The sequence below is a fragment of the Lynx canadensis genome, chromosome B2 (assembly GCF_007474595.2).
Source record: "Lynx canadensis isolate LIC74 chromosome B2, mLynCan4.pri.v2, whole genome shotgun sequence".
NCBI classification, from domain to species: domain Eukaryota; kingdom Metazoa; phylum Chordata; class Mammalia; order Carnivora; family Felidae; genus Lynx; species Lynx canadensis.
In genome coordinates, this window is record NC_044307.1 from 47,354,995 (window position 1) to 47,499,173 (window position 144,179).

General features: G+C 37.7%; 4 protein-coding genes and 1 pseudogene across 10 annotated transcripts; 3 read left to right on the forward strand and 2 right to left on the reverse strand.

Annotated features, from left to right (window-relative positions):
- Positions 1-27,561: 27,561 nt before the first annotated feature.
- On the reverse strand, positions 27,562-63,928 carry MMUT (methylmalonyl-CoA mutase). 3 transcript variants are annotated; one of them, XM_030315678.2, is made up of 13 exons: positions 63,823-63,928; positions 59,874-60,298; positions 57,729-58,096; positions 54,055-54,212; positions 51,904-52,075; positions 50,435-50,683; positions 47,075-47,186; positions 45,881-45,996; positions 42,297-42,412; positions 38,909-39,040; positions 37,589-37,736; positions 33,676-33,843; positions 27,562-27,828 (listed from the first exon to the last, which is right to left on the reverse strand). In XM_030315678.2, the coding sequence occupies exons 2-13, from the start codon at positions 60,256-60,258 to the stop codon at positions 27,700-27,702; spliced, it is 2,253 nt and encodes a 750-aa protein (XP_030171538.1). In that variant the 5' UTR covers positions 60,259-60,298; positions 63,823-63,928; the 3' UTR covers positions 27,562-27,699. The 3 variants fall into 3 exon arrangements, with proteins under 3 accessions (XP_030171538.1, XP_030171539.1, XP_030171536.1); XM_030315679.1 differs by lacking the exon at positions 63,823-63,928 and adding an exon at positions 63,377-63,462; XM_030315676.1 differs by lacking the exon at positions 63,823-63,928 and adding an exon at positions 61,110-61,212.
- CENPQ (centromere protein Q) lies at positions 63,589-82,817 on the forward strand. Of its 5 annotated transcripts, XM_030315680.1 has the most exons (11): positions 63,920-64,164; positions 67,533-67,748; positions 67,886-67,917; positions 68,666-68,799; positions 69,538-69,586; positions 70,634-70,760; positions 71,412-71,480; positions 75,333-75,462; positions 80,390-80,509; positions 80,645-80,719; positions 81,923-82,817. In XM_030315680.1, the coding sequence occupies exons 4-11, from the start codon at positions 68,698-68,700 to the stop codon at positions 82,052-82,054; spliced, it is 804 nt and encodes a 267-aa protein (XP_030171540.1). In that variant the 5' UTR covers positions 63,920-64,164; positions 67,533-67,748; positions 67,886-67,917; positions 68,666-68,697; the 3' UTR covers positions 82,055-82,817. The 5 variants fall into 5 exon arrangements, with proteins under 5 accessions (XP_030171544.1, XP_030171545.1, XP_030171540.1 ...); XM_030315684.1 differs by lacking the exons at positions 63,920-64,164; positions 67,533-67,748 and adding an exon at positions 63,589-63,698; XM_030315682.1 differs by lacking the exon at positions 67,533-67,748.
- A 936-nt stretch (positions 82,818-83,753) lies between these two features.
- Positions 83,754-85,886, reverse strand: LOC115514921 (annotated as a pseudogene).
- Positions 85,887-92,492: 6,606 nt separating this feature from the next.
- Positions 92,493-107,863, forward strand: GLYATL3 (glycine-N-acyltransferase like 3). The gene is made up of 5 exons (XM_032593312.1): positions 92,493-92,592; positions 96,754-96,861; positions 97,598-97,724; positions 102,364-102,490; positions 106,739-107,863. Exons 1-5 carry the CDS (start codon positions 92,515-92,517, stop codon positions 107,163-107,165), a joined length of 867 nt encoding a protein of 288 aa, XP_032449203.1. The 5' UTR covers positions 92,493-92,514; the 3' UTR covers positions 107,166-107,863.
- A 16,137-nt stretch (positions 107,864-124,000) lies between these two features.
- On the forward strand, positions 124,001-124,679 carry CB2H6orf141 (chromosome B2 C6orf141 homolog). The gene has a single exon (XM_030315688.1). The coding sequence runs from the start codon at positions 124,051-124,053 to the stop codon at positions 124,648-124,650; it is 600 nt and encodes a 199-aa protein (XP_030171548.1). The 5' UTR covers positions 124,001-124,050; the 3' UTR covers positions 124,651-124,679.
- The last annotated feature ends 19,500 nt before the right edge of the window (positions 124,680-144,179 follow it).

The window sequence follows — 144,179 nt, forward strand, 5'->3', positions numbered from 1 at the left end:
ATGTGCACTAGGGAGTGACTCCTAACTTAGCCACTGGGGTAATGGGAGGTCTTCCTGAATATCTACTTGAGCTGATACCAAGCTGTGTGGATGCTAACCAGGCAAATGTGTGGAGTAGAGTGAAGTAGAGTAGGGAAGGGCAAGCCAGGCAGAAGGGGTAAAATTAACATAAGCAAAATAGTGATAAAATACAGTGGGGAAAGATGAGTAGGTTTAAAATACCAGATTGTAAATTATAAAGCAGAAAATAAAGAACTATGGAACTATAGAGTTAGGCAGGGGACAAACCACAGATGAGAATATTTGCGCATGGAGTTTATCTTTGGGGAATTACTGAAGAATTTAGAGCAATCAAGTGGTATCATAAAACTCAAATTTTAAATGGATTCCTTTGGTGATCACATGGACAATGTATATTTAGACTAAGAGCTGTGGGTTGCGTGGGACACTTTAGGAAATAGAAAAACAAAATTTTTAATGCAAAAAGAAGAAACCACAAAGAGGCAGGAAGGAAAAGTCAGTGAAGTACCAAAAGAAACTGAAAACTATGTTGTTATGACTTTAAAAAAGTAAAACATTATTTTGCAAAGTCAAAGAGATTCACAGTAGAAAATGAAACAGGGCAATCCAAGGGAGGCAATTATAGAAGAATGTCCAATAGAATTCTAATCAGGAAATCAGTAATGCCTTCAAGAAGAGCAGTTCCTGTGAGCAGTAAGAGCAGAGGCAGTGTCATGGGTTATGAAGCAGACCAGGGGTGAGGAAGAACTTGTTTCAGAGAATGAATAAGATCTAGAAAAGTTTGTGTAAGAAGGGTAGAGAAAGGATCCTTCAGCAAGGGTGTGCATGAAGGCCAAGCTAAACAGGCCAGAAGAGAAGGAAAAGTTGAAGATACGGAAAAGAGGTGTCTACAGAGATAATGTCCCAGGGGAGATGTGAGAAGAGATCTTAAAAGGTAGAAGAGTTGAAGGAACAAACCCTCAGAAATGGGGCAAATGAGCCACATGTTTATATCATCAATGGGGAAACGAGAATTTAAGCCTCAATTCCTTTTTCTTTTAGTTTATTTTTATTTATTTTGAGAGAGAGACAGAGAGGGAGAGAGAGAGAGCAAGTGGGGGAGGGGCTGAAAGAGAGAGAGAGAGAGAGAGAGAGAGAGAGAGAGAGAATCCCAAGCAGGCTCTGCACCACCAGTGCAGAGCCCAGTGCAGGGCTTGAACTCACGAACTGTGAGATCTTGACCTGAGCCGAAGTCAAGAGTCCAATATTCTACCCACTGAGCCACCCAGGTGGCTCAATTTCTTAATAAAGGGGTGACATAAATAAAAGGATTAACCTGATACCAAGACAACTTTGGTTTATTTGTATTGTTTACTCTTTATACAACAAAATATTAGGCTGGCACAAGAAAATTTTGTTAGTAGTTTTAAAGAGCATCTGGAAGATCATTTTCTTTTTTAAAATTTTTTTTTCAACGTTTATTTATTTTTGGGACAGAGAGAGACAGAGCATGAACGGGGGAGGGGCAGAGAGAGAGGGAGACACAGAATTGGAAACAGGCTCCAGGCTCTGAGCCATCAGCCCAGAGCCTGACGCGGGGCTCGAACTCACGGACCGCGAGATCGTGACCTGGCTGAAGTCGGACGCTTAACCAACTGCGCCACCCAGGCGCCCTGGAAGATCATTCTCTTAACAATAACACAACCATTCCCTCATCTGAAGGGTCTGAATATGCACCTTCTCTAGGGAAACATACTCACCAATTCTATACAAGTATATGTTCCTCATCACTGGCTCTTTACAGATGCTCAAAACACCTATGCAGTCATATCCTGTATTATGGCCTGATATGCTGACAGTAAATCTGTGACAAAGGGTAATGTCATGTTTTCCCTCCTCAAGGATACTTAGCTTAGAAAGAACCCTGTTCTTATTTAATTGGCATTGATTTTCTGAAAATTGACTATTACTCTCAAGTTGTAATATTTTTTAATTGCTTGAGATGAAAAAACACTTCATGTGGTGAGTCTTGTAAAAGGAGCACTCTTTCTAATGTCTTTTGTTAATTGAAGATTTTGCTACTTGTTTGTATCTCATTCATTTTTTGTTTAGATATGAATATTTTTCTCATTGTCAGAAAACTTTGATGAGTGACATCCAATTAAAAATAGGGCTGAAAGGGTAGTAGTATTATTAAAATCTAAAGTTTCTCAAACTAGCAGATCAATATATCATGTTTCTCTCATTCCCTGGCTTTAAAAAAAAAAAAAAAAAGATTACATCCCCATGAACATTTTATCCCTACAGATGCCTCATACCTTCACTCAGTTACAAGATAAGGATAGCACCAAATTTACCATAAAGGATGCACAGAATACAAAGGGATCTAAATCACATATGATACAAATCACATATGATACAATAGGCCATTTTTATTTTCAAACACTCTTTCCACAGATGTCCTAACCTCTCATTGCTCTGTCTGGACCCCATTGCTATGAATACTAACTGTTACATCCTTCTTAGGAAGATATCCAACTACATCTCACTTTGAATGGCATTGGGTTCATCCTTGGGAGGTCATTAGGGAGGGTAATTATTAGATTTTGGATTCCTTACTCCTAAGAAGTCTAGTAATAAATAATATCACAGAGCTCCTTCCCACTCCAAAATCATAACTTTGGGGAGATATACAGACTCATCTGAGATCTTTTTTCTGTGAGCCAGGCACTGTCCTAAAGGATTTACATAAATTACTACATCCAATCCTCACAGCAGCTCTGTGATATATTTATTAGTCACATTTTGCAGAAATATAAATCAAGGAAGCTTAAAAAATTATCCAAATATCTCTAACTAGTGACAAAGAAGGACCCAGGAAGCCTGAATAACTAGGTAATTAAAGGCAGAGCCAAATATAAAACTCAAGTTCCTAACTTGCAGACTAATGACACACAGAGGGTTCAAATAAATATTCAACCTCTTGATAGACTTACAAATTTAAAATCGCCAAAGAGCATTCTTGGCATTGATTGACACTGACATTTTCAATACTGACATTTTCACTACTGTCTTTTTCAATAGTGTCTTTCTTCTCCAGAGACTGAATGCTCTGAAGTAGGAAAATGATCAACCACAGAGCATGTCGGGTAAACCTGAGTGATTATGTCCCCAAATACACTATCCCAGGCTCTATCGCTGATAGGTACTGATACACCCTGCTGACAAATGTATATTCTTTCCCTTGTTAGGGTTTTCACTTCCAAAATAGTTTCAGTCACCTCAGGGATGCTTACATTTATAACCCGGAAGACACTCATGCCCCAGTTATGGCAACTTCCTTCCAAGATTCCCCTGTTTGTTTCCTCATAGGACCAGGACTGCAGTCCCTCTGCTGTTGCTGCACTGATTGCTTGCATTTCTTCTCAGGACCTGGACACCTCCATAGCAACAATTTCTATTGACTCCAGTCCGCCTCTCTTGTTTCTTCTCTTGCCCCCATTTTCTCTCTGTCTCTGGCGGGAAGTCAGAGGGAACTTCACAGCAGAACTGGAGGAGCCCTTAGTAAACAGGTTTTCCTTTTCTTCCCCCATGGGTGGGGGGAATGGTGCGCACAACATGCATAGGGAGTAGAGTGTTCTAGCAGAGTCTCACCAATCCTTACAGCAGCATGTGCACACAGGCCAGGCGTTCTTTTCACTCATGGTGACTTTTATGGTGATTTTTTTCTTAATTTTCACCATAATTCCCCCTTGTACTATGGCTGAGTTGGGGGCCAGTGCCATTTCAGAGGGAGACTTACAAACCTTTTAGGTGTAAATAACAAACAAACAAATAAATGTATGTGGCAACCTTAAACAAACAAACAAAAAAGGTGGTTAATCTGCTCATGTCTGACATCTGACATCAGGTACTGCCAGCTTGATCTAGAATTCAAAAGACATTTCCAGAATCTACCACATGTTCTCTTCTTCAGATTTGGCTCCATTCTAGGGTTCTATCTAGCCCATGGCCCCAAACAACTCCTGCCACTCTCCCTTGTGGCTGTAGCACTTCTAAGCTTCTACTCTTAATACCAGAAGAATCTCATTATCATTTCAAAAAATTCCTGAGGTGTACTCTAACTGGATCCTTTTACATCACTTACTCATCCATAACCAATTAGTGTGAGTATGGAGAGGGCGATCTTCATTTGTTCAAACCAGTCAGAACCTACTCTTGAAAATACAAGTGTGAAGACCAGCACTGAGGGCAGAAGTTGTTCTCCAAAAGAAATCTGGGATATTATTACCAAGAAGTAAGGGGAAAATAACTTGTAGACAAATTCCAGACAGAATTTGTTATAGAATCCCAACTGTCCTAGTCATAATTGCACACATCAAATTCCTCAGCCCTTCATCTAGTGGAACCCTAGCTTCAGCCCAGCTACCATTATTTTCTGCAATTCCAGTTCAAAAATTGAGATGTGCATCTTGTCCCCCTTATTGTTTTTCTTGATACTTATATCTGTATGACTCATTCTGAGGTCAATTAAGTTCCTATACCCCTGATATCAACACTATTCTAGACTATCTCTATTAAATGTTTATGTAAAGTTCGTAACTAGTAGAGATAGCTTTTCGTTGTGTAACCAACACTTTAAAATTTGTTAAAGGCATGTGTATCCAGCCTAGAAAGAAATGAGATTCAGAAACTCATTTATATTGTGTTCCCTGGACATCAGTGCCTCACTGATTAAACTAATAGCAGCCGGGAGACAGGTCACTGCACCGAGAACATTTAAATAGTGACTCATGGTCAATCTTTTCAATCTCTCTCCTGGCACCATGAAAATCCCTCACCCAAAGGAACAAATTGGCATGAGCAAATTACAGGGTTATTTTCCTCTGAATATTTCATCAACTGCTCATCAAAATTCTACATCAAATCTATTGAAGTTCATCTATTTATGGGAGCAGCACATGATATCTAAACATATTTGCTCACCTCTGCCTGTTCACATTTCATTAGTACCCAGCAGCTTCAATTCATAAAGGAGATCTCACTTGAGACTAAATTAGTATGAAGTGTAACTTTAAATTAACAACAAGTGCCTCCAGGTAAAATACGCACCTGAATCCAATATCAAAGAAGCCACATATTTCCTACTCAATTTATCAAAAGGCATATCACACAACTCCTTTAATTTTAGTCAGATAAATGTCAAGTCCAACCAGCAATGGAGGTTGTGCCCAATTACAAGGAAGACAAACTGGTATTGTAGAAAGAAAGTAGACTTTAGCATCAGACATACCTGAGTCTTCTGAATACTAAGTCTATACTGTACATGCTGTTCAACTTCTCTCAATATCAGTTTCCTCAACTACAAAAAAGGATGATTAAAACATAATTCTTAAAGTGTGAACATTAAACAGGTAATAAATAAAATGAGTAATAAATAAAACAGACCTCGATGGTCACTCAGTGAAAGGTGATTTCCTTGCAGTCCCTTCAAATGAGTACTTTCTGTCCTCAACAACAGTGATAAATCATGTTGATAGTACATACCCTTGATATGATGTAATAAAAATGATACTTTACTACTGCAGTATCCTCCCAAAAGCATATAACCCCAGTTTAATCATGATAAAAATATCAGACAAATCCCAATTGAAGGACATTCTTCAAAATATCTGAACAATAGCCCTCAAGACTGACAAGTTCATCAAAAACAAGGAAAGTCGGGAAGCTATCACAGTCTCAAGGAACCTAAGGAGACATGCCTAAGAATGGAATGTGGCATCATGGGTGGGATCCCAGAAAATTTTGTAAAAAGGCATTCAGTAAAAGCTACAGAAATATGAATAAAATATGGATATTAGCTAATAATTATCAATATTGGTTCATACATTGCAATAAATAAACCGTAATAATGTAAGGTGTTAATAATAGAGATAATAGAAGTAACCCTCTGTACTATCATCTCAATTTTTCTCTAAATCTTTAAGTGTTTTAAAATACAAAATTTATATAAAAGATATATTTAATTAAAACACCTGTAATTTTGAAACAGGGGTGTAAAGCAGTTCTTCTGAAGTCACCTTCTTTCTCTACCTGATTGTTCCTTCTCCTTTCTCTTTCTTCACCCAAATTTCAACGTTTATTTATTTTTGGGACAGAGAGAGACAGAGCATGAACAGGGGAGGGGCAGAGAGAGAGGGAGACACAGAATCGGAAACAGGCTCCAGGCTCTGAGCCATCAGCCCAGAGTCTGACGCGGGGCTTGAACTCACGGACCGCGAGATCGTGACCTGGCTGAAGTCGGACGCTTAACCGACTGCGCCACCCAGGCGCCCCTCTTCACCCAAATTTAATTGCTGGGATACTGCACCTTAGAAGCCATAAGACCAGGATGCTAGTCTCCTGATGCCCATGGAGAAGGATCCATGAAGGAAGGGCATGTGCAGTCCACACACAAGAAGAAGCAGGGCATCATCAATTAAGGACGATTGAGTCCCAACAAAGTTCTAAATAGCTACAATACCATGTGCTGAGTACTGTGCTAGATACTCGTTATATTTGTCCTCATAGCAACCATATTGACATAGATATTCATCTTAATTTGCACATGGGGCTTAGTCGATCATAATCCCATGGCTCATGGGAACCAGAGTGAACCCCACACTCCAAAGCCCATGCTCTTACCCACTGCACATACTGCCTCCCGAGGCCACAGTAGGATGATCACCTGGCCTTCAATGACTCCTGCTCCCATTTTTGTATATCTTTCTAACTCTAGGTGCCCAACAACATCCGACGCCTGCTAAACCATCCAACTGTGCTTCCACTTTTATCCTGAAAGAAAAATGAGAGCAAGGAAATGAGGTAAAGGGAAAAGAGGCAGAAAGAGAGCTAAGATTTATTGAGGAGCTACCATACTCCAAGACACTTATTAGGTACTTTACCCACATTAATTAAGCCCTCATGATATCCTCATAGGAACATAATTTCCATTTTTAGGTTCACGGTTACTCAGTGATTTTACCTCAGTGTTGTGAAGGGAGAAGTTCTTCCTTTTTTCTTTTTTAAATCACTTTCCACAATATTCCATGTATACTGCCCACCCCATCAGTAATTGCTTCCCCATGCTTGCCCTAATCTCTTCAATTCCTATACCCCAGTGGCCAACTTTCAAGTTTCCAATGTTTTGAGGAAGCTTTGTTTATTTTTGTTTTCTCCTCAACTTTAACTTTTAGGAAGTATTGTTCCCTCCCTGGTTGTCCAGCTAACTCCTCCTTAATATCGGATCTTCACTTATATGTCACTTCAACAGAAAGGCCTTTCTCACCATCCCAGGCTAACTAAGACCACCTTATTACTCCTATGTATAACACTTTGTTTTCTTTATCTGTAGCTAACACACACAATGTAGCTATGTGTGCAATGATGGAACTATATATTGAATTTCTGTCCCCCACCTGGATTGCAGCTCCATGAGGAAAAGGACTGTGCTTTTTTTATTTTTTCACATGTGCCTAGGACAGTGACTTGCACATAGTATGGCTCAGAAAATATTTATTGTATAAAGGTTTTAAATTGATAAATGGATATAAGAATAAAGAATAGCACATGAGTTCACTCATATGTGGAGTTTAAGAAACAAAACAGATTAACATATAGGAAGGGGGGAAAAAGAGAGAGGGAAACAAACCATAAAAGACTCTTAATGATACAGAACAAACAGGGTTGATAGAAGGAGGTGAGTGGGGAATGGGTTAAATGGATGCTGTGTACTTGTGTTGAGCACTAGGTGTTACATGTAAGTGATGAATCACTAAATTCTATTCCTGAAGACAACATTACGCTATATGTTAACTAACTAGAATATAAATAAAAGTTTGGAAAAGAAAAAAAATAAAAAAGAAGATAGCTGTATCACAAAAAAATAAAAATAAATAAATAAAATAAAAATTCACACCAAACAAATAAATTAAAAAAAAATAAAGCTAGAACTAACATACTTGATTTTTTAAAGTATTTTACAGGTTTTGTTACTATTACATTCTTGTTGTCACATCAGGATATACAAAAAGAGAGGAAAGTATTCCATATCCAATCCCTCAGTGGTACAAATGGTATCCTTTCAAACAGTAGATAGTTTCAAGGTAAAAAAAAAACAAAAACAAAAAAAGAAGCAATTTTTTCTCTTTTCTGAAATCTTCCTTCACTTTGTTCAAGGTATATGTCACTGTGTGCCTTATATTAAAGTTATTTTTGCATGTTTTATTTTCTTAACTAGACTTTAAGCTCTAAAGAGGAAAAGTTCTAAACTTTGTCTATGTATTCTCTATCTCAAATATACACACTACCAAAAAATTATTATGTGGTAGGTGCCAAATAATGATATGTTAAATAAATGAGGGGGAAAAAAATGTTTCAAGTTAAGTGGAGAAAAGCTGACTCTGGTTTCACATGTTTGTTTTCCCAGGAATATTTTAACATTAAAAGAGCATTACTGAAGAGCTATGCCTGAAACGCACAAAAATGGCTGTTCATGGTGGTATTAGAATCATTAATAAAGAGCTAAAGGGGTTTCACAGAGTTCAGAGACCATTTTTCACTTTTTTCAAATCCCAGTCCATGGACAGGCTCCTCCTATTGGCCCGAACATGAACTTGACTCTGTTTGCAAAAACTGTAAATGACCATAAAAGGGTTTCCACAATCTCCCACTTTCATTTCAGAATGTGATGATGCCCATAAATCCCACCATCTGTCCCCAGAGGTTAACTGTCCTGATCATCATCTCTTAGCTGTCACTAGCAGCTTCCTGGTTGAGTCATGACCCTGTTCCCTGTTCCATCATGATGATGAAATCCTCATCTGATGTCACTCCAGCAAGATTCAGAAGCATTTCTTATATCAAATAAACACGTATCTGATCGTTTTAAATTAATTTCCAAGAAGAAATGCAGGACTTAATTTAAAATGTAAGAGCATGTTTATCTTGCATGCCTCTATAATCCGAGGATGAGCTCATTCACTCTGAATAGCACACTGGGAGAGAGGCTGAATGGTATGCAACATCAGCCTGTAATCAAGGGACACATGCGTTCAATCATCAGCGATGCCTTGCCCTCAGTAGAGTGTAAACTGAAGGGTAGCAGAGGAGATGTCTTCTCAGAGAGCTGGTGGTTCTGTGACCAAAACTCAAAAGGAAATTCTGCTCAGCACAATATGCAATGTCTTGCTCTCTCCTTAGTGCTGTGGGAAGGCAGTTCTGTGTTAAATCATGGGCTTTGGATAATCAATTCACAAGCAGACAGGGAACACATTGATTGGTGATTTTTCACTGGGTGAGATAGAAGGGCCCAGGTTTGGCACTTACCTCTCTCTGACTCATCTTCCAAATCCCATGTTGGGGCTGGTGGGGTCTCACACTTGGCTCTGCCAGTACACTCAGGTATGTGTGCCAAGAATGGAAGTATAGTGTAGAGAGGAATTATACAGAAGCACAGAACTGAGTGGGGACAAACGGGGACCTCTGACCTTCCTGAGATAGCTTGCTACCATCTTCACCCAGCAGCAGCAATAGCAGTAAGAAGAAAGTAGACAGAGAGGCTCTTTAGCACTTTAAATTTATTTGTTCCATCAAAAATCACCCCCCTCCCATCACGCTATGATTGGATCTGTAATTTAGGTAGTAAGCCTCTCCCCATGCCTATACTGTTAGCCCAGAGGCAGCAAAGAGGCTGCACCTCAAAGTGAAAATGCAGCACAATTCACCCTTTGAAAAAAATCCTGCCCCTTTCATGGCATTATACTATAGGCTTATGAATGTGAAAATTAACATATAACACAGTAACTTCCAAAATGTGGATGTTTGTATGGAATGCTGTAATGGACATTTGTCGTTTTTTGGATGGCTAGTATGGAAAAAACTTTTCCTGTTTGAGGGCAATCTCAAAGTAGAGGTGGGCTCTATCTCTTACTACCAAAAACAAAAAGACCCTTATCTTTCCCAGCTCTCTGGCCGCTAGGGCATGAGTGTCAGGAATAGCATCAGCTAGCAGACATCCAATTCAGAACTCGTGCCTCTGAACCTTGAAAGAGTAAAACAAAATATTTCAGAGAAAATCAAGACCTCGATAAAATACTAGCAAATAGAATCCACAACATATAAAAGGAATTTTACACCATTAGCAAATAGTTTGACACGTGAAAAACCAATGTAATACACCAAAATCAGTAAAGGACAAAGTCACATGAGCATCTCAACAGATGGAGGAAGAGCAAAACAAGAAAACAAAAACAAACTAAACATTTCACAAAGTCCAGTACCTTTTTATGATTAAAAAAAAAAAAAAACAAACACTCACCAAACTAGAATAGCAAGAAACTTTCTTGAGTTGATAAATGGCATCTATGGAAAAACTAAGCTATTATCATACTTAATGGTGAAAGACATAGTGCTTTTCCCAAAGAATAGGAACCAGACGAATATGCTCACTCTTGCCACTTCTATTTAACATCGTATTGGGGGTTCTAGCCAGGATAACTAGGCAAGAAAATGAAAAACACAAAAACAAAAACAAAAGAAAAACAGAACAAAAAAGACAACCAGATTGGAAAGGAACAAGAAAAGGATCTCCATTTCCAGATAACATGATCTTGCATATAGAAAATCCTAAGAAATCCACTAAAAGTAGAAATGAAATAATAAATGCATTCAGTAACTCTGCAAAGTACAAACAAGATCAATATACAAGAACCAAGTGTGTTTCTTCTACTAACAATAAACAATCTGAAAATTAAGTTAAGGAAACAATTCATTTAAAATAGTATCATAAAAATAAAATACCTAAGAGTACATTTAACAGAAGAGGTACAAACATACACTATAAAAACTACAAAAACATTAATTAAAGAATGAATTAGAGCAGATGAGGTGAAGTTGAGAGTCAAGGAATAGCAGAGTACCTAGGCGTGAGGATGCTGGTGACAATAGGGACTGATGTCCTCATGACTAGTGTCTCATGGCAATGGAGCAAGGAATTGCTCCTGTTTACAGAATAATATGTTGGTTGTGACGTGTTTCCAAATTTGGGCATATTTTCTGAGTCTGTTTCATCAGCCCTCCCTTAAATTCAGAGATTTATGTACTGTCCTTTCAATACATTTTATTCAGTCAGAGCTGGTTTCTATTTTTTTTTTCTTTTTTTTTGTGACCAGGAACCCTGGCTAGTATGGGTATTATCGCTGCTTGGTTTTTGTCCTCTTCTAATGATTTTGCTTAGGAGAGGAAAAAGTCCTTGTAATTCTTAGAATGTATTTTTTAGTACTTTTTAGTTCCATTGCTTTCCCAAGATTTAGTTCATTTCTATAATAACCTTATAATCTTACAAGTTAATAATAATAACCTTATAAACCATATATATTATTAATCTTTTTTTATCTGTGTAAAAACTAGTTCAAAGAGGTTACACGGGGCGGGGGGGGTGGGGGGGCACCTGGGTGGCTCAGTCAGTTAAGTGTCTGACTTCAGCTCAGGTCATGGTCTCACGGTTTGTGAGTTCGAGCCCCGCGTCGGGCTCTGGGCTGACAGCTCAGAGCCTGGAGCCTGCTTCGGATTCTGTGTCTCCCTCTCTCTTTATCCCTCCCCGACTAGTGCTCTGTCTCTCTCTGTCTCTCAAAAATAAATGTAAAAAAAATTTTAAAAAAAGTAAAAAAAAGAGGTCACACATGGTTGTCTAAGAGAGTCTGTAGTACACATGAAAATCTAGGTCTGCTAACCACATATCCCAGGTAATTTCTACTTTGATTTTGTGTGCTCAAAACACAGAAAGCATGTTAGCTGGACTCTCCTAACGAGGACACCACTGAGGTCAGGTGGATCCCACACTAAACACTATTAAAAGCTCAAAGATAGAGGAGTAGCTATGTGAATTACTTATAACTTGTTAATGGAATAGGCAGCAGTCATGAACAGTTATGTTTTCCAAAAGTATTTAATGCCATGACAAACTAATGTGATATTATTTGGAAATTTTAGAATAAACACTGCCAGAAACAAAGCGAATTGTGCTTTGTGCAAACAGATATGTGCTTATGTGTGTTTGTCTTATACTATGTGTGTGTATGTGTGTGCCAGAAGACCTTCATAAATACTGTGTAACATGCTAGCCGTTAATAACAGAAAGATAAGGAAAACAGTATACATTTCGAGGAGAAATAGAGGTAGCAGGAAATAGTCAATTATAAAGGAAACAAATAACTAGTCTTGGACCATGAAGGAAAAGACTTGGTCCACAGCAATCCTACTACGCTGTACTTACCAAATAATTATCTCACGATCAAGTCCGTGAGAGGAAACCACACCTTTTCTTTCTGTGTCAAAGATGCCTATCACTTTTGAATTGCTTGTGGCTGTCACAGCTTTCCCAAATTGCTGAGTCCTCCCAAGTCTTCCTGAATGCTGACCTCTCCTGGCCATTTCTGCTATTGCAATCCTTCCAACCCTGGCACGCTTAATACTGAGGCAGCAGTCAGCCTATTCTCTTCACTGTCAGAGATGAGCTGAAATGATCAGAGGTGCCTGAGAGGATATCACTACTGGGGACCCACTGCCAATAATCCTAAATCTCCTTGATGTCAGTCTTTCTAGTATCCAAATCCAAGTACTCTCGATTTCCTGGTTTTACACCTTTCTGCTCACACCTGTGTCCTCCCTCTGCCTAACTGAACAGTAAGACTCAATTCGGTAATTGTGAGTCTCCATGTTAGACAATAAAACAACTAAATGTGGCAGCAATACCAATTATGAGAGAGGGAAGCCTGGGCCCTTGGACCACTGTAATTCCATCTGTCACTTATAGGAAATTTCAATGGAAGGGGCTCTGTCCTAATACCTGAAAAGAGGCTCCAGAGGTCTCCAGCTGTGGTTAAAAACAGAATCTTCATTTTGGTCAGTTCTTATGGACAATCGCTATACTACCACACAATTTCACGGGTCATAAAACTGTTGTAGCCACTAATGACCAGCCGGCTCTTTTGCCAGACCAGTACAATCACTTGATAAGGGCATCTGTCAGTCATTCAAGCAATATTTCCTCTTCATGCTGAGAGTTAATCGCTGGCTAGGATAGAATTAGAAAGCAAGCTTTAACAAAGAAGGTCATCCAACTGGTAAAATGGATTTGATGCCATTTATATTATTGTTGTGGCCTGATAAACAATTCTAGATGGATTATTTTAGGCAACACAGGTTTTCATTAACAGCCTTGGATATTTCTAAGGACAGTTTCCTTAGAAAGTATATACACAATTTGGAGTGTTTCTGAGCATATTTGTGTTTCAGTCTTTCTTAAGTTAAATTATTAGATAGCTCATTAAACTGCATAAATTAATACACTGGCCCCAGGAATGAGAAGAGGGGAAGAAAGAAGTAGAGAAGAACCGAGCAATTAACACAATGAAGCAAGGTCCCCGGCTCTTTGAGCAAAAGGCTGTGAAGCTTTGCATGGCCAGTCTGCAGAGCCACAGTTGGTAGCACTGCCCTTGATCACAGCTTTCATTTTCATTGAATCTTTGTATCTTGCCTCCAGCATGTCTGCTTTCAATTTAAGTCTAGTTTATTTCAGGCCTTCCGCTTGTGGAGTCCTGCTAATAACATGGTCAGATAATCTGAACAATCTGTCTTTGTTTTCCTAGGGTGCAATTTGTTTGCCTTTGCAAGGAGTCCAAGACTTATTTCACAAAAACATGCAATGAAGATAAATATAATTACAATCAAAGAGAGAGTATTTAAGAACCTGAACTTGGTCTTGACGCCATGAAGGATACAATAGAAGTATATATTAATTAGAATGCATGGGGAGTAAGAACAGAATGTGCAGTTAAAACTGCTTTAATTGATAAGAATAGTTCTTCTACCCCACTGCGGAAGTCCTGGAGGTAAGGCACTTCTAAAGTCTGTGTAGTTGCTCAACAATAGGATCAGAGACACCTGTTCCTGACAACTTTCTACCCCTGCCACCCTTAAATTACTGGCTCTCATTTTTGGCTTTTCTCCTTTTGCCATGGTAAGATAGCCTTAATAGCTCCCAGCAACCACAGCAAGGCAAGGCAGCAAGGGATTTTATCTTCCGTCTTTTTTTTTTTTTTTTCTTTTAAATCAGGGATTTAAATATTTCCCAGAAACCACAGAGCTGACTTCTGCTCAGGTCTGATTGGCCAAAATTGGGGCCACTGTCAAAGTCCTAGCTGCCTAGGCATTTTCAACCTCTACAGCAGGATGAGAATTCTGCTGGCAAGGAAACACAAAGGAGCTTATGGAAAGCTGGTGGATGAGCAGTCAACACAATCTGCCATACAACAGTGTAAGATAATTTTACTCTCAAAGAGCTTACAACTGACTACTACTAATAACACTAACAACATCATTTTGTATGATGACTGGCTGTTCACAAAGTTCTTTCAAATAAATTACCTCTCTTAATCTTCACATTACCTTGCAAGGTAAATTAAATTACTCTTCCCATATTTTTAATGAGGAATGTGAATCTCAGTATGCAGAAAGACTAGTCATAGAACACAAATTAAACCTCCTTCAACTTTGCAAATGTAGTAGCATACAAACTTAGAAACCGTGGACATTAATTAGAACTGGAATGGAGATATTAAGACCCAGAGACTGAGTCAGGGAAACCAGGCACTTCATAGTCAGATCACTACCAAAGATTAGCTCATGGTCTAGGAGAAGAGGAAATAAGGAAACAAGAAATATTAGCACACAATAAATGGGTAAAGTTCTAAGGGATCACAAGCGCAAGATTAGCTGAGAAGTTTAATTCCACAGTATATACTGAGCACCTACTCTCTGTGCAAATTTTAGACTGTGGAGAAAATCAGTGTGAATTAGATTTAGTTTCTATGCTATTAACAGCAGAGTCTAATATAATATCAATTAGCAAATACCCTAACAGCAAATGAATCACAATATTTCATGAATAATTGGGGAAAGATGAAAGAATATAGGCAGGTCCCAGAGAGGAGGCAGCATCTTTGCTTAACATTGAAAAAAGGATAGAGATCAAGAGAACATGTATTACAGGTAGAGGCAACATTATTACCACTGAAATAATAATAAGAACTAGAGCATATGGAAGAATAGAAAAGGGAGCCTAAGAGAACGGGTAGACTAGACAGGTAGAAACTGATGCATGAGAGAGGATGGAGAATGTCATTTTATGTGTGCCACCATAAACATCAGTTAATGTTCTTGAAATTAAGTGATCCAGGCACATAGTCAAGCCCTCTGGCTGATGGGGTGGGGCAATTCCATGGAACAAAATATAGAAAAGAGGCAGCCTAATAAGAGTGGGCATTTAAATATACCTAACTCTGAGGTCCCTGGGAGCTGATGCTGAGGAGTTGGACTCTGCTAGACTACAGTCAATTTTTCCCTACAGGATTCTGTCAATCCACTTAGATAGTGAGACTCTTCCCTTGTATTTACTGCCTAAATAATGCCTCTGACTATAGAGTTTTGGTCTCTCTTATGAAATAAAATCTCTAGCACAAGCTCAAAATATCAGGAATAAATCATCTTGATGTTTTGGGAAATTCTGGACCAAATAAATTCTAGACTCTCTTCTTTTTGTCAGTCTTGTTGTTTTATTGACTCTTCCTATAAAGCAGAGAATACAAGTTGCAGAACTCCAAAAGACAAATATTCTACCAAAGTGTGTTTCCAAAACAATCCCTTTTTGCTTCCAACTCAAGGTAATATTAAAGAATAATCATACTTGTCTTGCCCTGGTTTTTCAGGCCTCCATAAGTGAAGTATCTCTTGTACTTCAAAGGTCAGACCCTACCTGTCTTAGGAGAGGTGGTCACAGATAAAGCCATCTGAGGAAAGTTCCATGGATATGACCTGGCCACTGCTCACCTGAGGCAAGGCCACCTCACCCTCTCTTCTGTGATCAAGATAAATGATCACTCTGGCATACAATTACAGCTTTTCTTTTCATATTTAAAGCACTGAGAGGAGACTTCTATTATTTAATAGAAGAATAAATATTGATGCTGAAAAGCATTGAACCAACAATTTCAATCCTGGAACTCAGTTTGAAATTAACATTAAGATTGGTGCTCATATTGAAACAACCTAAATGTTCATTCATAGAAGAGTTGTTCCATAAGTACAGTTTTGAAATGCCATGGAGAATTAACAAGAATGAGGTAGATCCATACACACTGAGATAAAACATAATACATTGTTATAAAAAGCAATTCACAAAACCATAATATAGAATTGTCCCACTTATATAATGTAAAAACATATATAAATGATACACATGTAACATTTCATAGTGAATACATCCAGAGACTGGAATGAAGTAGTATTTTCACATTTCTCTCTACACACTTCCATTTCATAGTGTGCAATCATCTGTCTACTGCGTAACCTGAAAGAAAGGTTGTGTCTGTCCGTAAGTAGTGGCATAGCAAGACTGACCCAGAGGGTCACATCCAGGAGTCTGGCTTGTCTGAACTCAGATGAGAGAGCCTAAACTGGAAGATTAGGGAGAGAATGGAAGGGGAGCAAGGGAGAATTTCCTAGGATCAACAGAAGACAGTGAGGTGAATTCTTGTCCCACTGGCAAGCAAACACTAGCAACAATTTGCCCGGTGCTACACTGCGAGCTGAGGGTCTCATGCAGCTGGGGGACTAATCATTATTTCACCACAATGGGACTGGGAGGCTTTCAGGAAGTTACTTTACCTTTCTAAGTGTCAGTTTTGTCATCTGTTAGGAAATGGGAAGGATCGACTAAGAGTAAATGTCATATACTTTGGTAAAGTTGAATTCAAGAGAGCTGTGCTTATGCATTTCAGCTTCATGGCTCCATCCAAACTTGGAGTACCCAATCACAGCTCCCTGAATGAAGACATAGACTTTTCTTTTTTTCCAAGGATGTTCGGAGTGTCCTGAGCCTTCTCCACTGTGTTTTAGTCAGTTGCTTGGGTCTTCTAGACTATACCCTTGTTGGGAGGTCATTGAGAAGACATGACCACCAGTTGACCCATAAACTGGGCCTGGGCAATTGGAGGCTCCTCACCCCCTCTTTTGTCCTCAGAATGTATGTTTCATGCATTGTTCCCTTACTAGGAATCACTTCAAGGACAAAACCTTGAGAAAGTAATGTGTTATTGAGACCATCTGGATTATGTACATGGCAGAACCCCACTGAGGATTCTATATAAACTCTTAAGATTTTGATGGCAGGTAATACAAATCTACTGGTCTTGCAGCCACCCAAGATAAGTCTGGGAACTCCCAAGGTTGCTAACCAACACCCACCTTCCCCTAATTCCTGATGGACAAGACCCAGTTCCATTTTGGCAATTGGATCAGTGACAAATGTTTTTGTTTTTGTTTTTGCCTCTAAATGGAGTATAGTTTTTACTTTTGGATAAAAGGCTTTTGGTACAAGGGTCACCAGAGCAGGGTACAAGAGAGCACAGTAGGTGAGGACAGTATATATTAGAGGCTAATCAGAGACAAATCTCAACTGAATCAATACAGCAAAGGTAGCTAAAAGAAAAGTGTCTCTGGTGCCAGCTTAAATAGCCTGGCTGAGTCCTGAATGGTTCTGCAGGGAGGAGGATGGGAGTAACATGGAGAACAAAGCAACTGTCTGTGGAAATGGAGCAGTCTGGTGTTGTCACTCGTTTCAATGCTTGATTCCACCACTTGACTGAAAAGCCATTTAAGCATCCTGGACACCATTTCTCATCTGTAATTGAGGATCATAACATGTTCTTCTCAGAGCGATTGTCATTGTTAAATGTAAAGTGGCCAGAACAAGAACAAATGCCACTTGTTCACCTATGCTCCAGTTCTTCCTCTCAGTCTCCTCCACATCTTTTCTTTTGATTGAGGGCTTCCTTTTCACAGGGTGCCATAGCCTTTTATTCAGCTGTCTTCTCCCTCCACATGATGTTCATTGTGAATGAGAGTTTATTCTCTTATTACAGAATGATTTTTGGTTACCAGAGCATTTGATGCAAATACCAACCAATCAGCATAGATACTGGTCAGTATGCCATGTTCTTAATGCCTCAGAGAGCATGAGTTGAGAGACCCACATCTCATGGTCTCATGTAGGCTCCTTGGAGGACTGAATGACCCAGTTAGAAGAGTCCTTGGCCTCCATTTCATTATGTGTGTTGTTCTGGATTATCTTTAATCCCTCCCATTTAGATCAAGGGCTTATCATAACCTGACTCTCATATCCTTAATAACCATGTAAATCAATAATATCAGGATCTAGGCTCCATCCACAGTTTCACCTAAAATATATGTATTAAGCCCTAACTCTTCTTCATCTTTCTAGGGTTTTTTTTCCCCTTATATCTGTTATCACTAGGAAAACCTGAATGAATTTGCTGTAAGCAGATCCTTATAGAAGTAACGCAACTAGAAACATAGAAAAGCACTGGAAAATGACAGAGAAGCTCATAGAAAGTAGACAAAGATTTTCTGTAAGCTAATGTAAAGTGAAGCTAGGAGTTTCCCGTATGCTCAGTATTCTTAATGAAATTAACATGACCTACTGTTAGAAAGGAACTTCTAGTTTTAAACAGTTGGGATATGCTTAGTTGAATAAAGTCTCAATAATTTCTTTTTTCCAGTTTAAAATTCTTATGAGGTATATCCCATTCAATGGAACTCTCATAAGAGAGGTCAAAAGCAGAAATAATTTCAAAAAAATACACAAGTGAACAAAAAATCACTCGCTGACATTGTCTGCTGGGAGAGGTCATGGAGAGGACATGACTGCCAGATGACTTGAGAGCTGGACCTGGCCAGTCTGAGGCTCCTCACCCCTCCCCTGTCCTTGGAATGGATGTTTGTCTGCCTTGCCCATAGCCGGAGCCATTTCAAGGGCACAGCCTTGAGAGATTAAGATATTGTTGAGACCATCTGGACTAAATTCATGACTGAACCCAGTTAAGACCTCTATATAAACTTTTAAGATTCTGGCAGGGAGGTGTGGAGATCTACTCATCTTGCAGCCACCCAAGACAAGTCTCATATGTAAGCTCCCTTGTTGATTAAAACTACCACTTACCAGTCTGAAGTGGTCTGCCCCTTCTTCAGTCTCTCCCTGCCCTCCGAATATAGGGCCAATTTCATATTTTACCAAAGCTCCTGAGACTGCAAACCAACATTGTCTGACCTTCAAGTAAGTAGAGAAAATCCAGATTTGTGATCATATGAACTATGCCCTGCACCTGGCATTTCAAAATATATTTTAGGGACCAGTCCTCCAAGTGTCATTTAGTGTTTCATGCAACGATGATAGCTTATTGCATGTAAAGGTGAAAATTGTCACTGCAGTGTGTACAGTTGATGGAGAATAGAAGCGGCCTCCTCAGTAGCTAATAAAAGGCCATCTGGAGATTGCCTTCAACAGTGATGTTACATTTCATTTTTTTAATGCACTAGAGATTGCATGGAAAATTAGGTTTTGTGAAAGCTAGCAAAGTGGCATGTCTGTTGCCTTTCCTTGGGACTTTGTCATTTATATTTATGATATTGTTTCTAAACTGACAAGGTGACTCAAATCAAATCCATTTATAGAACTTACTTTGGATGTGCTGCTGTAGATTTCTAGATATCACAAATCCACACCTTAGAAACAAACTAAATATCATACCTTATGTACTAGTGTCCTCTGATATCTGTAGTAGTTAAAGTAAAATAGAAAATTTTATATTTTTCCTTCCAGTCTTAACTGAATGAAAAATTTGTCCATTGTCATATTGGATAACCTGCACATTTGTTTTCTGTCTATCCAAGGGAAATAAAACCAACATTCTTCGGTGTTTACTCTTTCTGAGATACACATTCATATAAAAAAACTCAAGGAGGATATTAAAGTATTTCTTAAACTGAGGCTCAGTAGTAAATAGATAACTTGCCCAGAATCCAACATGTGGTAAGAGGCTGAAACAGACTGGGTAAGTCTAATGCCCAAGTCTATGCTCTTTCCACACCTCAACACGAGACACTGAGATTGAGCCAAGAGACCACATCCTGGGTGCACAACCATAAAAGCCTACAGAGGAAGCTTGATTGATGGGACAGAGAACAGAAAAGGAAAATGTATTTTCATATCGGAATAAGAATCTTAGAAGTCATTATACCCATCAACACCCACAATTCGGTTAGTTCCACAACACTGGCTCATCTTCACTATCATTTAGCGGACCTTCGGCAGACACCCAAAGTGAAATTTTTGTCTTTTAGCCCTGATTGTGCATGAGTGTGTGTGAGGACACACACTCAAACACACACATATGCATCTGTTAAAAATACTCAAATTGTTTAATGAAAATAATTTGACAGAGGAAATGTACCCATACAGAGAAAAGGGTGCAGGCAGCATTCCTTAGCACGCTATTTGCTTTCCACTCTTGGTTCCCTACAGAGCGCAGAGTTCTGTTATTGATATCTCTTTAGGAAGTGTTCTATCATACACGTGTTGGACTCTCCTGGTTCTTCAACTAAATTTGGCCTCAGTAAAGCCATATTTTCACTGGGGATAAGGGTGGGAGAGTAGTAGGGTGCATGAGAGCATAAGCTGTGCACAGGTGACTTAAAAAACAAAACAAAACAAAACAAAACAAAACAAAACAAAACAAAACAAAACAAAAAAAGGCTTGGCTGCCAACTTCCCATTATGCAGGAAAATCCATTGCAAACTATGCCTGACTCTTCTCTTTTTCTCTGCCCCTACGCCCATTCTAGTACTGACACAAATACCCTGTTTTCTCCTTTAGCTCCTTTATAATCTCATACAGATCAAAATGATGTGTGTAACAAGATCAGATATGGATTGTCAATACCTTTTCCAAGATACTTGCAGTTTACTCTCAATTCTACTGGAATTAGAGATGCAGTCTCCTGTTAAAGTAATTTCCAGCATAACTAAGCATGCAGGGAAGTGTATTTGGGGACAGCATCTTTGGAATCATAGTATTTATTTCTTCTCTTGGTCTACAAATTTACTGTCCAACTGAATAGCAACTTGATGAGAGTCAGAAATTTTGAATGAGTAAAAGGTCATTTTTTTATCAAGTAAACCATGGTAATTCCAATTAGTCACATCCTCAGGAAAGAGATCTCACTGAAAAATTTTTACTCCAGTGAGGAGTGAGTCATACCCACCAATTCACTTAAAGAACCCTTAAAGAACCCTTAGCAGAGTTCTTAGCGAATATAAGTCTAGAATTATCTCAAATGTCTTCTGGCATTTTGTAGGACAAAAAGGATACTTTGAATCCTGGACCAAAAAAAAGAAAAAAAATCCTTTTTAGTCCTGAATCTTTGCTTCATAATCAAAATAAATATTCTAGTCAAAAAGCCTGGGTTTTGAAAATGAGACCTGTCTTATTGTTTGGGCAAGCCAAAATAAGAAGTGATTAACTTCTCTCACCTAAAGAGGCAGGCAACAAACACAGCTTGTCTTAATTTTCAGGCCTATTGCAGGCACCATCTCTCTGAGCCATTTTATTTAAATGGTGCTGACAAGATAGGTATATATGTACAGCACATACCTGAAAAGTTTTGTTTTCTCTTCCAAACTATGGAATGATTTGCCAGTGATGGCAGATTCCTTTGTGACACATATTTAATACAATGACCCTGGGTTTGAGTGTGAGGTTTACAAAATGGTCTGAAACTAAGAGGTGTATTCTTAGCTATAACCACATTTTTAGTAAGAAATAATTAGATTCCAAAACAAGAAATATCTCCCTAATCACAGACACCTTGGCAAATCCTAGGCAAAAAGGGAAATGCAAAATATCTCCTTTGCCTCCTATCTCACTGTCATTTTAAAAAAGCTATTATCTATCACAAAGCCCTTAGTTATAAAAAGGATGTGAGAGGAAAAATTCTTATAGTTTTTAAAACTACAATTTTTAAAAAAATCTCACAGTAAGATGTTAATAAATGATAAAATCCATACCCTGTATTTCAACCTTATCATGAATTGCATGCTTCGACTACATTCACTGCCCCCATTTCCCTGAATAAGCTGTTACCACATACCTGTTTTACGTACTCACACTTCTGGCCACTTAATCTCTCTCATTGTTTTAGGGTCCAGATGTTGTCTCCTCTTTGAAGCTTTCATTTCCCCCACAGGAGAAAATTAGCAACTCCTTTTGTGTTCTCATGGCACTACATGGATACCTCCTTTACAACACTGTAGTCATAGTCTCCTCATGAGCTCATCTGCTGCAAATTGGCTACTAGCTCCCTGAGAATAAGAATCATGTCAAATGCATATATTATGTTTATTTCCAAGGGCTAGAAGTGAGGCTAAAGTATAACAATAATAATTACTATGGAAAACATTTATTAGTCTTTTACTGTGTGCCACACAGTTCAAAGCAGGTTTCGTGCATTATCTCATTTAATCTTTAAAACAAACATTTGACATGGGCTCTCTCATCATCCCTCTTTTAAGACAGAAAATTGCAGCAGAATACATGCAGGACTAGGACAGTGCAAGACTGCAAAGTAAATGGCTCCCCCTGGAGTTTGACAGCATGCAACCTGTGCACGATTAGCAATGGCCTCTTAGTCAATGTTTTTAGAATTGAGTGTAAATGTTTAATTTAATATTAGGCTTTTAGCAGATGTATTTACAATTTAAAACCATATTTTTAGAGGTCTTTGATGCCTTAAACCAAAGAACACTTTAGGGGCAAAGAGAGTCATCTGCCTAGTGTCCTTTTAAACTTATTGTCTAAATAACCATTTATTCTGACAGAAAATTGTCACTAAATTGCTGATGACCATATGGTCTAATAAAATGACAAAACTAAATAGGCAATAGGACAGACTATTTAAAGTCAAGTAAAGACAGTCCAGAAAGCCTAAGAATGTCATTACTGTTACTTTTCTCTTATACCCTCCTAAGCAAGCTCTAGGCTAAGCTTTTTGTTCACAGAAGGAAATAACAACAAAGATGTCTTTTTGTTATACACATATGTAATGCTTACTGGCTATGTGCAGCTTAGCTAAAACACAATGAAATCTATGTTTTTATTTTCCAAAAGTAATAGCATATTGGAATTTAACAAATGGTAGTCAACCAATAAAAGTGTATATTACATAAATTCATGACATTTACCTTAATTATATTTTGCCAATGATCTCAGAACCAAAAGGGTATTATTAGAGGGTATTGTTATTTCAGATAACCCTGAAAGAAGTTACTAAATTCTGCATTGCTCTTTTTTAAGGGCTTCAGGGTAATTTGGGTTTTGTGTTGTGTGTAAATACTCTTAATATCATGCCCTGATCTCATGTTAAGTGGTAAAGGAGGTCAGTATAACAAGGGGTTTGAATGCAGAGGGAGGAAATAGGCCGTGAATAATTAGAGACTTAAAATGAGTTAATGTGAATTAGAGACGGATTTACTAAATAGAATTCAGTAATAATCTCATATCCAAGGTCACATTCTAGCTTCACTGCTAATGAACTCATCATTTTAGCACAAATGCAGCACAGTTCATGAACAATTATCAACACGTAGTTGTACTGACCACAAACCACAATCAAAAAGGATGACATTAGGTGCATCTAAGCAGATTATTAAAGAGATGTGCTTTTCCTGACAGTGTTCGCAGAGCCTATGGGTCTCTATGATGGGGCATTAGTTCAAGAATGTTTCTTCAGGGACGCCTGGGTGGCGCAGTCGGTTAAGCGTCCGACTTCAGCCAGGTCACGATCTCGCGGTCCGGGAGTTCGAGCCCCGCGTCAGGCTCTGGGCTGATGGCTCGGAGCCTGGAGCCTGTTTCCGATTCTGTGTCTCCCTCTCTCTCTGCCCCTCCCCCGTTCATGCTCTGTCTCTCTCTGTCCCAAAAATAAATAAAAAAGCGTTGAAAAAAAAAAATAAAAAAAAAAAAAAAAAAAAGAATGTTTCTTCAGGGAAACAGAATAATCCTGAACTTAGGGAGACACCTACAGGTACAGCAGAAAAAAATAAAAAGAGGATCTAAGAAACCGAAAACAATAGCATTATGTTTATTGAGGAAAACCAAAACGATTTTTCTTTGAAAAGATTTTTGATTACTGAATTTTTCACAGTTAGGCACAAATATTTGTCTAATGGATGGTTCATAATTCTTTGGAAAGGAGTCAGGACTTGTCTATTGGTGGAAATAATGTTAGTTGTTTCCATCATCACTTTTACTGAGTGTCTACTAGATAGTCACAAGTGTTTTTAGTCATCACTTTGATAAGTTTTTTCTCATTTAAATTAAAAATATACCGGGTAAAATAAACATATTCTACAGTAGCAGACATCTATGTCTTAACATAAATGGTTTTATTAGATCCCTTTTGTGTTAAGAAAAAGTTTTCGATGGGGCGCCTGGGTGGCGCAGTCGGTTAAGCGTCCGACTTCAGCCAGGTCACGATCTCGCGGTCCGTGAGTTCGAGCCCCGCGTCGGGCTCTGGGCTGATGGCTCGGAGCCTGGAGCCTGTTTCCGATTCTGTGTCTCCCTCTCTTTCTGCCCCTCCCCCGTTCATGCTCTGTCTCTCTCTGTCCCAAAAATAAATAAACGTTGAAAAAAAAAATTAAAAAAAAAGAAAAAGTTTTCGAGTAGTATGAAGCAGGTGGGAATTTGAAGATGCCAGTGAGGGGTGGCGGTGACACATGGCATAATCTTGACACACGGCATAAAGGATACAGCTGTTTAACAGCCCCCTCACCTCTCCTCTCTGTTATATGAGTCCCTGTTCCCTGAAATGGAAATCAGAGGAAGAATTCATCCTGTTTTCTTTGGTTTTGTTACTTTAACTCTTCTACCTCCAGGCAGGTTTTCTTCAGAAGGGATGCCTCTTCAAACATCTCCTCCACTTCCTATATTTGAGAATATTTATATAACAATGACATTTCCAGTAACTAGCAGGGAAAGGATTTTGATGTACCCTAAAGACATCATTCTATCATGCTTCCAAAGCCAGAAAAACTCTAGTATTGACAAAAAGATCACTGGAAAACAAATCCCATCATTTTACCTTTTCCTGATTTTGACGTTATGTCAGTAAATCCAGTCTCGAAATCACTGCACATCAAAAATGGTCCACAAAAGAACCACCATAATAGGTGAGGGGATATAGCAGATTCCACACAGTAAATACCCAAGGATCAAGAACCTTTTTTTTTTTTTTTTAAAGATAGAAGACAGATTCTGTCAATTCAGTCTTCCAAAATAAGATCTTATCCTCTCCATGTCTGTCGTCTCGGAGCAGCACCTGAGCAGATAAGTTTAGATACCAAGAATATCTCTATTACATTATTCTAACAGTCTTCTCTCAACTCCAGTCTTGTCCCCATTAAAAGGCATCTTCCACACAGCTGTTGTGGTAAACACAAACCTCGTCAGATTAGTTCCTTAGTAAAAACCCTTATAGGATTCTGTGTCTTCAAGATAAAGTTCAAATCCCTTAACTTGCCTCTGTACACAATCTGGCTTCTGCCTACCTTCCCAGCTTCATGCCTTACCATTCTTTTTAACAATAGTAATACTACGATAACAATATTAATACCATTTATAAAATATGTACCATATGGGAAGACTGTCCTAAATACTTTTATTGTGGTAGAATATACATAAAATTTACCTTCTTCACCATTTTTAAATGTACTGTGGCTTTAAGTTCACTCACATTGGTGTACAACCACTGCCACCATCCATCTCTAGAACTTTTCATCTTCCCCAACTAAAACTCTATAACCTTTCAATTCCCTAATGCCCCATTCCCTCTCCCCAGGCCCTAGAAACCACCATTCTACTTTCTGTCTGTGTGAGTTTGACTATTCTAGAAATCTCATATAAACAAAATCATTTGTCTTTTGTGACTGGCTGATTTCATTTAGCATAATGTCTTCAAGCTTTTTCTATGTTGTGGCATGTGTCAGGATTTCCTTCTTTCTTAAGGCTGACTAGTATTCTAAGTATACACTACATTTTGTTATCCACTTCTCTCTCAAGGACACTTGGGTTACTTCCACCTCTGGGCTATTGTGAGTAAAGCTGCTATGAACATGGGTACACAAGTATCTATTCAAGACCTCACTTTCAGTTCTTTTGCATATATATCTAGCAGTGGAATTGCTGGACTGTTTGGTAACTGTTCAGTGTTTTTGAGGAATTGTATCATTTTCTCCAGTAGCGACAACATTGTACACTCCCACCAGCAATGTACAAGGGCTCCGTGATAATTTTAGGTAATAGGTACTTACAACAGGTAATCAATTTGACTGGCCATGGGGTGCCCTGATTACATATTATTTCTGGGAGTGTCTGTTAGGGTGGTTCTGGATGAGACTAGCATTTGAATCAGCGGATTTAATAAAGTAGGTTGCCCTCCCTAACATGTGCGAACATCTTCCAATCTGTTGCGGACCCGAATAGAACAAAAGAGGCACCTGGGTAGCTCAGGTCAAGATCTTGTGATTTGGGAGTTCAAGTCCTACATCAGGTGAGCAGGTGAGCAAGAGCTCTGCTTCAGGTAAAACACAAGACTTGGGTGTCTTGAACTTGGGACACTTGAACTTGGGAGTTCAAGTCCTACATCAGGTAAAGCAAGAGCTCTGCTTCAGGTAAAACACCCTGCTTTGGGTGAGTGCCACTTCTCTCTCTCTCTCTCTCTCTCTCTCTCTCTCTCTCTCCCTCTCCCTCTCTCTTTCTCTCAAAAAAAAAAAAAAAAAAAAGAAAGAAAAAGAAAACAGGTAAAAGGCAGAGGAGAGAGGAATTCACCCCTTTTATTTCCTGCCTCACTAACTGATTTGGGACACTTCATATCAGCTTCGCTTGCCCTTAGGCTGTGCTTTACACCATGCACTCCCTTGGTTATCAAGTCTTAAGCCTTGGACTGTACCATTAACTTCTATACTCCCAGCTTACAACATCATTCTGGAGAAAGTCATATATTAACAACCTAAGCACATTCATCTTAGGAAATATGTATAAGCATCTACTCTCCTGGTCTTGACCCAAGCCCAGCAATAACAAAGTCACATGTTCATGCCCAAGAAGAAAGTAAAGTCACATTTGAAGCAATATTCTGCCATTTCTCCCCTGTTCCAACTTTTGGGTCTAACTTAATATTCTTATTGAAATAATTCTGGTAGAGTTTGGTTGAGGACACAACCACAATATGTTTCTCTACATAAATATGCTTCCTTATTTTTTCCAAGATAGGTGTAATTATTTTATTCATATATCAATTTTATTTTATCATGCTCAAGTCAATATAATGCTAAACTGAAGAATAAGACTAATCAGAAACTTGGGGGAGGGTAAAGTTTAATTTTTTTTAAATAGAAAAATAGTTTTGTAAGAAATACTTCAAATAAATATCATGATTTTCTGAAATAATACCACTGTCTAGAGTTTCTGATGAAGTACTGAGCATGTATTATAGAGTTTTTAAGTATATTTAATTTTTAAAGTGAAACTGTACAAACACGCTTATAACATCACCAAATTCTTAAGTCAGGTATTTTAATGTAGTTTTAAGAAAGTACGTATCAGGGGTTGAATTAAATTGAAGACACAGTTTTACTCTTTGACCATCATTGAAACACTATTCTAGAAAAAAAGCTAACTCAAAAAGAGGATGTTACACAGATTTCTGCTTCTTTTCCAAACACTTCTCAATATCACCAAGCACTTGAACGGCAGCCTTTGGAATTCGAGTCCCAGGACCAAATACACTGGAAACTCCGACTTCAAACAGAAATTCATAATCCTGTTGAAAGAATTTGTTTAATTAATAAAAGAGACAATATTTAATTTCAAGGAAATGAAACAAAAGGGCAATAAATGCTGCCCTTTCTTTGTCCCTGATGCCCCCAACTGTCTTAACTGGTACACTAATGGCATCTGGGGTTGAAAAATTCTTCCTTCACTGGGATTGCTAATAATAGCCACTAGCACCCCTTGTACTCGAAGTCATTAAAAGAACAAAGCATACTCTGCCCCTTTTCCAAATACCCCAGTGTGTGGTATGTGGTAGGAAGTTGTATGGCCCACTGATTGAGAACTTCTGAGCCCTAAGCTGTATAATTTCTCTCACCTAAACTTTTACTACTTGTCATTATTTGTGTTCAATTCAGTATCACATTATAGGTTTGAGCTTATAAGGCTATTTATTTCCTCTAAGGTATTTTGTCTGCAACTCGTGAATGGTGATACTCTTCTTTTGGGGAGTGTTTTATTTTGTTAATTTTTCTTTTTTTTTTTTTTTGCGTGTAGTTGACACACAATGTTATATTAGTTTCAGGTGCAAAAAAGTAGTGATTCAAGTTTATACACTATGCTATGCTCACCACAAATGTAGCTATCATCTGTCCTGTTATATCACTATTATCATATTATTGACTATATTCCTTATGCTGTCTGTGTCTTTCATTACCTTGACTTATTCATTCCATAACTGGAAACCTGCATTTCCCATTCCCTTTCACCCATTTAACCCAACCCGTACTCCCTCCCCTCTGGCAACCACCAGTTTGTTCTCTGTATTTATAGGTCTCATTCTGCTTTTTATTCACTCACATATTTTTTTAGATTTCATATATAAGTGAAATCATATGGTATTTGCCCTTCTCAGTCTGACTTATTCCACTTAGCGTAACACCCTCTAAGTCCATCTATGTTGTCATAAATGGCACAATCTCATCCTTTTTATGGCTGTGTAATATTCCATGTTTTTAATATACACATACATACTCGCACACATATTCAATACAATTTGAATCTTTTTCAGTGAGACTACAGCCATATATTTGTATATAAAAATATTTAGGTGTCATAATGATTTCTTTTGAAAATGAAACCCTTCACACCCCACTGCTTCCATATCTTAGCTACTGTAAATAATACTTCAATAAACATAGCAGTGCATATATCTTTTCTAATTAGTGTTTTTGTTTTCTTTGGGTGAATGATGCTGCTTTGAATTTGGCTTTGTGAAGAAATCAGATTTTCTGTAAACAAAGATTAGCTCATTTAAAAACAAATTCTCCCATGTTGCTGTTGCTATTTGTTACTTTATTTTAAACAGTCTGAGTGAAAAGATTCCCAGGACACAAATACTGCTCCAGGCTGTAGTCTGTTTAAAAGTTGGAGTATCTGTAGCTATAATATTGAGTTTTAGGATATCCTCTAAATCCCTGATCCTTATCCACAAGGGTGATCACATATCCTAGGACATTCTGGTTTGTGCTTATTGTTGCAGTACCCTCTTTGTTTTTAGCAGTCCTTTTTCTATTGAGGTATAATTGACATTTAATGTATTAGCTCTAGGTGTACCACATAATGATTCAGTATTTGTGTATATACTGAAAAACGATCAGCACAGTAAGTCCAGTTAACATCCATCACCACACATAGCTACAAAACTGTGCATGTGTATGTGTGTTGAGAACTTTTAAGATTTACTCTTAGTAAGCTTCAAACATGCCCTACAGCATTATTAACTATAGTCATCACGGTGTATGTTACATCCCTATCACTTATTTATTTTCATAACTAGAAATTTGTAGCTGTTGACTACCTCCACTCACTTTGCCCATCCCTTTCCCCTTGCCTCTGGTAACCACCAATCTGTTCTTTGTATGTAAGAGCTTCGGTTTTTGCATTTCTTAAAGATTTGCATATAAATGAGATCATATGGTATTTATCTTTGTCTAACTTATCTCACTTAGCATAATGCCCTCTAGTTCCACCCATGTTTTCACAAGTGACAAGATCTCATTCTTTTTTATGGCCAAATAATATTCCATGGTATATATATACCACTTCTTTATCCATTCATCTGTGGATGGACACTTAAGTTGTTTCCATATCTTGGCTATTGTAAATAATGCAGGAAAAACAGAGGGTACATATATCTCTTTGAGTGTTTTCTTTCTTTTTTTTTTAAATTTTTTTTAATGTTTATTTATTTTTGAGAGAGAGAGAGAGAGAGAGAGAGAGAGCGAGTGGGGGGAGGGGCAGAGAGAGAGGGAGACACAGAATCCGAAGCAGACTCCAGGCTCTGAGCTGTCAGCACAGAGCCTGACGTGGGGCTCGAACTCACAAACTGAGAGATCATGACCTGAGCTGAAGTCTGATGCTTATCCGACTGAGCCACCCAGGTGCCCCGAGTTGGTGTTTTCATATTCTTTGGATAAATACCCAGAAGTAGAATTGGTGGATCCCATGGCAGTTCTATTTTTAATTTAAAGAATCTCTGTACTGTTTTCCACAATGGCTGCATCAGTTTTGATCCACACCAACAACTCACAAAGGTATCCTTTTCCCACATCTTACCAACATTTGTTATTTCTTTCCTTCTAGAAAGAAGAATAGCCATTCTAACAGGTGTAAGGTGATAACTCATTGTAGTTTTGGTTTGCATTTCCCTGATGCATCTTTTCATGTACCTGGCTGGCTACCTGTATGTCTTCTTTGGAAAATGTCTATTTAGATCCTCTGCTCATTTTTTAATTAGACTGTTTTTACAGCACCCTTTTTAATAGCACCCATATTTGTTCTCAAAAGTGGTCACATTTAGATGACAAATTAAATGGTCATGCTAATTATCCCCGATGACTTTGTTGCTGTTTCTTTTATTTCCTTGTAATACTCTTACAATATTATAATTCTTCAATGGTACTTAACACATCTTATTTAACTTTTCTTCTTCTAAGTCTGAACTTCTAAGGGCAGAGAACATTTCTAATCATTTTTATAATCTCAACATTTGACACATTAAAGATACCTCAAACACATCATTATTCTTGGGCAGGTGCTATAGATTTAAGATTTCATAAAAAAACTTGACAAAACAATAACAATGATCTCCAAATTGGGGATGGCCAAATGGATAAGTTATTTCATTCTATCTTTTCTAGTAATGCTAGGAACCATTTATTCTCTCATCTGACTTGTGGATTTGGAAGGTGAGCTCACCTGGAAGAGGACCGTGAAATATTGCAAATGGAGAAAGGCTTCTTGACTTATCTAAGCCTTAACACAGCCTTATAAAATATACTTTAGTGAGGGGATAAAATGTGAGAAACAAGTAGATCTGAGTAAAGGGTATACAGGTGTCCTTTGTACTATTTTTATTATCTATTAGTTTGGAATTATTTTCAAATAAAAAGTTGTTATTTTAGGGGCATCTGGGTAGTTCAGTCAGTTAAGTGTTGGACTTCGGCTCAGGTGATGATCTTATGGTTTGTGGGTTTGAGCGCCGTGTTGGGCCCTGTGCTAACATCTCAGAGCCTCAAGCCTGCTTTGGATTCTATCTCCCTCTCTCTCTGTCCCTCCCCTGCTCACGCTCTGTCTCTGTCTCTGTCTCTCTCTCAAAAATGAATAAACATTAAAAAAAAAAAAAAGTTGGTATTTTAAAACATCCTCCACTGAACTGGCCGGGAATATCATATTGCCTCCTTCATGAAAGAAGTAGGCATCACGAGGCTGCTAACCTTGCTGAAAATACTTGGAAGCCACTGCTTTTAAGAAGGTTAGAAAATCCAGACTATAGTAACATATACTGGTGAGGACAGACCATATTTATTTAATCAGGCTGCAGAAATGGTGAGCTCCACAGTGGCAGTGGCTAAGTCGGCTTGATTAACTACTATATATTAGTGCTTCCTAATTTAAAATCTAAAGGACTTTCAACTGAGTAAGTACATTATTTTATATATTTACTGAAAATAGTGAAAAAAATGTGTACATGTTGATTGCTACAATTATATTATAAAGGATACTCATATTAACACACAAGTATGTCATTACAGAAAATAATCTTTAGTCTTTAAACTCATAGGGAAAAAAAAGTGTGTAAAATACCTACAAATGTTCTGAGTAATGCAAATATCCAGAGGGTTAACACAACTTGTGTGAAATATATTTCTTGAAAATGTCATGGGGCGCCTGGGTGGCACAGTCGGTTAAGCGTCCAACTTCAGCCAGGTCACGATCTCGCGGTCCGTGAGTTCGAGCCCCGCGACAGGCTCTGGGCTGATGGCTCAGAGCCTGGAGCCTGCTTCCGATTCTGTGTCTCCCTCTCTCTCTGCCCCTCCCCCGCTCATGCTCTGTCTCTCTCTGTCCCAAAAATAAATAAAAACGTTGAAAAAAAAAAAGAAAATGTCAGCTCACTTAGATAACAGGTTTCTGTTTTTTCTCAACTCATATTTCAATTTCGATATTTTGTGCAGCTTAACTATTTTGGTTCTTAAGTTTTAATATCATGTCTAAGAGCTTAGATATTATAGACTCTAAAACTGCAATACAGATATAAGTTTCCATACACAGACAATAAAGAATAAAAGTCCTTTATATTCCCAAATAGTCAACTATATTTGTGAAAATAATAGGCAATTAACAAAGTTTTGTGTTGACTATATCACTTTAGTATAGTGTTGTTAGAAAGAATAAATAACATAGCTTGCTTGCTAGTCCTATGTTATTATCAGTGTCATAACTTCATACATATATTTTCTGATTTCATAAGTAGTATATAAGTAACTATTGTATATTCTGAGTGGTATGGAGGAAAAAAAATAGTAGACCTGAACATAAGATCATATTTCACCAAGAATTTCTGCTACTGTCTTTGTAGCATCTATCAATTATTAACTTAGAGCAATCACATATATCTTCTACCTCTGTATGTTTTCTGTTCTCAATAAAAAAAGAAAACTTGACATAATGAAAAACTGGATTGGAAACAGACCAAATTTAGATCTTAACTAATTATTTTAACTGATAGATAAGGTAATATGTGGAAAGTATCCCCCTACCCCATTAATAAATTAATTGACATCATTGATTGTTACCTAGCATTCATTTCTCCTTTTCTAACAGGATCCACATTTTTGTTCAAGAATCCACCTCTTCCCCAATCAGCCAATAATTTTCAGAACAGGCTGATTCTATTTATTTCTGAATTAGGATATTTTTGGCTCTAAGAAAACTATACCCCAATCAAATTAGCTTTAATGAAAAAGAGGTTTTATAAGACCATGTAAATGATACAGCTCTGAATTAAGGCAGTATGTATGGATGGAAACATGAAAAAAATGAACAAGGTAGCTACTCTAAGACAACAGAAGCAAGTGCTGCTGACTGGTTAACTAAAGGACTCACTTCATTACAGGACAAAGAGTGCTCACTCTATCTGTGGCGAGGAGTTGATATATGCACTGTGTGTTTACCATTCTTCTCTATTCTAGCTGTGAAATTTTATTACTTTTATCCTATTCCTTTTCCATCATTCTATACCAAATATGAAGGAAGTACATCTCTATCTAGGTTACTAGTTTGCAAAGAGGTAATTCTCTCATAAAGAGAAGCTCTGCATACTGTTAAGTTAAATTATACATAATGAATTACAAGATAGTTTGAACAGAAAATACATTGCCCACTTTTGGACTCTTACTACAATTTACTTAGTAAAATCACCAGGAAATAATTTAGATCAAAATCTACAACAATTTTATCTTTAGCAAAAGTATACAGTAAATTGGAACTACATATAAACTAATATTACTCAGGATTCCCATCATAGCACTAGAAAAATACAGGCGACGAAAAATACCTGTGGTGGTATCACCCCTCCACACATGACAAGAATATCTGGCCGTCCAAGGGAGTTAAGTTCTCTGATGAGCTCAGGAACTAGGGTTTTATGACCAGCAGCGAGCGTGCTCACACCCACGGCATGCACATCTGCATCCACAGCCTGCTGGGCCACTTCTCGGGGAGTCTAAACAATTAGAAAGTAAAGAGACATATCATCAAGTTATTCCAAAAAGTATTTTAAAACTGTTACCTAGTAAATTAGCATTCCAAGGTTTTCCTCATTAAAAGTCTTGAAGTGACTATAACCTCATATTTCACCATTCTCAAATCATAAATACCAACTCACCCAATTGATGCAATAAACAGCAGGGCTGTATCGCTTCTAGCCCTAGAATTTATCAATTAGATTTGTTACATCAAAATATAGTTCCCCCCAAAACTTTTAAGATAAAGAATATAGGCGAAATACATTATCTATTCATTACAATTTTTGAAAAATACATCTGTTGTCTTCATTATCAACATTTATTGAGTGGTGATGCAGTACAAGACAACATGTTATAGTATCTATGAAGAGGTAAAAGACCAAACATACGATTCAATGTGAAAAGTGAATCTCAGGTTTTAAAGTAGAATGGGAAAGAGGTATGTTAGCAAGATGGCACACTAAGAAGCTGCAGGACCTCCGTCTCCCACGGAGACACTGAACTGACAGCAACATATGAATCGAAATAACCTAAGAACGCTAGAAACTAGTTAAGGAGCTATAATACCCAGGCAAATGCATAAGCAAGAAAAGAGATGGTGTCAAGAAGGCTGCTTTTGACGCATTAACTGGATTTAACCAGTGTGGCATACACAGTCATAAAGGATATTTTCATGTATTCAATTATGAATTGAGTTACCCAGGACCATATTCATTCCCTGCAATGAGTCTGTAACATTTGCTCTTGATAATTTACATGCATTTAAATCACTTCATATAAAAGACACATACAAGTTTCTCATTGTAAATACACTGTAAACTGAGAAATTGGGGAAGGAGAAGGCTATCTCAGAAACCACTTGCACAATAAGCTCAAAAAAATTACCAAAATCTGAGAATTTTCTTAGTTTGGCAATATTTTAAGCCTCATAATTTCAGTGTGAAAACAAAAGATTCTACACTCTTGGTAATGAAGCCATATTCAAGAGTACCTCTAAGAAAATCACACAGCAGATTGGTAAAACCTAGTCTGTGAGAAATACAGCCTATGAAATTAAAACCATTAAGAAAATGTGCATATTGTTGATATTGAGTTGTTAAAAGTAAGAAACCTAATTGACTTACACATGATTGCTCATTCATATCATCCATGTTACCAAAACGTATTAGATTAAAATTCCACTTAATTCGGTTCCATGCTTTATGCTTAGATACACTAAACTGTATTTTATGTCAATAAATAGTGAACATTTTAAAACTTTAAATCTATTTTTTTTAACGTTTATTTATTTTTGAGACAGAAAGAGACAGAGCATGAACGGGGGAGGGTCAGAGAGAGGGAGACACAAAATCTGAAACAGGCTCCAGGCTCTGAGCTGTCAGCACAGAGCCCGACGCGGGGCTCGAACTCACGGACCGCGAGATCACCACCTGAGCCGAAGTCGGACGCTTACCTGACTGAGCCACCCAGGCGCCCCAACTTTAAATCTAATTTTAATGAAATCAGACACAGAACTACAGGATTCTACCTTCATCCACAGATAAGTTTCTCTTTTTTTAAATGATATAGTATTATATTAACAAATTTGTGGTACTAAAAGGCAAATTATATTTTTATAGATGGCATGCAATAGGGAAATAAACTTTTAGCTCTTTGAAAAGTTCTTTTAAGTGACAATTAATGACCATAGTTTTTAATTACTTTCATTTTATAAATATATATATATATATATTTCCCAAAAGCTAATTTTTAAATATTGGAAATGTATTATATTTGGTCAATATTTAAAACAAACAAAAAGCTGAAGTAAAAGGGAAGTAGCATATAAATAAAAAACTAGAATGAGAAAGTAGTCAACTTAAAGGAAGAATGAAAGCAATCTCAATATATGTATTTACTTAATTTAAAATATATTTGAGATGCTTAACAAAACCTACCTTAAATGTATTTATAAACTTACCTACGAACACAGTTCAAGGACATATCTCCATAAGTTCAGGCTAACTGAATTTCTTCTAGACACTCTAGAGTATTATTTAAAAATTCAAAAGGGAAAACTCTTATGGGAGATTCTACAAAGGGTGCGCCTCTTCAGGAAGGTTATTTCTTTACTTGTAAAAATGTAATCAATTTTTTAGTCTTCATCTTAGCTGACTCATCCACAGCATGGAATAATAGTACCTCCTTTTCCTTGAAATTCTCCTTCCTCCTTAGTGTTCATCCCACTATTCACTCCATTTCCTTTTCCTCCTTTGCTGCCTCCTTCTCTTTTTCCTTTTATTTGTTCAAGTTTTCATATTGCTACCCACACTCTTCATGAGAAGTTAAATGAGTTCTCATGGTTTCAAGTACTATTTACATACTGAGAAGTCTCAAAATCTTATTTATAATAGAGGCCTCTCTTCTATGCTCCAGACATGTATATCCAATTTACATGGCTGTCTTCATCTGAATGTTCCATAAGCTGATTCTCTTAAGCCTACCTCCATTCCCCATAAATAACACCTTTATTAAATTTTCTTCACGATCCTGGCCAACTTCTGCTAAGACCCTGACATTGCCTGTGGGTAAGGTCTGCATTGCTTCTCACTCATTACTGAACATCTTAACTGGACTCCTTGCATCTAGGAAGCTCCTCTCAATCTGCTTAAGAAAGTGATTTTCCTGGAAAGTGAGCTTTCTAAAGTATAAATTTGATTGTCACTCTACCTAGACACCTTTGGGATAATGTTCAAACTCCGTAGAATGGCATACAATTGTAATCTACACACCATCCCAAGCACTGTATTCTAATGTTACTGAACGTCCTACAGTTACCTGAAGGCATCATGCTTTCTCACAGCTCTGTACCTCTGCACCTCTGCTCAAGCCAACTCTTTTCCTAGCATGCCTTTCCCTGCCTTGCTCTCTATGCTTCCAAAGGCACAGCTCAAACATAAGTTCCTAGGATACTTGGGTAAGTTCCTTGTCCAAATGTTAATTACAGTAATTATTACTCTGCTGTGTTTACTGATAAGTAAATCTTTCTCTGTTAGGAGCCTGTAACCTCCCTGAAGACAAAAATCATCGTATCTTATTCAACTCAGAACCTAGCATCTGGTAGATGATCAATAAGTATGTAGTGGATAAAACTTTTACTATGGAAGTTATTACAAGGTACTCAACCATAGATATTTTGTAGAGAAGATTAAAGTTGTATCATTCTATAGAGAATTTCAGCTTCATTTACTTTTAACAAATTATTACCCTGTTGGGTCAAAGATTCTGTGACTAAATAAACTACTACTAGAGAGTAACTAAAAAGAAAACCTACCTATGAATCAAGCTCTCACTCTGATGGTTGATTTCCCTTTCAAAACATTTTTCATCAATCTGATGTGGGCTACCTTTCCACAAATTATCAGACAAATCTCAATAAATAGTACAATAAGATCTTTGAAAGTAATCTTCAGTTTTAGAAACCTAATAACAGTTTAGTTACTGACACTGATTTTTACAAAGTGTGAGAAACAAGTACATTAACATAAATTCTACTTCTTTCTTATTTCTGTCATAATTAACTGGATTATATGCATTCAAAAATAAATTAAGGAATTTGTGGAATTCATTTTCTTCTTTTACACCTTGAAAAACATCATCATGGTTTATCGTTTTTTTACTATTTTTTCGAAATATAAGTGATTTACTACATTCTTTTTGAAGTTATCCCAACATTTTCAGTACCTGAAAAAGAGGACCTATGTCCACATCAAAACCAAGATCGGCAAATCCTGTAGCAATAACTTTTGCTCCTCTGTCATGTCCATCTTGTCCCATTTTTGCCACAAGAAGACGAGGTCTGCGACCTTCACGTTCCATGAATTTATGAACCCTAAGAACATTTTAAAATATAATAGTTATTAAAAAAATAATAAAATAAAATAAAATACACAGTTATATGTTAATTGTCCAAAAGTAAGATATAAAATCTATAATGTATTCACAGTAAATCTTTCAAGTTTATGTAAAAATACCTTTTTACATCCATTACTCACATTTTATGAATATCTCTATTTTACATTGAGAATTCCATTAAAGCCTGGATATGCTTACCACCTTCCCTCACAGAGGAAAGTCTGAAAGATGGCCCAGCCTGTAAGCCCATAATACTTGAGAACATCACAGTGAAGACGAGAAAATGACAATTTTTTCCTTCTTAAACCAGTCTCCAGCGTATAATATGCATAAATATTTAAAAAGAAGCTTAAAAGTGCCTTTCAGAGTCATTCATACAAATGTAACTCACTGGCTGCTTTGAGCTGTCCATATTTCACCTACCCATCACAAGTGTGAACCTCTTCAAGCTGACTGCAATGTGGTGATTTCTAATGACATATAATCAAAATACCTTCTAACTTAAACCAATAAATTTACAGCCCAGATGAAAAAATACATTTGCTTTTGTTAAAAGAAAAAAAAATCCATTTTGATGACTTTCACCTTGGATGTTTTGGTATTTATCTCATCTATAAGTAGTGACATAAAAAGTGGAAAATTTGTTATAAAATTTGAGAAAAACAATAATCAGGAAGGTACATTTACACATGGAAAGCATGATCAATTTGTATTAATTTATAGTTCCTAATCATGCTTGACAATACTATTTATTGTCCATTCAGTGAGACTGATTTTAATTTACGCATAGATGGTAACCAAATTATTTATTTTCAAACATGAAAATTATTTTATAACTATATGAAAATTAAACAATTCGAATAAACTTAAGAATGTAAGTATACTATAATAAGGAGACTGAAATTTAAGTATCTGGGGGATATGAAGCAGTATCAACGCTAGTTGAACAAACATTGTTTTAATTAGAAACTCTTAAAGGGAACTATAGTGAAAATTGAAAATATTATTTTAGTAAACCTACAGACTAACGGGAAAGTCCATTCAAATGTTTTCCAAATGGTATGTGAGAAAATTAAGCCCACAACTGATTCATTGGGATTATGTTCACAGAAAAGATGGCATTCTGGTTTAAGAAATCTCATTTATTACCTCTGGATAGCAAATGATATCTCTTTACTTTCTCCAAATTCCTGCCGATAGGCTCCACTGACCATACGATCATTAGCTTTATGTTCACCAAAAACCTTTTTCATAGCATCTGTGATTTCTCCAACTGTACATCTAAAATATTAAAATAATAAAATAGAGGCTCTGTTAACATCATTATTTGAGATAAAAAATATTTACTTTAATATTCAATATAATAGGACACAATTTATTACCTAAAAAGTAGGCTATCAAAAACTATGGTATATGTCTTTCTCTCACTGATTTATTTTACTTAAATAAAAATGTTTTCTACTGCACTGATGAAAGCTTCTTTCCTCAGATTACTTATGAAAAATGATTCTGGATGCCTCTATACATAGCAATCTTTCTCCCTTTTTTTTTTTTTTTTTTTTTTTTTTTGGTACAAAAAGGTGATTTTATTAAAGCATGGGGACAGGACCCATGGGCAGGAAGAGCTGTCCTGGGATAGTAAGGAGAGACTGATTATATACTTGGGAGTTGGGGAGGTAAAGTCAAGGGGGAAGTTTCCAAAGGGATTTTCATATGCTAAAGAAGAAACACAGGGGGCCTAGCCATTGTCAACCTAAGGTTGTTTTTTCCCTCTAGCAAAGCATTAACATTAGGACAGTAGGGAATTTAACATTTTTGAAACAAAAAATGGCTGACTTAAAAACGATAAATAGACAAGCATGTAAAGATTACTGAATAATTCACCAATTAACAATACAACTAGGGCAGGGGGTGGGGGGCTTGGGGAGGGCTGGGTGGCTCAGCTGGTTAAGCATCCTACTTTGGCTCAGGTCATGATCCCACAGTTTGTGGGTTCGAGCCCTGCATCAGGATCTGTGCTGACAGCTCAGGGCCTGGAGCCTGCTACGGATTTTGTGTCTCCCTCTCTCTCTGCCCTTCCCCCACTCTCTCTCTCTCTCTCTCTTAAAAATAAACATTAAAAAAATTTTTTTTAAATACTACAGGGCAAAGAGCAAAATTCCCATTGATACTTTTTGATAAAAAGTCTTTTAGCATATTCCATTCATTTGTTTATTAATTCATTCAACATTTATTGAGTGTCTAATATAGGGCAAGCATGGTAAGTGCCAGACATATGGTGACAAACAAGACTGGGGGAGGGGGAAAAGAAACCTGCTCTCACAGAGCTTACCATCTAGTCAGAGGATACAGACAATACATATGAACTCAAATCAATTAATATGGATTTCATATGATAATAAGTACTATGAACACACTAAAAAGGTGAAATCTGGTGTCTGGAAAAGCTATTCTGAAGATAATGAAGATAAAGCTTTTGAACTAAGATCTAAATAATGAAAAGGAGAAACTGAAGGGAACATAAAGGAGAATGGAAAAGTGTTTGAAAAAGAAAATACTAAGTGCAAAGGTTCTCAGAGGTAAAAAAAGAAAACAAAACAAAAAACCAAAACATGTTCTATGTTTTAAAAATAGAAAGAAGGACACTGGGGACACAGCATAATGAAGGAAGCAGAATAAGGTTGGGTCAGAGAGAGAGGCCAGAGTCACATCTCACACAATCCTGCAGGCCATTGTAAGATTAGGTTTTAATTTAAAAGCATGAGAAACCTCTGGAGGATTTTAAACACAGAAATCACCTTATTTAAGAAGTTAAAACTGAAAAACAAAAATAAAAACAAAAACCCAACCTACATACTAGTTATCCTACCTCTTAAGTACTTAAAACATGTTAAACAAAAAAAAAGTTCATAAATAACAAAAGCAAAAATAATTCACCAATGACATCATGTATGGAGAGAAAATTTTTTGTGGTTCACTTGCTTTTCTGCATGTCCTATGAGGCAAAGTACTGACTGACCTTTATTTTGGGGTATCCATTCAAAGGTATCTATGAATAGCTTTGGAAGCCTTGCCTACCTCTGGACAAAGAGTAGTTTTGTGTACTGTCAAAAATAAAAATGTCTATGCTCGAAAATGCATCAAACTTCTCAACCTGCAAATGAGTGACATGGATTCACTACAACAGCCCAATGTCCTGAGCCAGGGGAAATACACAGGATTAATACACTCTACCCATCCTGCAGGAGGTGGTGAAGGAGGCTTAGCTGCCTCTGAAGGGCTTCAGTGGGTTTTTCTGTTATCACTTGCTGAAATTCTTGAAAGGCTGGTTCATCCTTTATCATCTACGAATACTTTTAACCCTTTCCCAAACTTTGTTAGAAAGCTTCAGTAACTGGTCACTAAACAGAAAATTAAGTACTTATGCATTAATGAACTCTAAATCAAAGTGTGTTTGATTTTTAATACACCTTTAATAGCTCCACATGCTTCCAGAATAGGCCGGCAGGACACAACTGGACCCTGGAGTATCATGAATAATGAATGCTCTATCTGCTCAAACCCTGGTGCCATCCAAGTATTGTAAATGAATAAAATGTCTTCGGTGGCCCCGCTGTTGGGCTAGCTGGCCTACCAGCTGCACTGCATCCTGCACCACATCGTGGCACGCGAGTTCCTGGGGGTGGTGAGCCCACTACCTTTCATCCCATGAAGGAAAGGAGAGGGCTTACCCATGTCTCCTGCTCGGAGAAGTTTCATGATGCCCTTGGTGAAGAACATATGTGAGTTCACTTATAATTCCTTACCATCTAACTGCTGAGATGACTGACCTCAGCTTTACTCTGGAGATGAGAAATGAGCACACACACCTGAACAGTTCTCACTACCTTATTTTGCCAGTAACTGAATTTGACAAAAATCGATCACTTCTGCTCTGTTTTGTTCATCTATCTGTAGAAATGTTTAGATGTATTTAGCTAGTTACTAGTAAGATGGACTTTCTCAAAATCTGACAAATGTGTGCTTGGTATTTTTTAAGTATTAATGTTTCATTTTTTAAATTTTATTTAGGATTAAAGCCTTGTAATGTTTACATGTTTAAAAAAACATATGAATGTCGCAAGTGCACAGATATTTAAGAAAAACAAAAATTAACTTCATTTGCACTTCCAATATTTTCTTTTAGGCTCACAAGGTTTATAGAAGCAACCTTTTATTTAAGTACACTTTGAAAATCTCAACTGGTAAACTTTTAAAAATTTTTTTTATTTCAGAAAAAGAGACAGAGAAAGAGAGAGAGACTGAGAGGGGGTCAGAGGCAAAGACAGAGAGAGAGAGAGACAGAGAGACAGAGAGACAGAGAGAGAGAGAGAGAATCTTAAACAGGCTCCACACACGAGGGGCTCAATCCCACCACCCTGAGATCATGACCTGAGCTTAAATCAAGAGTCAGATGCTTAACCAAGTGATCCACCCTGGCACCCCTAAACTGGTCAACTTCTGGTATTTGGAAATCTCCGAACTTAAATATCATCACCTCGCACGAGCTGCATCCACCGCAAGTGCCAAAATATTCCCGTCTCCACTGGCAGCACATGCAGTCAATGCAGCAAGACATCGTTCAGCCAAGCTTTCGTCCCTGCTGGATTTGACCTTATGGAAAAGGTCAAGAAAAGGGTCAATTTACATGAAAAAAAGAACAAAACAGAGATCAGGAGATTAGACACTGATATACGTCATATGGAAATTGTTCCATAATCTTAACCACAAAAACAAAAGAAAAAAAAAAGGAGAGAATAATATATATCCTAGGTCTGATATTCATTCAATTTGTTCACTTACTCATTCAATACACATTTAAAACAATACTGAATTCTGCATAGCCCTGATAAATCAGAAATACACAGGGCAATGATAAATAACACTGAAGCCTCTCCAAAGTAGTTAGTACATGCTACTTAGGCTTTACTAATGTAACAAGACATCAAAAACAAGTAGGTCTTTTATATGGAAGGCACACTAAAGAATAATAGTGACAAGGAAGAAAAAATAATAATAGATTACAACATAGAGAATATTTGTTATACATTGTTTTCCCTAGCTAACTAACAATATATTGGTAATAATATATATGTATATTGTTTTTCTTCTTCTCAAAGAGAAAGAAAGAGACAGAGATGATGAGAAATACTGCAGTGGAGACAGAAAGACCATGAAAAGCACAGTCAAAACCTTTTCCCCTCAGATCCTAGCTCTACTCTGCTCCGCCAACAATCTGCCTAAACAAAGTTACCTAAAATCCAATTTTTTACAAGTTTGCACCACCTATAAAAGAGTCTAAATATGATACTACTCAAGATGCTACTAAAATCATATAATATCTATAAGCACAAATGGATCAAAAATCTTACACTAAAGGCAAGGAAAAACCCAACTCCATTAACATTACCGAATTTCTCTCTTGCCTGAAATAAAGTTTAACACCATTTGTGGTAAATGGAACGCCTCAAGCTGTAAGGGTGCAGAGTTAATAAAAGTGTAAAGTATAAGAGGGGAGAAAAGGGCTTTTCCAAATATAATATATGTTGAGACTTTTGTGAAGACTCAAAATAAAATGATATATCCTAAGGAGGACCTTTTAAAAAAGTGATAAAAATGTGAGAGAGGAGTTATCTTCTGCTGGAGGGTGAAAATGGAAATAATGCCATTAACTGTAATAGAAAAATGGAAAATGATAGTGGTGCATGCAGTCTAACTGAACAAACTCTTATATTCTTTTCTTTTTTTTTTTTTTAGAGAGAGAGCACACTGGAGTGGGGGAGAAAGGCAGAGGGAGAGAGAGAGGGAGAGAAAGAAAGAGAGAGAGAGAGAGAGAGAGAGAAAGAGAGATTTTCAATCTTAAGAAGTTCCACGCTCAGTGTGGAGCCCGATGCAGGGTTCAATCCCACAATCCTAGGATCATGACCTGAGCTGAAATCAAGAGTCAGATGCTCAACCGACTGAGTCACCAATGTGCCCATGATTCTTAAAGAACATCTAAACAGAAGAGAGAAAAAAGTCGTACCTTAAACTATCACAGAGAAAGTAAACACAGAAACAGCATTAATGATAACTAAAGAATTTCAAGTTTCTTGTGGACCACTTTCTTGTACCATACACAAAAATAAATTCAAAATGGATAAAAGACCTAAATGTGAGACAGGAAGCCATCAAAATCCTAGAGGGACACAGGCAGCAACCTTTATCATGGCCACAGCAACTTTTATAAGACATGTCTCCGGAGGCAAGGGAAACAAAAGCAAAAATGAACTATTGGGACCTCATCAAGATAAAAAACTTTCTGCACAGTGAAGGAAACAATCAACAAAACTAAAAGGCAACCTACGGAATGGGAGAAGTTATTTGCAAATGACATATTGGATAAAGGGCTAGTATCCAAAATTTATAAAGAACTTATTAAACTCAATACCCAAAAAATAAGTAATTGAGTTAGGAAATGAGAAGACATGAACAGACATTTCTCCAAAGAAGACATACGAATGGCTAACAGACACATGAAAACATGCTCAGTATCACTGAACATCAGGGAAATACAAATCAAAAACCACAATGAGATACCACATCACACCTGTCAGAATAACTAAAATTAACAACTTGTGAAACAGTTAATTTGATGATGGCGAGGATGCCAAGAAAAGGGAACCCTCTTACGCTATTGGTAGGAATGCAAACCAGTGCAGCCACTCTGGAAAACAGTATGGAGGTTCCTCAAAAAGTTAAAAATAGAACTACCCTATGACCCAGCAATTGCACTACTAGGTATTTATCCAAAGGATACAAAAATGCTGATTCAAAGGGACACATGCACTCCAATGTTTATAGCAGCACTATCAGTAATAGCCAAATTATGGAAAGAGCTCAAATGTCCATCGACTGATGAATGGATAAAGAAGATGTACATATTTACACACACACACACACACACACACACACACACACACACACACACTGGAATATTATTCAGCCATCAAACAGAATTAAATCTTGCCATTTGCGACATGGATGGAACTAGAGTATATGATGCTAAGCAAAATAAATTAGAGAAAGATACCACATGACTTTTACTCATATGTGGAATTTAAGAAATAAAACAGATGAACACAGAGGAAGGGAAGGAAAAATAAAGTAAGATAAAAACAGAGGGGGAGGCACAGCATAAGAGATTCTTAACTATAGAGAACAAACTGAGGGTTGCTGGAGGGGAGGTGGGTGGGGGATGGGCTAAATGGGTGATGGGCATTAAGGAGGGCACTTGTTAGGATGAGCACTGGGTGTTGTATGTAAGTGATGAATCACTAAATTCTACTCCTGAAATGAATACTACACTATACGTTAACTAACTTGAATTTAAATAAAATCTAAGAAAAAAAATTCAATTTCTTGCTTTGGAAATAACAGTAATTATAAAAGCCAGAGATTAAAAGACCACAGTAGTTTCATACAAAATAAATATATAGATTATAACTATAAGAATGTTTTATCTATTTTAGTATTTCATATATTTTGATTCAGCTCAGTGAGAAATTGGCAATAAAGCTAAGATAATAATCTAGTTTCAATTAAAATAAATATATTTCATTTACAAATGGTATCTTACTAAAGTACTATTAAAATATATTTGAATTAAAAAAAAGAAAAAAACAGAAAGCAAACGATTCTTTCATAGTGGTATCAGGAACCATGGGCTAATGGAAACAAATCAGTGAGAAGCCCTGGGTTCATATACTCTGAACTTAATTTTTAGTTTTGAGTGAGTTCTATAATCATTTAAGCCTTTGTTTTAATCTGTAATTTATGTGAGGTGTTATTACAGTGAGATTTTTAATAATAACATATAAGTTTCACAGAGGCAGCTGTCTTGGTTTAAAATGAATTTGAGTCTTAGCTGTTCAATTATTTATTCTGGGCAAGTTTCTCAATCTCCCTTATCTTTAGTTTCCTTAACTTTAAAATGTTGGGAAATAATACCCACCTCATGTGGTTGTTGTAAGGATTAAACAAGACAATTTAAGGGTTTACACAATGCCCAGAAAGCACTCAAAATATGATAGCTATCATTACCTTCTTGAGTTTTTCAATCTGCTTGTTACGCACTGATGTATTATCAATCGCCAGAACATCCACAGATTCTTCTTTTTCCAATTGGTACTTATTTACTCCAACAATCACTTCAGAACCTATCAATTTCCCAGAGGAAAATAATATGTAGATTCTATTCATAAATACTTCCCTAATAGTAATGCTCTGATCATCACATACTTTGCTTATAAGCTTAATATTTTTAAATAGTATTCTTAAATCTTAATGAAACTTCAATATAGATCAGCAAATCACAACAAAATGGGGGTGAGAGGGGAAAGAACTGGTATATATCAGATCTCTTTAAGGGAGGATTTTTATTATTCTCTCAAACTATATACTTTCTCAGAGTTTCTGACATCCTCTTCTACAACTACAAAATTAAAATAATAGCAGCAAATAAAGACTTATACGGGAGAGAATTAACATCCAATAATGTTTTCAATATATTCTTGTATTCTCTTACAGCCAATAGCTTTTAACAAAAAGTACTTTTAAAATCTGTAAGTAATAAACCAGAATTATAAAGATATTTCCTTAACATAATAAGAATATATTTTGCCTCAAACTACCAGATTATTACCATTTAAAGACATCCTGCCACCCAACTCTTCTCCTTATTTCCTTTTCAGAACTCATCACAATCTATAATTATTTTATTATGTGTTCACTTGCCCATTTTCTGTCTCTTTGTTACTAAAATGTAAACTCTAAGCATGAAGAGATCATGTCTTTCCTGTTCACAGTTGTATCCCAGACATAATACAGTGCCCCAAATGGTAAATACTAAAAAAAAAAGTGTTCACTGACTGAATGAATAAATACTCCAATGCAGAGCACAATGACTAATAATACCATCTTCAAAACGCTGGAGATACCCACTTATATACATACACACACACACACACACACACACACACACACACACACGGGTATACCTCAACACATACTCTGTACATATGCTTGCCCATATGCATACATGCATGCAAAAATACAAACAGGAAGACAGATAGATGATAGATAGATAGATAGATAGATAGATAAAGAAACATCTAAGTTTCATTTTTCTATTATTTTTGTTTTATTAACTATGTATGTTATCTTTAAACAGAAATTAATATTTCTTTTTAAATACAGTACTGGATTTCACATATAAACATTTTCATTTTATCTTACCAGAATCTATTCTTGCTTGCCTTCGGGCAGCACATTCTTCAATTCGAAGTTTAGGTATTCCTTCTGCTACAGCTTTGGCCATTCCACCCATCTCTTCAATTTCATGAATAAGCTATTAAGAAAAATAGATTAATAAAACTGGAAAAGAATATAATGATATTTTTATAAACTATACAAATTTGTTACGTTACATAATTACCAATATTACTAAAATCCTAAACTATTCTAGTGGTAAGTTTAATGTTTCATAAGAAAAGAATTAAGTTAACATCAAGAGCTTTTCTATAGTTAGGAGTGCCTGGCTGGCTCAGTCAGGGGGAGCATGCAACTCTTGATCTTGGGGTGAGTTTGAGCTCCATGTTGGGTGTAGACATAACTTAAATGAATAAAATAAAAATTTTTTTAAAAAAAAAGGAAAAATGGGGTGCCTGAGTAGCTCAGTTGGTTAAGTGTCTGACCTCGGCTCAGGTCATGATCTCGCAAATCATGAGTTTGAGCCCCACCTCGGGCTCTGGGCTGACAGCTCATAGTCTGGAGCCTGCTTTCACTTCTGAGTCTCCCTCTTTCTCTGCCTCTCCTCTGCTTGTGCTGTCTCTATTTCTCTCTCTCTCAAAAATAAAATAAACATTAATTTTTTTTTTAAAGAGGAAAAATTTCCATAGAGTTAACAATATTGTACTGTATATTTGAAAGTTGCTAAGACAGTAGATGTTAAAAGTTCTTATCACAAAAAAAAAAAGAAATTGTATAACTGTGTGGTATGGAAAGTGACTAAACTTACTCTGGTGATCACTTTACAATTCATGCATATATCAAATCATCATGTTTTATATCTTAAATTAATACAATGTTATATGTCCGTTATATCTCAAAAAAGATAGAAATTATATATTTATTTTTTTTTTAAATTTTTTTCAACGTTTATTTATTTTTGGGACAGAGAGAGACAGAGCATGAACGGGGGAGGGGCAGAGAGAGAGGGAGACACAGAATCAGAAACAGGCTCCAGGCTCTGAGCCATCAGCCCAGAGCCTGACGCGGGGCTCGAACTCCCGGACCGCGAGATCGTGACCTGGCTGAAGTCGGACGCTTAACCGACTGCGCCACCCAGGCGCCCCAGAAATTATATATTTAAAGTTACTTCAAAAGACAACAGAAAAACTAAGATGTATATTCTGGAAGCACAAAACCTGTCACTCAAGTCTTAGGAGAAAACTAAAGATAACATCAATAGTCTTTATTTTTAGTTACTTAAGTTTTCATGGATACATAAATAAATACTCTTTAAGGAATGTATTTCAAAATGCAACTTCATTTTTTATTTGATCAGCACAATAATAACATAACTCTACTGCTACTGACACCAGCATACATCTAAACCTTCAATCACAGCCTTATTTATACATGAGGTGGTGGGAAAATGAATGGTGGAATGGTATATGACACAGCAGAAAGGAACAAAGTAAAACTTGTTTTTTTCCAGAAGAATTCAAGAAATTAGAATTTGTGTTGAAGCCAAAGCTAAGATAGGAAGCTAAAAAGAGGAAGACTACTTGAGAATTTAGAACTATCCCTCTCCCATTCTGTCAGGACAACCAAAGCTTACATCTGCAAAAAACAGACCAAAGTTTATCTCTGTAGAAAAGCAATGGGCTATCAAACACCAAGTACATAGAGAGGCAAGGTTAAGATATCTTGATATAAAAACCTGTATTCTGAATAATAAGATTAAAGACAAAAGGCACACAGAGAAGAGACAATACAGGATAGAGAAGAAAACTTCAAAAAATATAATATCCTCAGAAAAAAAGATTATATTCTGTATTAATGAAACAAGTAACATAACACACAAAACATAGAAAACAAAATGAGCTTTTGGAAATTAAAAATATGATATATGAATTTTAAAGTGAGTAGAAATTTAAAGTTGACGACTCCCTAAGAAAACAAAACAGAATCTCAAAGATGAGTTATAGAACAGATAAGAACATCAGAGTATCATTCCAGGAGGTCCTTATCCAATAATTCAGAGTTCTAGAAAGAGAATGACAGAAAAAATGGCAGGGACAAAACTATCAAAAAAATAACACAAGACAATTTTCCAGAGTTATGAGAACATGAAAAATAGGCCAGATAAAAAATGTTCACCAAAGGTCTAGTCCAATATAGGAAAAATATACACATCAATGTCCCCCAACTCAAAAATAGAGATCCTAAAACTGTTAGAAAGGCCTGAGAGTAGAAATAGCATCAGATTTCTAAACAGAAATATTAGAAGCTAGAATAAAAAGCAGATCAATGTTTACAAACTCTCAAATGAAAATAATTTCAAATACAGACTATCAACCAAATACCAGAGTAGAATAAAGACATTTTCAAACATCCAAAGTTTCATATAATTCATCCCCTATGTACAACTTCTGAGAGGTTCCTATGAGGTATCGTTCAAAATAACAAGGGATAAATCAACAGAGATAGACACAGCATTCAGGATACAGATTCAACATAGCAGAGGTGAAAAGAATTCCCAGGATAATGACAAAGGTTAGTCAAAGGACTGCAATGGTCAGCAGGTCTAGAGAGAAACTAGTCTAAATCAAATGACAGCACTGGAGGACTTCAGAAGGATGTATACTATTGAGATGTAATTATATTGATAGTATTATGAGACAAAAGAAAGAAGAGGTAAGGATCAGCTAAAATACTAAACTACCATACTACAAAGCAATAGGTAATGACTAAAATTGATGGAATTAGAACTAGTGTATATGTATAATTTTTAAATATGGAGATAAAAACAAACAAAAAAGATGTATTTGATTCAAAGAAGCAGGAAAAAAAGCAAGTAGAAGACAAAGGACTGCTTTTTTATGTTACAGCCTTTTAATACTAATACTCTTTTTAACTCTTTGAATAAAATACTTTTTTTTTTTTTTTAGAAGATTTTTAACGTTTATTTATTTTTGGGACAGAGAGAGACAGAGCATGAACGGGGGAGGGGCAGAGAGAGAGGGAGACACAGAATCGGAAACAGGCTCTAGGCTCTGAGCCATCAGCCCAGAGCCGACGCGGGGCTCGAACTCCCGGACCGCGAGATCGTGACCTGGCTGAAGTCGGACGCTTAACCGACTGCGCCACCCAGGCGCCCCTGAATAAAATACTTTAATACAAACACAATTATATTTTTAAATTATGTTTCAGTTTTGTATACTAGAAGGTCAAACCTAAAATTCTCTTTTTCTCTCAAACATTTTATAAATCTTGATATAAATCTATGATTTGATTTACATATCAAAATACCTAATAACTTTTATAAATCTGTAAATCTTAAAACCAAAATTTCAAAGAGGAGAAACTGACCTTCAAGGCAGCATCATAAACATCATTCGTGAGAGATTCCATCATATAGGAACCTCCCCAAGGATCAGCCACTTTGGGAATCCCAGATTCTTCTTGAATAATGATTTGTGTATTCCTGGCAATTCGGGCACTTTTCACAGTTGGCAAACCCAAGGCTTCATCAAAAGAATTTGTGTGCAAAGACTGAGTCCCTCCAAACACTGCCGCCATTGCTTCTACTGTAGTACGAATGATGTTATTATAAGGGTCCTAAAACATTCAGAGAAAAGCAAAAAGTCAAAACAAGGGGACAACTGATAAAGGATGCTACGATTAAGCAGTGGCTACTGTGTACTTACTTTGCCAATGCCTACATTAGGCTTCAGAATATCCAACAAATTAAGATGAATTAGTAAACAAGCCAGACTTAATAGGCACTCAATAAATGATTTATTAATAAGTGATTAATAAACAGATGAACAATGAATCTAGATAAAAAATCTGGATTCATTCTGTTCCTGATTATGACTGGGGCAAGGCATTGGACCTTTCTGAACTTTAGCTGCCTTAGCTGTAAAAATGAGAAGGTTAAGACAAAAATGATTATTAAAATTCCTTCCAATCCTGAAATCTCTACTTCTCCATTTATAAGGACCTGAAGCAATATTTAATAGATATATTAGTTTTTATTTACTTTTAGGTGTATAAAAGAAATGTAGCTTTAAAGTTATGAATTATTTTTAATATATCAAAATAATTTTATATGTAAAGAAAATGCATGAAAAAAGATCAGTTTTTTAATAGAATGAAATTAAATTATGCAAATGAAAATAACATTTAAATGGTATGTTTGCATGCATATTTATTTAAACTAAAATAAACTAAAATAAATAATATAGATGCACAAATTTTTAATTAGGTGATTTTATGTTAAGAATTTTAACTCTTGGGGTGCCTGGATGGCTCAGTCGGTTGAACATCCAACTCTTGATTTCGGCTCAGGTAATGATTTCACGGTTCGTGAGATTAAGCCCCACATTGGGTTCTGTGCTGTCAGTGGGGAGCCTGCTTGGGATGCTATCTCTCCCTCTCTGTCTGACCCTTCCTCGTTTGCATGCTCTCTTTCTCTCTTTCTGAATGAATAAATATTAAAAAAATAATTTAAACTCTTAAAATTATTTAAGGCGATATTAACTAAGTTGTGGTTTTTACTTCTTCCTCATCATATTTTTTCTTTACTTTTAAAAAGGTAAAACAGCACTGCATACAAGCTAACGTTTAAATGATTTTATATTATTAACCACTAGAGGGAGCCAACTTCATTTATTATAACATGCGTAAAAACTATCAATGTGCATTATGCTTTAGAATAATTATAATTTTCAAATATTAACAGATAGCTTCTTAAACCTACTTCCTGACTATGCTATCTTGCTTGTAATACAATATATGACTTTACTAAAATTCTACACTTTAAATTATACACATACCTGCTCAGTAAGTGACCACCCTGATGTCTGACAATGTGCCCTTAGAAGAAGAGATTTAGAGTTTTTAGGCTGAAACATTTTCTCTATTAAGTGAGCCCAGAGTCTTCTCCCAGCTCTCATTTTTGCTATTTCCATATAAAAGTTCATCCCAATTCCCCAGAAGAAAGACAACCTAAAATAGTAATGTTAAGTCCATTATTTGATTATACTTAACAATCTAAAATGGAAAATAAAACTAATTGTACCACACACTAAACAAAACAGCATCCACATTTTAATTTCAAACAACTTAATCTGAATTAAAATCAAATCATAAGCATATATACATAAGTAACTTTAAACCTAACAGATAAAAGTACAGTTGTAGGCACACAGAAGAAATAGCTGTGGTTATCTGCTTCAGGTAGAAATTATTCACTTCACAGTTGGTCTTCTATAGAAAAGAAGTTCCTCTTGTGTCTTTAAATATAGAATGAATCACTATCCAAAAATAAATACTTCAAGAATACCCAATATGTAAGTCAGGGGTAACCCATGAAGGGAATAAAACCACAAACTTGTGGTTTTGGATAGCAAGAAAGTTTTCCTGTTGTTTTGTTTTGTTTTGTTTTGAAAGAATTATAGTATATTTGGTCTAGGAATGTATTTCTCCAATTGCCCCCAAACCCACTACTCCTTTTTATCTTATATTCTGTCACTGATTTACACATTTAGTTTACTTGCCCATGCCTAAAGGCAGAAAGGCTGTGTTTCTTCAAATAAAACAAGGTGAGCCTTAATTAAGCTAAAAACTAGTAAAATTTTTTGATATGCCCTTGGAAGAAATTGTTAACATTGCAGTCCTCAAATATTTGTCTCAGGATACTTTTTCACTCTTAAAAATACTAAAGATCCCTAAGAATTTTTATTTGGATTATATCTATCAATATTGCATATATTAATTCATTTAGAAACAGTAAACATACATGTTAACAAAAGTAACATTTTTATGAAAAGCAATTACTTTGCTAAAATAAAAAAATTGTAATAAAAAAGTCACTATTTTACATTTTTGCAAATCTAATGTGTGGCTTAAGGGAAGACAGTTGGAATAAGTATCTGCTTCTACATTCAATCTATTGCAACATCACATATCATGTAGCTTCTGGAAAACACTCTTGAAATAATGAAAGTGGTAAAGGCACATAAAGATTTAATACAATCATGAAAACAATTTGACCTGAAAGATCCCAGGAAGGGTTAGTTACCCTGAGGGGTCCTTAGACCACACTTTGAGAACTGCTGTCATAATATGTATGCAACAACCTCTGATATAGAGTCTATGAACTCGCTGAGGGCAAAAGTCATGTTTTTACAAATTTTATTCCCAGCACATAAGTTTGTGGTTGGCCCAGAGCAAAACTTAGCAATTACTCCTATGTCCAATTTTTAATCACCAAATTTAAACAATTCTTAAACTTCAATCAAGTATATTTTTATATAAATTTATTAATAAGCTGTTTTAAAACAGAAATGTTTAATAGCACTGTGAATTCCAAAACACTTAAATTACAAGTGCAACAGAAAAAAATGTAATAGATGACTTCTTTTTAAAATGGAAAAATAAGGGGTGCCTGGGTGGCGCAGTCGGATAAGCCTCCGACTTCAGCCAGGTCACGATCTCGCGGTCCGTGAGTTCGAGCCCCGCATCGGGCTCTGGGCTGATGGCTCAGAGCCTGGAGCCTGTTTCCAATTCTGTGTTTCCCTCTCTCTCTGCCCCTCCCCCGTTAATGCTCTGTCTCTCTCTGTCCCAAAAATAAAATAAAAACGTTGAAAAAAAAATTTTTTAATGGAAAAATAAAGAATAAAAGTCAGTATCATTTATATGTTTACAGTTTAATTGTCAAAATAAGCCAGTTAATTGTGTTCTGTGAACAACTGAAAAACAAGATTCCTCTCATTTACCAAGAAGTAGAGTAAAATTTAATTCTAATTTTTAATTGTAAACAGTATTGGCTCATTCTCTTATTATTACTCCAATAAAACATAAGAGAATCTAGTATGACATTTATATACACAAATTCATTTTATCAATATATTTACTATATACTCATAAATTGGTCCTAAAAATTTTCCTAACACTGAAACAATCTCTGAGGTCAATTTACTCACCTTGGTGCAAATTCATCAATTGTCAGACCAGCTTGGAGTCCAGTTCTACAGTATTCCAACCCATCTGCTATAGTATAGGCCAGTTCCAGAATGGCATCAGCCCCTGCTTCCTGCATATGGTATCCACTAATTGAAATTGAATTAAATTTTGGCATGTGCTGCATAAAATAATAAAAAAATACAACAGTGAATAAAAAATTTTAAAGGTTCTCTATTAAACTCATTTTCTAAAAGACTATTATTTTCTAAATGATGTTCAACTCAGATACACTAAGTAGTCTTTAACATTAACTGAAAATATTTAATGCTTACTTTGTTATATTTAATTCACTCCTGAATTTAAGTGGTGGTTCAATGAACCATTGTAAAATTTGCACCTGTTTTATTTTTCTGGTGAAAAAGAATTTGCACTAACCATTCTTTAGAGTCAAAGTTTAAACTCTGAAATTAATTAGCTAAAAGTAGGAATGAACCTTTAGTCTGAAAACTGAATAAACATCTTTAATTCCAAACCAAGGACTGTGACCTCTTAAGAGATCCTAAGATCTCATAACTTTGGGCTAATCTTCTAAGGATAAATACATTTAAGTTTTACTAGTTATCAATTTTCTTGTTTGAAGTTCTTTTTGAAGTCACTGAAAATGACTACATACTGAAATAAAACAGGATTAAGATACATGGATTAGAAATCAAAGACTTCAATTGGATTTACTGTGATATTTAATGCTAAGCATATCCCAGACAGGTTCTTTCTTGCCAAATCACTAAAAAGATGGCATTTCTACCATTCCCCTAAAATTTATTAGAGAGGGTACATAGCACAAATATACTGCCAAGCCCCAAAATTATCCTCCTTCCCAAGAATTGGCCAAATAAAATAATAAAAGCTAAATCACAGAAACTGAGTATGGTAGTTAAGAACATGGGCTCTAGAGTCAAAGTACTCAAAGTCTAGTTGATGGCTAGTGTCAGTTAACTAGTCATAAGGCTACAGGCAAGTTTCTCAACCTAGTTATTCCCTGGTTTCTTAAAATATAAAATAGAGGTACTTCCTCATGGAGTTGCTGTAGGATTAAATGAAATGACTCACCTAAGCCACTGAGTATTATTCCAGTATGCAGGAAGCATTCAAAAAATGTTACTTGCTGTTGCTAATGTATGCTATGGACTATCTGTAATTTACATTTTTTAATACTTATCATTAACCAAAAGGTCTTGAAAAATGTTCCATCGCAAAAACAGTAAGGGGACTGAATTACATGGAATTGAGAGACAATTTGAGTGCATTTATTGCTTATAAATAAGAAGCAACGAAAGAAGCAGGTGCCTCTCTACAAAGAGGATTTTAGCAGCAGAATTTCTTTAAAAATAATAGAAATATTGGAATATTGGAATATTATTCAGCCTTAAAAAGGTTAATTCTGATACATGGTACAACATGGATGAGTCTTGAAGACATTATGCTAAGTGAAGTAAGCCAGCCACAAAAGGACAAATACTTTATCATCCCACTTATAGGAGGTACCTAGAGTAGTCAAATTCACAGAGATAGAAAGTGGAACGACAGTTTCCAGGAGCTGGAGGGACAGGAGGATGGGGAGTTATTATTTAACAGGCACAGAGTTTCAGGTTTGCGAGACGAAAAGTTTTGGAAATGGATGGTGGTGATGGTTGCACAACAGTGTGAATATACTTAATGCCACTGAACTGTACACTTCAAAAGAGTGAAGATGGTAAATTTTACATTGTGTATTTTTCTACAATTAATTTTTTTTTAAATATAAACGTTTACAGTTTACAAAGTACTTCAATGTAACATTATTTGACCAGTATGTGAAACCAGAACTTTTACACTTATGTGAAGGATTATATAAAGCAATTTTGAACTTGAAGATGACATTAGGACCTTCCAAAAGGGGAAATGCCCAAGTACATAATAGCACAAACTAAGCAACCTGCTACCAACTATTCAATTTTCCCCTCTCTTCCTGTAATACCTGAACCGTAAATGCAGAGTGTCGATGTGCAAGAACTGTACTTCCAATCTCCTCTCACTACTGTGTGTGTCCATTGAGATAGTGGAACTTTCATTTGTTCCTTCTGGAAATTCACCTTAAATCAGAAGAGCTGCCCCCCTCCCCATGCCAAACACATCCAGCCCACCTACTTCCTCAACCGTAAGGTAGCACAAGGTAAAAGGAGCCCTAATGACTGTGGAGCAACCCTACAACCAAGCTCTTGATAACCTACTTTCCAACTTCTTTCATATGAAAGAGAATCGACTCCTGTTTAGTTAAAGCTACTGCTATCTTTGTACGTGTGTTTGTCATATAAGTCAGTCAGAGAAAGACAGATATCATATGTTTTCACTCATATGTAGAACTTGAGAAACAACAGACCATAGAGGAAGGGAAGGGGAAACGATAGTTTCAAACAGAGAGGGAGGTGAACCCATAAGAGACTCTTAAATACAGAGAACAAACTGAGGGTTGATGGGGGGAGGAGGGGAGGGGAAAATGTGATGGATATTGAGGATGCCATTTGTTGGGATGAGCACTGGGTGTTATATGTAAGCGATGAATCATGGGAATCTACCCCCGAAACCAAGAGCACACTGTATACACTGTTTGTTAGCTAACTTGACAATAAATTATATTAAATAAATACATAAAAAACACACACACAAAACCATTCTTCTAACTTTTCTGTAAGGTTTAAAGTATTCAAAATAAAAAGTTTTGGGAAAACTGAAAAAATAAAAATAAAAAAATAAATGTAATCCTGCACATATGGTCTTGAAATTGAAAAGGGTGATAAAAATATACAATTCTATACAATATAGTTCACAGGGACAAATGAGATCTATGAAAAGACATAAAATTGCAAAGTGTAAAAGCTGAATATCAAATGAGAAGAGTAGGCAATGCTTGCAAGAGTTCTGAGGTAATAGCAATTACAAGAAATAAAAGAGATTTTTTAAAAAAAGGTTTCATGGTAGAGGAGAGACTGGCCTTTTGCCATGAAATAATACAGTCTAACTTTAAGGTAGGTAAAGAAACGGAGAGCATTGTCAGCAAGAAGCAGAGTGTAAATGATAAGGGAAAATACATATTAGTTACTCGGAGGAAAATGAAGTTTTATGTTTCCCAGTGGAGGGATTGTTGCTAAGATAGGAACACTGTAAGAACCTTCTTTTTCCACCACTCTGATTGGGGAAGATAAACCTAATACAGGAGTGAAATATCGGGACCACATTGTGGATGCAGATATAAATGACATCTTCTAATCTAGTTTCTAATAGAAATACAGCTGATATTTTGATCTCCAACTGTCAGACACAAGTGTGCACTTCAAAACTGAATCTGAACTCTGGCAAGAAACAAAGTATAAATTATGAGCCCTCCCTGATTCTAACAATTATCAGAGGATACAAATTTAAAAATAAGTAAAATACAGTAAATGTCTAATGCCAAGATTCCTATAGGTAACAACACACTATGAGTACATTGAAAGCAAAAAAATACAAACTAGCAACACACATAAACATAAAACCCACACTCTGACTTTATACTATTATTCAGACTCACTTATCAAATTCAAATTAGGTTATGATATTTTATAAAAATTCCTGCATCTAAAGAAGGAAAGCAAAACCCAAAAGAAGCAGAAAATACCTTTGCTGTATATTGGAAGATGTCAGCAATAATTTTCATGGATGGTTCTGGAGGAAAAATATAAGTATTTCTGACCATAAACTCCTTTAGTATATCATTTTGGATTGTACCAGTGAGTTTCTCTTTAGGTACACCTTGTTCTTCTCCAGTTACTATAAAAGTCGCAAGAACTGGAATAACTGCTCCATTCATGGTCATGGAAACTGACATTTTTTCTAAAGGAATTCCATCAAAAAGAATTTTGGTATCTTCCACAGTGTCAATAGCAACACCAGCCATTCCAACATCACCACGAACTCGAGGATTGTCTGAATCATATCCACGATGTGTCGCCAGATCAAAGGCAACTGATAATCCCTGCTGACCAGCTAAACACACAAAGGAAAAACAATGTAGAATTAAAGAGTCTGGCATCAAAGTAAACTGATTTATGTTAACACTACTAACGGTGTCGATTCAGCTCATCATAGGATACTTTTTTTTTTTTTTTAATTTTTTTTTTCAACCTTTATTTATTTTTGGGACAGAGAGAGACAGAGCATGAAGGGGGGAGGGGCAGAGAGAGAGGGAGACACATAATCGGAAACAGGCTCCAGGCTCCGAGCCATCAGCCCAGAGCCTGACGCGGGGCTCGAACTCACGGACCGCGAGATCGTGACCTGGCTGAAGTCGGACGCTTAACCGACTGCGCCACCCAGGCGCCCCATCAGCTCATCATAGGATACTTTTATAACAAACAGTATTTTTATGCTTATACATGTCAAAACAAATTTAAATAAAGACACTTCATCTCCTAAACTGTTTTCCCATATGGCAAAATGTACAAACTGGGTTCCAGAACAAAAAGAACAAAACATCTCACTATCTTATGTCTATTTGAGGATTTTTTTAACCTTGTTTTTTTTTTTAATAACTTCAACTTTGTATGTCTTAATCCCCTTTACCTATTTTGCCCTTATCTTAACAATTTTCGGTAAAAAAAAATTTTTTTTAAGTTTATTTGTTTTTAGAGAGAGAGCACACGTGCACATGAGCAGGGTAAGGGCAGAGAGAGCGAGAATCCCAAACAGACTCTGAGCTGTGACCACAGAGCCAGATTCAGGGCTCAACCTCAACAATCTGAGATCATGACTTGAGCCAAAATCAGAGTTGGACGCTTATCCAACTGAGTCACCCAGGTGCCCCTCAGTAAAAATACTTTTTAAGATTCATGAAAAAATCTGGCTGTTCACAAATAGTTAACATAACTTGGTATTTGTATGCTCACTTATTTTTATTCTTGTGTTTAATATGGTCATAACAAGATGTCTTGGCTATTCAAATATTCTGGGAAACAGAATTATGAACACCATGGAAAAAAATAAAATAATTTACACTAAATATGAGATCCTCCATCTGCAATATAAATGTACAGATCCTCAAATTTAGCAAACAATATAATTTTAATATAGATCAAAAAGAAATAGTAGTTAATATGATTTTTAGAGACATAAGTGCCAGATTGCACTAAATATATTTGTACATTATCCTTTGTTTATTACTTTCTTTAAACCATTTAAACAATTTCCTCTTCAATTCCCATCCTAACAACGTTAAGTAAAAACTCAAAGAGGGATGCTGGGTGGTTCAGTTCATTGGGCATTGGACTGTTGATTTGGGCTCAGGTCACGTTCTCACGGTTTGTGAGTTCAAGCCCCGCATTGGGCTCTGCACTAGCAGTGAGTGTGGAACCTGCTTGGGATTCTCTCTTCCCCTTTCTCTGCTCCTCCCTTGCTCACACACATTCTCTATTTCTAAAAAATAAAAATAAATTTAAAATAAAAGGAAATAAACTTTAATTTTAAAAAAGCTTCTCAAAGAAAAAGCCAATGTCTCTCATGTCATATGAGTTTAACTAATTCCTTTTTATGTAACATGTATGTAACTGTTATTGGCATTCAAGAATTTAGCACCCTATTCTGGATCACTCATTTTTTTGACCACGGAAGTTGAAAAACATTCATATTTCTCAGAGTATAGTCTTAACTACAAAATTATAAAGTGACTATCATTTTTACAGAGATCAACCAGTCTCCCTTCAAAAGAAGCCAGGAACAGGAAATGTATGGTTGATCATAAACATAATGTTGTGCATAAAAATCTCACCCTTAATATTGTCTTTATAGAACTTATTGCTTTCTTCCACAGTACTAAAACCAGCATACTGGCGGATGGTCCAGGGCCTAAAGGTGTACATGGTGGGATATGGTCCACGTGTGAATGGCTTCACTCCTGGAAGTTCTTCAGGTAAGTCATTGGTATCCCTGCTAGAATATAAGGGTTTTATGGAGATCCCTTCTGGAGTATGCCATATCAGGTCTTCCGGGTTTTTGCCTTTCAACTGCTTTTTGGCCAGGGCAGCCCATTCTGGATGAAGGGGTTGTTGCTGGTGCAGAAGTCTCCGCCATATAAGCCTGGATCCTGATGACTCTTTGAGCTGCTTCAGGTGATGAGGTGAAAGCAAAAGAAGCCAAGTCTTAGCCCTCAACATGATGGAGCATGGAAAACACCCAAAAGGAACACGAACTGGCCTAGGAAAAGAAGTACAGTATATATGTGTTTACAAAAGCCAAATGGGAACTATTGGTGAGAAGGGAAAAAAAGGCATTTTAGTATGATTTCATCTCTTCTTTCCTGCTTCCTATACCTGATAATTCGTAACGTTGGATCTTCTTCTCCACAATTACTATCATTGTTCTAGTCTTCTAACTCAATACTTTGTTAGCTGGTTTTACTGGCCAGTCTTAGGGTCTCTAATCCATTCTACACACTGACACCAATGCAAATATGGTCATGTCACACTTCACTTAGGATTTTTCAAAGGTTCTGCATTATTTAGAGGATAACATACAGCCTCCTGATTTCATCATTGAAAACATTTTTCACATCTACTTTATGACACTCATTGTGTTGGGTGCTGGAGATAATAATGGAGAACAAGAGAAATAGGCATTCAAGGTCTCTATGACCTGATCACTGTTTACTTCTCAGACTCATCACTGTTCCAGAAATACTGGATAACCTATAGCTCCCTGCATGTATCAAAGTTCCATGATTTGCTCTTGCTCTTCCATCTACCTAGAATGTTCTTCTCTGGCTAATCTGGCTAAGGCATCATCTCCAATATGCAGGGCTTTCTACATCCCAGGCACTGCTACAAGGGCTTTACACAGAGTAGCAATTTTCATCCTCACAACACCACCAAGATAGGTACTAATGTTATTCCCATTTTACAGATGAGAAAACTGAGACACAGAAGAGCCAGCATTTAAACCTAGGCAGCACTAGGTTTCAAAGTCCTAGCATTTAAATAATATATTCAAAGGTTTTCCCTGAACTCACATGCTGGGCTAAATGACCTCTTCAGTATTCCATACCACAGCACTGTTTCTCTCTTTAGACATCTGTCATCTCCCACACTACAACATATTAAAATACTGTTTTTAACTTTTATATAAAATATATTAAGGTGTATAAAATTATACACATATATACATATTTCTCTGCTAATTTATTAACTGACCCAACATTAGAGCTGTATATTCCTAATAACTAGCACAGTCTTACACTAAGTGACTAAGTCTGATTTCACCATTTTACACATAGAAATTAAGATCCAGAGAAATAAATGAGTAAAGAAATTGGATCAAAATTCCACTGTTCATCTGAATTACGTAAATACTTGCTAGAGTCATACAGCTTCAACATATAGAGCCTAGTATTTTAAAAGGTTTGGGGATGCAAATTTTATTAATATATTCATCATGCTCTATAATGTATAAAGTAACAAGTAAAGTGAACTTAAAACTCTATTTTCTATACCATCTCTTACCTATCAATTTAATGAACCTTAAAGGAAAATAAGAATACTCAACATTTGTTAGAGGGTTGTGAAACAAAAGAGAAACCACTGGTGGGAATATAAACAGCTTTAATTACTTTGGAAAGCAAATTGGCAATATGCACAAAAAGTGTCAGGACTGATTATGCCATTCCACTGAGGAACAACACTCCTAGGAAAGTTACCATATAAAAATGCATGTTTCCTATAGTTTTATTTGTAATAAAGAAAATTTAGAAACATCTTCAATGTCTAACAATGTAGGAATAAGTGATAATAGTATATACAAGTGATAGAATTTTACATAGCTATTAAAATATATTTAGAAAATGGACAAAACCAATTTTTAATGTCAGAAGTCAGAAGAGTGGTTACTTATGGCAGCTAGTACAGAAAGCGAACAAAAGAGGTGCTTTGGGGTGATGGTCTTGATCTGAATGCTGATTATATGGATGTATTCGGTTTGTGGAAATTCATCAAATTGTACAATTATATGCACTTATATATACGTAATATACTATTATACATAAGTCAAATTTAAAATATGTTATGCAGTTTCTTTAAAAAGGAGACAGGCTCAAAAAGTATTAAGTGAGGGGTGCCTGGGTGGCTCAGTTGGTTAAGCGTCTGACTTAGCTCAGGTCATGATCTCACGGTTCATGAGTTCGAGCCCTGCATGGGGTTCTGTGCTGACAGCTCAGAGTCTGGATGGAGCCTGCTTTGGATTCTGCGTCTCCCTCTCTCTCTGCTCCTCCCCCACTCACGTTCTGTCTCTCAAAAATAAATAAACGTTAAAAAAAATCTTTTAAAAAAAAGTATTAAGTGAAAGAATCAGGATAAAACATTGTAAATGCAGTATGTTCAACTGGGTACAAAGTACACAGAACAAAATGTAAAAAGAAATACAACAAAACAATTCCCTTTATTCTTTTAAAGCTACTATGATTTTTACTCTATTATATCCATGGAGTCCTTGTCATCCATCTTCTTGCAAGCATAATGCAAGCATAAACTACATGTACTAGCTTAAAAATAGGTGAGAGAAATAATTTATAACTGAAACATTACAGCAATGACATAAAAGGTAATTTGAAAACTGCCTGATATGAGATTGTAGACAGAATATATCACACTCATTTGCATAAAATACTGGTTCCCCAAACCTGGACAAATGATAGGAAAGAGCCCTCTATTTAGTGACTTCCAGAAAATCACATGGCAAATTCCAGAAAATCAAAGGCTGGAAACAGACATCACAACTACTACTGATGGCAACAGGACTTCTGACCTTTTCTCGCCATAAAGAGGCTTCAAGGATCCAAAGAAAAAACATGTAAAACAAATATAAGTTACTGATGATTACAATATGTTAAAGAGTAATGATGAAGCCCATCCCTACAGACCCTCCCAAAATATGGGTAAAATACCTACCGTTCTGAATCAAATAACTCTCAAGTTCTGTTAATATGTGGTTCCACATTAATACTTTAGGAAAGGCTAACCACCTTCAATCAATGTTCAAACAATTTGGGTTGGAGATGACAAGACACAGCATGCAAATTGTATTTAATATTAGCATAAGTGTATCATTAAATATTAGAAAATGATGGGAGAAAAATCATCAAGTGATTTAAAACTTTACACACATACACACACTATCCAAGGTTTCCAGCGTCTCAAAGATTGCTCTTTCAAGATAAAACAGAACAAGTTAGTAAATTATAATTTTATGTTAATTTAGACCTCTCTTTCCTATTTCTCCTCTTACCCTTCACTCCACAAGTATAGACAAAGTCATTTTCAGTCCTCCACCTTTTACAAACAACCTCACAGTAACAAGAGCTGCAGCCTAGAAGAGAGACAGCTGTGGCGCCCGCGCACCCCTCTGCAATCTTGCAAGCGCCCTCTGCCGAGCGGCATCTCGGGGTTTTGGGGTACCCGGGGGAAGATGGCGACATGGCCCCCGAGGCGAACTAACACCTTCTTTCCAGAAGTACCTCCGAATTCCCACTGATCAGGCTGAAGAGAAGTCGGTCGAGACTTTAAACCCAAGAAGATAGGGGAGAGCGGGATGCCGTCACAGTGGGAAGGTAAATAAGGAAGTCGGGAGGAGAAAAAGGACAGGCTCAGAGGACAAGGATAAATGGGGAGAGAGGAGTCAGAAGAATGGAGGGCAGTGAAAGGTGACATCCCTAAATACACAGTCTTACTCACGGCCTGCCTGTCTCAGACCTCGGCTGTGAGAGACGGCGGCTGGGCTTCGGAAGACCCAGCCCTAGAAGTCAGAGATCCACACAGCTGAGCCCCTCACGGAGCTTGCGCAAAAGTCAGCTGGAGGAGTCAGGGGGTGTAGGCGGACACCGCCCTCCCTGCAGCCAATCTCGTCGCGCTCCCGTGGGCGCGCCTCTGATGACGTTAGTGGGGGGCTAGAATGCTCGCCTCTCTACTCCCGGGTTTCCGGTTTCTACCCGCCCACTTCCGGGCCTTGTTGACTTTCAATGGTTTTGGCGCCAATTGCTCAGTTTGGCCTCCTGGAGCATTCAATAGGCACCTTTGGTGAGTAATGAACGCTTTTTATCGGCAGGTGCGTCCAGCTTGCGGAATGAGTTTTGTGGCCAGTGCGATTATGGCAGTCTCCGCGGCTTGTATTTCGGGAGCGTGAGATGATTTTCCAGTGAGAGGGAAATGACTTTTGGGGCCAAGGATTGAACTGTTTGACTTGCGAGGCCGGAGTGAAGCCACGCCTGGCCCCTCAGTTCCTCCTTTCCCCAATTCATCCGCCTCCTCGTTCGTTTTCCATAATATCCTGCGGCCCATCTTGGGGCGAAGTGCAGCTCTAGAGATTAGTATCTTTGGGTACTAAGGTAACTTCGGTCGGCAGCGTTGCTATCCCGAGGCATTTGTCAGGAGGTAAACAGAGTATTTTTGTGTTTTGCCAGACTTGGCGCTCGCCCTGTGTGCCTATATAGAGCCCTAGGCTGAGAGAGTTGGTTTCCACGAATTTCAGCAAACCGATAAGGAAAACAGGACAGCGTAGGAGGCCTCCCTGTTTCCTACAGAGTAAGGGCAAATTCTTTACTGCAGTATAGTGTCTGGCCGCAAATCACCGTTCCAGTCTTATTTCTGTCCATTACTCCCATACACATTAAAATATCGCTGAATTTTCCCTGTCCCTAAACAGACCAGTTTCTTTTAAACTGTTCTGCCATCAGGCTTTTGCTGTTTTCTCTCAAATACTTCATTCTTGGTCCTTCTGGCTAAATATTTCAAAATGTAATTCACATGTTACTTTTTTTTTCTGCATAGCATGTAGCATTCTTCCCCCACCCCCACACACATCAATTCGAGTCATTCACTTATTTGTCTTTTCTAGCTTTTTCACATGGTATGTAATTTTATATAGCAATTGTTTTCATATCTGTCTCTACCCACTACCGCTAGGCTGTGGTTTCCTGTGCATCTAAAACGGCAAAATTTCTATTCCTTTTACATTTATATTAAAATTTCTATTCTAGTTCCTTTACAATTAGCCCAAAAGTGATAGAAAATTATGACAGTTCTTTATTGAATTCTTACTATATTCTACGCATTTTACATATTCTGTACAAAATTTTGGCTTCACAAAAACCTTTAATGTTGGTGCTTTTTAACCTTAACCCATTTTACCAGTGGGGAAATTGAACAACTTTACTTGCCTAAAATTGTACAGCTAGTTAAATGGCAGAGTCAAGATTGGGAACTAGGCCATTTATCCTTATCCCTGACTTGCTCTTGGCAGTGGTTCTCAATCTGATGTCCATTCCCACCAGGGGACAGTTTTAGTTGTCACAACTTGAGGGGCTGCAAAGAGAGGGTGCTTGCAGCTAGAGACCATAACTGCTGCTAAACATCTTACAATGCATCCCCCACAACAAAGAGTTACCCCATCCAAAATGTTGATAGTGCAGAGGTTGAGAAACTTTTTGCGCTATGGTTTAGTGCCTCAAATAGGTATCGATGAAAATGGTGCATCTCCTCTTGCCAGTAGTCAAAGACCAACTTTTATTTATTTATTTACTTTTAATCTGTCACAACTGATTCTTTTGTACAGTACAACCCAAAATTAATTACTAGTCAAACCCATAGAGTATATAACACCAAGAATGAACGCTAGCGTAAACTTTGGGTGATCTGATATATCAGTGGAAGTTCATGAATTGTAGCAAATGTACCACTCGGGTGTGGGATGTTGGTAATGGAAGAGGCTGGGGGTAGTGAGTGGTTACAGAGGGTATATGGGTACTCTACATACTTGCTGCTTAATTTTGCTGTGAACCTAAAACGTCTCTAAAAAAGAAAGTGGTGTTTGTTTGTTGGTTTGTTTTTAATAAATTACTGGGAAAATGACATTTAAAAAGAAAAAACAGCCAATTATTTTATAATCAAGTTCAGTATACATAAAATTGTTGCCAAATTGCAATAAAAGTTTCTAAAGGGATACTGTCAGTTTCTATATTTAAAAGGACTGTCACAGTTTGTGAGTTAAATTTGGAGTAGCAGTAAATTATGTGTTCTTGAATAAAGAATATCAAGAAAAATCGATAAACAGAACCAAACTATACATAAGTGCGAGCTGAAAGTTAGAGACCATAAGAGCCCACAGACTTTTAGAGTGGAGTGGTGTGGTTAGGAGGCATGGAGAACAGGTGGTTCATGCTCTGGGAGGGTGGACGGAGGCAAGCGAGCAGCTCAGGTAGAGGGCATAGTGCATGCATACTCAAAGTGTGTTCAGGAAATCCTCAAATGTACTAGAGAGAGAGAGAGTCTTACAAGGAGTAGTGGGAGAAAAATATGGAGCTAGGCAGGGCTAGATTGTTCAGGACTATAAATGGCATGGTAAAGAGTTTGGGTGTTGTATGCTAGGTATTGGGGAAGGATTTTTTTTTTTTTTTAACTTGAGAAAATAATTTATTTTGTTCCAGAATTTGGGATCAGAAACAACTTGGTAGGACTGACTCATATCTTTTCCATACAGGATCAGCTGCGGCATATTGATTGTGGCTCAGGTACATGCCAGGCTGGCAAGTTGGTGCTGGCTGCTTGTTGGGAGTTCAGCTGGGGATTTTGCCTGGGCTTCAGTTTCTCTCCACATTAGCCTTCCTTATAGCATGGTAGCTGGGTTCCTAGACCAAATATCCTAAACATGACGAAGTTGAAGCTGCGATTCTTTCCATGTTTAGGCCAGGAAACTGGTACAGAATCATTTCCACCGTATGCTACTGTTCAAACAGTAGAATGCCAGGATTTAAGATAAGGGAACATAGACTCCATCTCTCAATAATTGGAGTGAGAAGGAATTTGCACCATTTTTAACCTATTGGATGAAGCCCTCTCTTGCTCCCTCACCCAGATACTCTTAAGTGAACGTGTACTGCTGTATATATGGCAGCCTTCCAGGAGAGGTCCACAAGTGAAACTCTCATGTGGTTTGGCTTTTTTAAGTAGGGGAAGTATAAGGGCATGGATGACAAGTTGAGAAAATTGGGCATCTCAGGAATATAACACGAGAGACTAGGTGTAAAGCACCACATTGTTCAAGAGCAGGGTAAAGTGTATTTTAACGTCCATGGCTTTTTGTCAATGATCTTACAAGTAGTCCTTAAGTGTAGTTGGTGATTGTTCAATTAATTATGTCTCACTATTTGTGTTAATCTTACTGAAAAAATCTTGAAACTTCACCTTTTAAAATTTGAAGAAATAGATTTATCCGAAGTACCTCCTTTATTATCTCTCAATCTCCGTATATATTTAAACTCTAAAATTTTAAATGGTGACTGATACATATCTAACTGTATATGCCTAGAAAACATATATATGTAATGTATACACACACATATATGTATACCTCATTTTATCATACTTCACAGATACTGTGTTCTTTACAGATTGAAGGTTTGTGGCAATCCTGCATCAGCAAGTCTTTTGACTCCATTTTTCCAACAACATTTGCTCACTTCCTGTCTCTGTTACATTTTGGGAATTCTTGGAATATTTCAAACTTTTCCACTATTATGATATTTGTTATGGTGATCAGTGATTGACTTGCTGAATGTTCAGATGATGGTTAGCATTTTTCAGCCATAAAGTATGTTTTAATTAAGGTATGTACATTGGTTGTTTTTTTAGACATAATATTATTGCACACTTACTACAGTATAATGTAAACATAACTTTTACATGCAAATGAAACCAAAAATTTCATTTGACTCACTTTATTGCAATATTCATTTTATTGCAGTGGTCTAGAACAGAACCTGCAATATCTCCCAGGTATGTCTGCAAACACATTCACACACCCCTCCATGTATACTGTACCTAACTTCTAAGCTACCTACTCCTTATGGTCTAATACAAGAATAAACATCCTATTCCTCTGTTCCTTTTAACAGTGAAAAGTTTGGTGACTTACTAGTTAGTAGATAGGGAAAAGGAGTCATTCTAAATGTTGTCATTGACATCTTCATCCACTTCTGTGCCTGTTTGTAATTTGTGGGAGGACAGGGTAATCAGTATACTTCTGTGCTTTTTTAAAATGCAAATAGCCCAGGCAGAGTTAGAGCTTAAATCCTTATGAGTGAATTTTCCACCTGAATTTCCACAACATAGATTCATAATATGATCCTAAAGATTATCTCCTTTCATTAAGGAGAATGGAGAATATCTGTGACTAGAGTAAGACAATTTAATACCTTATATTTCCATTTTCTTGGATCTAAACATGGAGATAATGTTACTGTATTGAGGAAGTATAAAGTAAGAAATGCAAAAGCATTTTCACATAATTTTGTAAAGCCATAAAAATGGAAGATATTTTTAAGAATGAAGTTGAATTAGACACACTTACTTTAATAATAACTGATGTTTGTTTTGAAATATGTTTAAATGTTCTAAAAACAATACTGTCCCAAAACTTTCATTACGATTTTTTTAAAGCAAATTTGGAACATGTATAGGTAGCTCTTTTTAACAAAATTTGTTATGCAGGCTTAAGCTTTTCTGTGTCCTTTTATCTTTCCAGACTTTTTGTTATGATTGTTCTGTTTAATCAAGATGTCTAACAAAGCAGGGGCTTCCAAGAAAAGATCTCAACAGTTTAAAAAAAAACCAAAACGAAAAACTGATGATGAAGAAGTGGAGTTACCAGAGAGAAAGGTAATGAAAATACCGAGTTTATCATTTAGAACTTTGTGATTGAAAATATCATCTGTTCTATGTGAAGGAATATGTGAAGACTAAAGGGCAGTTTTACTACAAATTGTAGTAATTCATATTATGTGGGAGCTGTTGCAATATGATTTGTAAAAGTTCTCAGATGAAAATTATGTATTTCAATTTCTAAAGATATTGATCAGAGAATTATTTGCAGGAAGGGGTAATGGGGCATTGCTAAGGTTTAAATGTGAAGACTAGGAATAAAGTGTATAGAGATTCTATGTTAAAAGGAATATCTGTGAGTTAGGAGAAGATATATTTATTATCATAGAGAAAAATTACTTTGGGAGAAATTAGGTTCTGTCTACCATCATTGTGCCCCTCTCTTCCAAAATTTTTATTATAAAATAATTTTAAAAATGTGTTTTTCCCTATGTTTTTTTGTAGGTGAAGTATATAACACTATTTCACAGGCAAAATGACTAACAATTTCTTTAAAACATTCTTTGACATTGTATGGAATTCTGCTGTACATTATCACCATTGTCCAGGAATTGCTTTAGTATATCTGCTGCCTGTGATAAATACACACTCTTGTTCTGCAGAAGTGGCAGTCTACTTTTTTCTATCTTGTTGGAAGATATATGGATACTCTTCGACATACATGACAAATATATATCAAAAACACTATCTTTTTACCTGATGCTTAATTATGTGTGCATGTGTTTTTTCCTTTAGGTTAGAAACACAACAAAAAATAAAAATCCAAAGCATCTGCCTTCTGAAGGTATTTATTTTCTCTAGCTTATTTAACTTGTCTGTCGGTTTCAATACTATCTGTATTCATGAAAAAATTCTCAGCATCTTGTTTATGAGTTCTGGAAAAGATAGTGATAAACAGCTGCATTCTCATTTTTGCAAGAATAAGTAGTACTTGTTAGTTATTTTCTTCAACTGAAATTTTACTTACCACCTCCAGCAAAATATTGTGTAGGATTCTAAATTGATAGGAACTAGAAAAAACCAGTGTCCCATAGTCTGAATTATTACTGATTTGTGACATGGAGGCACATGATTTCTCTACTGATTTCTCTTTAAAACAGATATGCTTCTGTCCTACCACCATTGTATAGATTAGTTTGGAGCTACTGTCCAATTTTGTTTGGAGTAAATTAGTTTGGAGCCGTCATCTTTACTTAAGCATCACTTCTTTGAAGAATTCCCTCCGTCTTCTCACCAAGACCAAGCTAGGTCCTCTGGTTTTATATTACTGTGGTGCACATAGTACATAGAACTTTTTCTTTTGTAATGCTTTGCATACTTCTAATTATAATTATTTTATCTCCCTTCTCTCCAGAACTAATCTTCAGAGGAGCCAGTAGCATATCTCCTTTGTTTATCCCTTATAAGTAGAACAACATCAACAACCTAGGAGACCCTGAATATTTTGTTCCAGTTGCCATTCAACATTTGGTAGAAATAGCTTTCTAGTCTTCTCAATGAAGCTCTTTAATTTATATCATTTCTGGGAACCAGACTTTTATATTGAATCCTAATAAGTATAGCCTGGTTCTTCATTTAGAATTGTCTTGGGTTTGTATCTGCAATGTCAGCTACTAATATTTTAGCTAACATAATAATAGACAGCATATTCATATTTGACACTTGACATATTATGGCTGTGCAATAAAAAAGAAATTAAACGATTCCTGCAGTTTTATAATATTTTGGTTCTTGTAATTCTATTAGCTTTTTAAAGTAAATTTATGCTTGAAACTCTTCCTAAGTAAAAACATAAAACTTTGAGATTGACCAGAGTCTCTTCTTTTACCAGTAACAGGACAAACAGAGCATACTAATCTAAAACGGGTAAAGATAGCATTCAACAAGAGAAAAACCTGGCAACCTCTTTCAAAGAGGAGCAGAGACCATTTACAAGCTATGATGGAATCAGTAATAATGTAAGTATGAAATTTTTTCACTCCTGATTTGTACTCCAGTGTTTCCTACAAACGGTATCCTTTTAACTATCATTATTTGTTTTATGGTGGTAGGGTATTTTTCTCTTTCAGAAGATACATGTAATGTCTTGTGATGCTATTAGCCTTGAGCAAGAAGTCTTTATTAATTTCAGAAGCTTATCATTCCATCAAAGAAAGAAAAACAAAGCCTATGTGGCATAACTTGCTATTTGTAAACTTTGAAGTTGTTCCCTCACTAGGGATATTTAGGAAGAAGTTGAGTTGAATTGACACTGTATGTAAGCTACCATCATGCTAAAGGGGATGTAAAGATGGATTCTGCCATCAAGAAACTGAACTCATCTAAATTAATTACAATAATAAAATGTAATAAAAAGAACTTTGATTCTATCTCTGCTTAAAATGTATTTAACAGAAAATAAAAAGATATTAAATAAATAAATAAATAAATAAATAAAATATAAATATAAATAAATTATAATATATATAAATTATAAATTAAAAAAAATCAAAAGATTGATTCTTCCTGGCTAGTAAGAGACACATGAAAGAAATCAGAGAGAAAAAAGTAAACATTGTATTAGTTGTATTTCAAACTACTACTTATTCAATATCTTTTTTCTTTTCCAGAACAATCTTGAGTAACAATATTAGAGAACATGAACAAGTTCAGTATCATCTTAACTATCTAAAGAAAAGGTAATATAGTTATGCAATAGAAAATTGTTAGAACATAATTAGTAAAAATCTGATCTGTTCCTATGTTACCAGAACAGACATTTGTGGGATATAAAGTTTTTCTTTCATATTGGGTTTTCGTTGTTGTTGCTTCTATTAAGAAGATGAACAATTTGGAAATGTATATTCTAAACTGCTGCTGCATGCAATTCTGAAGTTAAGAGAATTTATTAAGAAAAGAGTCTGAAAATCACAAAATGCCTACTTCTACAGCTCATTGTTTTGTATTGGGATTTGAAAAAATATTTTGTCAATTTTAACTCCCTTCATGTTGAGCAATTCGAAGTTAACAGTTTACCGTTCTTATCTGGTATTTATTCAGTGGCTGTGTTTTTTCTTCCTATGTTGTATTACATTGCTTTCATAAGCAGCAAGTGTAATTTCCCGGGTATTACTGCTCTTCTTCATCTTGTGGCAAGTCACAAATGGAAGCTTCTTTTCAAGTGTTCTTGAAAGTCACACCACTGCCAATGATTTTCAATAACTACTGTCCATACAACTTTTTCTTTTCATAGAAAAATGTTCTGCATCTCAGTTTCACATTTGCCTGGAAATGTTCATGACCTAGTACATTATTCTTGAGAAGTTTGAGCACAAATTCTGCTCACTTGAAGTATAATTTCAACAACAGTAGCAAAACAGAAAGCATGGGTGGAAGTGGGGGTTTATGGAGAGGTTGAGAGATGGAAGGACTGAGAGAATCAGGCCTGACACCTGCTTGTGGGAATGACAGCCTAATATTAAAGGGGAAGGGAGGGTACTAAAAAGCCAGTATATAAGCTGATACGTAATGAAAGTGTAGCTAATTATTGCCTTTTTAATATAGAACAAATAAGTCATGTTTGGTGTATGAATGAGAATATTACATTACATAAATGCTCTTTATAGTGATTGATCATCAGAAAAGATTAAATTCTGTTCAACATTTAAACTCGCTCTTTACCGGGGCGCCTGGGTGGCGCAGTCGGTTAAGCGTCCGACTTCAGCCAGGTCACGATCTCGCGGTCCGGGAGTTCGAGCCCCGCATCAGGCTCTGGGCTGATGGCTCAGAGCCTGGAGCCTGTTTCCGATTCTGTGTCTCCCTCTCTCTCTGCCCCTCCCCCGTTCATGCTCTGTCTCTCTCTGTCCCAAAAATAAATAAACGTTGAAAAAAAAAAAAAAATTTAAACTCGCTCTTTACCATGTAGCAGCTGTGGGGATGCATATTTCAAAGACTGCCTGTTGTCTCATTTCTGCTTTCACAATTCAGTCTTTTGGTTTCCAAAGTAACAATACTCAAGATACTTTTCCTTCTACTGATATATAGCAGAATACTGCCATAGTAAATTGATTCTACTTGGATCTCTGAATAAACTTTCCTGTAGCAGCATTTTTCAAAGTATATTTGGAATACTTGTTTTTAAAGATACTCTGAATAACAGTGATATATAGTGAATTATGTTTGGGTACATTAGCATATCATAAAAGCTCTATAGTGAATAAATATATTTCATTTTGTTTAACCTAGCACCTCCAAAATTGGAATTACCACAGGAACTCTTTATTTTATGTATTAGTCTCATCTCTGCTTCTGGCCGCATGTTAGCTTCATTCTTTGAAAAAAAAATTTTTTTTAGTATTTATTTATTTTTGAGAGAGACAGAGAGACAGAGCGTGAGCGGAGAAGGGCAGAAAGACAGAGAATCTGAAGTAGTCTCCAGGCTCTGTGCTGTCCACACAGAGCCAGACGCAGGGCTTGAACCCACGAACCATGAGATCATGACTTGAGCCAAAGTCAGACACTTAACCCTGGCTTCATTCTTTTAGATAAGTTGTCCTCGCTAACGTAGAACTGTAGACCTAGACAGATCCCTATTTATCTCTTTAGCCTTGTGAAGAGGAGAAAGAGAACTTGTATCCTCTTAGGTCAGCTAGAAAATTCTGGGAAATGTGCTCTGATTGGCCCAGCTTAGGTGCTGCACCTATCTTTAGACTGATTTTGTGGCAAGAGCTATTAGGATTCATACAGACACAACCAGACAAGCAGTGTTGCTAGTCAGAGAAAATGGGTTGGCTACTACAGTTTCTAGAGGAAGGTACTTTGGGAAAGTCTGCCCTATAGAAAAATGCTATAAATGGTAATTAGGTGTTGTTGGCATAGTAAGTTATCTTCATGTTACATTTTTATTTTAATAAGATTTTGTAAGAATCCTGAAAATCTGACCACTATTTAGAACATTTAGAATAGTGAGTGACCCAGGGTGCCTGTCTGGCTCAGTGGGAGGAGTATGTGACTCTTGATCCTCGAGGTTGTGAGTTCAAGCCACATTGGGTGTAGAGATTACTTAAGTAAATAAAACATTAAAAAAAAAAAAATAGTGACCCTTTCACAGAATTAACAATAAACTTTTAGAGGACATTGTTCATAAATGGATCTTTATTTTAGTTAAGAAATCAAGAACATACCCCTCTTAGGAAGACTTATACACACAGGTGTTTAATGTGTTGGCCTAATGATTGCATAATTGAAATTTATTTTAACACTTTGATGAAAATTATGATTGGTGGGGTTTACATTGCCTACTTTTTTCTTTACAAAAATTAATATTTTTTGGAAGATGAGTTTTGGTTTCCACTCTTGTTTAAACCCTACAAATCTTAAGTTGTAGGGTTTTGGAGAATGCCAAAATGCTGCTGCTAGGTAAAAGCAACCAAATTTAGATTTTCCTCCTTGATTTCTTCCTCGAATTCAAGAATCAAATCTAGGAAAGCTGTATTGCTCCCTGCTACAAGTGAGGGTAGTAATAGGTTAGTTTCTATTGGTGATCTAATCAACCTGGTTTGAAGGAGGCTTTCTTAGCCTTGTTTTGTTAATTTTTTTGTTTTTAATTTGTTTTTTTTTATCTTTTTGTTTTTAATTTGTTCTTTAATTTTTTTCCTTTATATATTTAGAAAGGATTTCTTAACTTTAATATTGAATAGTATTTATGATGATAGTACTTTTGACAAAGCACTCTATTTTTTGAATGTTTATTTATTTTTGAGAGAAAGAGAGACAGCGGGAGAGGGTCAGAGAGAAGGAGACACAGAATCCAGAGCAGGCTCCAGGCTCTGAGCTGTCAGCACGGAGTGTAACACTGGGCTCGAACTCATGAATCACAAGATCATGGCCTGAGCCGAAGTCAGACACTTAACCAATTGAACCACCCAGGCGCCTCTGAACAAAGCACTTTAATCTTAATGTTTTATTTGCCTTAAACTCTATGGCACTCACTTATCTTCAAAGCCATTGTTAGAGTAACTGTTATAGAAATTCTTTTTCATTGGTCACATTGTCTGAGACAACTGAAATATAGCATCCAGGGTCATAATTATGACTTACAGAGTAGTGTTCCATCTTTTATCCAACAATCACAATAACCGATAGAATTATGTGCTATAATAGTCCAGGAAACACTTTCAGAAGATACAAGGAAAGTTTTACTTTAAAATATGTATAAATGAAATTGTTTAAAAATTAAATTGTATAAATAAATGTATATAATACAATTAATTGTTAAATATGTAAAATAGAATTTTTTCCTTTCATGAAGCAGCTTAAGTCCCCTATGATTTTAGATAAATCTTAATAAATTGAAAGGTTTAAAGATGATGTGTCATAGCTTTTTATGGGTGACTCACTGCTAATGTTAGCCAGTGTTAATAAAAGAATATTATAGCCCTTGGGAATATGAGGTCAGAGAAGAGATGGCAACAGTACTTCAAACAGAACAAAAACCAAAAATAATGGTACTAAAAAAGTAAATATAATTATGTTTTTATTTTATCCCTAAGATTGCTACAACTGTGTGAAAATCTTAAAGTCCCTCCCAAAAAGCTGAAAGATTTAACTAATGTGTCAAGTCTACTGAAAATGGAAAGGGCAGAGCACAGAGCTAATGAAGAAGGTCTGGCATTATTGCAGGTATGGTATTTGAACAGGGAGTCCGTAATTAGAGAGTTAGGAGAAAGGGGAAGAAAACAAATTTTTTTAATTATCATGATATTCTCTGGGTAATGAATACTGATATTAGAAAAAGTAATTCATTAAATTATTATTATTATTTTTATTATTAGGCAAAGCAAAAACTTTGCCTAAACTTTGGGCCTCTAAAGTTAAAAGTACTTCTAATATATTAACGGTTAGCAATTCTATTTTTTTATCTGACTTTAACTGAACTATTTTGGATTATCAAATTACAGGAGGTCATCACTAAATGCTATAGAATTTCAAAACATTATATTAGTTTTTCCATTCTGTATATGGTACTTATTGACAAGAAGAGCATGGTCATCATTATTATTGTTGTTTATTATCATTATAGCTAACATGTAATGAGGGCTCTCTATGTTCTAGGCACTACTCTAGGCACTTATAGCCCTTAATTCTAAAAATGACTTAAAGAGGTCTATGCCATGTGATCTCATTTTACAAATGTGAAAAAAGAGACATCCAATACTTTTAGCTAAAACTTACACATACTGCTTCAAGTTATGACGTAGACCTTAGCCCAACTTCAAATTCTGATTCTTGATCATTTTCTTGTAGAAGGTAATGGGAGATAACATTGGGTATCATGATTAACTTCAGACTTTTAATTAGTCGATATTTGAACATTTAAGAAAAGCAAACTTAGGGGGCTTATTAAATAGTTAGACGTTATATCCCTTAGCCACTTCAGAGCAGTTTGTGGGTAATGGCGCGTAGGTCTTTGTTAGCAATTCAGAAAATACAGTTTGGGTGGTAGTTTATGCAAGGAATGTGCATGCCCAAGGATTTCTAATAATTCAGAATTCACATTTTATTCTGGTTTCTCCATACAATCAACATTGGATGGATTTGATTCTGAGCAACAAATTCACATATATTATAAATTAATGAAATGTATATAATTTACATATATTAATGAAATGTATATAATTTACATACATTATAAATTAATGAATTATATACGTTTTAAATAGAAACTCCACTTCCTTCGTGTATGAGATGATACCAAGTTTTTATCCCACTGTTACTACTTTTCAAGAGTATATTTTCACTACTGATATAGTTCCACCATGTAATGAACACCTGGATGACATTAATACAGGTTACTTTTTTTATTTCAGCTTTATTGGCCTATAATCTTAAGAGATTTGAAGCGTACGTTGTAGTGACTTGATATATGTACACTTTGTGAAAGCATTCATTCCCTCATCTGGTAAATTCACACATCATCACCTCACATGATTTTTTTATTTTGTGTGTGGTAAGAACATTTAAGTTCTCTCAGCAAATTTTAAGTGTACACTACGGTGTTGTCAGTTATAATCACCTGGTTTCACACTAGGTCGTCACACCTCATTCATCTTATAGCTGAAAATTTGTACCCTTTACTAACCTCTCCCCATTTCCTCCATCCCCCAGGCCCTGGTAACCACTTTCTTACTCTTTTTTGTGAGTTTGACTTTTTTTTTTAAGGTGATTTTAAAGTAAATGATGGCAAATGTTATCTTAACATTTAATATTTGCATAAACCACTTGAAAGTGATCAAACATAGTAAATGATACTGTGATTTTTATAATACTTGGAAGCATTTCTGTTTTACAGCAAAAACTGGACCTCCATATGCCAAAAGGGTACATAGAGTTAAATGGAAAAAACTGTTATCTCTGTACTCAGCACCCCTGACACCAAATGCGTGGGTTTTCCACGAAGCACTTTTCCAGTTCTCTGCAGACACCAACTAGGTGTCCTACAATTTCATTCAATTCTGACACTACCTGAAATTAGTACAGACCCCACAGGTTAAGGGCTCAGTCTCACAAGACTGCCCCCCACTTCAGATGACAGTTGCCATCCACTCCTGTACTTCTGACCAACCAAGTACAAATCAGGTATTGCCATGACCCTCTCCTCACTTTCAGTAATTTGATAGAACAGCTTACAGAATTCAGGAAGTCACTTTACTTACTATTACCCGTTCATTATAAAGGATACATTCAAGAACAGCTAAATGGAAGAGATACATAGGGCAGGGTATAGGGGAAGGGTGTTGCCCTCCCAGCACCCCAACGTTTTCGCTAACCTAGAAGCTCTCTGAACCCAGTGTTTACAGTTTTTATGGAAGCTTCATCACGTGAGCATAACTGAATCTCCAGCCCCTTTCCCCTTCTCAGGAGATCAAGGAGTGGGGCTAAAAGTTCCAACCCTGTACTGACATGGTGGGTTGCTCTGGCAACCAAATTCTGTCCTCTCTAAATCATTCATTATTAGCATAAACTCAGGTAAGGTTGAAGGGGCTTATTATGAATAGAAAAGATGCTACTGTCACCCCAATCACTCAGCAGATTACAAGGATTTTAGAGGTTCTGTGCCAGAAACCAGGGATGAAGACCAAATACGTATTTTTTATATCACAACATTACAACAGTCTCGGTTTTGCTTGCTTAATATTCAGTTACTCAATGGAAGCACTGTTGGCATTTTGGGTATAAGAGTTCTTCATTGATATAATAGAGCCTTTGAACTAGGAGTTTGTAGGTTTTGTCTGTATTCATCAGTTTTCCGCTGTGTGTCTTACTTAGAACCGCTGCTTTTCCCCACTGTAGCCTAGAGTTATTCTTGATGGTGACTTTCCAAAACCTGTATCAGCTAATGAGTAACAAGTTGTATTCATGCAACAACAGTGTGTTCATTGAGCTCTCTCACTCTGTGATGATACTAGGGAAAAGGCAGTCAGCAAAGTCTTGGAGTGACTCTGAGAAGGTGGTAAAAGATCTGCTGGGCCTTAGTGTTTTAATCTCTGTGGATCTCTGCATAAGAACAGAACCATAGAATTTCACAACCAAAGTTAACATAAGAAAATATACAAATAAGGACAAAAAATAATCCACAGATAACAAAAGCATACCAAAAACATGTGTTCACAAAACAGATGAACACTAACCTAATTGTCAAGCAAACAAAGAAATTCAGAAAAACTATAGAGGATATGGAAAAAATCATTAATCAGGATTAGAGATACCAAAAACTGCAGCTACAGAATTCAGGGAAGAATTAAAAGTAAGTAAAAGAAAGAAACCTTTCAGGTGTACAGACTAAATTAGAAGGAGAATTAAACACAACAGATAATGCTTACAATAAACAAAGAGAAAAATTTAACAATCAAAAAGAAACATGGAAATTTTTAAAGGTATTGAGAAAAAGTGACAAATGTAAGAGCTCAGCAAAGAAGATATGGCATAGGTAGGGTAGGAATACCCAAAGAAGATAACCAAAGCGATGCAACAAAATAATTTTTTAATTACAACGGAAATTTGTAGTCCTATTAATACTGTTTTCCGTATTCAGTGCTGTTATTCATTCCCTCTGGGTTGGGTCATATGGTGGCCCCCAAAATGAGATGCCCAAGTCCTAACCCTGGTACCTGCGAATGTGACCTTATTTGGAAAGAGTCTTCCCAGATATAATTAAGGATCTCGAGATCATCCTGGATTATCTTGGGTGGGCCCTCAATCCAAAGACAGTTGTCTAGTAAAGAGACAAAAGTGGCCTTATGCGGAGACGTGGAGGAAAAGTCTGTGTGGGAAAAAAAAAAAAAAAAATGCAGAAATTGGAGTGCTGCAGCCATAGAAGCCAGAAGAACCAAGAGAGGATTCTCCCTTAGATATTCCAGAGGGATCTGGAATCTGCCCTGCCAACACCTTGCTTTGGACATCTGCCTTCAAGAACTGTGAGAGAATAAATTTCTGTTTTAAGCCACCAAGTTTGTGTTTGTCATGGCAGGAAGGGAATACGTGCACCTTACATATAGTGGTATTGGACAGCACTCTTCAAAATCCAAAAGCCAAGTCACAGGAAATTCAGGGCTGAGGAACAGGTGAAACTTGACCAGCAAATGCTAGAAAGCAAACTCTCTAGTTTCTAGTACAAGTAAACTGGAAGTAACCAAAAAAAATGGAGTGGAAAACAAGAGATGAAAAGAGACTTCATATGCACTTATTATAATGACCAGAATCTAGAACATGGAAAACAATAAATGCAGACAAGGATGTGGAGCAACAGAACTCTAGCTGGTGGGAATGCTAAATGGTACAGCACTTGGGAATACGGTTTGGCAGCGTCTTAAACAAAATGAAACATAACTCTTACCACACAATCCAGCAATCACGCTCCTTGGTATATCGCATATGGGTGTTTGTGGTAGCTTTTGTTCATAATTGCCAAAAGTTGGAAAAGTCCAAGATGTCCTTCAGTAGGTAAATGGATAAATAAACTGTGGCACATCAGACAATATTATTCACCACTAAAAAGGAATGAGCTATTAAGCCCTAATGAGACATGGAGGAACCTTAAATGCATATTATAAAAGAAACCAAACTGAAAAGGCTACACATATTGTATTATTGCAACTATATAACAGACAGTGCTCCAGAAGTGGGAAAACTGGAGAATAGAAAGATGAGTGATTGCCAGGTTTGTGTGGTGGGGATAGAGATGAACAGGCAAAGCACAGATTTTTAGGCCATCAGTCCTGGGGCTCTGCCACATTCGCACGGATCTTCCAGGATCTCTGATTGTAGCAGTTTTGCCTAGTTTTTGAGGAAATACTCTTGTACATGGGGTATATATATCTCCTTGTTCCAGGGAAATTAAGTTTCCTTACAATGCATTATTATATCGGTAAATTAGTTTCTAGGAAGTCTACTTTTTGAAAGAAAAAAAAAGAAATATACCAGTTTCTTCCAAAAGTGTTTCAGTGTATGAGATATTTTTTTAAAATACGTATATGTATATTAATACCTATTTGGGTTTCAATTAATAATATATTCAGTTTAAAATATTAACTTTTTCTTTCGGACTCAGGAGGAAATAGATAAAATACTAGAGACCATAGAGTCAATGACTGGGAATATTCACAGCCTAAAGAACAAAATTCAAATTCTGACAAGTGAGGTGGAAGAAGAGGAAGAGAAAGTAAAACAGGTAATTGCTTAATAATGTATTGCTAGAGTGTGGATAAAAGTTTTAATGCTTACTTTCCACCAAGACAACTTTTGAATGTAAGAAGAGAGAAATCAGCCTTTTGAAATAATCTGTAGCTTTCTTTTTCAACTTTAGATGTTTCAGATAGATAGTGGGGTACTCTGTCTTCCAGAACTTTCTCAGAAGAGTCTCAAAGCTCCCACACTTCAGGTAAATGCCAATTTACCATATCAACTAACTATATCACCAGTTATGAATTGCATATATAAAACCATAATATCCTTTTCTTTTTTTTAAACAAATGAAATACATAAGTTTTTAGTAAACATTATTTTTCTCATTTGACAAAATGGTTTGAACATCTTTCTTTGTGAGCATCTTGTAGATCTGTCTCATTCTTGTCAATAGCTTTATAACATCCCATTATATGAATATACCATTCCATAATTTGTGAATTACTAAAATGAAGACTACTTGCAATTATTTGCTCAGTACACCCTTATACCTACATCTTTACATATTTGTGTGGTCGTAAGTGTAGGATACATTTCTGGAAGTAAATTCCAATAGTTGAGTTTATGCTTCTAAAAATGGCCTATAACTCTTCATAAAATAGTGCTGTGTTATTTGTAGCCAACTATACGCTACAAATCTGCCTTCACAGGTTCCCAGTAGGTATTATAGTGTAAATGTTTATAATAGGGCACCTGGGTGACTCAGTCAGTTAAGTATCCAATTCTTGATTTCAGCTCGGGTCATGATCTCATGATTTGCGAGATCAAGCCCTCTGTCAGTGTGGAGCCTGCTTGGGACTCTTTCTCTCCCTCTTTCTCTGCCCCTCCCCACTCATGCTCATTCTCTCTCAAAATAAATAAACTTTAAAAAGTAACAATTTAAAATAGGCTTATGTATAATCCATTTAGGGTGAAAGGAGAGGAAATGGGCAGAGGGAAAACAGAATAATACAAATTTGAAAGAGCAGAAATAAGTTGATGAGTACTGAAGTTTGGATGATGGATATATGAGGCTTTGTACCATTTTCTCTAACATACATTTGACATTTCTTATAATAAAAGGTTAAAAACTAATTATATGGGTGAATATGGTCAAAAAGTATAAACTTCCAGTTATGAAATCAATGTGAGGATATAATGTAGAACACAGTAACTAGTCAATAATACTGTACTGTATATTTGAAAGTTGCTAAGAGAGTAAATCTTAGAAGTTCACATCACAAGAAGAATTTGTAGCTATGTATGGTGATAATTGTTAACTAGACTCATTGTGGTGATCGTTTTGCAGAATATACAAATACTACGTCATTGTGTTGTATACCTGAAATTAATATAATGTTCTATGTCAATTATATCTCAATTTTTTTTAAATTTTAAACTAATTCTGTTATACCCACAGAAAGAAATTCTGACATTAATTCCAAACCATAATGCTCTTCTGAAGGACTTGGATGTTCTCCATAATTCATCCCAGATGAAGAATATGTTAACTTTCATTGAAGAAGCCTATAAGAGACTGGATGCCTCTTAATGAGGTTTTTTTTTTTTTTTTAGACTGTTCCATATTAATTTAATGTCTATGAATTTATAAAACTGTTACTTGTGATGATATTGCAGAGGGTGAGTCTTCTTCAGGATGTATTTCCAATACACACTTAAAATGAGCCTTATAGATCTGTTAGCATCTAATGTCCTAAAAACTGTTTTGAGTAGTTGCCAAAACTGGGAACTCACATTTCTGTTGCTGTATCTCTGGTTATTTGCCTGAAGCCATGAAACAAGGAACAGTCACAATCTAATGATTTACAGTGACTGAATTGAACTCATTTATTGGCTAGTGCAGTGGAAATGTGGTACTGTCATATATAAAGTGTGTGTAGTAGCTGGTACATAGAAACATAATTGTTTGCTAGCATTATTATCCTTTAGCTCATGACTTGCATTTTCTGTGTGGTTATCTGGAACTTGAGAAATCCCCAAATGCCTTAATTCTTTTACATAACTCCCTGGATTTTTGTGGCATAATTAAGATTTGCCAGGTGTCTTTGCCTTTGGAGGTAGCATCACCATATTTCTTTGGTTGGGTTATTGACTAGATGTTGAATATTTTCCACTATCATCAAAGCATACTTTATCTAAAAGAAACCTAAGCACATCTATCCCTTAAAAGAAAAATCAAACAAAAACCCCTTTCTATAAACCTTTTCTCATTGTAGTAATAAGTATATGTGTGTATATATATATATGAGTAAATTATCATTTGAATATATTAAAAGTCTTTTCTGTACACTACAGTATATTGTCTGATTTGCTTTTATTTATTTGTAAAATAAAATAACAAATAAATGTAATTTCTTGGGGCACCTGGATGGCTCAGTTGTTTCAGTGTCCGACTTTGGCTCAGGTCATAATCTCACAGCTCATGACTTTGAGCCCCACATCGGGCTCTGTGCTGACAGTTCAGAGTCTGGAGCCTGCTTCACATTCTGTGTCTCCCTCTCTCTCTGCCCCTTTCCCACTCATGCTCTGTTTTTTTCTCTTTGTCGAAAATAAATAAACAGTAAAAAATTTTTTAAAAATAACTGCAATTTCTCATTAATTTTCTTTCTAGCCTAGACGATCTTGTCAGTTAAGGTAGAAGGTGCCATAATTGTGTTGATACCCTCCAGGCAGAAACACAACCTTAGTTAAACAAGTTCCAACTAAAGCTCATTGCAGTAAGGGAGACCACACTGTCATGTGGAACCCTAGGGAGGTTTAATGAAAGAGTCAAAAGCAATATCCTTTTAGGAAATAATGGTCAAGGAGAACATTAATAGATCTTAGAGGAAGTCTTCAAGAAAGGAAACCTGCGGTGCAGCGTTTAAAGAAAACATTTTGCTATACTTGGGACTGCCTGCTAAGTGCCAGGCAAAGGAACTAAAAGTACAAGGTAATACAAAATCTGTAAAGCCCCTCACTTGGAAACTTGGAACTTTTGTTTTTAGAGTGACAGAGCCCCAACTTACAGATCTTTCTCATTAATCATGATGTTTATAATAGCTTTTGATGGGAAAGACGAGTTAATTAAATGTCTGCTATTTCTCTCAGAGCATCCATTCAAGGTTATTGCATGTCTGTTGGAATTTTTATTCACCATTTTTACTGAGTAACCAGTTCCTCACCATGCATGAACTGGTCATATTACCCTCTTACAGCTTTGAAAAGTATGTGATCTAATTTTGAGAGGTCTACAGTATCTTCTGGCACGTGGCAGGCAATCGAAAACATACACAATATTTTCTTCGAAGACGAAATTTTGGTATACCCTTTGTGACGAATTCAAGAGTTAATCACAGACCCAAATAAAAGTAAAATTTAACTGTGTAGGGTCCCAATAATTCAGATGACTGTCCTATGGAGTATCCTTACTCACCTAAGTTTTCATATGCACAGACCATGACAGCTGTGGAACACTTCCTCTCCACAAGTGGAGAGTTCCACTTGCCACAAACTTTCAAGGCTAAAACATATATATTTTGGAATGGCAGATAGTGTTCATATATAGCATAAAAGAAGCAAGGTAAACTATGATTTGGAAGGTGAATGGGTAGCCTATACAGATATGTGGCAGAACTTAGTGCACGGTCATTTAAAATTCCTATCTTACAGGAGCCCTTCTGTCTTCCTCAACTTTCAGTTGGGCATATGTTTAACAAACAAGTTTTGTTTAAATATGACTCACCTGCACTGGAACCTAAAATTATAGGATTCACTTTCTTTATTTGGTTGGATAGAATTTCCTGGCATTCTCAACCAAAAGATAAATGCAGCTGCACCTGTCAAAATTAGTATGTGAATCGTTCAGGTTGGCTTAGTTTTCAAACAAAAGTCTTCTAAATCCTCTCATGTTTCACTCATTGTCAAGAAATACCCCACTTTGAGGAAGGGAGAGGAAAGAAGGAAAACAAGAGCAGAGAGAAGTTCAGATTTCCCATTTGGGCTTCATCATGTACAAAGTAACTTGAGCCATTTTTGTATTCTAACCAGCTTTTCTTAAGAGTTGCTGCCATTGAATGTATTTCGTTGCTAGTAGACCAACATACAACCACTTTATCTTGGCTTAGATGTTTGCTCTCATTAAAGTGACCTGTTATCAAGGCTATGAAATTGTGTAGCAACTATATCCAAAGATGGGTTGATAGCTGCTAAAATTGGACAAAGAGGAAGATGAAGAGATGACATTTTCAAAATTCAATAAAACTACTATAGACAATTTCATTTTTTTCTTTCATAATTCAGTTTTTATTGGTTGTTCTGAGGATCAGTACTGACAATTCAACTTGTATACACTTCTCAATGTATGTACCGAAAATCTAAAAAATCATGTACTTGTGATTCTTTTCTAAGTTATGCCAGTGACCCTCCAGCTTAAAATTTGGAGCCAAACTTTCCTTAACAGTATATCAAGTACCAATATCTTCAAATATTGATATGCTGTTACATTGTTAAGTCCCATTAATTCACAATTTGATATACTACATACTCAAATTTTTAATCTTGTACAGCACATTAACAAAGTTACTAGGAAACTGGACTACCATGACCAAGAATGTTACAGAATTCACAAAATTCTGACAGGGAGAGCCAAGATCAAGGAGTGGTTTTCTTTAGGAAACAATTCTACCAAAAACAACATGGTAATAGAAGTATAATTTAAAATGTTCAAGACATATTAAATGCATGACTGACTCCAAATTGCCATTTAGGATGCTTGTTTTTATAGTATATAAAAACTACCCCATCTATGGAATGTTAAGCTGAAACCCAAGACAATCAGAGCCTCCCATATTCAATATCCCACTATTTCCTGGTTGTACCAAAAAATAAACAACCAGCAAATGACTTCACTGCTAAAAAAAAAAGCATTTACACTTAAAAAATGGGCTAAGTTGGGATTCCCTCCTTCTTAAAAATGTTTCTAGAGCTACTAAAAAACTTGGATTTACAAAATAGTTGATAAAAGTATTCCTGTGATCTGTACAGGAAGGGAGACAGTGGCCACTGATAAGACATGGGATCTGATAATCAGACTTGGCTCTTTTCTCTCCTCCCTCATCAGAGACTGGACTCTCATTTTTAGTTTCTCCGTTTTCTGCAGGTAAGTCATTTTGTTTCTTGCTGAGCCACTTTAACCTGTTTTCCCTTTGCTCCCCTTTTCCTCTTTGCACTTTTTTGTCTCAAGATTTATCCTTTCCCGCCGCCTTTTTTGGCTTCGCTTCCACTCTTGGAGCCCTAGGTTTTGCAACTGACACCCCTGCCGACCTCCTCTTGGGCTCCTCCTTCCCCGCCCCCTCGGGGGAGTTGACCTTCCTCCTGAGCATCCTGGTGGCGCGCTCCGTGCGTGCAGGTGCCTGCGGGCCGCCGCACGCCCAGAGCCTTCGCGAAGCTGGGCTGCCTGGCCGCTGTCGCTCCTGCCGCCTCCTGAGCTGCTGCGACACGGCCAACAATTTCATATTTTAATAGAAGTCAATGTGCCTTAGTCAATTTCATCCCATTTCCAGCCCTAAAGAAGACCTTAAAATTAAGGTAGGTTTTTCAAATGGGGAAACAGGGCTATATAACGATAATAGCAATGACAAAAATGGCGTTTATTGATGTGTCCTGTGTGCCAGGCACTCTTCTAAACCAATTGGATGTATACGTGCATTTATACCAATGTTTAATCCTAGTAACACTAGGGATTAAACCCTATAATGGCAACTATTACCCCATCCTGCAATGAAAAATCTGGGGCTCAGGGAGGCTAAATACCTGCCTCAAATACTCTTGCTCAAATAGTAAGTGATAGAACTAAGAAGTGAAAAATAGTAATTTTGACTTAGGGATTTTCTGATAAGTTACAAATAGAAGAGGCTCCTGAGGCTGACGAGTGCATCCTGTTTACAACAACGTAAAAATCTCTCTATTTTCCTAGGTATAATGATACTATGTGTTATAATGATAATATGTATGAATGTGGGTTTGCAGAAGAAAATCTCTTTAAATTTATCTTAGTAAGCTTCCTCCTCCCTTCTTTTTCGTTTTAGTCTCAGGTTAACAATTCACTTTAGCTTGATGGACACATTTCAAATTTAATTACCTTCAACCAATGTAGTTTCCTGGAAAGGTAGTATGCTGTGGATATTTTTACTTATGGCAAAAAACAAAAACAACAACAACAACAAAAAACACCTATTCTGCTTAGTTTTTTATTTTATTTTATTTTTTCTTTGAAAAAGAATAGAAGTTTCTATTTCAGATATACTTGAGAACAGGATGAAGTCTAAATCTGGGAAAACATTTATATGTCTCTCAGAGGCTATAAATCACTTGATCCTTTTTAAGGTTTTTTTTCCCTGACATTGTACATCACATCTAAAACAGTTTCCGTTAGACAAATAACAGTATCTGTTCCTTTTTTAAAATTGATTTTCCTCAGATAATATTTAGAAGAGACTAGACTTATATAGTATCCTTACAGCCATGAACAGATATATTGCCATCAGTCAATATCTTAATTTTTTTTTCAACATTTATTTTTGGGACAGAGAGAGACAGAGCATGAACGGGGGAGGGGCAGAGAGAGAGGGAGACACAGAATCGGAAACAGGCTCCAGGCTCTGAGCCATCAGCCCAGAGCCTGACGCGGGGCTCGAACCCACGGACCGCGAGATCGTGACCTGGCTGAAGTCGGACGCTTAACCGACTGCGCCACCCAGGCGCCCCAGTCAATATCTTAAAAGAAAAAAAGAAAGTTATCAATATAGCCAGATCAAAAACAGTCTGATTTTGACATCCAGTAATTGTCATCTAATACAACTTCTCCAGTCATTTTCAAGTACCAGCTAACCATTGTGTTACTTAAATAAGCATCTTTAAGTAAAGAATGCCCTGATTTTCCCCTTATTTAATCTTGACTTTATAAGACATAAGTTGGTAACCAGTATCTTCCCATGTGACCACATTCAGATTGAAACATTCTTCATATACCACTGAGACATTCGTACTGTTTATTATCCCAAAGCTCAGGAATTGTGCTGTGGGAAGACATGCCCATGTAAGTTTTATATGGCGCTTGAAATTGCAGCCATTTGAGAGAAGGGAGTAAACTCTGACTTTTCATTTAAAAGAATAGGGTAAAAGTATCAAAATTTCCAAAAGTACTCTCAATTCCACAAGTATCCTTTTTAGAGACTACCCCTTTGTCAGCCTTGGAAGTTTAGGGAAGCAAAATCATTTTCTTCAAAACGGATAAAAATATATAAGGGGTCAGTGCCTCTCTGTCATTTACTTACTGTACCCCCTTCACCTGGGTCCCATTCCTTTTTATTCTGTTTCACAGGATCTTAACAGATAGATAGGTTTTGTGTCTAGAAAATGTCCATCTCTAAATCAAGATAAGTATCCACTGGTTTCTACACTGTAAGTCTAAATGTGATAGAAAAAAGAGACGGAGTAAAAATACTCATGCTGTATGTGTGATGATTTTCACCTGACACCATAAGCTCCTCCCCTTCTACAGGTGTGGACACTTTTTTTCCACTACCTCCTTTTTCCACTAAGGACTAATTAGGGAAGTAGGCTTGAAGAATAAACTCACCAATTACGGAAAAGAAACCACTACCCTGATGCAAACTGAACTCTCCATAGCAGGTAAGCATCTGTTCGTTAAAATTAAAAGTTTCCAAATCATCAATTATAATTGAAAGAAGAAATGGGAGAAATAGAGGGGGAAGGTGAATTCAGCATTATATAGGAGGAATAAATCATAATCAAGTTTACAGGAAAAGATGTTTTTGTTTTTTGGTGTTTTTGTTTTTGTTTTACTGTTGTAAATTTTGATATGTGGAAAACAAGCATTGCAAAATATTAAATTACTTGCACTGATAGGGGCACTACTAGAGAAACAGATAAGAGAGGAATCTCTAAACAGAAAACCTATTGTCTGAAAAATAATTACTATCATTGGATCACAAGTGCTTTAAAAAAATCTTTCTTAATTAACAAATATAGAGCCCTCTCTGTGTGCACCCAAAGGAGAAATGTCTCTCTGATTTTAATATCACCAGTATTTGTCACCCTGCAAAATTTGTGGATTGAAAGAGTTTCTTAGCCTAGAAAGGTATATTGAAGCCGGATCAAGGAGGGTTTTGATAATGTAGAACTTAGAGAAATTCATTTCGAGATATTACAAGTGAAAAGTCAAGCAAATGCTATGGTAAAGAGCATATGGATAATTTTATGGACAAACTGAATCACATAACTACTCACATTTGTTTCTCTTGTGTTAGCTGCTTGAAAGCTTACAGTACAAATCACCTACTGCGAGTACACTTGATTCTCATTATTTGTGGTAGCTATGTTTAATAAACACAGGGAACACTGTCTTAGTGAGTTCTGAACCATCGCTTCCAGGGAAAATAAAAGATTAGGTTCCTGAAAGCCTCTGGTCACAATATTTTCATTAGCAGATCAACACATAACGTGGTTTTTATGTATTTCTGTTTAAAGACATTAATATGTATTGTTGATTTATTACCATTGAACTCACAGTCAAGAACATTAGAATTCATGCCTGAAGAAAGCATATGTAACGCATGTATTTTCTTGGTAAGACACATCACAGTCTTTTTGGACTTAGGAACACAGGCAGCACCTAAATACAGTAGAACCTTGGATTGTGAGTAACTTGTTCTGTGAGCATTCCACAAGACAAGCAAACATTTGTAATAAATTTTAATTTGATAAACAAGCGATGTCTTGCAACACAAGTGGTACAGGCTCCCCAATGTCACATGATCACCACCGAGCCAATGGTTCTTCTCTCTCTTGCTCACTGTGGGGTTGTGTGTGATCGTCTCCCATGGCTTGGATGCTTGGTCTCTGGCCATGGTGTTTGGCAGAAATCAGTGATTTTTCAGAACATTGGAAGGTGCCCCCAACTGGTACTAGTATACTTTTTGTTACTTCAAAGCACCTATGGACAGTCCTTTACTTTTCCATATAAGAAGCTTACGAATTCTTTGCTTCATTCTAGGTCAGGCTGCCTGAAGATATAGACCCTTTCCTCTGCTGCCTTATTGCCAGTTACATTAAATACAGTACATGACAAGTTTATTAATACTGTATTGCAGTCAACATCTGTTAGTGATAGTGAAAGTTGTCCTACACAATAACCCTCCTCTCTCTTATCTCCTTCGCACCAGCCACAAAGGTTTGCAAAGTAAGTGGATGTTAATGTATTTATTTTTTCTTTATATTTTGTATTTTCTTTATTGTTTTGTATTATATTACAGTATTGTAATCATTTTTGTATGAATATTTTGGGGTTGTGGAATGAATCATCTGAGTTTCTATTCTTTCTTATGGGGAAATTCACTTTGATATACAAGTGCTTTGGATTACAAGCTATGCTCACAAACCAAGGTTTTACTGTACTCTGATTGGGGCCATTTTAAACAGTTAACTCCCAAAACAAAAAGCACAACCTGCAAAAGAATGTGGAACAAAGAGATCACATAAAGGACATGTTTAGAGTATCAGAGTTGGAACAGGAAGTCAGTTTCTGCAACTTCAGCTGACAATGTGGGCATTGGAAATTCAAATTTTTCACCATTCTGGGCATAACCAAAAATGACTGTGAAAGCACTGTCAATATTGATTTTGGGGTTTACAGATAAATTTTAGCAAGTAGGTAAACTCATAAATATGGAATCCACAAATAAAGAGGATCAACTCTATATGGAGAACTGTACTCCATATGCTTTGCCTACTGGCCTCACTCTTGACCCCATATTACTTTTATACCTCTATTTTCCCCTTGCCTGAATGTTCATTTAAAGTTAATTTTTCTTCATGTATTTTACTTATGTGTATAAGTGGTTTTAGATGCTTTGGGGAATAAACCAGACAATAAATCAGCAAATCATCAACAAGTACTTGGAATTCCTACTCTTTGCACTAGCTACTTTGCTATGTATCAGGACACAAAAACATCTCTAGACATCAAATGTAATGAGAGATACATGATCAGTTTCTCTATGAAATATGTTATTTCACCTTTTCTCAAAAAATATTGCATTACAGTAAAGTGATATATTTAACTTGAGGATCTATTAAGAAGTTAAAATTTTACTCACAGATAGCATGAGTGAATGAAAAGTCAAGCAGATACAAGGGTGAAGAGAGGATGGCTCAACTTCTCCTTCTTTTGCTCAACCTGACCTCTGGAAACTCTATTTCTGCAAAGCTTCTAATATTGGCCCAGGCTATGAGTACTAGACTATGGTCCAGAACCCTGATTTTCTGGTACTGGCCCTCAGTATCTCTTCTGACTCCCACAGAGAATACAAATACCTCAGGTGTGCCACTCAGCCAACTGGAGCCCACGGGGCCTGATCACAAGAAATATGATTCTAGTTCAGACTCACATAAACTATATGTAGAGTTTTATGGTGGATTTTAAGTAAATCATAATCAAACTCTGAGTATCTTATAGTCACACAGACCTGCCACATAAGGAAATCAAGTAGTAGCTTTCTCTATCTGGAAATGTGTTGTGCAGGAACAGTCCACCACAACCCAGAAGCACCAGGTTCTCCTGTCTAGCTGAATTATCTTTGCCATCCCAGTGCTTGGCTGCTAAGAGTAAGTGGATAAACTCTACTACATTGAATATAGAAAAACAGAAAATATGTATATTTTTTAATTCAGTCAAGACCTGATTGGGATGTTGAGAAAAAAAAGTTTTCTTGCACGCAAAAATCAGGTGATATGGAGCCCCCAAATCTAGAAAATATAAATTATATGAATGGTTGGATTACATACATTATATTAAGACCCTTTTTTCATTCCTTAATTTTATTTCACTAAAATGAGCCTCACTGGGGCACCTGGGTGGTTCAGTCAGTTAAGTGTCTGACTTCGGCTCAGGTCACGATCCCACAGTTGGTGGGTTCGAGCCCCGCCTCAGGCTCTGCGCTGACAGCTCAGAGCCTGGAGCCTGCTTCTGATTCTGTGTCTCCTTCTCTCTCTGCCCTTCCCCCATTTGTGCTTGCTCAGTCACTCTCTCTCCCTCTCTCAAAAAGAAACATTAAAAAAAATTGTAAATAAAAATAATAATAAAATGAGCCTCAGCCTTTGCTCACATGTGATTCTTCATCTTCAATCTAGATGTTTCTATGCAAGCTGTTCCTCATAACCACCTGACACTTGACCCACTCAAGTCTTTCTCTGGTCTTTGCCCCACATTGTAAAAAGAAGTTTCCCTACTTAACCCTAAGACTCTTAGTCTGAGCTTCCTATCATTCATTCAGCAACTACCTAGAATGCCCTTTACTATATGCCAGGCCCTGTAGGTGATGGGGGTACAATGGAGCACAAAGCAGACATGAACCCTTCCTTCCTTTTTTTTTTTTTTTTAATGTGTATTTATTTTTGATAGAGACAGAGCAAGCTAGGAAGGGGGAAAGAGAGAGAGAGGGAGACAGAGGAGGCTCTGTGCTACCAACTCATGACCCATGAGACCATGACCTGAGCCGAAGTTGGACGCTCAACCAATTGAGCCACCCAGGTGCCCCCACACTGCCTTCCTTCACAGTCTACTTGAGACAGACTTAATTAAAACACAAACAAATGTGAAATCACAACTGGTATGGTGTCTTAAAGGAAGAGTTGAGTGTACACAGAATGTGTATAATAGCAAGAATTAACCCACTGTAGATACTCACCTCTTTCCAGGATTAGGTCATTAACATTCTCTATTCCCATGTGTTCCCTGAGTGGGAACCCATTCCACTGCCATCGTTTCCTTCCCTCTTCAAAGGGAGCCACAGCATTCTGAACTACACCCGGTGAAAAGAGGATTTCAGGGATATTCCTCAGGAGCTTCAGATGTTAACAAGCAAAAATTAAAACTATACTTTCAAGTTTTTAATTAGGTGTGGAATAATTGCTAGAGTCCTGGAGAAGATGTCGGTGCTAAACTGTTCTACCAAATTACTGATACTGGAAAAAATGCTGAAGAGTCACTTTCCTGAGTCACTCAAGGTATGACACATTTAAGAGTTTGATTTTATTTCTTTATTTTATTTATCTGTGAAATAATGTCAGACTTTTAGCTGTTTCCCAAATTTTTCTGATGTCAAGACTTTTTTAGAGCCCTTATTAAATATACTGTTTCCCAGTCCCCTCCTGCCAGAGATTGATCCCGTGCATTGTAGATACAGCCCAGGTAATTATATTCTTGACAGCCACTTTAGATATGTCTAGGAAAATTTAGGGGGTACTGGACTAGATTATTTCTAAAGCAAACTCGAGTTTTGAACTGAACTTTTTTTTAATGGCAGAAGGGTATGGATTAAGTGGTATTGCTCATAAGAACATAATCTAGGTTCACGATGAAGCTGAGGTTCAGGGGTCATTATAAAGTTTTTCCGATTACTTCAAGATCTTTATTTTTGAAGTTTCTTTTCAGTGGCTTTATTGGTCATTAAGCCTCTATCTGTTGAAGTCTTCTCAAAGTCCATGAGGGCCTGCTGATAACTCAGAGCTACTGTGGAAGATGACATTAATCAAAGATTACAAATAAATGTGAGAGTAAAAATATTTTAATCACTTGGAGAAAAAAATGCAGAATGCAAAGAAATCGTCTTTGAGGGCTGAGTTTCTTGACCAAGGAGATAGCCCTACAATAGTGGTTTTCAAATGTGAGTGGCGGGGGTTATAGTTCAGTGGTAGAGCATTTAACTGCAAATATGAGTGGCATGCTAATAACCCAGAAGAGATATAATGAATCAGGATTTCTAAGGATGGAGACTAGGGAGCTGTATTTTTAGCACACATGCTGGATAATCCTTATTTACACTAGACTTTTAACAAAAGTGATCTGGAGCACCGTACTGGGTTGATTAAATTTAGTCATCTTGCCCTACCAATCATGCTTAAACTGTGCATGGTAGAGAAAATCTGAGGGATAATTTGAAATCTTATGACTAAAAGAGTACCAAATGGACAATCTGACTCAAAATTTCCCATTCTGAATGCAGACACAAAAGTGAATAAATGTTTAGCCAACTCTTTCATCGGAGAGAACTAAAAAGGTTTTGGTGACCTTCACAGGGTCATCTAAGATGTTATGATCATCAAGACAAATAATGGGCCCCTACATTATAAATATTATATTTGGACAGTACTTTAGCATACAGATAGTTTCAATTTATTTTATCCTTCCACCAGCTTTGTAAGATGTCTATTAATCCATTTTAAAAATAAATTAAGTTGGAGTCCAAAAAAGGTTAAAGCAAGTAAAGAATCAAGTTAAATCTCAGTTCTTAGTTCCTTTGATTTCATATCTACTGCTTCTCCCACAGAGACTTAGCTACCAGATGCCCAAGTGCAGATGTTGTCTTTTTTTTTTTTTTTTTTTTTTTTTTGGACTCCTCGTTCATACAGTGCTTGCCATGGGGCTCTGCCGAAAATAGTTACTCAATAAACTTTTGTTGGTTGGTCACTGGCAGCATTATAAAATAATTACTTCTTAATCCCCACCTTTTCAAATCTTATTTTTTGAAGACCTCTGAATTCAGATTAGTTGAGTTGGTCTGAATGGTATATAATCATTTTCAAAATATCTTTCACACTATCTCATTTGAGCTTTATAAAAAGTTATTAATCCCTCTAGAATATTAATACTCTGAATAGGCAGGTGTTTACATTATGATTTTACAGATGATGTTACTAAATGCCTTCCCTATATCTAAGTGCTAGAGTTCAGATTTAAATCCAAGTTATCAGATCCTAAACTGTGTGGTGTTTGTTTCTTTGTTTGTTTTTAATGTTTGCCTCTCATAACACCATTTGAAGTAAGACTTAAAGAAATGAAGCATGTAGGCACAAATCAACGTCTTCCTTGTATAATCTTCTCTTTCATAGCTGCTTAGCTTGGCACTCTCAATTACTCGTTTTCTATACACTAAAGTCTCTTTTTCTTTGACACTCTTTATCTTACTTCAATTATTTCATTGTTATGTAATGCCTGACTTGGGTTCTGTGACCATACTTTCAAAATACCCCTTCAGTTACACTGTGGCCTTTAGAGAATAAAAAAGATAAAAAATAGTCTTATTGTACACACTTCCTCCATTTTTTGGAGGCCACGGCTCTGTATTCTATAATCTCATTTTTTTTCCTTTTGTTAAGCTTTTGTTTACATTCCAGTTAGTGAATATACAGTGTAATATTAGTTTCAGGTGTACAATTTAGTGATTCCACACTTCCATACAAAACCCGGTGCTCATCACAAATGCCGTCCTTATTGGCCTGGTGCCATCACCTATTTTACCCATCCCCCCACCTACTTCATCATAGTATTTCAGTGATTAAATATTCCTCCAAATTTTCTCCACAAACTCCAACTGTTCATTCCTCCAGCATCCTTACTTCCCCTAGCTACTTCCCTCTCCTCTCAACACTCACCCTTTAAATAAACAGCTGTTAGAAGAGTTTGTTTCTTAGTTTTCAACCAATGCGAAATCTTGCAGTTGGTTGCAAATCTCTTACAAACAAGTCATGTTGGTTGCCTTTTTTCTTTCACAATCTGAATATTGGAAAGGTTTTTTCCCTTCTATTCTTCTAAGCATTGCAAGCACATCTAAGTTCCATTTTTGAATAAAGATGTATGGTTTCTTCATGGGAATAGACATTTTAATAAGCTTATGCCTATATATATGTAGGATCAGCAGCCCCAGAATTTAATGATTAATGAAACAAGCATGACCCTTCCAGGTGGCTTTACTTCTCAGATTTTCACTGTGATCCATGTTGCACATTAGTATTAGCCAGACTAAATTTGGAAAGAGATGGTCTATGAGAAGACTTGAGTGAGGTCCCAGGCTGGGTAAGACAGAAGACAGTTGAATAATGTTGTTGTCATTGAGGTGAGTGATTTGAATAAAGATGTGATGAAAGAGGTAAAATGTAGGTTCCAATGCCCTTAGAATTTAAATTGGTTTTCACTGAAGGATAACACATACTAGAAAGTGTACATAATTATGTAGCTCAATGAATTTCCATAGAACAAATATCTATATAACCTGCACTCCAGTCAAGAAAGAACATTACTTCAGGCACGACTTCTCCTTACCCTGCAAAGCTCTTTTCCAAACACTGCCTTTCCCTGTTCCCCAAGAGTAACTGCTATCTTGACTTCTAAAGCCATAATTTGGTTTTGTCTGTTTTTGAATATAATGTAAATTGGATCAAAGTAAGTATCTTTTGGTGTCTACCTTCTTTTGCTGAACATTAAGTTTCTTTTTTTGTAATCCAAAGTATAAATGTGCCAACATTTATTCATTTTTTCCACTGTTGGTGGACACTCCAATTATTTCCAGTTTTTATCTGTTATGAAGATGCTGCTAGGAGCACTAGCCTATAGCTCACTCTCCTCAGTCTCCACAACTTTCTCTTCTCTGTAAACACACATAACATATGGAAGTTGTTTTGTAGGGCAGGCATCTTTGATTCTTAGTGGAGACTAAATATGAAAGGCCACAGAAGGGAATTCGAATATTCAGTACTGTTTAGTCAACAAGTAATTGATCCATTGTATCAGACTCCATGGATATAATAATGAATGAGACATAGTTATGACCCTCCGGGAATGCTTATAGAGCCTTGCTCCATCAAATCTGAATGCAGGGGTCTTTTATTCGGAGAGGGGGTTACCCTCAGTGATGTTTAATTGTAATTCAGGGTTGAAGGAGTCATTGCATTTAACAGGTTATTTTCAGAGAGTATAATAAGCAGCAAAAGTACCTGAGAATCAAAATTATCTGTGGAACTTTTAAAAGATATATAATCCCTAAATCCATACATCAGATTCTGATGCATTCTGTAAGTATTTATTATGGCCTATGTGCCAAGCACCCATCGATTCCCCATTGTTTTGGTACTTCTCACTGCTGTATGGTAAAAACCTAAGTTTGGGGAGTGTTTTCATAGGCTTTCACAGACTATCAGTTTTCATGTACAGTGATGAAATAACAAGAGAAAAGTTTGTATGTGTGCGTGCTGTATATATATGTGTGTGTACATGTTTATAATTTCCTTTCTCATGGCCTCAGTTATACAGCAGAAGAAGTGAAAATTGTAACATGTAACTGGAATAGTTAGTAATGTGATTGGCTTGTCTCTCTGGGTTCTCTGGCTCAGGTTTATGGAGCTGTGATGAACATAAATCGTGGGAATCCCTTTCAAAAGGAAGTGGTAGTGGATTCATGGCCAGACTTCAAAGCTGTTATCACCCGGCGACAGAAAGAGGTACAGGTTTGAAACGCCAAAACATATACGAGTTGACATCAACTAGAAAGAAAAGATTAGGTAAAGGGGATATTATAACTATCATAGCCATGTATGTTAGCTTAACACGCTACACATGTCACCATTAGTTTCTAATTTTACTGGCTTTGGAGTATCAGACATAGAAAACCACTACTCTAAATGTGTTAAGTGCTTCTTTAGTGTTTCATAATCTCTAGAAGCATGAAGCATACATACTTGTGCATACTAGTTTTTCCACTGGTTAGATGATTCCTTGTGACCGATGACTCTGGGTCATGTGGATAAATATCTAAGAAGGTTGAAAAGGATGACATCTGCCCTGTTCTGCCTCAAAGCCAAAGAGAAGCTCACATGTTAAAAGGTGTGCTGCTCTGACCACACTAGGAAAGTTCTGAGAGTTCCATTTGATTCTTGCAGGCGGCTCCATTAAATTATATGCATTTCATTTTTGTAAATAAATAATATCCCAGAAAAATGTGAAATATCTTAACACTTCCCAAATACCAGAAGAATTATCAAGCAAAAGTTCCAAAATTTCTGTTTCTTCCCTTTCTACAGTATATTAGCCACATTCCCATCTAGCCATTGTTTATAGATGGCTAATCTGGTAATGGGAATTATCTAGACATATGCAGCTAATGGTATCTAATCTATCTAGAATTTGGGTTACCTAGAGGATATATTTATGTTTTTATGATTGTGTCTTCCATCCTAGGCTGAGATGGATAACCTGGACCATTATACTAATGCCTATGCTGTGTTCTACAAGGATATCAGGGCTTACCGACGGCTGTTGGAAGAACATGATGTTATCAACTGGAATCAAGTTTTTCAAATACAAGGTGAGATAGGTGTGAGTCTAAGCAGTCTTTTTTGTTCTCATTTTTGTCATGTATGTTAGATAGATATGACCTATATTAAGTACACAAATTCATATATATATACATATATACATTTTATATAGTTACAATTTATGTACTACAGTTTTGTAAAAAAAAAAAAAAACTCATGTTTTACTCCTAATGAGGCTTGGCATTGGGGTATGTGGAGGCCATTTAAATGAGGCTGCTTTTAGGTGACTTTTTTTTCCCTCAATGTTACTGTAATATGGATATCAATGAATATCAGCATATTTTTATTTATTACCCTTAATCATTTCCTGTCACAATCTTTTAAAATGACTCTAACTTAAGTGTAAGCCAATAGGTAGGTCTTCTCTTCTTTCTGAAGCAAATGATTCTAGAAAGAGATAGTTAACTGATCTGCATAGGTTATCCTGACATGATTAAAATAAGAGTATATTTGAGCTCTGAGGAGACAACTGCATGGTTATCAATGCTAGTGGAAGAACTTTTAGCCAAGACAAAAATACATTCAGAGTTTCCAACAGGGTGATGGGGGCACCTGGGTGGCTCAGTCAGATAAGCACCCAAATCTTGGTTTTGGCTGAGGGCGTCACCTCAACGTTCATGAGTTCAGGCCCCATGTCGGGCTCTGTGCTAACAGCATGGAGCCTGCTTGGGATTCTCTCTCTGTCCCTTCCCTGCTCACTCTCTCTCTAAAAAATAAATAAACATTTAAAAAAAAGAGTTTCTAATAGTGTAGATGGACAGTTTCAGCTTCAGTATATCATTTTTTCAACTTTACATACTGACTGGTGGGTGATACAGTCAACAAAGTTACTATTTCTAACTATTCCATTGAAAATGAGTTTCTTGATCATGTGACAGGAAGGCAGGGTCCCCCATGTTAGAAATTTAAAGTCTGGTAATTTTTTTTCATCAACAAATAGGTGAAGCCCTCTCACAGGAAAAGTTTCTATCTACCTGCAAACAATGACTTCCTAGGTGTCCACAATGGTTTGATGTTGATCTAGCTGTGTTTGAGGGACAAGGCAAGCCCAGGGCCTCCCTACTACTCTGCCATCTTAACTACTCCCTTCAACCTACAAGCAATGACTAATGCATATTCATAACCTAAAGACTTGGGGCGTTTTGTGAAATCCATTTGGAAATGCTCAAAATGACCTTATAGTGGAAGTTCTAAACTGTCTCCCAGCTTTACAGACTTACCCCAATTATGCTGGTTAGAAGTAAGACATGGTTCTACCACTCACTTAGCCAACCTAGGAAAATTTTCTCATCATTATTACTTTAATGTGAAAATGAGTATCTCTTCCTTGGTGTGAAAAATCATGGCAGTAACTGTATACATTATGGTGCTATAGGCCTACTATCCTCAAATCACCTGAACCCATCATTAGGAAGAGAACATCCAGAAGGATGTATTTTTTTTTTTTTTGCCAGTATTTTTTTCCAGAAGGCTGAGCTGTTAATCATGAGTCAGTTATGGTCATTTAAATTGACACAACCATCTTTCCTGAAGTTTGATGGGGACAGATGTAAGTTAATAGTACCTAAAATAACTGGAGTGGTAAAGGCCCCTCATTTAGTATGTAATCAGTGCAGGCATCACCTTTAGCTTCTGATGTGGCCTCTTAGCTGTAGGCTTCTATGGTAAGAACTATAATCTCTTTGGAATATTGATTTTTTTAATGTTTATTTATTTTTGAGAGAGATAGAGCATGAGCAGGGGATGGGCAGAGACAGAGGGAGACACAGAATCTGAAGCAGGCTCCAGGTTCTGAGCTGTCAGCACAGAGCCCAACGCGGGGCTTGAATCAACTGTGAGATCATGACCTAAGCTGAAGTCAGACACTTAACCAACTGAGCCACCCAGGTGCCCCTCTCTTTAGAATATTGAATAGCTTCTGAGGAGTCATCAGTATCTTTATCTATTTTTAATCAGAGCATCTAAAAAAGTGCTGCTTCCATAACATCCCCAAATCACGAACAACTTCAGAAGCCTATCTACTGCCATAGAAATGGTCAATCTTTTATCTTATGCCACGGAGCCACTGTTGGGCTGCCTGGATAGATTAAGCATTAGGCAGCATAGCTACCTTAGTGATGGGTGTTCAGAGCAACAGCACACTCTGCCCAGGAATGCCTTTGTCATTTTTAATCTAAGAGCCATCCATAAACAATATTAAATTTTTTTTAAATTTTTTTTCAACGTTTATTTATTTTTGGGACAGAGAGAGACAGAGAATGAACGGGGGAGGGGCAGAGAGAGAGGGAGACACAGAATCGGAAACAGGCTCCAGGCTCCGAGCCATCAGCCCAGAGCCCGACGCGGGGCTCGAACTCACGGACCGTGAGATCGTGACCTGGCTGAAGTCGGACGCTCAACCGACTGCGCCACCCAGGCGCCCCCATAAACAATATTAAATGATGGTTAACCCACTAACCTACTAGGAAGAGCCAAATTCCTTGTGTTGGCCTTGCAAAGGCCAGGAATAAAGAAGTATATAGCAGACAGACAGACCAGGCCCTTTTGTTCACTACTAGCTGCATGCACATGAGAGAGCTTGTTGACATGAGCTAAAAGTTTCAGAAGCCTGCCCACTGTTACTATACTCCAATCAACTGTGATTAAATGGCCTGAGTTCTGTCTTATCCAATGAACAACTCCTGCCTTTCGAAGGAGGTAGGATGGATGAAGGCAGGACGATTAGTGAAAGTTCCTTCTGTGGGAAAGGAGAAAATCATTTGTTAAAATGGTAGTCTATACAATGGACAGAAGGACATGGTCAACAATACCATGGAAGGATAATCAGCAGAATCCAAACTATGGAAATTCTACCCAGCAAACTGGATTCTTTACAAATAAATTGAAAGAATTTTTAAAGGTGGGTGTAGGGGAGCTAAGCACTGAAGAAAATCTGTAAATTTTTTACCAGACAAAAAGTGGACAAAATCTAAGAGTGTTTAAGGACTCACATTTGCATAGTAAAACTTACAAGGGTGTGATTGTCATAAAAATGATAATGGTTATTATTAGAGGAGAGTGAGGGAATTGTGATTGGGAGAGTATTAAATAGAAGGGGGTAAGTAAATTTCTTTGTGGCATTAGTAGTACTTAAAATAATCATTAAGCTAAGCATTTGTTATATAGTTTTCTCTGTTGCGTCTTATAATTTAAAAAGGGTTTTCAAAGAAATGTTAGTCTAAATTTCATAAAGAATTAGTTCAGTCTAATTTAGGAAAAAGAAATTCTGTTTGAACTACCATACCCTCGGTTAGCACAAGCTGTTTTTTTTCCTCATAGTCTTTTGAATTACTTAGATGTAATTCGGGGCTATTCTATGGGATTCTAGCCACAGCATCTATAATTTTTAATAGCATTAACTTGAAGACCTGCTTATCTTTTCTTAGACTTAACTCCCTGAGGGAGAAACCAAGGCTCTGATACCAGACTGTGTTCAATATGGCTTTCCATTCCTGCATTTATGTATTCTTCAAGAAGTGACTTACTGGAAGGAGGGAAAAAGCCATTAGATATGGATGGAAGTGGGAAAGTCAATTTCAAGGGGATCCAACTAATGAAGACCCAGACTGGAAAGGAGAGAGCCAATAGGATTTTGGAAAAGGAGAGCAAGTCAGTTCTCAGTAAATAGAAGCTTACATTCCATGCAATGAGCTTCATCATTGATGAACAGAGGCAGTACCATTCTTGTCTCACTGTGACACAGTGCCCAGCATAGGGCTTTACATATGACAAGTACTGAATAAAGATTTATAGATAATATAGTATAGCTGTGATAAATGTGTAGGATACAAGTAAGTTTATACCTTGATACTCCTAGGTTTATACCTTAGGAGTATAGTTTATACCTTGATACTCCTTTTGGGGGAGGGGATTTGTTATTGAGGATATATTTTTTTAAGTTTATTTATTTATTTTGAGAGAGAGAGAAAGAGAGCTAGCATGAGTGGGGGAGGAGCAGAGAGAAAGGGAGGGAGGGAATCCCAAGCAGGCTCCACACTGTCAGTGCAAAGCCCAACATGTGGCTCCCTCTCCCCAACTGTGAGATCATGACCTGAGTTGAAATCAAAAGTCAGACACTCAACTGACTGAACTACCCAGGCGCCCCTATACCTTGATATTTCTGTAACAGGAATCTAGGACAAGAGGCTGGAAGAGTCTTTAAGTCAGAATGTCATGCCAAGTCAATTTGAGCTCTTTTATACTTCTAGCTGTATATTAGATTGTAGAATTTCATAGTTATAAAATTTCTCTTACCTTAAAGAGTGTATAAGATCAGTCTGGAAAGTCAGAAAAATCAAGAAAATCCCACAAGCAATTCCAAATTCCTAAGGGATATTCTCGTCAGAAATATTAATGGGAGGCCATGATCGTGATGAACAATATGATGGGGATTTGAAAATCCCACACAATGTTTGAAAATCAGGCAAGGAGTAACTAATAATTCATATGTAAGTATATAGTGGTTAGGATAATGCAAGGTGGCAAACTGGTGGTGTTGATGATAATTAGTATAAAAATACTGCAACAAATTTCCTTTTTGTGTTTTCAAATAAAATACCCACATTTTTCATTATTTCTTACCATGTACAGGGCTGCAGAGTGAATTATATGATGTTTCCAAAGCTGTTGCCAACTCAAAGCAGTTAGATGTAAAGCTAACCTCCTTCAAGGCCGTTCATTTTTCTCCTCTTTCAACTCTGCCGAACACCAGTTCCCTGTATGTAAACTAAGTTTCTACATGTGGGATAGGACTTACTATATAGGAGTACAAATAGTAGTACCTAGAATACATGGTATTTTTAAGGAACATTTGGGTACCTTGGATTAGAGCCACGGGGTCTAGATTTGTCTCTGTGTGTATGCTCCTGTGGATCTGTGTGTGTTTAATTGTTTCTGCTGTGCTTAACTGCTCATAATGTTTTGCAAAATCAAACCGGAGTCTTTGTGCCTAGTGATAAACAGACTCAGGAGTCCTGTATTTTCACTGTACACACAGAAAAATTATTCCTGTATGCTCCTCCTGCAGATAATTCTAACTAGCTTCTGTTGTCTGAGCCCAAAGTGCTTATTGTGTTTTTTTTTTCATGTTTCAAGGATGAGGGTAAATAACTGACTTGTGTGGAGCTCTTATATGCCAGGCACTAAATGTTTTATGTATATTATGTCTAGATTCCTTTAACTGTGGAATTCCCTTTTTGAACAGAGTTTAAGTAACACATAGGAGTAAACTGCAGAGCCAGGAAATAATTCCTGATTCTGTCTCCAGAATCCAGTCTTCAAAAGATTTGTTACTTTGTATCTATATTCTGTCTTTCTCACTGGGAAGCCCTTGTTGTGCCATTTGCTAGTTACTTTCCTTTCTGCTTCATATTTCTGAGCCTTAATCAATTTCTTCTTTTTGAAAATTAACCTATAATATCTTCCTTACATGTACTATGTAAAGAAATGAAACATGGTATCTTGAAAAAGTATCCACCTCAGTGAATGTTACTTTTTCTTCTATGGAGTATATTGAAGGAATTTTTGAGCAAAACAAGACAAAACCTAAAGAAGAATGAGCACTTTAAATCACATAAAGCAACTGGACTTTACTTTTATTTTACTTTTTTCAGTTATGAAAATTTCCAAGCACATACAAAGGCTGAGAGACTACTATAACGAACCTCCCATCAATATCTGGCTAATCTTGTTTCATCCATACCCCATCTGCTAATTATTCTGAAGGAAATATCTCAGAGATTTGCCCATTAATTCTTAAGTATTTTAATATATGTCTCCAAAAGATAAGGATTATTTAAAACACACACACACACACACACACACACACACACACACACACACACACACACACTATACTAATATCACTTCTGTGTCAGGGGTCCCCAGGACCACCCACAGGCTCACTAATTGGCTAGGAGGACCCATAGGACTCAGCATACATACACTCCAAAGCAAAATCAACAAAGAAAAAGGTGCATTGGCAAAGTCCAAAGGAAACCAGGGACAAGCTTTCCAGAATCCTCCCCAATGGAGTCACACAAAACACACTTGATTTCCCCAGCAATAAGTTGTCACAACATATACAGGATTTTTATTGGAGGCACCCTCTGTCTAGCACATACCAATTTTTTAGACTTCCAGAAGGAAGGCAGGTTTTCATCATAAATCACATTGACTGTTACAAACAGGCACAGTGAGTTTCAACTCCTATCAGGTCTGGGAATGGCGGGACACCGGCAGAAATCCAAATTGCCAGATACCAGCCAAGGGCCAACCTGGCAAGCAGGCTTTTCTTTTTCTTCCTTTTTTTTTTTTTAATGTTTATTTATTAATTTTGAGAGAGAGACTGAGAGAACATGAGCGGGACAGGGACAGAGAGAGAGAGAGAGAGAATCCCCAGCAGGCTCTGCACTGTCAGTCTTGAACCCAACATGGGGCTCAATCTCACAAACCATGAGATCATGACCTGAACCGAAATGAAGAGTCAGACCCTCAGCTGACTGAGCCACCCAGGCGCCCCAAAAGCAGGCTTTTCTAAAGATAGAGTCCTTAGGTCTGCTGCACCAGCCCTTTGCTCTACAATATCTTAAAATTTTGTCAGTATTTCCTTAAACCAGTCAGTAGTTACATTTCCCAAACTATCATAATACTTTCAGCAGTTTGTTTTGAATAAGCACCTAAATAAAGCTCATATATTGCAATTGATTAATCTCTCTTTAGTTTTTTTGTTTTTGATATATGGGTTCCCCGTTCATCTTTTTTATTTCTTACATTACTTTTTACTGAAGAAACGAGGCTATTTTTCCTTTAGAGTTTTAGAGTTTCCCAGTCTGTTTACTGTCATATCCCTGAAATGTTATTTAAAAATTTTCTCCATCCCCAGTCAGGCCTTTTAAAATCGGATTTTGATTTAAATCGCTTCCCTTCTGAGGCAGTTGGGTGGCCCAGTCGGTTAAGTGTCCAACTCTTGATTTTTGCTAAGGTTATGATCTCACGGTTGTAAGATCAAACCCCACATCTGGCTCTGTGCTATGCTGGGCATGAAGCCTGCTTAAGATTCTCTCTCTCCGTCTCCCTCCACCCTTCCCTCCCTACCTTCACCTGGTGTTCGTGCACAGATGCTCACGGGCTCATGCTCGCTCTCTCTAAAATTAAATTAAATTTAATTTAATTTAAATTTACATCAATTGCTCCCTTCCGCATTAGGAAGATACTGTCTTTAGCGCTTAAGTCATTATCAAACTCATATACTCTTAATTTGGATACCCTGCCCTTCAGATACAAGGTCATATATGTAACTACTAAGACAACTATTCCTAAAACACTTGTCTTAGCAATGTTTTTATTTACAGTGACATCTCTGCCTTAGGCTTCTCAGCCTTTGTTTTTCCGGGCATCTGGATGGCTCAGTTGGTTAAGCTACCGACTCTTGATTTCAGCTCAGGTCATGATCTCACGATTCATGGGATTGAGCCCTGAGTTCAGGCTCTGTGCTAACAGTGTGGTGCCTGCTTGGGATTTTTTTTTTTTCTCTCTCTGCCCCTCCCTTGCTCTCTCTCACAAAATAAATAAAAAAAAATAAAGTTCATCTTCAAAAATTAAATTAAGAATTCTATTAAGCCAGTTATTGCTTGTATTTATTTATTTTTTACCCAAGCTTAGTGGTTAGACAGTTGGCCCAGTTCCAGAGCCTGTAGTATGCCTAAAATGTGAGCTAACGCTGCAGAGCCACTAATGAAAAGAAAACACAAACTTGTACTTTATAAAGATCATATCAAGAATGGCATTAGCAGTCTCTTAACATACAGGATGGTCTTATGACATTGATAACTTCAAGAATGAAAACAAATTTTGGGGCGCCTGGGTGGCGCAGTTGGTTAAGCGTCCGACTTCAGCCAGGTCACGATCTCGCGGTCCGGGAGTTCGAGCCCCGCGTCGGGCTCTGGGCTGATGGCTCAGAGCCTGGAGCCTGTTTCCAATTCTGTGTCTCCCTCTCTCTCTGCCCCTCCCCCGTTCATGCTCTGTCTCTCTCTGTCCCAAAAATAAATAAATGTTGAAAAAAAAAAAAAAAAGAATGAAAACAAATTCTGAGGCAAAACCAGCCCCATAGGCTTAACTAAGTAATCCCATCTCAGTCCTTAGTAATTATACCAATTCCTATCTTTTTATCTCAATACCATGAACTTTTAGACATTTTTCCAGACCTTTCAGGGGAAGGTAAGAAAAACTAGCATTTCTTGAGCATCTATATATTCCTAGAATGTTCAGCAATTTGTATTTCTCTTCTGGCTATGGATGCAGAAAGATGTAAGTTTTATACTACTACTTTATTTTTTTAACCAAGGAAAAGATTAGGGGCCCAAGAATCTGGAGTTGTTCAGGTTTCAGAAGGGTGTCAACAGACTTAAGACTTTATAAGAACAAGTTGGCTGGGGTGCCTGGGTGGCTCAGTTGGTCAGGCATCCAACTTTAGCTCAGGTCATGATCTTACGGTTCCTGGGTTCAAGTCCCATGTCAAGCTCTATGCTGATAGCTCAGGGCCTGGAGCCTGATTCTGATTCTGTGTTTCCCTCTCTCTCTCCGCCTGTCCCCTACTCTCAATCTATCTGTCTTTTTCTCAAAATAAATAAATAAACATTAAAGAAAAATTAAGAACAAGTCAGAATTGTTTTACAGAAAAATGAAATACTTGCCCTAATCTACACTGAAGACAATAAGAAATAGGCATAAATTTGAAAGGAAAGACTTAAATTTGATATGAGTATTTTGCCCTATCAGAAATGAAACCCTAAATGATGTTCCTAAGTGGGAAGTGACAGATTCTAATTCATTGAAAATATTTTGGTATTTGTTAAGCACGATCTCTGGAATGGTTTCTCAGTTTGAATCAGTGGAGAAAGTGAAGCAGCTGTTTGTATTCATATGATCCCAAGTTCACATTCCTTCTCATGTTGTTTTCTTCTAGAATGGGTTCTTCCCCACAACTGACTTACCTGAGTGTTGCTGACGCTGATCTTCTCAACAGGACTTGGTCGCGGGGTGGCAATGAACAGTGTCTCCGGTACATCGTGAACCTCATCTCTTGCTTCCCCAGTGTATGTGTCCGCGATGACAAGGGAAACCCAGTCTCTTGGTCTCTCACAGATCAGTTTGCCACCATGTGCCATGGCTATACCTTGCCAGAGCATCGCAGAAAAGGTTATTGCAAGCTGGTGGCCCTCACACTGGCCAGGAAGTTACAAAGCCAGGGGTTCCCCTCTCAGGGTAATGTCCTGGATGACAACGTGGCATCCATAAGCCTCCTGAAGAGTGTCCATGCTGAGTTCTTGCCTTGTCGTTTTCATAGGCTTATTCTCACCCCTGCAGCTTTCTCTGGTCAAATTTACCTGTAGCCCATTGAAACTCCAGGAATTTTCTTCCTTTCCCTGAACACAGATATTCCCAAGCTGCCAATGAGGGGGAAATTCAACCTGGAATCAGAAGAATCTTGGGTTATTGAAAACATTCTGGAAAAGATACACAGGATCAGCCTGAGAAGCCTTAAATCTTCCTGTCTCAGGTTTCTACAGTAAATAACTAGGGGTCAGAGATAGCTATGGCTGAGAACAGGATCATTATCTTCCTCTGGGATCCACTGCAGGAAAAAGGTTCTAAATCCAGCAATTCTTAGCACAACTGCAGAAATGACTGCATGAGAACAGTGATTTAACATGTGAGCATGTGGCTACAGCTTTATTCTTGCCCCTCCAGCTTCTGCAGTGTATTTTTACAGCCATACCAATTCCCTACTACCATAAAGAACACTCCCCTGTGCCTGCCTCTGCTGTGTCTCCCTAAACCGTTCCTACCACTTCTCACCCAAGTTGTCTGTAGAATATCCTGCGTTTCCCCCTTTAATTACTGGTTCTCCATTTCTGCTTACAACTCCAGCCTATGGTTCTTCCCTGGGAATGTTCGAATGCAGCGGTTCTCACATTTTAGTGCACTTCAGAATCACCTGGAAGGCAGGTTGCGACACAGATGGTGGAGTGTCTCCCCCACAACCCCTGATTCAGTACCTCTGGGGTAGGGCCTGAGAATTTGTGTTTCTAAAAAGTTCCCACTGCTCAGTTGTCTTGGATTGAGGAATGAAGATGTGGGCATTTTAAATACTAGAAACAGAGGATGTCTGTGGGTGTGAACGCAGATGCGCATATAACCATTTTCACAGATACATCTATATATACATTCCTTTCATATTTATATATGCATATGTATAAACTCATAGAATTTTGATAAGATGATAAACTTGCATTGAATATGAAAAATTTAAGGATCGGGGAAAATAAATTACATCTTCAAGATCATATAATCAGTGTTAGATGTCAAACCAGAATGCTCTTATTTTGATTTCAATCTATTTTTTTTTTCACTAAATGTATCTTTTTCGTAAAGGAAATTTAAATGCTTAAATAAATACTTTCATTAGTCTTTTATCATTATTTTTTTTAATTTGGTTTCCAATTACTTGTGTGTGTATGTGTGTATGTATGAATGTGTGTATATATATATATATATATATATATGTATACATATATATATACATAAATCTTTCAAGGACTGCAAAGGAAGAGGTAAGCATCATAAGCTGTGTTCTCCCATTTGCAATAAAAGCAGGCAGAAACACAATAGTTGGATTTGTCTAGTCTGTATAAAGTTGATTTAGCCATACAGAAAATACTATTTTCTTATCCCAACAGAGGTCATAGAATCTCAACTACAAAGATAAAGGGAGATTCAATTTTAAGTGTTTATTCTGAGAGAAGTAAACAAACTGAAAGAATCATTTTAATAAAAAAACAAGACTCCTTGGGAGTAAATATATGCTTATTTTTACTCAGCCATCCTGAGTGACTGGTTACCTGGAAACTTATTCTTGGTCCCAAGGGAAGAGCACCAAGGAATCAGAGTCCATAAAGCCCTTGGGGGAATATGGTCTAGGTTCTGCCCCAGGGATGCTTATTATGTTCAGCATTGATTAAACAAGGGTTATTCCTATCTGGTATATGGCAATAATATTATAGCCTTACTTTATTCTTAATAATAATTGTCTACAGTTTATTTAAAAGTTAACGGTGTACTGATAGTTGTGCCAAATGTAGATATATATATATATATAACTTAATCTTTGTGAAGGATAGGAATTATCTTATTTTGAGAATTCTGGCTCAGAGGTGTTAGGACTCAGCAAATGTTATGTAGGTTTTAAGTGGCCACATCATGATCAGATCCAGATTTTGTCATATTCTGAAGCCTGTACTGTTACTCATTATGCTAATTGGCCCCAAACAGCTTGAAACTCTTTGGGGGCGATTACTCTTTTATCTAATTGCTTTCTGAATTTTTCACCACCACCCCCGCCCCAAAATGGGCTCCGAATTTTGAAAGAGATTTTTTTCCATCAATTTTCACTGCAAGTTTATATATTTTTTTTAAATTTTATTTTCCAGATAACCATGTTGGATATAATAGTTCAACTTTCAACCCTGTTTCTAGCTCTTTTTTTTTTTTTTTTTAATTTTTTTTTTCAACGTTTATTTATTTTTGGGACAGAGAGAGACAGAGCATGAACGGGGGAGGGGCAGAGAGAGAGAGGGAGACACAGAATCGGAAACAGGCTCCAGGCTCTGAGCCATCAGCCCAGAGCCCAACGCGGGGCTCGAACTCCCGGACCGCGAGATCGTGACCTGGCTGAAGTCGGACGCTTAACCGACTGCGCCACCCAGGCGCCCCTGTTTCTAGCTCTTTTAAGGAATGTGTGGAGAAATATCTGAAGTAAGGAGAGAACGGCAAGAAGAGAGAGACTCAAGAAGTAGGAAGGGACTGGGTCCTTAATGCTGACTTAAGAAACTTCAGTATGACATACAAAGTGTTGAAGAGTTTTAAGCAGACTATTCATCTGTTTGTAAATCAATTGGGAGGGTATTGCAATAGTCTAGGCAAGAGGTGATCCAAGTTTAGTTTGGCTTTGAATGCAGGTAATGATGTTGGTGAGAAGCGAACCATTACCACAGGTATTTAGGAGGAAAAGGTGTCAGGATTTCATGGCCACAGGATATACTGAGACAGACATGTCAAGAATGCCTCCTTGGTGTCTACGGTGTCTACGGTAGGTGTCTATGTTGTGAAACCCGTGGCTGGTGGTGTTTTTCACTGAGGGAAGAAATACTGAAACAGCACCAGATGTGAAGCAACTGGGAGCAGAAGGGATTGTTTGTTCAGTTTGGGGATGTTGAGTTTTGAAACCTATTAAGTGATAGGTTCAAGTTGTGTCTCAGGGAAATTGTCTGTAACAGAGGTTTAAATTTACGAGTAGTAGGAACATAGATGGTAACCGAAGCCATGTATTTGGCTGAGCATGCCTAGGAAGGGGCCTTGAGGACATCAACAATTTAAGGTTGAGTGAAGGGGAAGGTTCTGGAATGGGAAAGAGAGTAGCAAAGGCAGGAGGAAAGCCAGGAGGTGACTGTCACCAAACAGAAAGGAGAAAAATATCAAAACAGGGATGGTCAATGGTGTCAAATTATGCTGCGAGGACAAGAATATGTAAGGAATGAAAAGTTTACATTGCCCTATCTAATATTTTAAATACATGTATGAAAAAGAAGCCAGAAACAAGAAGACATGTGGTATGATTCTGTTTGTATAAAGTTCAAAACCAGGCAAAATAAATCTATAGCCTTAGAAATTAGGAAGCAGTTACCCTTCAGGATGGCAGCAAGAAGAGGATGGAAGTGGCTTCTATTTCTGGTAATGTGCTGATTCTTGACCCAGGTAGGTCATGAAAGTATGTTCACTCTGGGAAGCTCACTGAGCTCTAGAATTATAATTTATGCACTCTTCTGTATGTATGTTACACTGCCATCTGAAACACCTATTAACAGAAAACAGACCTGCAATTCAGGGGGCAGGGGGACACATATTCCCTTCACCCAAGAATTCCACTTCTAAAAATATCTTACTGGGGGACCGGGGTGGCTCAGTTGGTTAAAAGTCCAACTTCGGCTCAGGTCATGATCTCACGGTTCATGAGTTTGAGCCCCGTATCTGGCTCTCTACTGTCAGCACAGAGCTGGCTTCGGATTTTCTGTCCCTCTCTCTCTCTTTCCCTCCCCTGCTCACTCTCTCTCCCTCTCCCTCTCTCTCTTTCTCAAAAATGAGTCCACATTAAAAAAATAATAATAATGTATCTTACCGGTATAATAGCAAGTCTACAAAGATTTAATAAAAGGATTTCATTATACATTGTTCATTAAGATTAAAAAGTAAACTAAATATTTTAAGTAACTCACTGATTAAATACAGGGCAGCCATTCAGTGAAACTCTACAGAACACCAGAAAACTGCTTGATATGGAAAAGATGTACATGATAACACCAAATGCAAAGCAATGCAAAGCAATCACAGAAAAGTCTGTATCATCTATTTAAAATTCAACTGTGAAGAGAGGAAATCGTAGGCAAATAATTCTGAAAGCAGCATAAAGGCTTTTACTGGGAAAAGAGGAGTCTGGTGAATGGTAGCAAGTACTTCATGGTGTGCCCATGGCTACACATGGTGAAAGGAGTCAATAGGGGTAACATGCTCAGCTCTCCTGAGACAGGTACTTGTCCTGTTTTGCAAGGATCTGTGTAGTTTTGCAAGAATGAATATTTACCCTGCCTAAGAACAACTAGGGGAAAATACAGAAGGACGATTGAGAATTTAATCTGCTCAAATTTTCGGAACAACATAAGGAAGTGCAATTTGGGGTGACACTTATACATCCTCTAAAACAGAATCTTATTTAATATTACAAGTTTTGATTCTCTTCGTTTTGCATTTTTAATCACTAGTTTTTGTTGGGTGATTTGAATTTTGAGAAAGAATATGAAGTAACTATGAATTCAATGTCCTTAAGTTGTCTGTGACAAAACCTGAAGTTTTGTATCTGTTCTCTACCCTCAGTACACACTAGGGACAGGGAGAAAAATAAAACTGAACATACGATGGAAGAGTGTAGCACCAACTGTAGAAATGATTTCTTCCTTTCAGGCTGGCATGTTTGCATTAAAATTATTTCAGTGGGGACACTGTTCTCTTAGTGCAGCTAGAATTAACAGCATAGTTCCATTTTCCCAAGTTTGTAATAGCCCATGTTTCTCAATCTCTCTTAGAAACCTTTGCTCCAACTATAAAACCCAATCACTGGCGGTGCCTGGGTGACTCAGTTGGTTAAGCACCTGATTCTTTGTTTAGGCTCAGGTCATGATCTCACCGTTCATGACTTCGCATCCCACATGGGGTTCTGCACTGACAGCGTGGAGACTGCTTGGGATTCTCTCTCTCTCTCTCTCTCTCTCTCTGCCCCTCCCTGCTCTCTCTCTCTCAAAATAAATAAATAAACTTAAAAAAAAAAAACACCACTCACTTATACCCTCTTGTTTTTCTCATTGTGGCTCTTACTACACCGAAAAATGAAAGTAAAGAGGGAAAGTAACCACTCTCAGTCTCTCCTCTTTTCTTCACCCCCTCTTACTTCAGCAGTGCTGGAATCATGTATGTTATCAGACTTGTTTCTATTTTGTTCACTTCTCAAGAGAATTTTTTTTTCTTAAGTGCATTTTTTTTCACTTCCTCTTTAAAAAAAATTTTTTTTTTTAATTTACTTTGAGAGAAAGAGAGAGAGAGAAAGCACAAGCAGAGGAGGGGCAGAGAGAGGGGGACAGAGAGAGAATCCCAAGCAGGCTCCGTGCTGCCAGCACAGAGCCTGATACAGGGGCTGCATCCCAGGAACCATGAGATAGGACCTGAGCCAAGATCAAGAGTCGGACACGTAACCAACTAAGCCACCCAGGTGCCCCTTTTCCACTTCTCTTATTCCTGCCCTTGTGATATTAAAAAATTATAAAGAGAGAATAGTGTCTCAGTATTCCTCTTTCTAGTTTACGTTAAGCTTTCTCTTTCACTAACATCTACATTTTTCCAAGGCAAAATATGTTCTAGGTTTTAAAAAGCATTGCTTACAGTATAAGAATATCAGATGTTTGGTTAGTACCATGAAGTTATTTCAGTGAACACTAGATGTCAGGTTTTAGTTCCACATTATTGTACAAAGAGCCAACACTTGAATTGTTGCTAGTTGTTTCATTAGAATTTTTGCTGCATTTTGCTCCATTTGCTTTCAGCAGTTTCTTGGGGCTAGAAAAGTTTATTGTAGGGCTTATGTGGAAAATAAATACCTAAGAATAGCAATACAAATTCTGAAAATATAAGGTAAAATGAGAGATTAACCCCGCCATTATAAAACATACTATGAAGATTATATAATTTATAGTATAGTAATGGTAAGTGATTATGCAGAACAATGAGATAGAAAAAAAAAGTTCCAGAAATAACAAGTACCTAGGAAAGTTTAAAATAATGTCAAAAATTACATTTCAAATCACTGAAGTAAAGATGAAATTTTAAAGAAATGGCAATTTATTTAAGGAGACAACTGGATAGCAATTTGAATAAAAGTAAAATAAAACTGGATTCATACCTCACACCTTATACCAAAATAAACTCCAAACTGATCTGAGATAAATAAATAAACTTTTAAAAAGGAAAGTGCTCTTTCCAGAGTAGAGTGCTCTTTCAAAACTGTAAATGTGGCCATATCCTAAGCCATTTTCAATGGTGGGGCTCTTGGACGGCTCAGTCAGTTCAGTGTCCACCTCTGGATTTCAGCTCAGGTCATCATCTTGCGGTTTGTGGGATCGAACCCCGAGTTGGGTTCCACGCTGACAGTACAGAGACTGCTTAGGATTCTCTCTCTCCCTCTCTCTCTCTGCCCCTCCCCTGCTCGCAGGCAGACACTCCTACTCTCTCTCTCTCTCTCTCTCTCTGTCTCTTCCTCTCTCTCAAAATAAATAAACAAACATTAAAGTAAATAAACTTTAAAAAAAGAAAACATGGTTTAGTTTCTTTATGACCTGGACATGAGAAAAACCTTCCAAAACTCAGAAACTCCAAAATCAGAGGTAATAAAAGAAAAATAAATTAAGTTTGATAAATAGTCAAAATAGAAATGTCAAACTAGGAGAAACTATTTAAAATTTACACTATACATGCAGGAGAATGAGAAAAGTAGTATATGTCAACACAGATCTCTACTTATTTTGCAAACAGAAACACAGGAAAAATAATCAGAAACTAACTTTTCTTAAATGACCTAAAAACAATGGAGACAGGGATGAGGATAAGACTTTTTTGAATATATCCCATTTGTGTACTTTTGTCTTTTAAACAATGTAGCAACCTGGGATTTAAAAAAAAATCTAGCTCAGAAAGAAAGAGATCAAATATGACAAAATGTTGTCAGTGAATCCAGGTGAAGGGTATGGCAGCTGTTTATTATACTATTCTTTCAACTATTTTTGTTATAGAATCAAAGCTACTGGTAATAAGTGGCAGATTTATAGGCAGCTCAAACTGCACAAATGGGGAACACAAGTCACCACAAATTTAAATATAATATTTTCATACAGAGTATTACATTGGCAGTCTTCTCATTGGTAATTCCATAACTACTAATTATAATTTCAAATTTGCCATGTTTTACTCTACTCAAAATCCTTAAACCCAGGGATAGGTGACGATTTAGGTCAGCAGTAGATGATGGGATCCTGAGAGGCAAAATATGTGGAAGTAATGTGATAGAAAAAACTGGTTCATTCAACAATGGTGTCAGGCACTGTTCTAGGTATTGGGGAGACAGCAGTGATAATTACATTGCAGTGAACAAAATAAAGGAAAATCCAACCTGCATTCATTCTAGAGGACATGGCATTTACTATGTGGTAGTCACTATTCTAGGGACTTTGCATGCTAACTCAATCCCAACAACTCTATGGGATTGGTGCTAATCTTACCCCACTTTTCAGGTAGGTAAAGGAAGGCAAAGAAAGGGTAAGTATGCTGCCTAAAGTCCCTCTGCTACACAGAGCAGCGGTAGGAACTAAATCCAGGGTGTTAACTCCAGCATTCAAACTCTTTGATTCTGCGCTTTATCACATTAGAAAGGAAGGAATTTACTTGCATAAAAGACAACAAACAAACAAAGGAGGAGAAAGGGCACAGAAAAGGTAAAAGAGCCACAAAGCAAGGTCAGAGGAAAGGATGCTATCAGGAGTATTAAACTGAAGGAGGATGAAATTCCATACCTTTCTCAATGAATTCATGGCATTGAAAATAAAAACGTAAGATTGTCCTTAATATAAGAGCTGAGGAAAAGCAGGGAGTGGAGGGAGGTGTTGGGATTACCAATGATCAACTCAACCTACTACATATACCATTTTGCCCAAGCCAATCCTTGCCCTTGAGAGGTGAATTATGAAGTATGTTTAAGAAAAAGATTATTACTAACAGTTTCTTTGAGTTCATGAACATTCCAGGTCAACTTGTTTGCAAACTTGCTTAAGCAAGAGACTCAGTGTTTTCTACCCACTTATTGCTTTGTTGATATAACGTAGCACCATTATAACAGTTATATAAATGGGGAATGCAGGCTTTCTGGATGCACAATATTGAGGATTTCCACAGCTGTTATATCCCTAACCAGATAGCACATACATGACTTACACATAATGGGAAGAAAAATTGCCTTGCCCCCTTAAAAGTTTTTATATAACCTAATCAAGATGAGGTGTTAAGATCATGACCTTTACTAATCAAAGTGATTATTTGATTTGAAATAATTCATAAACATTAATTCACCCCTGTTGAGTCAAACATTAAATTATTTCTGGAATAACACCACGTGTTGCTGCTGAACAGGTCAAATTTGTTTATGCTCAAGATGGATATAAGGTAAAGAACATGAGTTCTTTATTATCATCATCAGATGCTGACTCAACCACTAATGATTCAATTTCCTGTTTAATAAGTTGTTTACTCATACTCAATGAGAGGGCTCAGTCTTATATCTTGATCTCTGAAAGGACAGAATGATGATGAATATACTTTAAAACTGTGGATGATGCAGGCAGCTGACAGTGAATTGCAATATTTATATCTCTTCTAAGCAGCTACTACTCAGAGCTACATGAGTCAGCCCCTGCAGATAACTGGCAAACCTAGCATGCTTTGTCTTTTAACTCCAAATCTCAAAGTACCTGGCCAATAGCATTTAGGGGTCACCAGCTCTCTACGGAGTGAAAAAGGAATATGCATAAATATTTCATTTAAGTATATATATACAATATAAAATTAAAAAATATATATATTTATACACACACACACACACACACACATATATATATATATATATATATATATGTATATATACACACATATATATAGCGAGTTAGTCTCTAAGCTACAAATTAGGTAAACTTAAGGCTCTTTTTTCTTCTCCCAGGAACACAAATATTGGTCACTCAAAATTTAAGACAAAGATTTCTTTTAAAAATTTGCCTCAGACCACTGGGCTAAGCTGTTTGATATCCACAGAATTGCCACCTTCCCACTCTTCCTCTTTCCCCCACTAATTCATCACTACCAACATTGGCTCCTCTATCCCAGGACGATGAGCCTGGTTCTCATTTCCTACCTCTAGCCCTTGACTTTTGCATCTTTCTCTGAGGACCTCATTAAAAACTTTGCTTTAGGTACCCAGTACTAAAGAACAAAACTGAACTTTAAAAAACTAAGAATATTTTGCAGGCCTAGGGGTGCCTGGGTGGCTTGGTCGGTTAAGTGTCCAACTTCGGCTCAGGTCATGATCTCACGCTCCGTGAGTTCGAGCCCCGCGTCGGGCTCTGTGCTGACAGCTCAGAGCCTGGAGCCTGCTTCCAATTCTGTGTCTCCCTCTCTCTCTGCCCCTCCCCTGTTCATGCTCTGTCTCTCTCTGTCTCAAAAATAAACGTTAAAAAAAATTTAAAAAAAATATTTTGCAGGCCTAAACATGAGATCTGAAATGATAAAATCCTAGAAGAGAGAACAGGCAATAATTTCTCTGACATTGGTCATAGCAACATTTTTCTAGATATGTCTCCTGAGGCAAGGGAATCAAAAGTAAAAATAAACTATTGGGACTATATCAAAATAAAAAGGCTTCTGCACAGCATAGGAAACAATCAACAAAACTAAAGGACAACCTGCTGAATGGGGGGAGGTATTTGCAAATGACATGTCCTGATAAAGGTTCAGTATCCAAAATATATAAAGAAATTATAGAACTCAGTACCAGAAAAAAACAACCCAACTGCAAAATGGGAAGGAGACATGAACAGACATTTCTCCAAAGAAGACATGCAGATGGCCAAAAGGCACATGAAAAGATGCTCAATATCAATCATCATCAGGGAAATTCAAATCAAAACCACAATGAGATATCACCTCATACCTGTCCGAATGGCTAAAATCAACAACACAAGAGATAACAGGTGTTGGCAAGGATGTGGAGAAAAAGGAACCCTCATGCACTGTTGGTGGGAATGCAACCTGGTGCAGCCACTGTGAAAGACAGTATAGAGATTCCTCAAAAAATTAAAAATAGAATTAACATATGATTCAGTAATTCCACTACTGGGTATTTACCCAAAGAATATGAAAACACTAATTTAAAAATATACATGCACCCCTGTGTTTATTGTCACATTATTTATAATAGCCACGCTACGGAAGCAGTTCAAGTGTCCATCCATAGATGAATGGATGAAGAAGATGTTGTATGTATAGATGGTGGAATATTACTCAGCCATAAAAAGAATGAAATCTTCTCATTTGCAACAACATGGATGGATCTAGAGAGTATAATACATAGTAAAATAAGTCAGGGAAAGACAAATACCATATGATTTCACTCATATGCAGAATTTAAGAAACACAACAAACAAAGAAAAAAAAAGATAAACCAAAAAACAGACTCTTAACTATAGAGAACAAACTGATGGTTACCAGAGGGAGTGGGGGGGGGGGGACAGTGGAAATAGGTGATGAGAATTAAAGAGTACACTTATCTTGATGTGCACTGAGTAATGTGTAGCATTGTTGAATCACTATATTGTACACCTGAAGCTAATACAACATTGTATGTTAACTACGCTGGAATTAAATTTTTAAAAATATATTTTTCAGGCTTCATAATTTTCAAAATGTTATCAGAGGAATCCTTTCATTTGATCTCCACAACAGCCGTGGGAAACAAGTGAGACAGACATTATTCATATCTTCAGATGAGAACATAGGATTGGAGACACTGGGAGACTCGACCAAGATAACATGACCCACCAAAGTCTGCTGACTCAGTCCAGTGGTGATCTCTGCATAGTCTAAGTTCTCTGGGTCATGAGAATCTCAGTTTTCAAATGAAATATGATAGAAGTCTCTTTTAAAAGGCTGACAGTTTTCAAGATCCAGGCTGGATTTTAATTAATTAGAATAACCAACCTCACATTGTTCTCAAACCTGTGCTTTGTGTTCATTTAAGCAGCATGTTTGTTCCTTCTTTTTTAATTCACTCAACTGTGTACAGTGATAGGTAGGATTATGAAGCTCTTTTATGCCATGCATAAGAGTCTGACTTTATTTTTGTAGCTTGGGGAATTGGAGAGGAAGAGTCAGAAAGGAAAAAAACCGTGGATTCTGCAAAACTTGGTTCAATATTAGATATGTGACGCAGGGTTAGCTTCTGAGCGAAAAGGAAGATAACAGAATTGCCAGTCTTACTGATCTTTGAAACAAGGAACACAGAAAAAGTGGGCAGATATAAGAGAATACATGAGGAGTCTAATTTTAGGTACTTTGGAATCATGGAACATTCAGAAGATGAGTCCAATAGAAAACTGAAGAGAAATATATTTCACCAGATTACACTGTGGTAAGAAACCCCACATTTGCAGTTTTTTTTTAACAACAAAAGTTTGTTTCTTACTGAGAATATGTATTAGCTGCAGCTCTGTCCTATTTGTTGTCTTCATTCTCTGACCATGGTGGAGACAGCAGCCCTCATCTGGGGCATGCCTAGAGCCAACCTTACAGTGACTCTTCAAGTTTTTGCTCAGATGCATCTGATGTCACAGGAGTTTACATCCTATAAGCTGAAAAAAGTCACATGGCCAAAGCCAACATCAGTGGGGTAGGGAAGTATAGCCCCATAGAGGAAGCACTGCAAGTCATATGGTAAACAAGCCAGGAAATAACAATCCTCTTTCAGGAAGAGGAAGTAAATAATTTGAGACAATAATTCACTCTACCACAAGTTTGGAAGTGGGTCATGGTCTATAAAAAAGATATAAGTTTGAGAATCATTAGCAGCCAGGTTGCAGTTGAAGCCATGAGAATAAAGTCACAGAGAGTATTTTAGACTTGTGAGAAGAAAACTGCCAAGAATAAAACTATTCTCTACATATGCCTCCGTATATACCATTGCACCATTGCTCATAATGTTCCCTTATCCAGAGTGCCCTATTTGTCACTCTCATATCCAAATTCTGTTCATAATAGTATGGTACACATTAGTGCAATTTTTTTACCCTTCTTTTTAAAAAATGTTTACTTATTTATATTTGAGAGAGAGAAAGGGAGGGAGTGTGGGGCAGAGAGAGAGAGAGAGAGAGAGAGAGAGAGAGAATCTGAAGCAGACTCCACACCGTCAGCACAGAGCCTGACGCAGGGCTCAAACTCACAGACCTATGAGATCGTGACCTGAGCCAAAGTCAGACACTTAACCGACTGAGCCACCCAGGCACTCTTTTACCTCTTCTTAAGAACACACTGATGTCTCTATTGGAGTGTTACCTCTCCCAACTGTGCAGTTTGGGTAGGTGGTAAGACTAGCTGTTTGCTTTTCCATTGTAGAAGGTGAGGCGGTGCCCAAAGGCTTCTCTGATTATATCCTTCCTTTTACTGTCTTGTATAGTCAAGGGGTAAGTACTTTGCATAAACTCAGCTAGTTGGCTACTTCTGAGTGAGATTTTGACTCCTGAGTGAATGCCACAAGGCCAAATGACAGAGTTGTTCATTCAACCCAGTAATGGAACCTGTTCCTACAGTACCAACTTCCTATCCCTCCACAACAGCTTGGATCCCTACCCATTTTAAAGTCTGGTATTCCCGCTTTCCCAACAAATCTGTGAGCTCTTCTTAACAACAGTATCCCTTGCTGGCAAGGATGTGGAAAAACGGGAACCCTCTTGCACTGTTGGTGGGAATGCAAACTGGTGCAGCCACTCTGGAAACAGTGTAGAGGTTCCTCAAAAAATTAAAAATAGAACTACCCTATGACCCAGCAATAGCACTGCTAGGAATTTACCCAAAGGATACAGGGGTGCTGATGCATAGTGGCACATGTACCCCAATGTTTATAGCCGCACTTCCAACAATAACCAAATTATGGAAAGAGCCTAAATGTCCATCAACTGATGAATGGATAAAGAAATTGTGGTTTATATACACAATGGAGTACTACGTGGCAATGAGAAAAAATGAAATATGGCCCTTTGCAGCAACCTGGATGGAACTGGAGAGTGTTACGCTAAGTGAAATAAGTCATACAGAGAAAGACAGATACCATATGTTTTCACTCTTATATGGATCCTGAGAAACTTAACAGAAAACCATGGGGGAGGGGAAGGAAAAAAAAAAAGTTAGAGAGGGAGGGAGCCAAAACATAAGAGACTCTTAAAAACTGAGAACAAACTGAGGGTTGATGGGGGTGGTAGGGAGGGGAGGGTGGGTGATGTGTATTGAGGAGGGCACCTGTTGGGATGAGCACTGGGTGTTGTATGGAAACCAGTTTGACAATAAATTTCATATAAAAAAAAACACAACGGTATCCTTACGATAAAGCCTATTTTCCTTAAATCATTTGAAGTAGATATACTAGTCAATTTATATTACCTTAACAAAATACCATAGACTGAGTGGCTTAACTATAGAAATGTATTTTCTCACAGTCCTGGAGGCTGAAAGTCCAAGACTGGAGTGCCAGCACCGTCAGGTTCTGGCCAGAGCTCTCTTCCTGACTTGCTGATGGCCACTGTCTTGCTGTGTCCTCACAGGGAAGGTGGGGAGGTGGGCAGATCTTTCTTCTTAAGTCCTATTAGACCCCACCCTTATGACTTCACTTAACCTTAATTACTTCCTAAAGACCCTATTTCTTGAGACAGACACATTAGGGGTTAAGCCTGCAAGTGGAGGGTAAACCTCCTAACAGCAGAAGTAGTACAATAACTGAGAGTGATACTATATCATTAGTATTGAAAATAACTTCTGAATCTAACAGGCAAAATGAGAGGGGCTGGTGCCTGGGAGATTGGGTTAGTAATGACAGGCTTCTTTTGACCTTACCACGGTATAGAGTATGCCACCACTTTTCAGACCCCAGGGTATAAATTGTTTTACTACCCCTCCATGGCTATATATTTGCAAGTGTTGTAGGCACTTCAGAGAGGAAGTAAATGGGTTCACTTTAGCACCCCTTATCAGTCTTTTAGGCTCTATGAGATATTAGAGCAGACACCACTACTCTGGAGGCACACTGCCTATTTCTCTGTTTTATATTCTTTTTAGACTTTATCTCCTTGAAGTTTAATTTATTCTGCATTTCCTGTGAATATTCTTTTATGCATTAATACATATTTCTTGACATCTAGAAATTCAGGTGCCACATGTTGGGTGAATCTGCCTCAGTTCTCAGCAATTAAGTTTTCCCCCTTTCACATTCCCATTCTAATCCCTCACCCAATCTCCAAAGGCAAAAAATAAAATAAAATAAAATAAAAAGTCATAAAACTTGTGGTTTCCATTACACTTCCCTCAGAATACCGACACCGGGACACCTGGTTGGCTCAATCTATTGAACTTCTGACTCTTGATTTTGGCTCAGGTTATGATCTCAAGGCCATGAGATGGAGCCCTACCTACATCCTACATCAACGGGGCGGGGAGAAATCTGAACTGGCAGTGCAGAGCCTGCTTGGGATACTCTCCCTCTCCCTCTCTCTCTCTCTGTCCCCCCCACCCCAAGTTCTTGCTCTCTCTCTCTCTCTCTTTCAAAACAAATAAAAATAAACTACAAAGAAAAAGAAAAAAGAATACAGACACTTTCATTGAAATTCTCTCAATTTCCTGCAGGGAAGGGAAATTCAGTGTTACTGCCACTTGAAAGCAGCAAAAAAGGCCTAGAGCTTATCTATATCAATTTTTGGTAATGTTTCTCCTAATGCTGTCCACGGACTACTAGCATCAGATTTACTGGTGGGCTTGCTCAAAATCCATATTCTGAGTGCTATCCAACTCTATTAAGAACAGAATTGCTGAGAGTAGGGTAAGACATTAATCATCAGGAGATTTTCATGTACATTAAAGTTAAGGTATTATATCCTACTTTTGGACATAGGGTTTGAAGAATGAAAGCTTCAAGAGGACAAGCAATTTGGCTTGTTCCCCCAGATGTCCCCATCACCTAGAATATTGGCTGACATTTCCCACACACTCAGTAATTAGTGGTTAAGTAAATGAACAGAAAAGAACATGAAGTTGTAGGCTTAAAACAGGAGTAACTGGAAATAGGAGGAAGCATTAAAACATGCTAGAATCCTGGCTCCACTGTTTATTGGTGCTTGACCTTGGACAAAAATTTAACCTTGTTCTTCAAAGTTCTCAAGGAGACTAGAGTTATAGTACTACTTGCTTAGTCTATCGTGAAGAATAAATGAATTTAAATATATAGAGTGCTTAGAACAATTCTTGTCTAAAACATTTAAAAACTTTGTCATTTAGCAGTAACCAGCCCAAGGTCAGGCATCTTTTCAGCCAGATCTGACCCAGGTTTTCTCACTCCTCCAACACTCATATGCATATGAACGACTTCATAAACAGCAGAAGGTCCTCTCTTTCCAAAATATCTCTTTAAGCACACCACTTGGTTCTTCAGATATGGGTAGAAACTTCCACCATCCCAGTCGTTTTTACTAAAGTAGACAGGAAAACAGTGAGCACTTTCTAGTAAAACAAGCACCTGTTACTAAGGATGGACTGGCAATCACAAACTGACCTCCCCTTTCTCCATGGGCTAGTTTCCCCCATTAACCCTAGCCAAGGATGAGGGTGTCAGCAGGTGGCCAATGAGAAGATTCCAAAAGTCTACCCAGAAATACACACTTTTTTTTTTTTTCCTTCAGAACTTCAGATACCTACTGTTTTTTAACCGCTGGGGTAAAAGAGAAAGGGAGTGGAGGAGTGAAGGTATAGATTTAAAAAATGATGAGGAGAGCCTGGGTGGCTTGGTTGGCTAAACCTCAGGCTCTTGATTTCAGCTCAGGTCATGATCTCACGGTTTGTGAGTTCGAGCCTGCATCCTGCTCTGCACTGACAATGCAGATTCCCTTTCTTGCTCTCTCTACCCCTCCCCATTTATACTCTCTCTCTCTCTCTCTCTCTCTCAAAACAAATAAATAAACTTAAAAAAAAAGACACCTTGATTTTTGTTCTACAAACAAAAAAATACAAAAATGACGCAAACACCAAATTTTAAATCCTGAAGACGTTCATTTAGTGATGTTTTTGTTTTGTTTTTGTTCCATGCAAAGCACTAACCCCCTTCGCAGGATAAGCATCGATTATAGCCAAAATGAAGACAAAAGCGACCATTGTCCTGCAGATCCTGGCATCCCAAAAGAACAACCTCACCAGAAGCGGCGTTCTCAAAGGCTTCAACTTTTCTAGCCTGATCCCTAGATCCACATTCAATAATGTTGGCAGCATGATGGGGATGGATTTGGAGTGGACACGAAACCCTTTTCACAGCATTTGATTAACTCAGATAATTAAAGCAAAACCAAAACAACCTTCCCTATTCCTTCACCTGGAGGCGTGTCGTTGGAAAGAAGAGGGCACCTCGTCGCGGGCACTTCAGGGGGGTGCTGTGCGAGGGTGTCTTTTGCGCCTCTGCCCTGTAGAAAAGCAGAAGGTGGGAACCAGAATACAACTGGGATGTAAGAAGGGGTAGAGAAGTACGAAAAAAGCAGCAGGGCTAGGGCCAAGGGTAAGAAGAAGAAAGAGAAGCGCCTGCGGGGAGGTCAAGCTAGGCGGCCCCAGGTGGACGCGCCGGGAGGCGCCGAGCGGCAGGAGGCGGGGTCTGCACCCAGCGGGCCGTGGGCGGGGCGGGGCGAGGCTGGCGGCCCCGGGACCACACCCAGCGCCCGCGCGGCCCGCGGTTTCCCCAGCTCAGCGGGAGTTTGCCGCGTGAACCGCTGAAAGGGCCGACGGATGAATGAACCTCCCACCGGGCTGGGGGGCCCCGGGGCTCCGGGGCCCCGCGGGCCTGAGAATCTCGCGGACGCTCCCCGCAGCCTGGGGCGCGCCGGGTCCTTTCCGCGAGACGTGGGGCGCGGGGCTCCCCTGGCTCCTGGCTCCCGGAATCCCGCGGCGACTGCGGGGGCGAGCGGAAGCCGGGGCGGCGCTCCCAAGAACCGCCCGGTGGCGGAGAACCTGGACTGTGAGCCCTGGGTCAGAGAGAAAGTGCTCTTTCTTCTGCACCCAGAAAGATGGTTGGGGACTCCAGGGGACCCTGCGCGGGAAGAAGCGGCCGGTGAGGAGGACTTCTTCCAGGCGGCCGGAGACGACCGGGAACCCAACTGCCCTTCCCTCTTTCCGGGAAAAAAGGGAATTTCTGGCAGCCGTGTAGACGCTCCGTTCGGAGCCCCGCCGCAGGACCCCGCAGCCCCGCCCAAGTCCGTGCTCGTGCGGATCGTGGACTATCAGGTAACAGAGGAAGTCCTGTGGACCGCCTGGACGCAGGGCCGCATGACCAGGCGCACGGAGGAGCACTCCATGACCGCGATCACGTTTCGCACCAACAGGGAATGAAGCCGGCTGTGGGGCGCCAGTCCCCCCGAGGACCCCAGGCTCTCTCCCCGTGGGGGGAGGCACCCCGCGTCCACTCTGCGGAGAGGTCACCTCGCGGTCCCCGAGGACTTGATTGCCCGAGGATATGAAACAGGAAAGGAGAGCCTGAGGAATGTTGCGAGCAGGTGGTTGAGCAATAATCTTTAAAAGAAAAATTCTCTCCTGGGAACGCCAGCCGGTAGTTATCCAACGGGAGGACTTTTTAAAAGACTGGGGCAGCGCTTCTGGGAGGCGGATGTCACTCCATACCGAATGAAGAACAGTGAGCAACATAATACCTCCTTTGTGTATTAAATACTGTGACGGCCTGGGAACCTAAGTCTTTGAGAAGAGGGGCAGGAAAGGTATTTTCAGATTGGTAAAATGTGAGCCTTTTGAAATAAGAAAATGCTTTTGTTAAGTCTCATTTTGCAATACATCTCAATTGATCTCTTTGCTGCCTCCGTGATCTAATAACTAAAATCAGAAGTGCAGTTTGAGGTCTGCTCTCTAAAGGGGATGGGAGTAGATGAGAGCGGCTTCTTTTAAAGCTGAAAAAGAAAGTAAAAAGAAATGGGAAAATTAAAGTAGCAAGTAAACAAAATATTTTGTTTTTACTTCTGATGTGCACATTTTTCTTTTTTATTTCATCAAGTGTTAGGGAAAAAAAAAACAAAACTAGGAAAAGAAGAGGGAGAACAGAAGACCCAGCTTTGAAGGTGAGATGCCATGGGCTTTATACTCCAAAGTATTTAGTCTAGTAAAAATACTTTTTATCTGGTTGTTATTTATTTTAAAGTTTTAAATACGGTAGATAAATCGGATGTCAAGGTAGATAATGTATAGTTTGCTTTACATGATTTGTGTATCTTACTCATGTCCTTAGCTCCTTATTAATAACATTTGTATGCAAGACTGGATTGAAAATGCGTCTCTCTTGATGTGTTGGAAAAGAAAGGAATTTTTTCTGGTGCTATTGAAATAACTCATTTTATTTGTTCCTCTTTTTTTATTAAATACCATTGTCATGAACTCTTTAGTAGTGTGGCCTGGTTTGGAGATCGGTGAGAAGCAAAGATGTACTGCTGGACTTCAGCTGTGCTGAAGGAGTCTTTGGTTACTTCAAGAATGAACAAAACAAATGGGACTCCTGGCTTTTGAGGAGTAAACTGTTGAACAGTGCCCCCTACCTCATTCCTCCCTCTTTGCCCTTTATTTTCAATTTAGAGCTTGAAATGTCCTCAGATACATCTGATCCTCTTGCCTCCTGGCAGACAAGATAGGTAAGATACATCCCTGTTTTACAGATGACCTAACCTAGGTATAGAGACCACGTGGCTTGGGTAGGTCACACAGCTAGTAATTGTGTACACTTACTAACTAGGTAAGAATACAATCTCCCTTCTAAAGGTTTGAGAATGGCCTTCAGAGGGACTTACTTGTAGGGAGTCAAAACATGACAGAGCATCCTGAGTTTTCTGACTCATGTTTATGGAAGGTGCTAGAATCACCTTGATGCCCCAGAGTCCTACAAGGTCTTTTGGCTGGAGGATCACCACTGGCAGTTCTTAGGACCATGAGACCCACACTGGAGAGAAGAATTCAGCACCTGACCTCATCTCGGTTCAAAGCTGCTTGGTAGATAGAAAGGGTAATATAAGCCCTGTAAAGTGAATTATCCTTTACTCCAACAAACTTGTCTGGCCCCTATGTGAGGTTAAATTTCTTTGGTAGACAGTTTTCAGGACTGAAAATTAATTTAATGAATTTGGTTGTGAGTCATTATATGCCCCAGATGACTGAACATTGAATTTATAGTCAGCAAGGAAAGCCTCCTCAACATTGACCAAAATGTCATTTTGTTGCCTTCTGTATGGAGGCAAACTCTGAAGTTCAGCTTTTGGGTTCAAAACTGCCCCATTTCTTACTGTGACTTTGGACAAGTGCTTAATTTCTATGTGCCTCTGTGTCCTTATTTATTAAGTAGGAATAATAAATAGCATCAACCTCATAATAAAGTGTTTTTTCCTGGGATTAAGTTAAATGAAGAAACCTTAGAATAATGCTTGGTACAGTAAAAATGCTGAGTTAGCTGTTATTAGTGTTGTGATTGTTTAGTTCACTTTCATCCCAAGCATTCTTTTATTTAATAAGAAAAACAGCTGAAGGCATACAACACCAGGAATCCTGTGATCCAAACCAGTGATTTTTATTGACTCTTAGGCATTCCTGAAAGAAAAAACTTATCTCTGTTTTTTGCTTAAACTTATCTCAGGTACAACCTTAAATTTCTTAGAAATGACCTCCACATCTTGATTCAAAGGCCTAAGGTGCATCATGCTTGACAGTCTTTGAAGAGGTTTCAAGTCTGCTTAGTTCCCCTTGGTAGGAGTTTTGAATGCTTTCTTTAGGTGTCAGGTTAGTTTCCCCTTAGAGTTTTAAATCTGATGCCCTATTGTCCTAGAGAAGCAGAATAGATACCCATTTTCATCTTACCTCCTTTCTGACACAAATGTATTTATTCAAGTCAGCTTAACTCTTTTAGTCCAAGTATGCTTAGGTTAATTTATCTCAAGTAAAAATTATTTTTATTTTTTTGAGAAACAGAGGCAGAGTGTGAGCAGGGGAGGGGCAGTGAGTGAGGGAGACAGACCGGAAGCAGGCTCCAGGCTCTGAGCTGTCATCACAGATCCCAATGCGGAACTTGAACTTATGAACTGTGAGATCATGACCTGAGCCGAAGTCAGCCGCTTAACCAACTGAGCCACCCAGGTGCCCCTAAAATAAAGGTTATTTTTAAAGCACTTGCCAGCCTTCTTGTTGACTGCCTACAATGCGCTTACAGATTTCCTAATTAAACCGAGGTCTCCCTGATACGAAGTAGTAAGTTGGAGCACTGTTGAATTAGCTGCACAGGTTTTCAATATCCAAACAGAACCCTCTTGAGTGAGGAGCTGAGGAGTCTTTTCCCATTCACAGTGTCCTGGGAGTGAATCCAAAGTGAAATTTGAGCATTCTCAATACTAAGAAATCTCTGCGAATGGCTGGGTGTTGGCTGTTTGGTCTTACCACCACCTTGCTGGAAAATATGATCATCTATAATTGTCTCAGGTGGATGAATCATAGCAAGGACTTCCAGAAGCCCCGTGGCGACTCAAGTGACCATAAGGCAAATATCACATAAGTTCCATCAGGCAAGTGTTGGCCTGTCTTAAAACCTTTGTCCCCATTAGACAAGTGTTGTCCTCTCTTAAAACCTTTGTCTACATCCTTCACCAACTTTGAGATGCATTACATTTGACTTGCTGTTCTTATTCTTGTTGCTTATCACCAATACTTTATGTGCCTTTTTGCTTATAAAAAGGAGAAAGACAAATCTTCCTGTTAAAAGAAGTTATATTCACTGCAGAAAAGTTTGAGGAAATAGTTTGCAAGGAAAAAGAAAACTGGAGTAAAAGGAAACAAAAATTCACCCATGACCCCAAATCTGTTCATATCTGATAACATTTCCAGTCTTGTTTTATTTACTTTATTTTTTGTGTGTATATCCATACCTACAGACCTATACTTTTCTTGGCATAGGCAATTATAAAATCTGAGTATTGTCAATTACATAAACTAAGATATAGTGATGCTATTCAGGGTGAACCAGAAGCATGGGCATCTCTAAGAATATTTTTTTTTAGACTTGGAGAATCTCGGGCCCCAGTCTAGATATTTAATCACAATTTGTATTCCCGCAAGACCACTGGGTGGCTCACATTAAAGTTTAAGAAGTACTGATATATATGCTGTATGTAGTTCTGTGTCCTACTTTGTCAAAAAACCAAAATGTTTTCATTTTCTCTCTATTCCCCATTAACAATTGTTAATGCCATGGAAATAACACTTTGTAGAATTACAAAGGCATTTAGAGATTACAAAAGAGTGAGGTATATATTGATTCGTGAATTGGCAAGGAGATCTCTAAAAATCTGTGGTTTTTTTTAAAGAGTCATTAGTGTAGAGGTTTTCATAATGAAACATTGATTATTAGAGTTCAGAAATGCGGTTCTTTTATTACCTAAGAATGTGAGACAGTACTTAAAAAACCCCTTAAGGGAGGAAGGGCAGGAAGTCATTAAGGAAAACACAATTTCAACACTTCTACAGGCTGAGTCAGGTCTCCTGTTAATGAATTGCAAGGGGTTGGGGAGGAAGGTGGAGCCTGAATTTGAATCCACGAATCAGTGATTCAGATAAGAAAACAAAGGCCTTGACTCTTGAACACCCTGATTTGTTTAGAACTCTAGTGGGTACTTTGCTCTTTAATTAAGGAGGGCAAATCTTTGTAACTTCTCCAGATGAAGATAAGAGGTGACACAGTACTGTTTACTTTGGAAAGAAGTTATAATCCGTTCTTAGGCACTGTTCTGCCAATAGTGACCAACAAAACGTTAGACTTGCTTGATTTCAGGCTTGGAATTAACTTTAAATTCAAACTCAGATTTCAAAGTGTTAAAATAGAATGAATACTTTTGGGGAGACTGCAGCCTTTGCAAAACTGGACGGGCAGAGGTTCTTTATTTAGAGTTCGGTGTAGGAAAGGAATTAGCCCGCCTCACTTGGCACTGGGAAGGGAAGCAAAGGCAGGCAGGGAAGTGGGAATGCTTTGCAGTAACCACGATGACCTTAATGTTACCCCCAGCTTGACCAAACCAGACAGCTTGCTTTCTGAGTGTAAGCTTTTGACCTCCCTTTTCTTGGAGCATTTTCTTTAGAAAACTTGAAATTGTCAATTCTTTCTTTGCCTCTTTGGCATGTAAATCTCTCAACTTCATGTCTGTTTTTACATCTGGGGAACATCTTTCTCAAGGATCTGGGAGCCATCTCTTGGAAATGTAATAAAAAAAAAGATAGGGCTCCTAACTTCCAGTGTCTGGGAGAAGGTAAGAGCCTACCTTAATAAGTATCAATTAGCAAACAAGAGGGCCTAATTGAATTGACCACCCTCCTCTCAGTGCCCCCCAGTACTTTTCCACTAACCTACCCCAGTGCTTAAAAACTCTCTCACCTTTTATTTCAAAGGAGTTGAGTTTAATTCAGTTCATCTTCTCTCTCCTATTGCAATAAATTCTTAAAGTTATTTATAAGTGTTAAATAAATTCTTCCTTGCCTGTTCCATTCTGTCTGGTACAATTTTTCTTTGACAGTGAAAAAAGGAAGGCTTCATATATGATCTGACTGGAAACTATTAACATAGAGAAGCTGGAGGTGGGCTATCTAAAAAAACTTCTTTGGGACGCCTGGATGGCTCAGTTGGCCACTGACTCTCGATATCTGCTCAGGTTGTGATTCACAGTTGTGAGAATGAGCTCTGAGTCTGGCCCCCACTCTGAGCCTGGAGCCCCTTGGAATTTTTTCTCTTCTCTCTCTACTCCTCCCCTGCTTATTCTCTCTCTCTTTCAAAATAAATAAGTAAACATTAAAAAAATTATTTTTAGAGAGACTTCTTGTATGTTTGGCTTGGGGCTTTCTCTGGTGTATCCTGCGCTAGAAGGGTACCAAAAAAAAAAAAAAAAAAGGGAAGCTGGCAGTCACTGCCAAGTTCTGATCTTTCTGGGCTGATTGCTGCTGAGGCTGTGGTTCCCAAGCTATTTGCTTTACAAATTGTGGTCATAGTTCTACAACCAGATAAATAATATCAACATCATAAGGTTTGTTTTTTTTTCCCCCAGGAGTAAGTTAAAAATACTTGAAACAACAATAATGCTTAATGTTAGCTATTATAATAATATTACTATTATCTGTGTTATTATTACCGTTTAGTTCACTTTTTATCCTAACCCAGGCTTCAGTCTTTTATAACAGAAGAGAACACATACAACACAAGAAATCATATCAAAACCAAACCAGTGGCTTTTACTAAGATGCTTTTCTGTCTTTTTTCATATATTATCATACATGGCCTGGTCATTGTCCACTTTTATATTCAGTCTCATTAATTTTAGGACAATCTTGAAGACAGAATTAGACACCAGAAGACCTAGTCACAGAATTCTGGAAGGTCCAGTCACAGAATTCTTTTTTGGAGATAATCACATTATATTTATTTCTTAGAAATACCCAGAGTACAGCATTGCAAGTAGTTTCTTTATGGGGGTGAAATATGCTTTGGCATAGTTCAGTCCTGACTGTTGGGACCCAAAATGCTGTATAATGGATTAGTGCCTCCTTACTGAGGTAAGGGCTGTGTAAAGTCTACCTGGGCATGTGGATTTCCCAGTGGTCACTGAGATTGCCGGGTGCATAAGCCTGATCTTAAGCCTGGTTTGTTAGACAACCTGCCCGAGGCCCAAAACCCTGAATCTTAAAGCTGATTCTATACCCACTCTATTATCCTTAGGCACACGTCCAGCTTCAAAAAAAAAAAAAAAAAATCTTACGACTTTGAAGTTGTTTCAAAAGTTTACTAGCTTTTTGGAAAAGTGGATATAATTGAATTCCCAAATTCAGCTTACTTGGGAGAAGGGTGGGGGAGTGTAATGGACACCAGATACTTTTTACGAAACCAAGACAGCTCTCAGCAAGGGCTTCTGTACACAATTTCTGTAAAGATTGGTTCTCTGACAGCTGGTCTCCGTGTCTCAGAGAAGCCATGAGAGTACCTGTGGACTTTCCAAGCCAGCCTCAGTATTAATGCAGATCCCTGAGGTTATATGGTTCAGGCTCTGCAGTCCTTCTTTTCTTTCTTTCTTTTTTTTTTTTTAATTGTAGTATAATTAGCATATAGTATTACACTAGGTTATGCAGTCTTTCCATCCCAACATAACTGAGTGGGAAAATGTGCAAATGTACAAGTGAAATAATTCTATAATCAAAATGTTGGAATGGAAGGGGGCACCTGGATGGCTCAGTTGGTTAAACGTACAAATCTTGATATCAGCTCAGGTCATGATATCACAGTTTGTGAGTTTGAGCCCCACATTGGGCTCTGCTGACAGTGTGGAGCCTGGTGGGATTCTCTCTCTGCCCTCCCCTGCTCTCTCTCTCACTCTCAAAATAAATAAGTGAACTTAAAAACATGTTTGAGTGGAAGAAAGGAGATTCTGTGACCTGTAATTAATGACATGCCAAAGACTTGGCCTGAGGAGCAAAACAAAAGCTGTGTGTCATCTTTAGAGCTGTTAAAACAGGGATAAACCTGAACTAAAAGTCTATCTGCTTTTTATCATCACCAAGTGTTTAGTGATAGAATACCCCTCTCTAAAACAATTCTATTGTTGATCTAACTTCTAAAAAATTCCTGATTACTGCTTGAATTTGAATAATACAAGTGTAAGCTTGAAATGAACACATTAAAAGTTTTCTTTTTTTTTGTGAGGAAGATCATTTAAAGAACTCTTCAGTGTTGTCCCCCTAATATCTCTCTCACACATGCATGTGGAATCAACTACATGTATTCATTTTGAGAGTAAATTCCTAAGGGTTCTGAATACTTTCAACTCACTAGGAGTGCACGTTTTGTCTCCAACCCTTATATATTCCTGCATCTCAAGATTCAGTATAAACATTGACAGAGCAATTATAGTGATTAAGAAAATGAACGTGAGTTACTTCAGTTCTGACACTTCATGTGATATTATGTGTAAAATTTAAATGTATTAAATGTATTTAACATTAAATTTATTTTTTATTCATTATTTTAAAACTAAAGAATGAATCAAGAAAATAAAACATTGCATGAGTGGTGTAATTTAGTAGTTCTGTTTCTTTTGCAGATACTTCAATTTTATTAAAGTTTACTTATTAGTTACTTGACAATTATTTACACAAAATATTAGACTAGCCAAAGGATCAAAGTTCTTTGTTTTACTTTATGACTATTGCTGAACATTCTTTTCTCATGCTGTTTTTTTTTTAACTTTTTTATTTGTTTATTTTTTTAATATGAAATTTATTGTCAAATTGGTTTCCATACAATACCCAGTGCTCATCCCAACAGGGTGCCCTCCTCAATGCCCATCACCCACTTTCCCCTCCCTCCCACCCCTCATCAACCCTCAGTTTATTTTCAGTTTTTTTTTTTTTAATTTTTTAATGTTTATTTCTTTTTTTTTTTTTTTTTGAATTTTAATTTTAATTTTTATTTATTTATTTTTTTTTATGAAATTTATTGACAAATTGGTTTCCATACAACACCCAGTGCTCATCCCAAAAGGTGCCCTCCTCAATACCCATCACCCACCCTCCCCTCCCTCCCACCCCCCATCAACCCTCAGTTTGTTCTCAGTTTTTAACAGTCTCTTATGCTTTGGCTCTCTCCCACTCTAACCTCTTTTTTTTTTTTTCCTTCCCCTCCCCCATGGGTTCCTGTTAAGTTTCTCAGGATCCACATAAGAGTGAAACCATATGGTATCTGTCTTTCTCTGTATGGCTTATTTCACTTAGCATCACACTCTCCAGTTCCATCCACGTTGCTACAAAGGGCCATATTTCATTTTTTCTCATTGCCACATAGTATTCCATTGTGTATATAAACCACAATTTCTTTATCCATTCATCAGTTGATGGACATTTAGGCTCTTTCCATAATTTGGCTATTGTTGAGAGTGCTGCTATGAACATTGGGGTACAAGTGCCCCTATGCATCAGTACTCCTGTATCCCTTGGATAAATTCCTAGCAGTGCTATTGCTGGGTCATAGGGTAGGTCTATTTTTAATTTTCTGAGGAACCTCCACACTGCTTTCCAGAGCGGCTGCACCAATTTGCATTCCCACCAACAGTGCAAGAGGGTTCCCGTTTCTCCACATCCTCTCCAGCATCTATAGTCTCCTGATTGGTTCATTTTGGCCACTCTGACTGGCGTGAGGTGATACCTGAGTGTGGTTTTGATTTGTATTTCCCTGATAAGGAGCGACGCTGAACATCTTTTCATGTGTCTGTTGGCCATCTGGATGTCTTCTTTAGAGAAGTGTCTATTCATGTTTTCTGCCCATTTCTTCACTGGGTTATTTGTTTTTCGGGTGTGGAGTTTGGTGAGCTCTTTATAGATTTTAGATACTAGCCCTTTGTCCGATATGTCATTTGCAAATATCTTTTCCCATTCCGTTGGTTGCCTTTTAGTTTTGTTGGTTGTTTCCTTTGCTGTGCAGAAGCTTTTTATCTTCATAAGGTCCCAGTAATTCACTTTTGCTTTTAATTCCCTTGCCTTTGGGGATGTGTCGAGTAAGAGATTGCTACGGCTGAGGTCAGAGAGGTCTTTTCCTGCTTTCTCCTCTAAGGTTTTGATGGTTTCCTGTCTCACATTTAGGTCCTTTATCCATTTTGAGTTTATTTTTGTAAATGGTGTGAGAAAGTGGTCTAGTTTCAACCTTCTGCATGTTGCTGTCCAGTTCTCCCAGCACCATTTGTTAAAGAGGCTGTCTTTTTTCCATTGGATGTTCTTTCCTGCTTTGTCAAAGATGAGTTGGCCATACGTTTGTGGGTCTAGTTCTGGGGTTTCTATTCTATTCCATTGGTCTGTGTGTCTGTTTTTGTGCCAATACCATGCTGTCTTGATGATGACAGCTTTGTAGTAGAGGCTAAAGTCTGGGATTGTTATGCCTCCTGCTTTGGTCTTCTTCTTCAAAATTACTTTGGCTATTCGGGGCCTTTTGTGGTTCCATATGAATTTTAGGATTGCTTGTTCTAATTTCGAGAAGAATGCTGGTGCAATTTTGATTGGGATTGCATTGAATGTGTAGATAGCTTTGGGTAGTATTGACATTTTGACAATATTTATTTTTCCAATCCATGAGCAGGGAATGTCTTTCCATTTCTTTAAGTCTTCTTCAATTACCTTCATAAGCTTTCTATAGTTTTCAGCATACAGATCCTTTACATCTTTGGTTAGATTTATTCCTAGGTATTTTATGCTTCTTGATGCAATTGTGAATAGGATCATTTTCTTTATTTGTCTTTCTGTTGCTTCATTGTTAGTGTATAAGAATGCAACTGATTTCTGGACATTGATTTTGTATCCTGCAACTTTGCTGAATTCATGTATCAGTTCTAGCAGACTTTTGGTGGAGTCTATCGGATTTTCCATGTATAATATCATGTCATCTGCAAAAAGCGAAAGCTTGACTTCATCTTTGCCAATTTTGATGCCTTTGATTTCCTTTTGTTGTCTGATTGCTGATGCTAGAACTTCCAGCACTATGTTAAACAACAGCGGTGAGAGTGGGCATCCCTGTCGTGTTCCTGATCTCAGGGAAAAAGCTCTCAGTTTTTCCCCGTTGAGGATGATGTTAGCTGTGGGCTTTTCATAAATGGCTTTTATGATCTTTAAGTATGTTCCTTCTATCCCGACTTTCTCAAGGGTTTTTATTAAGAAAGGGTGCTGGATTTTGTCAAAGGCCTTTTCTGCATCGATTGACAGGATCATATGGTTCTTCTCTTTTTTTTTGTTAATGTGATGTATCACGTTGATTGATTTGCGAATGTTGAACCAGCCCTGCATCCCAGGAATGAATCCCACTTGATCATGGTGAATAATTCTTTTTATATGCTGTTGAATTCGATTTGCTAGTATCTTATTGAGAATTTTTGCATCCATATTCATCAGGGATATTGGCCTGTAGTTCTCTTTTTTTACTGGGTCTCTGTCTGGTTTAGGAATCAAAGTAATACTGGCTTCATAGAATGAGTCTGGAAGTTTTCCTTCCCTTTCTATTTCTTGGAATAGCTTGAGAAGGATAGGTATTATCTCTGCTTTAAATGTCTGGTAGAACTCCCCTGGGAAGCCATCTGGTCCTGGACTCTTATTTGTTGGGAGATTTTTGATAACCGATTCAATTTCTTCACTGGTTATGGGTCTGTTCAAGCTTTCTATTTCCTCCTGATTGAGTTTTGGAAGAGTGTGGGTGTTCAGGAATGTGTCCATTTCTTCCAGGTTGTCCAATTTGTTGGCATATAATTTTTCATAGTATTCCCTGATAATTGTTTGTATCTCTGAGGGATTGGTTGTAATAATTCCATTTTCATTCATGATTTTATCTATTTGGGTCATCTCCCTTTTCTTTTTGAGAAGCCTGGCTAGAGGTTTGTCAATTTTGTTTATTTTTTCAAAAAACCAACTCTTGGTTTCGTTGATCTGCTCTACAGTTTTTTTAGATTCTATATTGTTTATTTCTGCTCTGATCTTTATTATTTCTCTTCTTCTGCTGGGTTTAGGCTGCCTTTGCTGTTCTGCTTCTGTTTCCTTTAGGTGTGCTGTTAGATTTTGTATTTGGGATTTTTCTTGTTTCTTGAGATAGGCCTGGATTGCAATGTATTTTCCTCTCAGGACTGCCTTCGCTGCGTCCCAAAGCGTTTGGATTGTTGTATTTTCATTTTCGTTTGTTTCCATATATTTTTTGATTTCTTCTCTAATTGCCTGGTTGACCCACTCATTCGTTAGTAGGGTGTTCTTTAACCTCCACGCTTTTGGAGGTTTTCCAGACTTTTTCCTGTGGTTGATTTCAAGCTTCATAGCATTGTGGTCTGAAAGTATGCATGGTATAATTTCAATTCTTGTAAACTTATGAAGGGCTGTTTTGTGACCCAGTATATGATCTATCTTGGAGAATGTTCCATGTGCACTCGAGAAGAAAGTATATTCTGTTGCTTTGGGATGCAGAGTTCTAAATATATCTGTCAAGTCCATCTGATCCAATGTCTCATTCAGGGCCCTTGTTTCTTTATTGACCGTGTGTCTAGATGATCTATCCATTTCTGTAAGTGGGGTGTTAAAGTCCCCTGCAATTACCACATTCTTCTCAATAAGGTTGCTTCTGTTTATGAGTAATTGTTTTATATACTTGGGGGCTCCGGTATTCGGCGCATAGACATTTATAATTGTTAGCTCTTCCTGATGGATAGACCCTGTAACTATTATATAATGTCCTTCTTCATCTCTAGTTACAGCCTTTAATTTAAAGTCTAGTTTGTCTGATATAAGTATGGCTACTCCAGCTTTCTTTTGGCTTCCAGTAGCATGATAAATAGTTCTCCATCCCCTCACTCTGAATCTAAAGGTGTCCTCAGGTCTAAAATGAGTCTCTTGTAGACAGCAAATAGATGGGTCTTGTTTTTTTATCCATTCTGATACCCTATGTCTTTTGATTGGCGCATTTAATCCGTTTACATTCAGTGTTATTATAGAAAGATACGGGTTTAGAGTCATTGTGATGTCTGTATGTTTTATGCTTGTAGTGATGTCTCTGGTACTTTGTCTCACAGGGTCCCCCTTAGGATCTCTTGTAGGGCTGGTTTAGTGGTGACAAATTCCTTCAGTTTTTGTTTGTTTGGGAAGACCTTTATCTCTCCTTCTATTCTAAATGACAGACTTGCTGGATAAAGGATTCTCGGCTGCATATTTTTGCTGTCTAGCACCCTGAAAATCTCGTGCCAATTCTTTCTGGCCTGCCAAGTTTCAAAAGAGAGATCCGTCACGAGTCTTATAGGTCTCCCTTTATATGTGAGGGCACGTTTACCCCTTGCTGCTTTCAGAATTTTCTCTTTATCCTTGTATTTTGCCAGTTTCACTATGATATGTCGTGCAGAAGATCGATTCAAGTTACGTCTGAAGGGAGTTCTCTGTGCCTCTTGGATTTCAATGCCTTTTTCCTTCCCCAGTTCAGGGAAGTTCTCAGCTATTATTTCTTCAAGTACCCCTTCAGCACCTTTCCCTCTCTCTTCCTCCTCTGGAATACCAATTATGCGTATATTATTTCTTTTTAGTGTATCACTTAGTTCTCTAATTTTCCCCTCATACTCCTGGATTTTTTTATCTCTCTTTTTCTCAGCTTCCTCTTTTTCCATAACTTTATCTTCTAGTTCACCTATTCTCTCCTCTGCCTCTTCCATCCGAGCTGTGGTGGTTTGCATTTTGTTTTGCATTTCATTTAAAGCGTTTTTCAGCTCCTCGTGACTGTTCCTTAGTCCCTTGATCTCTGTAGCAAGAGATTCTCTGCTGTCCTGTATACTGTTTTCCAGCCCAGCGATTAATTTTATGACTATTATTCTAAATTCACTTTCTGTTATATTATTTAAGTCCTTTTTGATCAACTCATTAGCTGTTGTTATTTCCTGGAGATTCTTCTGAGGGGAATTCTTCCGCTTGGTCATTTTGGATAGTCCCTGGTGTGGTGAAGACCTGCAGGGCACTTCCCCTGTGCTGTGGTGTATAACTGGAGTTGGTGGGCGGGGCCGCAGTCAGTCCTGATGTCTGCCCCCAGCCCACCGCTGGGGCCACAGTCAGACTGGTGTGTGCCTTCTCTTCCCCTCTCCTAGGGGCGGGATTCACTGTGGGGTGGCGTGGCCCGTCTGGGCTACTTGCACACTGCCAGGCTTGTGATGCTGGGGATCTGGCGTATTAGCTGGGGTGGGAAGGCAAGGTGCACGGCAGGAGGGGGGGCAGGCTTAGCTCGCTTCTCCTTAGGTGATCCACTTCAGGAGGGGCCCTGTGGCAGCCGGAGGGAGTCAGATCCGCTGCCGGAGGTTTGGCTCCGCAGAAGCACAGAGTTGGGTGTTTGCGCGGAGCGAGCAATTTCCCTGGCCGGAACCGGTTCCCTTTGGGATTTTGGCTGGGGGATGGGCGGGGGAGATGGCGCTGGCGAGCGCCTTTGTTCCCCGCCAAACTGAGCTCTGTCGTCCGGGGGCTCCGCAGCTCACCCTCCCTTTGTCCTCCAGCCTTCCCGCTTTCCGAGCAGAGCTGTTAACTTATGACCTCCCAGACGCTAAGTCGCGCTTGCTGTCGGAACACAGTCCGTCAGGCCCCTCCGCTTTTGCAAGCTGGACTCGGGGGCTCTGCTTGGCTGGCGAGCCGCCCCTCCGCCCCGGCTCCCTCCCGCCAGTCCGTGGAGCGCGCACCGCCTCGCCGCCCTTCCTACCCTCTTCCGTGGGCCTCTCGTCTGCACTTGGGTCCGGTGACTCCGTTCTGCTAATCCTCTGGCGGTTTTCTGGGTTATTTAGGCAGGTGTAGGTGGAATGTAAGTGATCAGCAGGACGCGCGGTGAGCCCAGCGTCCTACTACGCCGCCATCTTCCTGCCGAAAGTTAATGTTTATTTCTGAGACAGAGAGAGACAGAGCATGAGTGGGGAAGGGGCAGAGAGAGAGGGAGACACAGAATCCGAAGCAGGCTCCAGGCTCCTAGCTGTCAGCACAGAGCCCAACGCAGAGCTTGAACCCACAAACTGTGAGATCATGACCTGAGCCGAAGTCAGTCACACAACCGACTGAGCCACCCAGGCGCCCCAGTTTATTCTCAGTTTTTAAGAGTCTCTTATGGTTTGCCTCCTTCCTTCTGGGTAACTTTTTTTTTTCCCTTTCCCCTCCCCCATGGTCTTCTGTTAAGTTTCTCAGGATCCACATATGAGTAAAAACATATGGTGTCTTTCTCTGTATGACTTATTTCACTTAGTATAACACTCTCAGGTTCCATCCTCGTTGCTACAAAAGGCCATATTTCATTATTTCGCATTGCCAAGTAGTATTCCATTGTATACATAAACCACAACTTCTTCATCCATCTATCAGTTGATGGACATTTAGGCTCTTTCCATAATTTGGCTATTGTTGAAAGTGCTGCTGTAAACATTGGGGTACAAGTGCCCCTATGCATCACCACTCCTGTATCCCTTGGGTCAATTCCCTGCAGTGCTATTGCTGGGTCATAGGGTAGATCTATTTTTAATTTTTTGAGGAACCTCCACACTGTTTTCAAGAGTGGCTGCACCAGTTTGCATTCCCACCAACAGTGCAAGAGGGTTCCCATTTCTCCACATCCTCTCCAGCATCTATAGTCTCCTGATTTGTTCATTTTGGCCACTCTGACTGGCATGAGGTGATATCTCAGGGTAATTTTGATTTGTATTTCCCTGATGAGGAGTGACGGTGAGCATCTTTTCATGTGCCTGTTGGCCATCTGGATGTCTTCTTTAGAGAAAAGTCTATTCATGTCTTCTGCCCATTTCTTCACTGGATTATTTGTTTTTCAGGTGTGGAGTTTGGTGAGTTCTTTATAGATTTTGGATACTAGCCCTTTGTCCGATATGTCATTTGCAAATATCTTTTCCCATTCCGTTGGTTGCCTTTTAGTTTTGTTGATTGTTTCCTTTGCAGTGCAGAAGCTTTTTATCTTGATGAGGTCCTAATAGTTCGTTTTTGCTTTTAATTCCCTTGCCTTTGGAGAAGTGTCAAGTAAGAAATTTCTGCAGCTGAGGTCAGAGAGGTTTTCTCCTGATTTCTCCTCTAGGGTTTTGATGGTTTCCTGTCTTACATTCAGGTCCTTTATCCATTTTTTAGTTTATTTTTGTGAATGGTGTAAGAAAGTGGTCTAGTTTCATTCTTCTGCATGTTGCTGTCCAGTTCTCCCAACTCATGCTGGTTTTAAAAATTAACTTCTTTTTGGTGCCAGATTCACTAAGTATGCCACTGCCAACACGTGGTCATAAAGTCACAAACATGGGGGACTAAAGGGTTGGAATTAAAGCTCATATTTCCTGATCTCTAATCAAAATTGTGTCTTTTCCCTCTATGAGTGAAAGCAGTCCACAAATTAATTTTGACTTTGGATGGAGATTTAACATATATTATTGTACACCAGTTAGGTACTAAGTGTAATTCCGAAAATGCTGCCTCTTCTTGAATGTGTTCAAACAATAAGTTAAAATTAACAGGTCCTATTTCTTTTGGCATTGATGGCTTTATTTAGTTCAACAAAGTCGGGGAACCTGAATATTCCCCATCTGACTATTTCTAAAAGGACTCTGTGTACAGTGCTGCTTGGGGGATGACCAAGAAGGATGTAACATTTCTCTCAGTTTGACTAAGCTTTAGACCAGCTTTTTCCTGACTTTAGGTCCTGCCTTCCATTTTCTTAGGACATTTACTTTAGAAAACTTTCACTTATCAATTCTTTCTCTGCCCTCTTTGAGTTGTAATTATTAAAAAAAAAAAAAAAAAAAAAAAGAGCCTCCTACCACATTTACAACCCAAGGATGTCTTTCTCAAGGACCTGGAACCCATCTCTTTGAAATGCAGTTATCAAGGAAGACAGCACCCCTGTCTCCAGTCCCCATGGGAGGGTAGAAGCCTGGCTTCAACCGATGCTGTTAGTTAGCAAACACTCATGGCCTAATCCTAGAGAAAAAATGTGCAAGTTATAAAGTAAATCAGAGTAGGGGACACATGCCATTGATCAGCCTCCACACTAAACATCACCTGTGCTCTTCTACTAGCTCACCAGGACACTTCAAAACTCTTCCCCGCCTTGTTTCAGCAGAGTTGAGTTCAGACTAAGTTCTGGCATCTTTTCTCTATTGCAGTAGCCTTAAAGTCTTGCTTCATGGCATAACTTTATCCAGTGCCAGTTTTGCTCTGACAGGGATCAGGTAAGAGCAGGAGAGAACCACTTATGTTGATGATGGGGACATACATTTGACTTCATAAAAACTGAAGATGCTTTTTGTGTCTCGGGAACTGACGATGATTTTGTTATTCTGCAGCCGTGTCGCTTGCATGTGCCTTCACTGGGACTTCAGAGCACTGAACACAGGGGAGTGGGGTCTGCAAGTTCCAGTTATGTCAGAGCAGGAGAATTTGCTTTCTGAGCTCAGCAAACTGGCAGTACTCGTAAGCAATTATCTGCTGTTAATCCTCCCTTTTTGGTTATTCACAGAATGAAGCCAATGTCTTATGGTTAGTGTGCTCCTCACTCAAAAGTTGAATTTTCTTAGGGCCCCTGGGTGGCTCAGTTGGTTAAATGTCTGACTTCGGCTCAGGCCATGATCTCACAGCTTGTGAATTCAAGCCCTGCGTCAGGCTCTGTGCCTGACAGCTCAGAGCCTAGAGCCTGCTTCAGATTCTGTGTCTCCCTCTCTCTCTGCCCATGCACTGCTCATGCTCTGTCTCTCTCTCTCTCAAAAATAAATAAATATTAAAAAAATTTTTTTAAGTTTAATTTTCTTCCTTGCAATTTTGAAGGTGTTCTTGGGCATTCTAGAACAAAGCATTATGTTGTTTTCCTGTGCAAACCAATTAAAACGGTTGATTGGTGATACTTAGATGTGTCCTATGCCCTGGAAGAAAAGGACAGATTTGACTTGAAAGACCTTAGAGCAGGAAGTGAAGGTTCTAGGTGCCAATGTTCTGTCTTAGAGAATGGCAGTAAGGTGGTTTCCACTACATTGGTTAGCACAGGAACTCAGAACCCTCTGTGATAATGTGGCTGATGATTTAAATAAAGCTGAAGTGCTTGGCAGAATATCATGGCTGGCAAAATGCAGAAAAGGGAAGCTGGTACATCAAGAACTAGGGCTGCGTCTTGTATTGCAGAGCCTAGGCTTGGAGCAGAACACATATCTTGTTAGGCATGAGTTGAGTGGTAAAGCCAGTGTCCGGGGTTAGGTCCAGGTCTAGATGGGAGACCTCAGGGGATGGATGGACGGCAAACTTCTGCATGAGGCTGGTGAAGAACAGGAAAAGCTCCATCTTGGCCAGTGACTCACCAACGCACATCCGGACACCTGGAGAGATGGACATGGTGGAAGGTTATAAGATATATGAGCACAAAAATCTGAAACAATCTGGACAAAGACAAAAGCTGTCCATGTGTGATTTCTTCTACTTTAGAATGTGTGAATTAGTTGCTTAACCTCTTCTGAGCCTCATGGACTCTGCCTAAGCCCTGGAAATACAAAATTAATTACATATGCTACCTACCTTATGAGCTCCCAAGAGGGAGACGGGCAGCAAATAAACATTAACATTTCAATGTGAAAAATGCTACAGCAGGTAAAGCCAAGTGTGTCATGAGAACAGATAATAAAGGTACCCAATGTGATTTGAAGGGCCAGGGAGGACGACTCCTTTGTGTGAGAGCTTTGTATCTCAGCTCCTATGCAAAGGGTGAGAAGAAGTCAGCCAGGAAAAGATGGGGTGAGATGTGGAAGGGGTTTTGATATATTTCAGGGCTGAAAAAACTTTGACTCTGACCAGAACATAGAGCATGAGTTAGGGAATATAAGGCCTGAGGCCAAAGGATAAGTAGACAGTAGGTCATGCTGAAGCATTTTAAGAACAGAGACTTGGTTGCTTTTGGAACATGACTTATTTGGGAAAATGTCAAGTTATCTGAAAAGTGGAGTCAGTTAAAATTGAGGAAGGAAGTCTTCTGGGTAAGTTTTTTATTAAAGAAAAAAAGCCAGGAGGCTTAATATTTATATATATTTCTTAAGATGTATTGTGTTGAGAATGGTGCCTTTTTTTCTGGCTCAAATTTAATGAGTTTGTGGTTATATTATAGAACAAAGGTGACGTATTTGATTGAGATGTAGCATTATTGCAAGTTTTTGCTTCTAGTCCTTCAGAAGGCCCAACCAAGTCTTTTCGTTCCTGCTTCCAGAGTCTATAAATCCTAAGCCTGATGCTTTGCTTTCCTGCCAGTAAAATGTTGTAGACAGTCCAGCTAGATTTCTCTTTTTAAAAAAAATATTTATTTATTTTTGAGTATAAGCAGGGGAAGGGACAGAGAGAGAGGGAGACACAGAATCTGAAGCAGGCTCCAGGCTCTGAGCTGTCAGCACAGAGCCCGGCATGGGGCTCGAACTCATGAACCGTGAGATCATGACCTGAGCTGGTCAGACGCTTAACCTACTGAGCCACGCACGTGCCAGCTAGATTTCTTTTGTTGTTGTTTATTTATTTAATTTGGAAAATAACTCATAAGTATACTGAGTCACAAAAGACTTCGAAGTTCAGAGAAATATTTAAATGTAGATAATTTACAACACAGGGTAAAGTAGTACTTTGGTTTATATAGGACTTCCAGGAAACAGATTAACTCCACAAATGGGGTGGTGGGGGTATTTTTTTCACTGTGCCTAGTAGCAAGGCAGGATTTTTAGGGGTGAAAGGCCATACACACTACTTCTGTCTAAAAATGTTTATTGAATAAAAGCTAACAGTTCAATCCACCAATGCATGTGCAATGTCAACAAGATACAGGTATTTAATTAAACTTGGCTGTGAGACTATTGTTCCCAAGAGGCTTCCTGCCCAGTAGGTGAGCCTAACAAGGAAACAGGTAAATCTAATACAGTGTCACAAGCTATGATAGGGTGTTGAGGGAGCCCATGGAAGGAACACCTAATCTAGCTTTTGGGATCAGATTTTCGCACCTGCCCACAATGAAAAGTATGATTGAGTGGTGTCATCTAAATGGGTATGTAATGCAGCTTAGGGTGTGAATTATCTACCCTATATTTAGGCTTATTCAGTTTCAAGGTTAAGAGTCTAGCTGCCCAACAAGACAAAGTATGTATCATTTTCGTTTGCTTTTAAGGATAGATCGGTGAAAACATAGCAAATGATCTTGTTTATCTTAAAAAGAAATGCTGTATGCAAAATTAGTTAAGAGTGATGGTGATCAAAGATCAAATGAGGCCTCCAGAGAGCAACATCTCTATCTCAATAAAGTAAGGAAGAAGTGATAAGAAAAGAAC

What these genes read in the sequence shown, in the direction of transcription:
- MMUT (XM_030315676.1), bottom strand. An exon ending in GCAAGCAAGAATAGATTCTG is followed by an intron (nt 45,997 to 47,074) that starts GTAAGATAAAAT and finishes GGAAATTGATAG; the next exon opens with GTTCTGAAGTGATTGTTGGA. An exon ending in AGATTGAAAAACTCAAGAAG is followed by an intron (nt 42,413 to 45,880) that starts GTAATGATAGCT and finishes CTTTTCCATAAG; the next exon opens with GTCAAATCCAGCAGGGACGA.
- CENPQ (XM_030315684.1), top strand. Translation starts at nt 68,698, where the DNA reads ATGTCTAACAAAGCAGGGGCTTCCAAGAAAAGATCTCAACAGTTTAAA. An exon ending in AAAGCATCTGCCTTCTGAAG is followed by an intron (nt 69,587 to 70,633) that starts GTATTTATTTTC and finishes TTCTTTTACCAG; the next exon opens with TAACAGGACAAACAGAGCAT. An exon ending in AGGAAGAGAAAGTAAAACAG is followed by an intron (nt 80,510 to 80,644) that starts GTAATTGCTTAA and finishes TTTCAACTTTAG; the next exon opens with ATGTTTCAGATAGATAGTGG.
- GLYATL3 (XM_032593312.1), top strand. Translation starts at nt 92,515, where the DNA reads ATGTCGGTGCTAAACTGTTCTACCAAATTACTGATACTGGAAAAAATG. An exon ending in TCAAGTTTTTCAAATACAAG is followed by an intron (nt 97,725 to 102,363) that starts GTGAGATAGGTG and finishes TACCATGTACAG; the next exon opens with GGCTGCAGAGTGAATTATAT. An exon ending in CTGCCGAACACCAGTTCCCT is followed by an intron (nt 102,491 to 106,738) that starts GTATGTAAACTA and finishes GTTTTCTTCTAG; the next exon opens with AATGGGTTCTTCCCCACAAC.
- CB2H6orf141 (XM_030315688.1), top strand. Translation starts at nt 124,051, where the DNA reads ATGAATGAACCTCCCACCGGGCTGGGGGGCCCCGGGGCTCCGGGGCCC.